Below are 144,179 nucleotides of genomic sequence, written 5' to 3'. Positions count from 1 at the left end.
CATAAATCGTAATTCCCATATATCACTGAATGTAATGGCAATAGTAGTGACATAAACAACTAGCAAAATCAAAATTACACCTTTAAATTACAATATCATACACACAGCCCAAATTCTTGCTCTTATCACTAATGGGAGTTAATTACCTTGCATATGCCCATAGTAAATTTTCAGATACTTTCAGACCCTCAGCAATTTTCAAGTGGTCTATGTAGAAGAAAAGTTTGGGAACCCCTGGTATAAGACATCTGCTTATGTCCCTATGCTGCTCTCACCCCTCATTTAGGTGCCTGGGATGCATGCGTGTGGACATACGTCCTTACAGTTATGGAAAGTGATTCTTAATAATAAGTCTCCAGACACAAAGTTACATAGGTATTTATCAGTTGTTTCATAGAAAATTCAGAAGTACAGAGTCCCTTCATGATAGTTGCAGCCACATACACCCTTTTTTACTCCTGGATTAAGAATGAGATATTTGTTAATGCATTCTCTCACAACAACAAACATCTCTAGGAGCCAATCAGCATGTAAGTGGAGAGTGTTAGCAACTGAGAAGAGCCTTCTCAGTGGCTGACTCACCTCCTTTCACTCTGATTGGCTCCAATCAGCAGGAAAGGCAAGGAAGCCTATTAGAAGACTCTTCTCAATGACTAACACACTCCCTTTTCATGCTGACTGTAGGATGCTTGGAGACATAGGGACCCTGCTCCCAAAAAAGCAGAGGGACTAAGTTTCCCTGGGTGACTACCCTCCTGGTGCTTATGGACATGACCATAATATATTTTGTGACGTGCAATAATAATAATAATAATAATAATATTTATTAGTGTGTTTAGGATTGCACTGATGGCATTCCCAAATATGTACTTTCACACAGACTTTGGTTTTCCATAACACAATGTTTGTCCAAGCCTCCACACTTGGGGGGGCACTACTTGCACACCCCTTCCATAAGCACATCAAAGTTGGATACACACCTGAACCAAGACCCAGACAAAAGGGCACTCAAAACAAAAAGGTAATTACAGTGGCTGAGTAGATCTTGTACAGTGGTTATACTCACTGGGCAGTCACTGTCCTTCATATTTTACAAAATACTTTTTCCTATACAAAGATTAAATTTTTGTGTATGAAAAAGTAATATATGAAGTGGTCTCAATAGTGAGAAAAGTAAACAAGTGAATGGTGATCCAAATGTTTTTCATTCTCACGTTATGAAGCTAGCTGCCAGATGATGTATCACCTTCCCTACGCATGCAGCGTAGACTGAAAAAACAGCACCCAAGCCACCATTCAATACGTGCACGTGTTCTTTCCAACATGAATCTACAGGTCTCAAAAAGTAATGTGTGACAAAGTCCTCAAACACCTTATAACATGCCTCAAACATGGTCTCTTGTTCTACCAGCATGCCTTCACACCATCACTTTGCCAAAACATAAGGATAGGTAAATTGCTTTTGTGGAGGTTCACAATTATGATTTCCTATTTATTTAATCTAAAAATATTTAAAATACATAAAAACAGCCAGGGGAAGATATTGGAGAAATATAAAATAAATACAAATAAAAAAGGGGGGACTACACACACACACACTGCAGATGTATAAATACATACAGCCCATATAATAGTTTATTGTCAAACCAGTTGGTCATTGCAGAAAAATCAGTATTAGTTTTTAAAAAATCAGTATTAGTTTCCTACAGAATAAAAACTGTAATACCTAAGTAAGCCCTGCCTACTTGCTTTAAAATAGGACTGGAGAGGGGGGGGGGACAGAAAGAGAACACAAACACAATTTTCACTCCAAAATCCCATTGATTTTCAGCACATTCATAACCATGTCTACTCAAAAGTAAATCCTATTGAATTCAATGGGATTTACTCTGGAGATATGGGATTAGCAATGCTTTTACCCCCACAAAAGCAAGTATTGGGAAGGTTTTCAAAACACTGCCCAGGATCTGACTCCTACACACAAGAGGGGGAAAACTGAAATGTATATACTTACCCAATTTATGAGATTTTCAGATAAACGGGGGGGGGGTGACCCACCATTTTCTGGCCTTGCAATGAGGTTTACTAGACACTGCCACAGGTCAAACAAACACTTCACTGATTGGCTGCAATCCTGAATGGGCGGGGTTAAAGCTACGAAGTGCTATACAGTAGTTTAAAAAAGATTTAATGGGTGGGCTGACGTTTTTATGTATATCTTGAGAACCGGACCACCTAGAAACTTAATTTTTTTAAAAATTAAAGCTGAGAATCACCCCCCTCTGATGGTGTCACCTGGTGCGGTCCGCACCCCCCCACACCCCTAGTGACGCCACTGTGATTATGACTTGATAGATATAACTGAAACTTGGTAGATGACTTCCGTGACTGGAATACAGCAATTGAAGGATATAACTTGTTCAAAAAGAACAGAAGGAATAAAAAGGGAGGTGGAGTCACGCTATATGTTAAAAATATATATCCCTGCACAGAAATACAGGAAGATGAGCTTGGTAGCTCCACCGAGAGTATCTGGATTGAAATTAATGGGGCAAGTAATAAAAGGAATGTGGTGCTTGGAGTCTACTACCGACCACCCAATCAAGGAGAAGATGAGAATGTAACTTCTGAAAAGCAAATTTCCAATGTTTTGAGGAGGTATGGTGTAGTAGTAATGGGGGGTTTCAATTATCCCACTATCTGCTGGGAGACAGATTCTGCCAAACATGGCCCCTCCAATAAATTTTTGACTTGTGTTGGAGATAACTTTCTCCTACAGAAAGTGCAGGAAGCAACCAGAGGATCAGCTATCCTGGCCTTGATTCTAACCAACAGAGATGATTTGGTGGATGAAGTGGCAGTTACTGGAACTCTGGGGGAAAGTGACCACAACATACTTGAATTCTTGATTTTAACAGAAGCAAAAGCTGAGAGTAGCCATACACGCAACTTCAGGAAAGCTGATTTTAATAAACTCAGAACAATTGTAAGTACGGTTCCATGGCAAGCGACCCTAATGAGAAAAGGCGTCCAAGATGGGTGGGAGTTTCTAAAAAAGGAAATTCTAAAAGCACAATGGCAAGCAATTCCAACAAGGAAAAAAAGGGGGAAGACAACAGAAGAAGCCAACGTGGCTTCACAAAAAGCTTAGAGATTTTCTGAAAACAAAAAGGGACACATACAGGAAGTGGAAAGAAGGCAAGGCCACAAACGAAGAGTACAGGCAGGTATCACGGAATTGCCGGGATGGTGCCAAGAAGGCTAAAGCTGAGAATGAGCTGAGGTTAGTGAGGGATGCTAAAAGCAACAAAAAAGCTGTCTTCAGGTATGTCCATAGTAAAAGACAGAGAAAAGAAATGGTGGCACAGCTACTCAACGAGGATGGGAAAATGGTAACAGATGAGAAAGAAAAGGCAGAAGTGCTCAATTCCTTCTGTGGCTCAGTCTTCTCCCAAAAGAGGGTCTATGACCCTCCCAGGAAACATGAAGTAGAAGGGGCAGGATGACTGCAAAAGAGCTAATGTTGTCCCATCTTCAAAAAGGGCAAGAAGGAGGAACCGGGGAACTACAGACCAGTCAGCCTAACATCAATCCCTGGAAAAACTCTGGAGCAGATTATAAAGCAGTCAATCTGTAAGCACCTAGAAAAGAATGCAGTGATTACTAGGAGCCAACATGTATTTATGAAGAACAAATCCTGCCAAACTAATCTTATCTCATTTTTTGATTGGGTAACCTCCCTTGTAGACTGGGAATGCTGTGGACATAATATATCTTGACTTCAGCAAAGCTTTTGACAAAGTGCCTCATGATATTCTGATTAGCAAGCTAGCTAAATGTGGGCTGGATGGAACAACTATCAGGTGGATCCACAGTTGGCTCCAGAATCATACTCAAAGAGTGCTTATCAATGGTTCCTTCCCAAACTGGGTGGAAGTAACAAGTGGGGTACCACAGGGCTCTGTCCTGGGTGCAGTGCTCTTCAACATTTTCATTAACAACTTGGATGAGGAGGTACAGAGCATGCTTATCAAATTTGCAGATGATACAAAATTGGGGGGCATAGCTAATACTGTGGAAGACAGAAAGAAAATTCAAAGGGACCTTGATAGGCTGGAGCATTGGGCTGAAAACAACAGAATGAAATTCAACAGGGATAAATGCAAAGTTCTACACTTAGGAAAAAGAACCCAAATGCACATAAGATGGGGGATACTTGGCTCAGCAATATGACATGTGAGAAGAATCTTGGAAATGTTGTTGATCACAAGCTGAATATGCGCCAACAGTGCGATGTGGCTGCAAAAAAGGGAAATGCTATGTTAGGCTGCATTAACAGAAGTATAGTTTCCAAATCATGTGAAGTATTAGTTCCCCTCTATTCAGCACGGGTTAGGCCTCATCTTGAATGCTGCATCCAGTTCTGGTCTCTGCACTTCAAGAATGATGCAGACAAACTGGAACAGGTTCAGAGGAGGGCAGCAAGGATGATCAGGGAACTGAAAACAAAGCCCTATGGGGAGAGACTGAAAGAACTGGGCATGTTTAGCCTGGAGAAGAGAAGACAGGGGAGATATGATGGCACTCTTCAAGTACATGAAAGGTTGTCACACAGAGGAGGGCCGGGATCTCTTCTTGGTCGTCCCAGAGTGCAGGACACGGAATAATGGGCTCAAGTTGCAGGAAGCCAGATTTCGATTGGACATCAGGAAAAACCTCCTGTTAGAGCCATATGACAATGGAACCAATTACTTAGAGAGGTAGTGTGCTCTCTAACAGTAGAGGCATTCAAGAGGCAGCTGGACAGCCATCTGTCGGGAATGCTTTGATTTGGATTCCTGCATTGAGCAGGGGGTTGGACTTGATGGCCTTATAGACCCCTTCAACTCTACTATTCTATGATTATGAGAGAGAGAAAGAGGGCTAAGAAGAGTGGGTGGAGAGTCAGGTGAGGTGGCATTTTCTCAAGAAGAAGGGGTAAAGGAAGGCTGAAGAAAGGGAGAAGGAAGGCTGCTTGTAAAATACAAGGGAAATTGCTTGTAAAGCAGTCCCCCCCCCTCAATTTTGCTTTTTGCAGATTGTCTGTGGGAAAGTGGAAAGACGGAGAGAGAGCGCCTCATGGAGGGTGGGGGAAGACAGAAAGAGCAAAAGCCTGAGGCTTCCTGTATTTTATCAGGGGAAGAAATCTGCTTTTTGTAGATCAGCTGAGAGGAGTTCTGTCTCATGCAGTGATGTTTGTACCCCCACTGTTGTTAGCCCTTTGTCTCTCTTCCTCCACCCTCCACTTTCTCCCAGACAATCTGCAACACGAACATAAGAACATAAGAACATCCTGCTGGATCAGGCCAGTGGCCCATCTAGTCCAGCATCCTGTTCTCACAGTGTCCAACCAGGTGCCTGGGGGAAGCCCGCAAGCAGGACCCGAGTGCAAGAACACTCTCCCCTCCTGAGGCTTCCGGCAACTGGATTTCAGAAACATGCTGCCTCTGACTAGGGTGGCAGAGCACAGCCGTCATGGCTAGTAGCCATTTATAGCTCTGTCCTCCATGAATTTGTCTAATCTTCTTTTAAAGCCGTCCAAGCTGGTGGCCATTACTGCATCTTGTGGGAGCAAATTCCATAGTTTAGCTATGCGCTGAGTAAAGAAGTACTTCCTTTTGTCTGTCCTGAATCTTCCAACATTCAGCTTCTTTGAATGTCCACGAGTTCTAGTATTATGAGAGAGGGAGAAAAACTTTTCTCTATCCACTTTCTCAATGCCATGCATAATTTTATACACTTCTATCATGTCTCCTCTGACCCGCCTTTTCTCTAAACTAAAAAGCCCCAAATGCTGCAACCTTTCCTCATAAGGGAGTCGCTCCATCCCCTTGATCATTCTGGTTGCCCTCTTCTGAACCTTTTCCAACTCTATAATATCCTTTTTGAGATGAGGCGACCAGAACTGTACACAGTATTCCAAATGCGGCCGCGCCATAGATTTATACAACGGCATTATGATATCGGCTGTTTTATTTTCAATACCTTTCCTAATTATCCCTAGCATGGAATCTGCCTTTTTCACAGCTGCTGCACACTGGGTCAACATTTTCATCATGCTGTCCACTACAACCCCGAGGTCTCTCTCCTGGTCTGTCACCGCCAGTTTAGACTCCATGAGCGTATATGTGAAATTAAAATTTTTTGCTCCAATATGCATAATTTTACACTTGTTTATATTGAATTGCATTTGCCATTTTTCCTCCCATTCACTCAGTTTGGAGAGGTCTTTTTGGAGCTCTTCGCAATCCCTTTTTGTTTTAACAACCCTGAACAATTTAGTGTCATCAGCAAACTTGGCCACTTCACTGCTCACTCCTAATTCTAGGTCATTAATGAACAAGTTGAAAAGTACAGGTCCCAATACCGATCCTTGAGGGACTCCACTTTCTACAGCCCTCCATTGGGAGAACTGTCCGTTTATTCCTACTCTCTGCTTTCTGCTTCTTAACCAATTCCTTATCCACAAGAGGACCTCTCCTCTTATTCCATGACTGCTAAGCTTCCTCAGAAGTCTTTGGTGAGGTACCTTGTCAAAAGCTTTTTGAAAGTCTAAGTACACTATGTCCACTGGATCACCTCTATCTATATGCTTGTTGACACTCTCAAAGAATTCTAATAGGTTACTGACACAGGATTTCCCTTTGCAGAAGCCATGCTGGCTCTGCTTCAGCAAGGCTTGTTCTTCTATGTACTTAGTTAATCTAGCTTTAATAATATTTTCTACCAGTTTTCCAGGGACAGAAGTTAAGCTAATTGCCTTGTAATTTCTGGGGTCCCCCCTGGATCCCTTTTTGAAGATTGGTGTTACATTTGCCACTTTCCAGTCCTTAGGCACGGAGGAGGACCCGAGGGACAAGTTACATATTTTAGTTAGCAGATCAGCAATTTCACATTTGAGTTCTTTGAGAACTCTTGGGTGGATGCCATCTGGGTCCGGTGATTTGTCAGTTTTTATATTGTCTATTAAGCTTAGAACTTCCTCTCTCATTACCACTATTTGTCTCAGTTCCTCAGAATCCCTTCCTGCAAATGTTAGTTCAGGTTCAGGGATCTGCCCTATATCTTCCACTGTGAAGACAGATGCAAAAAGCACCATTGAGAGAGAAATAAATGCTTTACAAGCAATGCACCTTGTATTTTATAAGCACACTTCCTTCTTTCAGACTTCCTTCCTTCATCCCCCTTCTCTGAGAGAAAACACTGCTTTGCCTCACTCTTAGTCCCATCCTCCCTCCCCTGCCTGTGGGTTGGCTGCTATGGGTCTCCATGAGACTGTTTGAAAGCCCTTTGTTGTAGTAAGATTCTGATGCAACCCCTTCTTAAATCAGGCTTGGCTGTCCCTCCTCTTCTCAGTAAACTCTCCTCTTTTAACTCCTGCTGACTCTCTCCCTCCTCTTGTTTCTCTCTTCCCCACAACAATAGATGATGGAAGCCAATTACCATGCAAGGAGATTCATACTGACTGCTGATTAGCTGTAGTGACTCCTGACCTTGCTGGATTCTCCAGCCATACACTCAGCATTTGGGAATTGTGGTGGCTTGACTGGCTGTAGAGATAGCAGAGGGACTCCAGGAGGGGGCTGGCTGCAAAAAAAAAAAGTAACAGGGCTGCGTCCCAGAACTTCCCCTCAGGAAAACATACCTGAATTCATCATGTTGATTTTTGTTTACACTTTCCTAAAACAGCACAGTTTATTAAAAATGGGAAACGATCCCACTATAATGGTACTAGATTGTGACCTTTGAAAAAGGCTTTTATTACCTGTGTGGAGTGTGTGTGTGTGTGTGTGCACGTGTGAAATCCCATCCATGGCCACCCTAACCCTCTTCCCCAAATCCACAAACCTCAATTACCATTATAAACCCAACATTTAAACTATCTTTCAGCACACAAGGAAAGTGTAAAATGAAAACTACATGTAAAACAAAATACACAAGAAAGTAAAATAAATAATTTGTTTTCCTCAAGCAGTTTCCTGGAAAGGGCATGAAAAAGCTGCAGGGGTGAAAGGAAAGGAAAGCTGCAGGGGTGAAAGGAAATTGGCAAATGGGGCTTTATATCCATTTTTTAAAGGCAGCCGGGAGAAAGAAAATTGTCTTTGAAATAGAATCATAGAGTTGGAAGGGGGCTATAAGGCCATCAAGTTCAACCCCCTGCTCAATGCAGGAATCCAAATTAAAGCATACCCAGCAGGTGGCTGTCCAGCTACCTCTTGAATGCCTCCAGTGCAAAGTTTGGAAAAGTTACTCTTTTGAATTACAACTCCCACCAGCCCAATCCAGTGGCCATGCTGGTTGGGGCTGATGGGAGTTGTAGTTCAAAAAAGTAACTTTTCCAAGCTCTGCTCCAGTGATGGAGAGCTCATCACCTCCCTAGGTTAGGGTTGCCAGGTGTCCAGTTTTCACCCGGAGACTGAAGTTTTTTGGGGTCCTCTCTGGGTGAGTCACCTTAATCTCCAGACTTAGCTTTCATTTAAAAAAAAAGTTTCTAAGTGGTCTGGTTCAAAAGATATAAACTAAAATGTCAGTCCCCCCCTGCACATTCTGTTAGTACTGGCTGCTCTAATTCCTGCCCTTTCAGGTTTTTAGCCAATAAATGAAGTCAGGGTTATGATTAACAAGATTGGTTGACCCCCCCCCCCAGGCAATAGCTAAACCCCATTTCAAGTTCTGAGAACAGTTTCCTTTTCCTACTTGTCTCATATCAGGAATTCAATAAGTATATACCTTTCAGCAGCATAAAGCGTACTTTCTCTGTACAGGATTGGGACTTGCTTCTGAATAAACATGCATAGAATTGCACTACAACAGAAGATCACAGCAGCATCTTCATAGGCATAAAAGTGTATGTGCAGGGGTTTTTTAATTACTTGAAAAAAGGCATATTATTATACAGCCACAAGAGTGGCTGTATACTATGGTCAGCATGGATTTTTCACATTCCGCAATGTTACATTGAAAATACCCCCATGCCATTCTGATGCTTCCCATAAGCTCATTTCAAAACAAAACCTTACAAAACTTATAGTCCTGAACTCAGAAACGCTTGCTTAACAACCCTCTAAATTTTCATGGCGACACACAAAACAGTCAGAATCGACAATTCAAAGTGTAAAAAGAGGGGGGAAACAGGCCCCTTTTGGACTTTTTTCTGTCAGTCAAATTTCTGAAACACAGTCAAATCACAAAGGGGAGGAACCTCAAGGTGCCACACCAGCAGATGACAGGAGGTTAAGAATCGGAAAAATTATTTATTGAAGCCCAACATGCAATCAAGGTTATCCTATATCAGTGTTAGAAAAGGCAGGGGAGAAGGCTGCTAAAAGCAAATAGACTAGACCTGCTGATCCCCAAATCCCATCCTGTAGAAGATACATTGGTGTGTTGCTTACCATGATAAGGTCAACAAAAATGTTTGCAAGAGCATTAGAAAATATTGGCACCTGTTGGAAGACATTCCAGAGTGTGGAAACCAACCTCTATTTTCCTCCAAATGGGCGAAGAATCGGAGGGATTGGCTTGTTCACAGTAACACCAGCCTTCCTCCAGGTTCCTCCCACTCCACTTTAAGAGGAGCTTCCATTCCCATAGGACATCATCCATGTGGCCATTGTACTTTTTGAAAATACCCCACAAACGTATGTCCTTCTCCAACCCTGCGGTCCATGGCAGGCTGCTGTGGAAGGGGAGTTCTACTCCCCCACCATAATGAGGAGCCCTTCAGGGGGCCCTGTGGGCCGTGGGGCCCTTGGCTAGGGCCCCACCTGGCCACCCTTTAGAGCCAGCCCTGGATACTTGTACTAGATATTTTGAGTCATCTTTTTAAATCATTTTTTATTTTTTGTTTTACAGTAGGGCCCCACTCATATGGCGGGTTATGTTCCGGACCCCCGCTGTAAAGCAACAACTGCTGTAGAGCGGAACCTATTGAATAGAATGGTGCGCGATGCCCAAAAACCGCCGTAAAAGCAGAACAAGAGCCGTATGAGTGGGGCTTTAGTCTAATTGCGTCTAATTGAGACCGCTGTATTAGCGAAGCGCTGTAAAGCAGGGCCCTACTGTATGTGTTATTGTTTACCCTACCTGAGTTAATAGTTCTCTTTACATTTTGTTTGTTAAGCTTTTCTGTAACCAGTTTTAGCTTTTGGAAGGTTTTCTGTGTTTATGTTTAAATCATGTTTCTTTTTTTCCTAATTTCACTAATTACTTCCTTCTTAATTTTAACATTTGGCCAGCATTATGCCGGGTGTTGTTATGTTATAAATTATTCATATTTACTTTGAGCAGATATATGTATCAAGCTTTTTTTATATTTTAGAATTCATTCTGTAACTGATTTTGATGTTGTTTATATACATTTTTGCAGATTGCCCTTGCCAAAGGGTCGTGTTATCACCTGAAATGCTTTGGGCTTCAATAAATAATTTTTCCTGTTCTTAACTTCCTGCCATTTGCTAGTGTGGCACCCTGAGGGTGCCCCTCTTTTTGATTTGAGTGTTTTTGGGTACTTCCCTCCTTGTTTTCCTGCAAAGTGAAACACAGCCATCCTCCAAAATTCATACTTCTCCAAATATTGCAGTGCAATTCTCCATCCATGTAATGTGTACAAAACTGCAGACGCTTTGGTACAGTGTCCATAGAAATAAATTTATTAGGGAAAATAACATAAAATGCATTATATTAAAGGAAATTGTATACAAAGATGTTTATGTTAGGAGAAATTCACACCAAAATGCTGATGAATTTTCAGGAGGATTTTTAAAAATAAATTGCAAACTGATGTGGAAATGTGGAGAACGAAACTTAAGATTGGAAAACTGAGAAAACTAAGAGAATCAAAATGATCAGATTCGCCCATTCAGATTCGCAGGTTAGATATTAAAAACAAGCTTTGGTGATTGTGTGCTTAAATGTTATTGCTACTTTAAGGAAGCAGCTATTCCTTTAAGCTAGTTCACTTCCTTAATCAAAACCATCAACCAATTGCTGTTCTCCTAACTACTCCCTAGCTGGCAATCCTGAGCTCTTCCTTCTGGTCAGGGATTCACTGATAAGAATATAAGATGCCTTTCAGTTACAGTATATTTCCTTAAAGACTCAGAGCTTCTTGAGATCAATAGCCTCCAGCTGACAGTCTGGCTTTGATTCTTCTCCTACTATAGGAGTCTCCTCTCCCTGAAGACCTTTTCAGCTTCTGACTTCTAGGATTTCAGTTTTATTATCTTTATACTGCCTTCGACTTCCTTTAGACAATCACTGTTTGCTTTTACTTTGTCCTCTCCAACCTTTCAGCTTTCCACTCTGGGTTTTCCTCCTGACTCTCTTCCAACCTCTGACTCTCAGACTGAGCGGTCATAGTGGTGTTGTGCCTTGTGTGTATTCTTCTTCTGCTGTCATAACAATGCAAAGACACAGAAACATTGAAGTCTTCCAGAGATTTCACCAGGTATTGCCTATTTCACCAAGCCCTTGCTTGAAACCATATGGGCTAGAAACTTGCTTTTTTAGAAAATGAAACCTGAGACTCTTAGAATGCTAAATGCTGTGGCCAGTGTGAACATTTAACTCCCTCCCACTGCATATGTTCATAGAATCACAGAATGCACACAAAGCCTTGAATACAAGGCTTATATTATATATAGCACCTTATATGCATGAATGAACATGCAGTTTGGATAAACGTGTGGATGGCTTTTTGGTGTGTACGAGTGCAATCTAAAGTAAGAAACCCATATATGGGCAATGAAAAGCATGGGGAACCATGTAGACAGAGTGTGCTGTAAGACAAGATATTGTGCCTTTATTTAGAAAAATTGGACCAAAATGCTTTAAAACAATTGTCCTGAGAGATTTCCACTTCCGTTCTACTTTGGAATAAGACAAATTACAGTATTTCTGCCCCACTTTTCCCCATATGGTATTAAGGCAGCTAACAACATTAAGCAACTTTGTGAAATAAGGATTGCCGCTTGACCAAATGGAAAGTAGGATTCTTGTGGGAGAGGAATTTGGGTAACACCCTCCTGCTGTGTTCTTGCAAAGACTCAAAGAAATAGACCCCCCCTTCCACCACTGGGAAAGCAGGCTTAATTATAGCAGCATATGGATGTGAGTTTGATTTTGATGTTGACTTCATAAAATATAAATTAGTTCCAGCTACTACTGTTACTGAGGGCAACATTTTTGTTCCAGATGAATTAAAACAGTGGGGAAAACAGTTTGGTAGAAACTATATGTATCGGAGACCCTGGTCAGCTTCATACAGGCTTTAAAGCTTCTGGAAAATGTTAAAAGTGATTGATTCATTGATTGATTTTGGAGGCTTTATACCGTGCCTACTAAGTTCTCAAGGTGGCTTGCAATATATTTAGAGTATAATAAAACAAAGAACAGTGCAATGGTTTCTAGACAAAGGCATATATAAGCTTTCCCCTTAGTTTTCTGCCATTCCATCTGCCAGTCTGCAGCTGAGTCTCCTGGCTTGCAACAGACTATTGAAACAATAGAAGTGAAGTCCTTTGCAGGCTGGGCCTTCGTCACTGGGTTGTTGCTGCTAATGACTCTGGAAGTTTCCCACAGATGCAGGAAGCGCTGGGGAAACAAGGGTTTTAGAAGCTTCTTCCCGATGTCCCAAGTGCTGCTCTGCTGCTGAATCTCTGGGCAGGTCACCTAGGAAAGAATCCTGGCCCAGAAATGGCGGCCAAAGCAGCTGCATGTTATGTTCCTCACAGGCCAGGGTTTAATCTGCTCAGCCTCCTTTCTTCTCAGCTATCTATATGTCTATGGGACTGATTTCCAAAATCAGCTACCATTGCTTTCCCAGATATTTGTACATCTGCTTCACATGCAATTCTTCGGTCCCCATTTTCTCCGTTCACCAAAGCTTTTTGTTGTTGTGAACTCTACCTCCTTTGGCTTATGTATGGGTACTTTACTCCAAGTCAAATTACCACATGAATGGATTGTGCAAAATTTGTGGGTTTTTCCATTCTGCTTTCCAGCAGAGTCTCCATTAGGACTTGAAGCCATCTATTTTGGGCAGCATGAACTAATCCATTCTATTCCATGATAAATGCATATGAAGATTCTAGCAGAAGCCCAAATGCATATGAAGACTTTTACAAAAGCCTGAAGAAACATTCCTTAGGCTGTGTACATGCGTAGCCTTTGAAACTCATGGGGTAATTATTTCACACTGCGCATTTGTATATAGTGGTTTGCAGTTGTACACATTTTCACACAGTGGTGTCATCTAAAGCCGTAGCTACTATCTGTGTTGTCTGTGGAAACACTAAATAAGGGGAGGTGAGTTTGAAAACACATCCACCTGTGAGTACAGGCAACACAGATAGTAGCTACCGCTTTAGATGACATTATTGCACCAAGGTGTGTGCAACTGCAACTGCTATGTACAAAAGCACACTGTAAAAAAAGGTCCCTGTGCATTTCAAAGGCTACACCTAAAACAGAGCCGAAACCTGTTCCAGCAAAATGTGCTTTAGATTGACAAATAGTGTGCGACAGGGACAACAAGGGGATGATGTCTTGTGTACAGCACCCCAACAAGGTGCTTGCATCAAGCACTGAATGCACATTAGCATGCAATGCGTGCATACCCTTGTACCTGGAAGATTTCAGCAACTATCACCGTGACCAATATTTGCTTTCTGGGCAAGGTGTATGAGTAGGTGATTGCTGGCAAACTTCAAGCACTCTTGGATTAAATTGATTGTCTGGATCCATTTCAGTTGGGGTTCAGGCCTGGTTTTGATACAGAAATTGGCTTGGTCACTCTATGGGATGATCTTTGCCAGGAAAGAAATGGGGAAATGTGACCCTGTTGATCCTCCTGGGTCTCTCAGCAGTTTTTGACACCATCAACCATGGTACACTTCAGGACAGACTGTCCAAGGTGGACTTTGGGTAGCAACCTTTGAATGGTTCCACTACTATCTGGTGGCTGATTCCAGAAGGTGGTGCTAGGGAGATTTCTGCTCACCTCCTTATTATGCTTTGGGATTGCAGGGTTATATCATTTTATATTACATGATTTTTATTATCTACATCAGCTTGGTAGAACCTTTGGTCTTTGGGCCTAATTAGGCCCACCAAGTCTTCCCATTTGGGGACAGATTTATAATTAATTCACATTGTTTATTGGTCACATCTGGCAAGTCCAGGGCAGGTTGGGGGGGACTGAAGGCTAGGCTACCCAAGTGAGGAGTACACATTATACTGCTGATTGGCTCAAGGGGATATGGTGAAGGTAAGCTACTCTTGGGTCCTAGTGGCATCATCCTATCTATAGCTGACCAGCTGGGGGCAAATAATGAAGTCAGTATACCTGAACAATGGACAGTGATAAGGAATGCAGATCAGTTAACACACTCATCTGGCGGTTTGTCTCAAGATGGAGTTGCCAGTCCAAGGTTGACAGTGTAGTTTCATTGCATATTTTAATTATGAATGTTTATATTTTAATGCTTGTGTAATTCGTTTTTATACTTGTAAACTGCTCATAAGTATTTAGGGGGCATTAAATGGTATACTAATATAGTAGCAATAACAATAAACATAATGATGATGCTATAAAATAATATAATAATGGAAGACATGTCTTCCTAGCCCTCTTAAGTTGTAGGAACCTTAACTGCACTGTTTTGGGTTGAGTTAAATGAAGTTATGCAAGTTGCTGCACATCGTTGAAATCCTTGGGTTGTATCCAACGCAGTGTCGCTGGAGTTCCACTGGTGCAGTGGTACTTCCATTTAGTTTCTTCTCCATGTGCACTTCTCAGTCTTCTCTGGAGGGTCCCTCAACCCTCTGATTTTGAGGACACGCGGGGACTGGAGAGGAAAGTTCCATTCTGCTACTGCAAGCCTCATGTGCATTGGATCGAGTCCCTTGTAATTGCACTTATTGGTCCATATCTGCCTGATGTCTTTATTCAGGGGTGTGTGGGCAATACTATTGATTGATTGATATTATGATGATGGTATTATTTATCCTCCTGAAGGAACGCAGGGCAGCAAAACATAAAGAAAACAATTTAACAATAAGAAGAAAAACATACTAAAAACACTTTAAAACATTCCATTTCAGGCATTTATATCCAGTCCTTCAACAAAAGTGGTCAGGGCAGATAACAATGTTTAAAAGAGAAAAATCAAAGCACTAAATCACAATATATCAATTCATCCAAATGCTTTCTTCAAAATAACTCTAGTGTAAACAACAGAAGCCAACAATTTCATTACCTGTAGGCCTGACAGAAGAGGAAAGTCTTCAGCTGGCACTGAAAGATAGCCAATGGTGGCACCAGCTGAACCTCTGATGGAGGGGAGAGATGGGGTTCCATTGCTGAGATGGCCCATCTGTGAGTCTTCTTATTGTCTAACCCTAGTTCTCCTGCTTATACATTTAAATGAAAGATTCAGAGGATTTGCATCTTCTTGATGATTTTTTTCTCTATTCTCCTCTTCCACACTGCTCACGATAGCTGTCAATGTAACATTAAGTAGATATAAAATGTCTATGCTATTCTGCATCTCTGTTCCTAAGTGTTTTTAGGGAAGCCAATTTTATCTTTCTATAGGATGCATTAGCCTTGCACCATGGATGAGTTAGGTTCTTGGATATCTGTCACTCTTCCTTCTTCCTTATGTCATTTACTATTTCAAAATTTCAAAGGGTATAGTCTCTGTTTTCCATTATTTCTAACGAGACGCAAACGTAGCTGCTATACTGAGAAGAACTGCAATTCAGTTAACACTTTGAACAATTGTAGTACATCTTCATCTTATTATATCATCCACATGGCAGAAAATAAGTGGAGCATCCCAGCGCGAGGTGGGGAAAAGAATCCTGGTTTCTAAAAGAGACACAAGCAAACACCATGCAGGGGGAGTTTTAATTAGTGTTGGATACCCCTTGTTTTCATTTGTCTTTGCTTTGAAAGTTTCCAGGCACCATTTCCAGGATGATGGAAGAGAAAAAAATTAAGTTTGCAATATGCTGGTACTGGTTGCATTCTTTGTGTGTATGTAGCTGCTAGCAATGGCTGTGAAATAAAACTGAATCAACAGTAACAGGAAAAGGAAATGTGTGGGAAAGCTTGTATCAAAAGTAGAAATGGGATCTGCAACAAAATGTTGCTGTGTGAATGCTCCTGTTCGTGATGACTGCCTGCCTGCCTGCCAGCCAGCCCCTTTGCCAGGATTCACCTCCCTCCATTTCCTGTCCCCCCCCAAGGGTCAGTATTCTGTGTCCACTTGTTCTCACTGAGCTGTTTTTCAGTCCCTCTTTGTTTGCCCCCCCCAACCTCACAGATTCGTAGTGTTTGCTTAAAAAAGCTTTAAAAACATATTAAAAAGCAATTCCAACACAGACACACACTGGGATCTGGTCTCTATTTAAAAGGCTTGTTGAAAGAGGAAGGTCTTCAGCAGGTGCTGAAAAGATAACAGAGATGGCACCTGTCTAATATTTAAGGGGAGGAAATTCCACAGGGTAGGTGCCACAACACTAAAGGTTCATTTCCTATGTTGTGCGGAATGGACCTCCTGATAAGATGGATTCTGCAGGAGGCCCTCACCTGCAGAGTGTAATGATCGACTGGGTATTTAAGGTGTAAGACGATCTTTCATGTATTCTGATCTCAAACTGTATAGAGCTTTGTACACCAAAACCAGAACCTTGAACGTAGCCCGGTAGCTAATAAGTAAATGAAATGGACTGCCTTCAATTCTTTCAGCAGCGGGGTGACATGTTGGCGATACCCTGTTCCAGTGAGCAGTCTCGCCACCGCATTTTGTACCAGCTGCGGCTTCTGGACCAACCTCAAGGGCAGCCCTACATAGTATGCATTACACTATTCCAGCCTGGAGATTACCAGTGCGTGGACAACAGTGGTCAGGCTATCCCAGTCCAGAAATGGCCATAGCTGTCTTACCAGCCAAAGCTGGTAAGAGGCATTCCTAGCCACTGAGATCACCTGGGCCTCTAGCGACAAAGATGGATTCAAGAGCAGGGCCAGCCCCAGACATGCTGGGGCCCTTGGGCACAGCCTGCCCTGGGCCGTGGCGCTCCCCTTCCGCAATTTGCTGCAGGATCGCTGCCATGGATCACATAGTAAGAGCTTCGGAGCCCCCACCATTCCCTTGCTTCAGCCTGCCTTTCTTGGCTGTTGAGCGGTTGCGCATGCAGCGCTGCCCTTAACCAAGATGGTGCCCGAAGTTTCCCTAAGGGGCTGAAGGTCTGCCGCCATCTTGGCTCATGGCAGGAATGCGCGTGCGTAGCACAGCAGCCTCAGCATGGACATTGAAATCACCCAAGACTATTCTTCTGGGCTCCTTCAATACCACAGCCAAGGCTGCCTCCACCAGCCCAGTCAGAGAAGCTGCCAGGCAGCAGGGTGGATGGTACACCAGCAGCAGCTCTAGTTTACTATCTCCTTGGCCTGGCACCAGGTGCAGGCCCTCACAGCCAGCTCCAACACAGAGTGGTTTCCCAGTGACAGAGATGGAAGTTCTGTAGACCACAGCAGCCCCTCCCTCCTTTCCCTGCAGCCTGTGCTAGTGTTGTACTGAGTATCAAAGCTGGGTCACATCAACTCCTCCCAGCTCACCCACCCAGGTCTCAGTAATGCACACCAAATTGGCACCCTGTCCATGATCAAATCATGGATAAGTGTGGTCTTATTGTGTACCGATCTGGCGTTAAACCACAGCACACACAGGCCAGTGGGCACAGCAGATGAGCAAAGAGGAGCTTTGACCAGCTGCCATGATGGAGGGCCATGGGAGGGAGCTGAATGGGAACTGCATATCATGTAAGTCTGTCCCTCGACCCCTCTTCTGGCATGCCCCAGAACGCCCCTTTTGCAAGCCTTCCACTGGCTTCCACCAGATCCCCTTACACTGGGCTGTGCTTCTGTGGCAGACCTCTGGCTGAGCCAGTTGGGCCCCAGCATAGCCTGGCTGAGCCGGGACCCAGCCAGCTCATCTGGAGGTCCGCCATTTCCAACTCTCCTCAGCCAGGCTTAAATGCAAGTTCGATTGCGCTGTAAGTTTCTATTTTTTCTTAAATTTGTTTCTCCACATTTCTGCAGCAATTTGCAAACTTTTTTTAAAAAAAATCCTCATGAAGAAATTTCAGCATTTTAGCTCGATCTTTTCCTGATAAATACATTTTTGTGTGCACTTTTGACTAATGTATATATTTTTTTGCAAGCAAGTTATCCCAATATAACACGTTTGTATGCTATTTTCACCAATATATCCATTTTGTACACATTTCCCCTTAATTATGCATTCTTATAAGACCCTCCGTGGCGCAGAGTGGTAAGCGGCGGTAACACAGCTGAAGCTCTGCTCACGGCCGGAGTTCGATTCCAACGAAAGGAGGAAGTCTAATCTCCGGTAAAAGGGGCCGAGGTCCACTCAGCCTTCCATCCATCCGTGGTTGGTAAAATGAGTACCCGGCATATGGTGGGGGGTAAAGGCCGGGGATGGAACTGGCAATCCCAACCCATATATACGGTCTGCCTAGTAAACGTCGCAAGACGTCACCCTAAGAGTCGGAAACGGGGACACCTTTACCTTTTTTTATGCATTCTTATAAACACTTGTTGGTTGGAGAACTGCATTGCAAAATTTGGATAAGTGTGAATTTTGAAGGATGGCTGTGTTTTGGTTCTCATATTATTTCAGAAAGTGCAAATTTGATAAATTCGGCTTTAAATGTCAACTGAATCAAATTTCTCACTCATCCTTTGTATGGAATCCAAGTAGTTTAGGGAAGGAGCATCCCCACCCCCAAAGCTGGCTCGTCAATGGAGGGCTGCTTCTCACTTCGTGTTGGGTGCTTGAGTATAATATACTTGCACAAAGGGAAGTTTCTCCACTGGGAAACTCCTAGGGCTGGCCCATAGTATTTGGCTGCATGCCTCCTTGCTGAAGTGCTCCGTACTCTGTGGCTGGTTAAGTGATTCTGGTACCACCTGCAGCAGAATATTTACGATGCCTATTATTATTGTGTACTATGTTTTATTTTATACATCACCTTGGGAGGGTCATTGTGCCCTGAAATGTGCTTTACAAGCCATTTAATAAATAAAATACAAAATAAATCCCAGAAGGGCCTCTCCACCTCCCTGGTAGTAAAAGTACAATAATCATAAATTAAATTATTAGCAATTTGCTGCCCTTTTGTGACATCTAAAAATCAGCTGCCTGAGACTGCTGCCTCCCTCTGCCCAATGGAAACTCTGAACTCCTACAAACAGAAGTGTCAGAATCAAACTTCCCCAAAATGTTGGAGGAGGAGTTGGCTTCTTCTCCTGCACTGTGTCTCACACTCTGTGTGATTAGTCCTCAGGACTGAGGACCTGATTCTGGGGTCTAAGAAAGCAGTTTGTTTGTTTGTTTGTTACATTTGTATACCGCCCCATAGCTGAAGCTCTCTGGGTGGTTTACAACATAAAAAATCAATATAAATTATACATAATAAAAAAAAACAATAGTTCACATTTTAAGTAAACATAGCTAAACAATAAATCTCTAAACAATATACATAACATGAGAACAAAATGAATCATATACAAAACAAAAAGAAAGAATATAACAAATATAAAAATATATCTAAAAATTGCCATGAATGTTACACTAAAAGCATATATGCAATATCTTATTCTTGGCATCACCTCTTTTGTCAGTTACACCAAATCCCTTTGAAATGCAATTCTTGTTGCAATTTCATCTTAAATACAACCATGCGCAGGACCTGGGTGACTGATTAGAACTTTTAATATGTCTGAAATTATGTTCCCTGGTGAGAAGAGACTGCTGGGGGAAATTAGTGGACTAAGAGAGAGAGCTTGGATCACTTGTAAGCAGCACAACCTTTCTGGGACACATGAGAGAAACAGAATATAGTACAGCTTTGGAAGTAGTGGCCATGGGTGCAATCCTGTAACATTACTGAAGAGTTTATCCCATTAATTTTAATGGAGCAGAACTGCAAGCTAGCTGGGCGGAATGCATTGCAGGATCTGGTGCTGGGTTTTAATACACCAGAGAGAGTGAGGACAGCACAAACAGGAATCTTCAAACCTCTGCAAGTTTTGGAACAAACAGATTCAACGTTCTCGCTCTCTAGGAGATGTCCTTTATCCTTAGAACACAGACTGTAATTCACAGCTCTACTTCGCTACGGCCTCTCCTTGGAACGTAAGAAGCCAATGCTAAGTATCAGGAAGTAAAACCAACAGGGTCTGACATTTGATATGAAAACAAATCACACCAAATTCTTTATCCTATTTGTTGTGTACAAACAGAATAACTCGCAGTTGATTGACAAATGAAATTGACTCAGAAGATATTCTGTTTCATCCCATAAATAGGTGGGCATTTTGTGTCATTGAACAACAGCACCCTTTTAGATATTCTCCTAGCCAGGTGGAAGTTGTTTATCCATAAGCAGCATCTGTGCACCTGGTAGAAAATCAAAGGACTCTGCCACATGGTGCTGGTTCCATGTGAAAAGCATTACATGATCAGCCTCCCATCCTTCCCAGTAGCTGGATTATTTAAATATTCTTACAACTATACAGGTGCTGCTTGTAAATATATGGTTACCACATAGTCTAAAAGGCACCAACATGTGTCACAATTAGGGATGCTTTGCACTTTTATCTGAACCAAAACAAAGCTGTCTTTCAGTTCACACTTATCTGGATTTTATGATGCACCTCTGCAGCCAAAAACAACGTGTAAAATGTAGTGTAAAACATGTAAAATGTAGTTAAAGGAAACTGCATAGAAATGAACATAGTAGTGAAAATAACATACAAAAGGATAAATATATTATGGGAAAATTGCTTGCAGAAATGGGTATATTAGGAGAAATGCATGCTAAAATTCTGATGAGTTTTCATGAGTTGTTTTTAAATTGCAAACTGATTCAGAATTGGAGCAAACCAAACCTAAACATGGAAAAATCAGGAACCAAAATGGATAGATTCAGCCACCTTTAGTTATCATGGTACAACTCTTTCTCTTTACCAATTCGGAATGAAGATTTAATCCATGGAGTAGAAAGACTTTAACAGCCTGGAAAAAGTGTCAGAACATGAAAACTTCAAGCAGTGCTTACATTGCAAGTTCGGTTCAGATAGGGTTTTTAAAGAGTGTAGGGTTGGCCTTGGCCTTTAGGGAGATTAGAATCTCCCACGTAAAGTTAGGAAAGTCAGATGAATCTTTAGGTGGTGCTGTTCCAGGTATGCATTAAACCATGGTCCAACAGAGTGCCAACGGGGAATGGGGGTGAGGCAGCACCTTTCCAGTAAAAAGTGCTTTAAACATAAAAAGTCTATGTTACTGAAAGGTAAAAGTTCAAGGTCCTATGACTAATCCTAAAAGATTCCATGAGTGGAAGAAGCCCTTCCACGAGGATACCTGTTTCTGTGAATGGAGCAGAAAAATGAGGAGCCAAGCTCTAACCTTCAGCACTCCCATAGACCTTTCAACTGGCTACTGCATTTGAGTTCTTGAGAAATGGCTGGAGATCATGGGCAAAAACATTTCATTTTAGAGTTTCCATGCTCAGCTAATGCCAGAGAATGTTGGAGAATGTAATATTCTGACTTCTGGGAAGGGTGACTTCGCTTGTGCCTGCTTTTGGGACGGGCTCCCGCCTCAAAAGAAGCTTATTCAGATATAAATCAGTCAGAACATTTTTTTTTGACTGATGAAATTTCTCCCGGGCAGGGAGAAACGTAGAGATCAACCTCAAAAGCCTGTTTTTGTTGGGAGGACTGGATTTCATTAATTTATGAGATAAGGTCCAGCCAACAATGCCGGACAGACTTCCGAACAAGCTCTATCTGTTTAAGCGATACGTTTATCTTTTCTTTAAAGAGAGAACGGACTAACAGGCAAGCACCCTTCTTTCTATTATTTTTTTTACTTGGTTTAAATTGTTGCAGCCAAAGGAGATTTGTCAGATTGATCGGCTTTGGACAACTTCTGGGTGAGCTATAACTCTTCTCTGTTATTCACGAAATTAACAGCTTATCTCTGTTTCTGTCGCAAAAAGCTGTCCTGGAAGTGCATTCTAAAGATATAAACAGAAGAGGGGTTTCTATTCCTGATTTCTATTCCGAGGAATATTATATTGTCTGGGACTATTCTCTTTTTGGTCTATTTTATTTTGACGAATCTGCTTCTTCACGACGCCACTAACTGTTTTGATGCTGGGAACTAAATTTGTTTTGCATTCTTGAACATAGAGAGATAAGGCAGGCTGCTCTGTTTATACTGTGATGTCATCAAGCCTGGAATATTAACCCAATTGTTGCTGAAATAAGAAGTGGTTCTTCTTTATTTTTGTTTTGCTTTGTTTTCGTGGTTTTAAAAATGGCAATCAAGAAAGTGGCTGAGAGTCTGGAAGTAACTATGTTTCAGAAAATAATGGATGAGATTGAGATAACGAAACAAACCCTGCGACAGGGTAGTAAGGAGCTGAAAATTGAACTGAGCAAAATGACGCAGGAGCTTAAAGAAATAGGGGATCCTGTGAGAGAGGAGAATGAGATCAGAGATGAGAAAAGAAAAAATAAAGGGAAGATACAAGCCCTGGAGATTGGAACAAATGTGGAATTGAAAAAAGATCTGGAGTTTATGGATTTTAGAAATAAAATCTACTGTTTGGAATTTAACGTTATCTCTGAAGAAATTAATGAAGATATTAGAGATAAAGTTATCAATGGCTTGGATAATCTTTTGGACTGGAATGACGTGATGGAGTTTGATATAGAGAAAATCTATGGAATTAACTGCAGCCATGTGACAATGGAAAAACTCTCAAGAGATGAGCCAGTGCATTTTGTAAAAAAGAATAGAGATATGACTTTACAACAGTATTTCAGCAACTTATTCAGAATGGATGGCAAGAAAATATTTGGGATAGAGGAAATTCCCATCAGACTCTTATTATATGACTATGGCTACGACAGCAAGATTATTATGGAATACTGATAATGGAAGATTGGACACTGAAATTACTGGACTTAACAGGACTATTGAAGATGGAAGATGGAACTAATAGGGATAATGGAATAATGGCTATTGAAATTATTGAACCTAACAGATTTTGATGAGATGGATTAATCGAAATGTTTATTTGGACTATGGTTATGACAATAAGATTATTATAATTATTAACGAGATGGATTAATCAACATGTTTATTTGGAGAAAAATTGATAGATATATTTCTTAAAGAATTGAAACCTCTCTTTGACTTTTTGTGGAAAGAATAAAGTAATGTTTATGAGATTTGATGATTAATTAAGATAACTACTGGAGGAAAGTGATTTTATAATATGATTTAAGAGACAGGATTGTTATATATTGTAGACCTATAACTGATTTGATCTGTGACAAATGGGAAGTCAATATTTTATTTTTTTTGTTTAATTATTTTTGTTTTGTTTTGTTTTTTGTCTTTGAATGTTTTATGATTTCGTTTTGTATGTTTTATGAAAATTTGAATAAAAATTATTGTAAAAAAAAAAGAGAATGTAATATTCTCTATTTTTGGAATTTGCAAGTATTCAAGGTTTTATTTGGATGAAAAATACTATAGACATTTCTCCTGGCTTTGCTAAACTGGCTGAGCAAACTTGAATCCCCACGCATAGTGAGCAGAGAATTCAAGAGTGAGTTCTTTGGAAGATACATATATAGGACAATCTGGGGGGAGGGGCGTGCAACAATTACAGCCAACATTAGTCTCTACCACAGCAGGAATGTTTATAATAAAATCAATGTTATTCCTTGATGGGAAATGGCTTTTAGTGAAACACAATGCCTTAATTATGCATTAGGGCCAGGGATAGCCAATGTTCTGGGCTACAAGTCCCATAATCCCCATCATTAGCCATGACAACTAGGGTTAATGGGAGTTATAGTCTAAGAACATCTGGAAGGCTCCACTCTGGCTACCCCTGTATTATGCCTTAAATAGACTTTTACCCCAGAGGGCACTTTTGCTCATCAGAGGTGCGGTGTATTAATTTTCTTGTCTGTAGCCATTTCCCATCAAAATTGCTCTGGATCGACTGGATTGACTCTCTAGATCAGTGATTCTGAACCTTTTTTTTTTTTTGTCACAGACCCCTTTGAGAATCTGATGAAAGCTATGGGCCCCCTGCCCAGCAAACAGTACATGAACACATATATACAAAATTTTGCATACCATTACATTTATTGCATTGGAAATTGATTTATTTTTTTTGGTCCTGGTTCACAGACCCCACGATACCCCTGGGGGTCCATGGACAACAGGTTAAGAACTATCGCTCTTGAGGCTATTTTGTGTGTGTGTGCAGGTAGTGGAGAAAGGAAATCAGCAAGTCTACTCACTGCATGTGGATGTTCGTCCTGCTTATGCAAAGGATTGCTAATCTGTTACATATTGTAGCTCGGATCCAAATAGTTTAACAGAACCTAAACATTCTTGTAGAATATAAATGTCTGAATGTATTTGGAACGTCTAGTATAATAAGTATTTTCAGAATGTAATAGATTAACTCAGTCCCATGGCACCATCTTCCTTCCTTGCTTTCAGGGAAGATGTTAATATGGCAGTACTAGCCTCACTTTATTGAGCTTCTACATCTGAGCCCAATTATTTTATCTTGAAGAAGAGTCATTTTTACAATTTTGGGATCTGGGACTTCCTCCAGCAAAGTGCTTTTAAAACTGATAAAGCTAAGAGCCTACAGCCCAAATGGCTTGTTTTGACCTATGAAATGAATCATCACCCCACCCCAACTGAGCTGTTTCAGCGAAGAGGTTAGTACTAAGCTACAGTCCTTCGTTCAAATCATACCTCTACCAGGAACTTTCTTGGCGGCCTTAGGCAAGCCACTCTATTTCAGCCTGAAGCACCTATATGTAATTTGGGATAAAACTGGTTTACCACACAGGCTTGTTGTAAGAATTACATGGGAATCTACATGAAGCAATCGTCTTTGCTAAGATGCAAAGGAACCCTCATATACATGCTGTGACATATTTGCAAGCAGCAGTAGAGTAGTGGCAAGTTCAGAAGTGCAGGGGCTCTTTGTGTTAGTCACAGCCACCTCCTCCCCCCATTTTTGCAGCTGACTTGAGAATAAGATCTTTGTTAATGTCTTCTTCCACAACAACAGATCTCCCTAGGAGCCAATAAGCATAAAAGGGGAGTGTTAGCTATTGAGAAGAGTCTTCTTAGTGGCTGACTAACCTCCTTTCACTCTGATTGGCTACAATCCACAGGAAAGGACAAAGAAACATGTTATAAGACTCTTATCAGTGGTTAACACACTCCCCTTTCATGTTGTTTGGCTTGCAAGATACAGGAGACATAGAGACCCTGCTGGGAGCCTGCTCCAAGAAAAGTAAAGGGTCTAAGACCCCCTGAGACCCTGGACAACTACACCCGAAGCAAGCACTTTGAAGATATCTCTTATACAGTAGGGCCCCGCTTTACAGCGATTTGCTTTACAGCGATTCGTTAATACAGCAGTCTCAATTAGACTAAAGCCCTACTCATACGGCGCTTGTTCCGCTTTTATGGTGGTTTTCGGGCATCGCACACCATTCTATTCAATGGGTTCCGCTTTACAGCGGTTTTTGCTTTACAGCGGAGGTCCGGAACATAAGCCGCCGTATGAGTGGGGCCCTACTGTATCTCTTGACGCCCCATCCACATGTACTGTAGTCCCCAATGAGGTGTCCAGTGCAATGTCTGCTGCAACTTCTTGGGAACAGTTTCAGTTGATGTGGCCTGATGACGTAGACAAGGTGCTTGCCATGATGCAACCAGCAACGTGTCCTCTCAACCCTTGCGCTTCTTGGCTTATTAAAGCTTGCCAAGGGGGGTTGACTGAGTGGATCCAGGGTGTGGTCAACGCATCATTGTGGGAGGGAGTGGTTCCAGCAGCCCTGAAAGAGGCAGTGATCTGACCGCTCCTGAAAAAGCCCACCCTAGACCCATTGGTTTGTGATAACTACCTCCTGGTCGCAAATACCCCCTTTCTTAGGGAAGGTGATTGAGAGGACTGTGGTGCAGCAATTGCAAGTACTCCTGGGTGAAACAGATTCTCTTGACCCATTCCAGTCTGGGTTCAGGCCTGGCTATGGAACTGAATTGGCCTTGGTCGCCCTGGTGGATGACCTTTATCGGGAAAAGGACAGGGGGAGTGCGACCCTGTTACTCTTACTTGATCTCTCAGTGACTTTTGATACCATGGACCATGGTATCCTTCTGCATTGACTTGGTGAGACGGGTATTGGAGACACTGTTTTAGCGTGGTTCCGATCCTATCTCCAAGGTCATATTCAGAGAATAGCATTGGGTGATTGTCTTTTGCCCCCCTGGCAGTTGTGCTGTGGGGTGCTGCAGGGTACCATCTTGTCCCCATGCTGTTTACCATCTATATGAAGCCCTTGGGAGCAATCATCAGGAGATTTGGGTCGAGGTATCAGCAGTACACTGATGATACCTAGCTCTATTTCTCTGTAACATCTGAATCAGAAGAGACCGTGCAAGCCCTGGACCCGGTGGTGGGCTGGATGAGGGCTAATAAACTGAGTTTGAATCCTAGCAAGACGGAGGTGCTGTGGGTTGGTGGTTCCCGAGTTCAGATAATTGGTCAGTTGCCTGGACGGGTCATACTCCCTCTGAAAGAGCAGGTCCGTAGTCTGGGGGCGCTCCTGGATCCATCTATTCGCTGGAGTCCAAGGTGACCTCAGTGTCTAGGAGTGCCTTCTACCAGCTTTGGCTGGTAAGACAACTGCAGCCATTTCTGGACCAGGATAGCCTGACCACTGTTGTCCACGCACTGGTAACCTCTATGTGTTGGGCTGCCCTAGAGGTTGGTCTGGAAGCTGCAGCTGGTGCAAAATGTGGCAGTGAGACTGTTCACTTGGGCAAGGTATCATAGAATAGTACAGTTGGAAGGGGCCTATAAGGTCAATAAGTCCAACCCCCTGCTCAATGCAGGAATCCAAATCAAAGCATTCCCAACAGATGGCTGTCCAGCTGCCTCTTGAATGCCTCCAGTATTGGAGAGCCCACTACCTCTCTAGGTAATTGGTTGCATTGTTGTATGGCTTTAACAGTTAGGAGGTTTTTCCTGATGTTCAGTCAAAATCTGGCTTCCTGCAACTTGAGCCCATTATTCCGTGTCTTGCACTCTGGGGCGATCGAGAAGAGATCCCGGCCCTCCTGTATGTGGCAACTTTTCATGTACTTGAAGAGTGCTATCATGTCTCCCCTCAGTCTTCTCTTTCCCAGGCTAAACATGCCCAGTTCTGTCAGTCTGTTGCCAGTCCCCTGAACATCCTTGTTGCCCTCCTCTGAACCTGTTCCAGTTTGTCTGCATCCTTCTTGAAGTGTGGAGACCAGAACTGGACACGGTACTCAAGATGAGGCCTAACCAGTGCTAAATAGAGGGGAATGCTTCACACAATTTGGAAACTATACTTCTGTTAATGCAGCCTAAAATAGCATTTGCTATGTTGTATTGCCAACATGACACTCTGCTGCTGAAATAATTGCACTTGCTGCCCATTTGCTACCAGGCGAAGTTCAAGGTTCTAGTCTTGGTGTATAAAGCCCTATACAGCGTGGGACCAGGATACCTGAAAAACCGTCTTATATCTTATATACCCAGTCAATCACTGCACTCTGCAGGCGAAGGCCTCCTGCAGATACCATCTTGTTCCACACAACATAGAAAACAGATCTTTAGTGGGCGGCACCCACCCTGTGGAATTCCCTCTCCTTAAATATTAGACAGGCAGCCATCTCTGTTATCCTTTCAGTACCTATTGAAGATCTTCCTCTTTCAACAAGCCTTTTGAGACCTTATCCCAGTCTGCATCTGTGTTGGAATTGCTTTTTAATGTTTTTAAATCTTTTTTAAAAAACAATGTTTTTATTTTTAAAGATGTCTTGCTTTTTAAAAAATATTTTAAAGATGTTTTGTTTTAATGTATTTTAAAGTCTTTTTTATGTTCTAAAGTGTTTTTAATGCTTTTGTTTGCTGCCCTGAGCTCCTGCTGGAAGGGCGGAATATAAATCAAATAAATATCATCAACTTGGATGCTACAGATTTTGCTGTTCAGACAAGGGACCTGCTCAGAGCATTGTTTAGTCCAGTTTGAGAGGATCAGTTTCAGTTGTTGCAGACATAGAACCTGTAGGAGTGGAGTGGACAGCTGAGGGGGACCCTGCCAGTTTTCTAGAATCTATGAGCAACTTTCAACATCACTGGATATGTCATCTGCACCTTGGGAATTACGGGTATGCTATGAGTTCCTGCAGGGCTTCATTCCATCTCTCATGCTCTTTAACATCTACTTGAATCTTTTGAGGAAGGTTACCTGAAGCCTTAGAGCAGGGTGTCATCAATAGGCTTATAACACCCACCTCTCTCCCCTATACATCTTGTTCAGGTGAGGTGATGGAAGTGCTAAATTGATGTTCAGTTCAATTCAATTCAATTCAAATTCCAATTGATGTTTGTGTCAATAATAGACCAGAGGAGAATGCATACACATAAGCTCAATCCTATCCAGATGGAGATATTGTTGGTATCTCATTTGTCTGTCAGGGAACCTGTTCTAGATGGGATTGCATTCTAGGTGGTGTGTTTCTTGATCTAAGTGGCTTCTGTAACATAGACTGCTTCAGCTGAGGCCGATACATCAGCACGTAGCCATTTTGGACAGTGATAGCCCTCCCACAGTGATCTATGCTAGGATACATTCCAGGTTAGACTACAGCAATCAATGTATCATACATGAAGTTTCCTTTGAAGACTGCTGAGTACAAAATTCAGTTGTTTCTTCTGTCAAGTTACTATGGGTCCAATTGCTGGGTACATATGTTGTCTGCTCTTTCCATTGGGTACTCCACTTTCAAGCGTAATTCAATGTGTTGGTGCTTGAAATAAAGCTCTACAGGACTTGGGGCCTGGATATCTGAAGAAACATCTGCAGACATAACCATCTGCCTATACACGGAGATCTTCAGAGGCCATTCCTGGCTGTCCTTGCCAACTGAGGCAAGGCTTGTGACAACTGGGGAAAGGGACATTCTTGATTGTGGCACCCCACCTGTGCAGTTGTTTCCCAAGGGAGGCTTGCCTATTTATTTCTGGCAAAAGGCAAAAACATTTTGTGTTTTCAGGCTTTTAACATCCAGTGAATTTTAATACTAGCAGTTATCAACAAAATTTGAGTGCATTTGATACTAAAATGTTTTTATTCATAGTTAAAGACGCATAGATGCCTGTTAACATTATATAAATAATTCAATACCACATGATGGGGTGCAAGATGCTTTAATGGAGTCTACAATCCAGTATTAGTGGAAAACAAACTTATGTAGCTATTTTACTATCTGGCAATAGATGCAAATAAACATATCCTGAAACCCCAAAAACACCTAGCCCAAATATTTCATTATAGTTATGGCCTCTTTCTAAGGTTTAGAACTAAACACAAATGTTCTCAAAGTTTAGGATATCTGGGGCTGGCCTTCAGATTTCAGATGCACCTTCCTTTTATATGCAAAAAGCCCCAGAAACAAAACAGATCATAGAGATTTGATGAGTACTGCAATTAGGAACTATTAAGATGGTTTGCCTGAAATATCTTTAACGCTTCCAATCTTTCTAGCTTGATTTGAGTGCTCCTAAGCCGGGGGGGGGGGGGAGCCTTGTTCTGCCTCTTTTTGGCATATCACAATCTGATGGTGTACTGCACTCTTTCCGCAATCATCACTTGAACTTTTAAACCCTACTGTATTTCCAAATAAGTTTGATACTCCCGACAAATGCACAATCTAACAGACTCCCTACCCCCCATTTAAAAAAAAATAAAATTAAATGTATTTTTAATAAGTAGTACAAATGTTGGGGCATTCTGCAACACTGGACTAGAAGTGCCTACAATGTGGCATCTTGAGTTCAAACCACTATCCCCAGATGGTTCTTGTTTCTCTGCCAAGAAATGAAGACAGGCTGTAGTTCCAGACTAGACTACAGAAAGAATTCGATAACAGAGACACAGATTTTGTTTTCTTGTCAAAGAAATCAAAAGCTTTTGTGCAACTGTGTTTGCCTGACAGGTTGAAGGCAGGACTAATGGACTGTTAAGTTCTTGAAGTGTAAGCCATGAATCCAGTGGACAAAGGCATCATTCTCTTCCTGTAGTCAGTAACTTGAGGGCTTTCTGTAGATTCTGCACAGCAGTGTTCACATCTTCATACTGCAAAGCACTGCCAGCATATTTGCAATATTTCTGGGCCTTGGCAAAATCTTCGGGGCTCAAACGAATTTCCCCTGTGAAAATAAAGATAGAGATTCAGGGCCATTACATTATGCACACATTTACTTAACCAGCTGAAATCCTTTGGTAATATCAATGGTGAATACTAAAGTTGTCGGATACCCTTTATGAGTAAGCCAATACTTTGAGAGAGATTTGCCCTTTATCTGAAGCCACTAAGGAAAGCTTTTAAAAAACCCAGTCAGTTAAGAGTAATCATGTTACCATCTACACAAAAACAAGGACAATACCTCATGCGTTAACCTTACATTTCCTTCCCCCCGCCTCCAGCCTGGAACACAACTGAGGCCATTCATGCTGCCTTTGTATAATTTGTCTAGATTTGGGAACATCCCCTGTTACAAGATACACCATTCCCTGATGCAAGATATGCACACCACCACATTTCTTCCGTCAGGTGAAAGAGAGCCAAACAAGCACAGAATATTAATGCATTAGCAACTGAATATAAAATGAAATATTTTTACCTATTTGTATTAAAAGGAAAATGTGAGGTATGTGCTCACTTGTAATAAAACTATACAAGAAGAACAGCCCTCTGGAGTTAGAGCAAACATTAAAATTTGATTTTGTAGATGTCTCAATAAGGTACACTACAGCACAGAAGATTAAGTGGAAAGGTACAATAAATCTTTCTGCTTATTTTGTCACAATGGTTTTTAGCCATTTAACTTCTTTAACTTATAGTAGCACCACTGAAATTAATGCACCTATGTTAGTCATGTCTATTAACTTCAATGGATCTACTCTGAATAGGATTAGCACTGAATATCACCCGTTGTTTGTTTCATCATTGTGTAAGTGGCCCTGAGTTAATGCTTGCCTGAAGAAAGGTGGTGTAGTAAGTGGTTAGTGGAAATAAACAAGGTTGTATTAATTGGTGAAAATACATCCTGTCTTCTGATGGCAAGTCCCCTACCTTAACCATTAGTTAAGAGACAGGTTCACATCTATGGAAGCCTAACCTAACACCAGTGAAAGTTATAATTCATTACAATTTCTAGGTTACTTCCATTGTTGCACAATTAACAGTCACGTATTTTTGATTCATTAAATCATCATTTTTTGTTCTGAATATTAACAGATTGGATCCAAAAATTTCCTTCCATGAATGAAAGAACTCACCCTCTGATGGAAGACCTCTTTCTGTACCTTCTTATTAAAAGAAGATTAAACAAATTCATGGAGGATAAGGCTGTCAATGGCTACTAGCAGTGATGGCTATGCTCCGCGTCCATAGTCAGAGGCGGTATGCTTCTGAATACCAGTTGCTAGAAACCGCAGGAGAGGAGAGTGGTCTTGCACTCAAGTCCTGCTTGAAAGCTTCCCATGGGCAACTAGTTGGCCACTGTGAGAACAGGATGCTGGACTAGATGGGCCACTGGCCTGATCCAGCAGGCTCTTGTTCCTTCTGTTGGAATCCTAGGATCCTCTAACTCAACTATCAGACAATATTTCACCAGTCACTTAACCAAATCATTTTTTTTTAAAGCCAGCTTTACTTAGAAAAAGCAAGATACATGCTCTTTTTATTATTGAGCATACACTCCACATTCTAAAGAAAATTAAGTGTTTACTGTCCCATTAATTTTGATAGCAATCTAGCATGCCTTTGCCTACTGCACACATAACCTAGTCTATTAAAATGTTAAACACTGCACCAATTCTTGTGTAAAATAAAATATACTCCATCACTGTCAAATACACCAATTTGAATACTGAATCCACAAAGCTAATATTACTTCCTTAATTAAAATATTAAAACAGTTACAATGATGATATGCAGCGTAACATGCATAACCTTATGACTGCACAATTCCACCTTTAACTTTTAACGTTTGGTCAATGGTGACCTCCCCTCCTTTTAAAAACACAGAAAGAACAAATTACCCCAAAGACTGTCTTGAGGACATTTTGTTTTTTCATGTATTATGATGCCAAAAGCAACTTGAAAATCATTCTTTTAGAAACAGCCAAGGCATCAGTCCAGTATTCAATTGATATTCTGGAACAAAGCCTAAATTAAGCAATCTAATCTTATTTTTACAGTACCTACTCTATTACATGTTCTGTTGGCAACAGGCCTTATTTATTATTATTGAGGCCTACTTCAGATACCATTATAACATTTCAGAAAAGGGATTACAATGTTTGTAAATGAAAGGAAGAAAAAAACTGGAGTTATTTAAAAAAAGAAACATTTAGAAATAGAAAGTTACTTTACATACTAGATGCTTTTAAATTTGTATCATTTGAAAGGACATTTTGAAACACCAAAAATATTGACACATGGGTGAAGCTGTGCCTTATGCAGCTTGCAAGAAGCCAGACTCTTTGCACATCCAAGGATAATATTGGTATAGTAGTTATATTCATTGACAGTTCCACCAACTATGAATCTTTCTGTTAGGCAGTTAAAAACCAGATATGGAAACTGAAAAAACATTTAGATCAGGGTTATAGACATTAGGCTAAAAAGGAAGGAAAGTTTTTAAAATTAGAATTTTGTAATCTATTGTATCTATTTAAAAACTTCATCTATTTAAAAACTGGCTCCATAATTGCTCCTCTGAGATTACAGAATTTACTTGGAAATCACACTTCATTTCAGAACAATAGCTGTATTTATCTGTGGTTGCAAAAACAGTCCTGTGGTACCTTCACAATTTTTTTAAAAAAAATTGTTTAAAAACTATTCTTGTGTTGATAGCTTTTGAAGAATACAACTTATGCCATCTGAACCATTAAGGGAACTGTGCACATAACCTCAAGTGCTGGATACACAAATCCAGAGCAATAACTTCTATGCAGTACCTTCTTGGAAATGCAGTTCCTGATTTTCCAGAGATGCACAACGTATGTATTCATTTACATCTATGCCTGTGACCTTCAATCCTCTAAACTCCATCATCCTCAGATCTCTTACTTCCTCATGTGACTCTGTCCTTTCTCCTTTGCTACCTCTTATGCTTGGAACTGTATCCCAGAACACTTGTGTGATGCTGTGTTGTTTCAAATCCTCCCTCAAACCCCATCTTTGCAGTCTAGCCTTTAGCACAACCCTCTCGTCACGGTACTCTATTGTAACTAAGCCTAAGTACATGTAACTGAAATAACACATTCTTTTCCTGTTTACCCCTGCCTTTATTTTCCTCCTTTTCCGCTTCTCTGTATTGAACAACAGGTTGTATACTTAATGGGCAGGGACATGTCCTTTGTGCTATGTAAAAGCACCATACATATTGATAGTGTAATAATACTAATGAATAATTACTACTTACTGCAATTAATAATAATTCCACTTATTGTACAAAAGACACAAGGGCATTTTGTTGAAGGTGATTTGCATAATGAGATAGAAAAACTGGTTCCTAATGATGAATTGAAGATTATGGAATGAGATTCATTTTGTAGAAGTCATCATATACTGTGTGCATACAAAATTAAAGTACAAGAGATTGCATGGTAATTACAAAAACATATGCAGCAGTAGTTTTTGTACAGGTAGACAGCCCCAGGCTCCCAAGTCGTATCTGACTGTCAAGGCAATTTTTCTGTCAGCACATTACTGCTGAGCAGAGTCTGACATCTGACCCACAGAATGGTCCTAACTTGCTGACCACTACTCAAACAGAAAAATAATGACAACACAGTATCAATATTTTGATTCTGGTTAATAATGTGATAGAAAAGGCACATTAAACATTTAATATGAACTAGTAGCCAGGGCCAAGAAGATGCCAGCATGGTTAACGAGCAAAGGCAAGGAAGCTCTTAGAGGCAAAAAGTCTTCCTTCAGAAAATGGAAGTCTTGTCCGAATGAAGAAAATAAAAAAGAACACAAACTCTGGCAAAAGAAATGCAAGAAGACAATAAGGGATGCTAAAAAAGAATTTGAGGAGCACATTGCTAAGAACATAAAAACCAACAACAAAAAATTCTATAAATACATTCAAAGCAGGAGACCATCTAGGGAGGTGATTGGACCCTTGGATGATAAGGGAGTCAAAGGTGTACTAAAGAACAATAAGGAGATTGCAGAGAAGCTAAATGAATTCTTTGCATCTGTCTTCACAGTGGAAGATATAGGGCAGATCCCTGAACCTGAACTAACATTTGCAGGAAGGGATTCTGAGGAACTGAGACAAATAGTGGTAACGAGAGAGGAAGTTCTAGGCTTAATGGACAATATAAAAACTAACAAATCACCAGGCCCGGATGGCATCCACCCGAGAGTTCTCAAAGAACTCAAATATGAAATTGCTGATCTGCTAACTAAAATATGTAACTTGTCCCTCGGGTCCTCCTCTGTGCCTGAGGACTGGAAAGTGGCAAATGTAACACCAATCTTCAAAAAGGGATCCAGAGGAGATCCCGGAAATTACAGGCCAGTTAGCTTAACTTCTGTCCCTGGAAAACTGGTAGAAAGTATTATTAAAGCTAGATTAACTAAGCACATAGAAGAACAAGCCTTGCTGAAGCAGAGCCAGCATGGCTTCTGCAAGGGGAAGTCCTGTCTCAGTAACCTATTAGAATTCTTTGAGAGTGTCAACAAGCATATAGATAGAGGTGATCCAGTGGACATAGTGTACTTAGACTTTCAAAAAGCGTTTGACAAGGTACCTCACCAAAGACTTCTGAGGAAGCTTAGCAGTCATGGAATAAGAGGAGAGATCCTCTTGTGGATAAGGAATTGGTTAAGAAGCAGAAAGCAGAGAGTAGGAATCAACGGACAGTTCTCCCAATGGAGGGCTGTAGAAAGTGGAGTCCCTCAAGGATCGGTATTGGGACCTGTACTTTTCAACTTGTTCATTAATGACCTAGAATTAGGAGTGAGCAGTGAAGTGGCCAAGTTTGCTGACGACACTAAATTGTTCAGGGTTGTTAAAACAAAAAGGGATTGCGAAGAGCTCAAAAAGATCTCTCCAAACTGAGTGAATGGGCGGAAAAATGGCAAATGCAATTCAATATAAACAAGTGTAAAATTATGCATATTGGAGCAAAAAATCTTAATTTCACATATACGCTCATGGAGTCTGAACTGGCAGTGACAGACCAGGAGAGAGACCTTGGGGTTGTAGTGGACAGCACGATGAAAATGTCGACCCAGTGTGCGGCAGCTGTGAAAAAGGCAAATTCCATGCTAGCGATAATTAGGAAAGGTATTGAAAATAAAACAGCCGATATCATCATGCCGTTGTATAAATCTATGGTGCGGCCACATTTGGAATACTGTGTACAGTTCTGGTCGCCTCATCTCAAAAAGGATATTATAGAGTTGGAAAAGGTTCAGAAGAGGGCAACCAGAATGATCAAGGGGATGGGCCGACTCCTTTACGAGGAAAGGTTGCAGCATTTGGGGCTTTTTAGTTTAGAGAAAAGGCGGGTCAGAGGAGACATGATAGAAGTGTATAAAATTATGCATGGCATTGAGAAAGTGGATAGAGAAAAGTTCTTCTCCCTCTCTCATAATACTAGAACTCGTTGACATTCAAAGAAGCTGAATGTTGGAAGATTCAGGACAGACAAAAGGGAGTACTTCTTTACTCAGCGCATAGTTAAACTATGGAATTTGCTCCCACAAGATGCAGTAATGGCCACCAGCTTGGATGGCTTTAAAAGAAGATTAGACAAATTCATGGAGGACAGGGCTATCAATGGCTACTAGCCATGATGGCTGTGCTCTGCCACCCTAGTCAGAGGCAGCATGCTTCTGAAAACCAGTTGCCGGAAGCCTTGGGAGGGGAGAGTGTTCTTGCACTCAGGTCCTGCTTGCGGGCTTCCCCCAGGCACCTGGTTGGCCACTGTGAGAACAGGATGCTGGACTAGATGGGCCACTGGCCTGATCCAGCAGGCTCTTCTTATGTTCAATAGGCCAAATCTGATGCATGTACGGACAGCCGTTTCTCTATTCTTTTCTAGTAGTTAAAGGAAGATTTTTAGCCTCAGCCAACTTTTCAAAGGTGGCTCCCTTTATCCCTTCCACATTTCATAGTCTACAGAGCGCAGACATTCTTTCTGAGAATGTATTTGAAAACTTACTCCTTAGCTATAAAATTATGGAAGATCCAACACCTATGGGAGTGGTGGTGGCTAGATATCTAAAAAATGTTTATTTGGTTTCAAGTATTATTGTTTCTGCAAGGCCACTTTCATAGCACATTACCTCTTTAGGCACAACCAGGAATGTCTAGACCAAAGAGTATTTTCAGTCATGTTGGCAACACTTTTACAACCTTACAAACATAACTTGAATTACTGTCTCTTAAAACAATGGTTATAATCCTATGCACTCTTCGGTATAATCCTATGCACTCTATAAACTCAGCAAGACTTGCTTTCAAGTAAATATATATGCATCTAGCTCTATATTAGAGGTTCTTTTTTAATGCACTGCAGCCAATACTGTTTTGAATAATGCGTATCACGCAGAAAAAAACCTTACCGGTAGGTTGGACATTATAAAAAGAAGGATCTACTATTGGAACATTCTGAGGAGTGGGTTGAATTGTACTGCTTGTTACACCTGTGAGTAACAAAAAGAGAGATTTGTATATTTATAATTATACCTTCATTTGCAAATTCTGTCTTCCAGCCTAACCTGCCTCCCAGGGTTGCTGTGAAGATTTCTTTCAAACAATTTCAGTACAATAGCCCACTGCAGATGCATCAGAGAAGACAAATGTTAAGACAACACATACAAACAACACATAGGAGGTGCATACCACATTGTATGGAGAACAAAACTGGAAATTTTACTTACTGTGAATTTCTATTTGTGGATAGGGCTGGAGGACATTCCTGATTAGGGATGGCCCCTCCTACTGGCCATGACAGATCGTCACCTTATAGTGGTGAGTGGGCTTGCATGTTCCAATGAACCCTGTGAGCGATGCCGTCGAGCGTCATGTACTCCCAGAAGGGTCACCCATGGCGGTAAGGTCAAGGGAGAGGAACCAGACAAAGAATGATCCAAGAAAGTCCTCAACGGCAGAACAGGCGGAGGATAACAATGCATATGTTACAACGGCTGTGAAGGCGGATGAAGGCTGCAGCAGATAAAGGACTTCCAATTGTCATGGTACCCATGCCATTGGATCAAAGCCTTTTTCTGTCAAGATTGTGTGTTGATCGTGGTGCACCCATCTCCCCACATAAAACAAATTCAGGCAAAGGTGTCTTCCATAACAAAAGTCCCATGGCGATTGGCAAATGGCGACGGGGGCAGGACTGTGAAATTCAGAAGCCCTAGTCATGGTCTGGTACATCGGCGGTGGATACAGATTCAGACAGATCCATTGTTAAAGACTATATTTTGGAAGACAATCTTACTCGGTCATGAGTGATCACCAAGAATAAGAAACTTCTTTGTCTCCTCTCCAGGAGGAGAAATCATCCCGCTCTCCAGACCGAGCTGACAGAGCAAGAACTCCTTGACCCCATCAATGCTAACCATGCAGATGTTTATTAAACAGACACCTGTACAAAGTAGTAACTAGGAAAAGGTAATAACCAGAGACAAAACACAACTGGAGAAAAACTTCCCACAAAATGAGATAAACGCAGTACTAGATATCATGTGAAAATGTAAGACGCTAGCAGAATGCTTCAAGCCCCCAACCCCTCACTCCAAAAGGCCGTAGCAGAGGAAGGAGAGGTGGGTGGAATGTCCTTCAGCCCTATCCACAAATAGAAACTCACAGTAAGGAAAATTTCCATTTTTGCTAGATAGGGCTGGAGGATATTCCTGATTAGGGATATAACACAGCAGTATCCACATCCCCAGGGTGAGCTTCCTCTGTGTGAAACTAGTGATTTAGCACCTTCTGGAACACCTTGCTACCAAACACGGCGTCGGCTGGGGAACAGAAATCTATTTTATCATACCTGATGAGGGTGTGTGGAGAGGCCCACATGTCCCCCAACAGATGTCCATGCTTGGGAAACTGCCCTTGCATGATGCGGAGGCAGCCGCCCCTCTAACAGAATGTGCCCTCTAACAGAATGTGCTGCAGGGTCCTTACCCAATGCCTCTTAGGCTGGAGCTATGGCTGCCCTGAACCAGCGAGAGATGGAAGAGGTATACACCTTCTTTCCCTTAGAGTTCCCCAGGAAAGACACAAATGATGATTCGGGATGTCTAAACTCCAGTGTGCAGCACCCCTAATGTCCAGAGAGCTTAGGCTATGGGGAGGTATACAAATGCAATAAATAAAGAAACAATGTCCAACAGGTGCCACCTACGCACCTGAGTGCAGGAAGGAGATGGTCAGAAAAAATGGTAAGTCCACCTCCTGAGACCTATAAAAAACTGATGTGGTGGCCACCAAAATACTGTTGTATAAGACAAGGTGTTCAGAAGGCAGGTGGCCATAGGGTCTAAGAGTGAGCCTGCTAATGCCAACAACATCCAGTTTAGGTTCCAGGTTGAAAACCTGTGAACTGTCTGTGGAGAAACGAGAATCACCCCTTTACGGAAAGGCTCAGAGCAAGCGGTTTCAAGACAACAGGGAAACCCAAGACTAGAGGACATACTACTGAGGGAAGCCGCCTGGCACCTGAGGATGGCTGCACCGAACCCTTTGTCCAAACCTGAGTGTAAAAAAACCAGAAAGGCCTGAACGCTTCAGGACAATGGATCCACCAAGATTTTTGAGCACCAGCTCAAAAATACCCTCCAGGTGGGAGAGAAACCCCTATTGGTTTACTGTTTACGTGAGGCCAATAATATATCCAGGACTTTCCCCGAAAAAAACCTTGTTCCTCGACCCAATCCACTCAGCCACCAAGCTGTCTATCATACACTCCATTAACTGGAGAGAAACAACTACCACTGTAGCTCCCTCTAAGGCTGCCTTTCCCAATTAGCGGGCCGCCAGGTGTTGTTGGACCACAACTCCCATCAGCCTCAGCCAGCATTGCCAGTGGTCAGGAAAGATGGGAATTGTGGTCCAACAACATCTGGTGGCCCACAAGTTGGGAAAGGCTGCTCTAAGGCATGTCTGGAATGGACGCCTTAATTCTCCCGTGCTGGAATGGGATCTTGGAATGGAAGCAGAAGGTACTGAAAGGACTGGGGGACGAGTGTCAACCATCAGGTTACAGCCCGACACCCTCCTGCGATTAAGTCAGAAACAGCATGCCCAATGAACACTTGTAAAGGTTGTTATTTATATGTCAGAATGGTTTGACCTTATACCAAACTCTGAGGCAAAAGCTTCTGCAGCTAGATGCAGCTTCTCACACTTGTTTGTGCTGGCAGACACTGGCAATGTCACATAGACCTGTACAGCACCAACCATCCCCATAATCAAACTTTGATTAAAGGGACATAAAAGAGTAGTGGGATAGGGGCTGCTTTTCCTCTTGATTAGACAATATAGAAACAAGCATTTTCTGCTCCCTGATTCTATTAAACCAATCCTCAGACAGGGAGAGAGAAGAAATTTATGTTACATTTAACACATAAAAGTAAGTGGACTGCCTTCAAGCCGATTCCAACTTATAGCGAACCCATGAAACCTTTGGTTGCGTTCATAGGGTTTCTGTGGTAAGCGCTACTCGGAGGCAGCCCACCACTGCCCCCCCCAAGGCCAAGAGGCAGTGACTGGCCCAAGGTCACCCCATGATCCCCAAGGCATGTGGGGATGTGAACCATGGGCTCTCGTGTCACAGCCGAACACTCCAGCCTCTGTTCCACACTGGCTATCATTGAAAACATACATTTTAATTAATACTGAACTGCCAAGGCTCAGACAGAAAAACCAGAATAGTCTCTGAGGTTGAAGGGGCCATTATGTGCAGGCAAGTTACACCTATGGTATGGAAACTGAGCTCTTCTGAAGCTGTGTATGCCATAAGCCAGTATACTGAAACCCTGAAAACACAAAGGCAAGTGGAACTTTTTCAATTTCTAGGGATATAGCCTCATGAAACCAGAAAAAGAGACAAGCCCATCTTTCAGTTTCATTCACCGGGACACTTAACCACCATCCTCTTGGGGGGGGGGGGCGCGCTCAGACTTCACAAGGGTTCCTAAGGTCGAAGGGGATTGCCTTCAAGTCGATTCCAACCCATGCCGACCCCATGAGTGAGGCCTCATGGCAAGCGGCACTCAGAGGAGGCCCACCATTGCCTTCCTCTGAGGCTGTCAGGCAGTGACAGGCCCTACACCACACTGGCTCTTCATAAGGTAATTATCTGAATTTATTCCAAACTGTGGCTACTGAGATAAGCCAACTGTTCTTGCAAATACTACCACATGTAAGGGTTGTGGGCCTTTTCCTGGGGGGAGGGGGTGTAATAACCTTTTGAATCATCAAAAAAGGCTTTGGGGCTTTCCATATATATGCTTTCCGGCTGTGGCCCCCTAGAGGAGCCAACAGGCTCCTCTGTTGTTGTCCCGGCAATGTTCCCTGGGCCTACCTTTTCAGGCCTTTAAGAGAGAATCAGCTCTCTAAATGTCTCAGCCCAGATTACTCGTGTCCCTGTCTGTTCTGAGGAGAAAAATCTAACGTTTCCACAGGAACAAACCTGAAATACATAAGATTTCTTCACAGATATTTCACCCCTTATGTTTCTGAGGGAGGAGGGAACAGACATAGCCAACCTGAAGGTTGACTAGGTTCAAGGGAGTCACTTTGTGTAACCCTTCCACATAAAGGGAACACACTAGGTCTTTGGATGACCACCATCTGACATGATCTGTAACCTTTCTCAAGGGAGTACACTACACGTATCCACTGCCCCACACCTTGACCTAGTGGCGTCAGGGCTAGAACACAAGAAAGAGAGAATACCTTGTCACCTAAGTTTAGGCATCCCCAATCCTCCAAAAAATCTTGATAAGCACCTTTTATTCCAGCTGACAACCTCTGGGTAAAGGGGCCTCACATCAACCATCAAGGCAGAAATCAGGGAAAGCTAGGCCAATTCAAAAACATCATGAAGAGAACCCACTCAGCCCTCCAGACAGTACTGAAGGGGCGTGGGGAATTAAACCACCACTGTGGGCTGTTTGGCAGGAGCAGAAGGGAGCATCCTTATTTTATTTTATGCCCTGTGGCCAGGAACTGGAACAAGGGCTTGGGTGCCACAGGCTGTTCCTTAATTTACCGGAAAAACTGCCTGGCCAGAGCCAAGGGTAAAATATCAGGTGTGGAATCCAATTCGTCTCCTGAAAACTTAGAACAGAAGCAGCCTCAGATTTCTGGTTCCACGAGAACTGGGTATAAACTACTGGGACGAACTGCTGGAGGAGCTCCAAGGGTGAGGTCCCACAAAATGGCTGCCAAAGGAAGGTCTGTGGGATTTCCTGCAAATATAACTAGTAGCTCCGAGTAGCCCTGGCTTGTATGCCTCCTTCATGTAGGATATCTCCCCCAAGGGGGAGGCCCCTTAATATCCTGGGAATATATATAACATCTAATCAGGATAGAGACTAGGATCCTTGCTGCAAACACGAAATGCTTCTTTGCCTATTTAGTAGTCAGCTTTGATTTACATGGGAATGCCCATTCTGCGTCCCACACATCATCAACGGCCTGAGGACAATAACCAGCTTTGCACCAGTCGTCGGAAAGCCTTTTTAGCTCCCACTGAATTCGACTGGGCATGGGCATCGCCTCCCCCCTCAGTTTCTGAGAACTGCAGCACTCTGTGCGCCTTCAGAAGAAGGGGTTGAAAAACCTCTAGGGCAAAGAGCCTAGGTTGCACGTGGGTCACCTGTAGATCCTTTCCTGATGACTCCCCCTCTTTCCTGTCAGGTTCAGGGGAATCATCCAAATCAGACAATGCCCCCTGCTGGCCATAGACCTGCTTGGGCAACTGTCCTTGTACCTGCAACCCCTGGACCATAGTGGATGTGGGGTATGCGTGTCTGGGCGTCTGATCAGTCCTGCTGACTCATAGTGCCCTTTACCAGTCCACTGCATCCAGTGAGATCGTTGTCTCCCACCATGGGTGCTGCGTGAACCCCCCCCCCACTGCACAACATGACAGAGAATGGGAGTAGGACACCCAGGATGATGTCAGGGGGTGCACCACCCCAGCTGATGGCTAGAGTAGAATGAGAGGGGGATCTTGTATAGCTGTATCGCTATGGCAAACTGCTATATCTCCTCTCCCTGCTTGAGTCACTAGAGTGACATCTGTGCCTCCGCTTTCCTTTATGGGATCGCCTACTTGAGAGCCTGCCCCGCTTACTTTTAAGGGCATGGTAAATGGGGCCCCTGATTTCAGAGAAGATAAACTCCTTGACCCCAGGCAAGAACTTAAGGAACTGAGAATGGGGTGGTGGTGGAACTTCCATACCTTCAGGAAGAATACTCACCCCCCCCCACTGCCCCCGCTTGAGGTTGGGGAGAGTGCAGGCTAATAGCTTGTTGAGCCTTGGCTGGCAGCTCACAAGAATCCATCACATCTCCCGTGTGGCGGAAGTCTTGGTGGGAGAGTGAGGAAGAGGCAGGCAAAGCCATTAAGTGGCTGCCGCAGCTGTTCTGCACTTAGGAAAAAAGTGCGGGAAACTGCTGCAATGGCAAACCGCCGTAGTGGGCGCCGCTCAATCCCCTGCTGCCGTGCACGATCCGATTTTGGGGTAGATACTCCCAGGCAGCACACCTTGCTGGTTCTTCTCCTCAGAAAGGGGAGGGGGGAGCTGGATCCTGCGATCCTGCTCAGCACGAGTGCGGCAAAAACACGGTTCCAAGGAGCAAGAAGTCAGACTCACTTCAGAGGTGGCTGCCACTGTTGCTGAAGCACTGCGGCTAGCCATGCTCCGTTGCTCTCGTGAATGCCTCCCACGGCACCAAACTGTCCAGCTGGACTGAACGATCCTCCCAAGCCCCCGGACCCATGATGTGAAGGCGGCGGGGGGGGGAGAAAACAGTAAAGGATGGAGACAGAAGAGAGAAATAGCTAACATTAAGGAGAGGAGAACAACAGAAAGCAGAAAGAATAGCAAAAAAACACAAAAAACAGAGGTAAAAGGAAGTTCTGAGCAGAGAGAAGAAAAGACCCAACCTTCACAGGCTGCAGGCAGGGCCGGTCTGGAGAGCGGGTTGACTCCTCCCCCTGGAGAGAAGACTAAGAAGTTTCTAGACCCTGCCTGTCACGACCAGTAGGAGGAGCCATCCCTAATCAGGAATGTCCTCCAGCCCTATCTAGCAAATGTATAAAATTAAGTGTAAGGAACCACATGAACAGCCTTCTTTTGCTCCCACAAGAGTCAGAAATCCCAGTCTAGGACCACTTTACTGTGCTGAAAGAAAACTGGAAGGAAATTAGGCTTCCTCTTTGTTAGAGCTCAAGTTAATATTTTAAACAATCTTCTTACCAACTTGTAAGGCTAACGGTGTTATCCTAAACACATTTCATAAGAAGAAAATGTTACTGCTCAATGATGCCTTCTCCCAAATAAATGTGCTGCTGCCTTAGTGTGTTTAAATATGGGCATTTCAAATTTTCCATCTCTAAATTTGTTTAAACATACTAAGTTAAGACTATGTTATTTTATTCTTTTCAGATGTACCAGTGTTTAATTTAAACTTGCTTTTGGCTAGTGTGAACCTTCCAATTACATTTTCCCCAAGAAAATCCATGCCAAACCTTTCCTTTCATATGTATAAAAGAAAAATAGGACAAGTCAAGATCCAAAGAGTTACTTTATGAATGCCTAAGGAATACCCCAGTAAGGTTTTTTAAAAATATTTTCCTCTTTGAGCCAAAAAACCTCTTACCTATTACAAACTATTTTTTAAATCCACTGACTTGCAATGTTCTATGCAGCATTGGGAGCTGCTGTTAAAAAAAAACAACGTGTAAGTTGCACAAGTCTTTGGATCTGAACCACACAATTCAAGGGTGGGGACATACATCAGAAGGCACACATACATTGCTGGCTCTGGTTGTTCTTATTTATGTATTATTGATTAAATTTGTTAGTTGCTTTTCTACACAAATATGTGCACTCAAAGCGACTTGTAGTTATAAAAATTAAAAGTAAAAGATTTACTCACACACACACACAGCAGCGGAGGAACCGAAAGTTAAGGACCAAATGCCTGGGAGTAAAGAAATGTTTTTGCCTGGCACCTAAAGATGGATAATGATGGTGCCAGGTGTGCCTCCCTGGGAAGAGTGTTCCACAAACTGGGGGCCACCAATGAGAAGGCCTGTTCTTGTGTTGCCACTCTCCACACCTCCTTTGGAGGGGGCACACAAAGAAGGACGTCCGATGCTGAGCACAGAGTCCGGGTTGGTACATAGAGGGAAAGGTGGGCCTTGAGGTATTGGGGTCCTGAGCCATATAAGGGCTTTATAGGTCAAAACCAGCACTTTGAATTGAGCCCAGAAACTAATTGGTAGCCAGTGCAGAATTGGTGTTCTTGTTCTTGTGGTTTCCCTTAATTGACAGTCTTTTTTGGGGGATGGGGGGTGGAGAATTAATAGGTAAGCAAGAAAATAATTGTTTTATAGGCTAATAACAGAAAGTTTAATTGAAGAAAGTGTGAACATCTGTAACTACTATGATGCCATTTAATTTTATCTTGCAATTTTAATTTGGCATTTCTCAGCTTAATCTTTAAATTATTACACATTTGATGAATCTATGAAATGAGACCAATGGGTCATACACTACTGAGCATATACAAATAGCATACCTGTGCTATGAGGCACTTCAGCAGGAGTGTTAGCTGGTGCATGAGCGCCGGGTGGGATTTGTATGCCAGTGTAATTGCTCGTGGACACATTGCTTGGTTCAAACGCAGAAGATGACGACTGAGATTCTTGATTGGGTAGAGCAGGGGAGCCAACTTCTTCATTTTCGTAATCTTGTAAGAATAAAACAGAGGCACATTAATTTTTTTTACACTAAACTGCAGTTAAGTTATTTGTACATTTATACGCATTTCATACCATCATCTGCAAATCAATGCCTTCTAGTCTAAGCTATTTCACAAGATAATTGGGAGGATAAGCAGAAGGCTCTGGGAAGATTTGCTCCATTGTGCAAGGGGAAATTTAGTCTGTAAGATGCTATGCTAACTCAACACTTCTTTAAGATTTGGGCATAAAGGTCTCAGCTCTGTTTTAAATAAGTCCTAGTCCCAGCATCAGCAAGAACTGCTACTTGTCCCTCTGGCCCAATGTGCTTGTCATTCAGGGATTGCTTGTCACGAAGCAGCTGCCCATGTAGTTCTGCATTAGCCTTTTAATATGCATGTCACAGAAAAAATGGGTACTGTGAGATCATTTCATGCCTAATTGGAATTTACTTCTCTATTTTCTACTTCAAATATGAATAGGGAGTACATAAAACAAAACAAACAGTGGCCATATCCTTTGTCACAGTAGCTTATTCATGAACACAAGTATTTTATTACCAGTATTCAAACATGTATAACATGAATCTAAGGCAAAACCACACTAATTTAAGCAAGTTACATGAGTGGATGGCCATGGTGCCCTGACTACTTGACATGTGACTGGGAAGTCATTAGCATGGTGAATTTTATGGACGCAGTGTAAAAGAGGAGAGTTGGTGTTACATTTCTTGATATTCTTCAAGTGGTATTTACATTTCATGTGGGAGGGGGAGAAGCTAGAAGTGCACTGTATGCTAACCCTCTAAAATAATATAACCTTCTTGGCCAAATAGTAAATATACCATACAGAGTATTCTTTAATTCTCAAGCATTTGCCCTGCAAGGCTGAATGGAGTTTCTGAAAACTATGTGGCTTGAGAACTCCAGCAGAACATATTGGAACATCATGACATCTGGGGCTATGACAAAATGCCATGAATGTATTTTATAATTTAATACTTGCATTCTTAAGAAAATTCATTTATAAATGGATTTTCTACTAGCAGGGAAGTTTACTACAGGATTCTGGAATACTGAGTGACTCATACAGATCATAAGATTCACATTCATCTATATCAATCAATCCAGTATGTAATTTAAACATTTTTAGGGTTTTTTGGACATTATGACAAAGTGCTTCAACAAACCCCAGAACAGAATCAAATATAGAATGCCATATCATAGTACACACAATTACAATATGGTTTTCAAGAATTACAGGGAGATCAACACTTAGAAAATAGGGATTTTTGTCAAGCTACAGAAAGTTAAGTTCATTCTGTTTCAACACTGACTTTTTCCATTTGCAGGAGAGGGAAGAAAGTGAGCAAGCAGAAAGGAATGGGGGAAGTCCTCCAGTACACTTAAACAATGCTGCTTTTCTTTCCCAAATGCACAAAGCAAGAATTATAAGAAGTTCTTTGGGTATTTTGGAGTACAAATACATTTCCATATGAACTTTGGCACCAGGACCCTAAACGTTGTGGGCTATGTGTCACATAAAATGTAACTATAAGAGCAGATTTTAACTATGATTCTACTGGTTTTTATCCTATAGATAAAGTAAAAATAACATGTTAAAAATAAAAAATAAAGTAACAGCCTAGAATATTTGAAGTGACAATTATTATTTTAAAGGAATCAACATTCTGACACAGGCCCATAGTTAAAAAGGTTTTGCAAGACAGCAAATACATAAACACAACAATTTTAATAGAATATTTTTTATGCTGTTAGATTAAATGTGCAAAACACTCACCAGTTTGCTCTCAAGCCAAGAAAATCAATGCCACCAGCCAAGATAATGTAGCTATGGCCAACTAAAGTCTAAACAGATGCAATCATTAGCAAGGGAGTTTATTATAGCGATTCTCCCTTCTTCATTGCTCAGTATATGCAATGAAAGAGGTATTAAGCAGAAGAGTAATATTTCATTGCTTCTCAGTCAAATTAGCACCTTTGCATTCACTGACCCAAACACTGGAAAATGGGATTGGTTGACTTTACATTGAGTAACTGGGAATAATATTGCTTGTATCTTTCGTATCTCTTATGTGTGAGAGTAACGTACATACTTTAAAGATAGCTAATAATTCAGAGGAGGAGACTGGAATATTCCAGGGGTGTGTGTGTATCTGCACATGGGAGAGGGCACACCTCTCTAAGCTCTCACAGCAGTGGGTAGGAATTTATTTATTTATTTATTTATTGCACTTGTATACCGCCCCATAGCCGAAGCTCTCTGGGTGGTTTACAGCAATCAAAAACATTAAAACAAATACAAAATTTAAAAACATATTTTAAAAACAATTTAAAACACAATTTTAAAATTCAAAACAATATAAAAACAATTTAAAAACACATGCTAAAATGCCTGGGAAAAGACGAAAGTCTTGACCTGGCACCGAAAAGATAACAGTTTATAACAGCAATTTAACTTGCACAACATGGCCACTGAATGAGAGTTAGCAACAGATTTTGGAAACTAGATCCTATGGATAAACAATATAAACAGAGACTAGGGCTACTGAAATTAATCTTGATAAGTGTGTCTCCTGCCAGAATACTGCTCCCCATCTTTCTGGTGACTACTAAATACACCTATGACATGCTCGCAGAAGCCTCTACATCTCCTACAGACCTACAGCTCACAGTGTCTTTCAGAAGAAAAAGTTTCATTCCATGCAATGGACCCAGAATGTCCCTTATGTGAATGAAAGGAACTGAGTGGAAGCTCCTGCTAGAGGACTAGGAGGCTGTTTTTACCAATTCCTCCTTCTCACGACACAACCTTTCTGCGCTGTTCTTCAGGGTGTTCTAGTCCTCTGGGGCAGCTTTTCAGGGAGCTGCACAAATTGGCAAAAAGCACACACCTCTCTTCCTCCAGCACAGGGGAGTGGAACTTCTGGCCCGTGAGCCAAATTTGGCCCAGCAGGGGTCTCAATCTGGCTCCTTGCAAACCACGGCCACCTGCACCACACTTTGCATTATATGTGATGTCAGGTGTGAGGCAGGTAGCCATGTGACTACAAAATAAAAATTAGGAGCTTCCAATTGCTCCTTTGCTAGGCTGATGGATGCTGGGAACACACCTTGCTCCACGAGCACAAAGAGGTTTTCATGGAATCTGCTGCTAAAATGGTGAGTCAGTTTTAGCAGTGGTTTGTTTATGACATCAGATGACTGATATTTAGGTTATCCCACCCGCCTACCAAAGGTGGCCCACAGGATGAGGGCAGCTAAAAATCTGGCCCCTGGGTCAAAGAGTTTCCCCACCCCTATTCCAGCAGCAGCATCCCATGAACAGAGTTCTACTAAAAGGAGCTCTGGATCCAACTCAATGAATCAAATCTTTAAGCAATATTTAAAGTCACAAAATAGGTCCTCACATTCCCCTTCCATTCCAATAGGTCCAGATTGTGGTGTTTCTCCATCCTTTAGACAGTTATGAATATATGCTGCCTTCCACCTGGCATATTTTCTGTGTTGAACATTCTACAAAATAAGTAAGATATTTATTATTAAAGGCTTTGATTTCCTAGTACAGGAAAGTTTGGAACTGAGAACGCAAGAAAGATAAAGTTTTGAAATGTCAGGATTTATACTTACTTCGCTAGAATTTATTTAGTACACATCTTTTGACTGATCTTCTAATTCATGTTTTCCACAGAAATGTATTTTATTTATTTATTTAATTTAAAATACTTATATGCCAACCTTCTACTAAAAATGTCAAAGGCAGCTTAATGTAACCCACACAATAAAATTAGGTATCACAAAACAGCAAACACTAGAATGTAAAAATAGAGAAATATAAAACAGCAAACAGCTTCTGAAAACCATTTATCCCCTTCTTCCTTCTAAGCCTAAAAGGCATCAAAAATCTAATGGAGTGAAAAGGGTTAAAGCATTCTATTTTAATTTTTTTATTTAGTAGGGTACCATAAGGCTTCATGACCAAACTATGATCAATGTTTTCTACAAAATTTGATTGAAAAGCATTTGAAAATAAGTGCACTTACGCAGATAAACTATCCTATGTAAACAAACGACTACCTGCCACCTCAATTAAGAAAACATTCATATCAAAGTATGTTTCTTGATTTCAACAGAATATATTTTCAATTTGTTTAGGGTTGAGATACTAAAAGATGAGTGTACTGAGAGAGTTATAAATGAAAGCAAAAGTGGTATGATATTGATCATGAACACTAAGCCAGACTTCTACAACCTGATGTAGTCCAAAACATCTAGAGAACAACTACCATCAGCCACAACCAGAATGGCCAGTGGTCAGGAATGACGGGAATTGTAGTCTACAACATACGGAGCGTGCAAAGCTGTGGAAGGCTTCATTAAGCCATAGCTTGTTTTAACTATGACTTGTTCAAGAAAACCAGGATTCATCTTGCAGATGAACAAAATAGCCACAACTTGTTCTGCCAAATGTTGGTTTTGTTTTCTAACCACACTTTGCCTCTGTAGCCAGAAGAGCCTCTACTTAACAGAAGCCAAGCCCTGTAAGCCAACTTCACACCATGGCTTCATATTCTTGTTTGTTGACACAATCAAACTATACTAAGTCGGCTGGGGTGGGTTCAGACATACAAACAAACCCAAGTTAAGCTAAACAAGCTGCGACTTAGGGTGATGTGCAAACCAGGCCAGTCGATTTCACAAAGCTTTCAAACATCTTCTCTGGCCCCATCACACATGCCCATTAATGGGAGAGGGAACAAAATGGAATGTGTGATGCCCAAAGATGAAAGTGCATAAATATTTTTCACATATCAAAGCACTAATTCAATTATACTTTGTCCACGTTATTAATGCGCTTGAGTAAAATCCAGTAACAAAAGCCCTGAAAAATCTGAAGAAATATATGAACTTTAATTTGAAAAAGCATGCCAACACTGAATATCTTAGATATTCCTATGACCGTTTACATTTGATTTCTTTCTATAGAAGCTTAAAGAAATCACTTTCTGTTTTGATGCTCTGTGAGCATCTAGAAAAGCATGAATTTATTATGAGGAGTCAGCATAGATTAACAACATTCCTCTTTTTTATTGTTACTACTCAGGTAAATCATGGCAATGCTGTGCACACAATATATATTGATTTTAGCAAAGCATTTGACAAGGCCTCCCATGATATTTTTGCTGATCAGATGGTAAAATATGGACTGGACAATACTACTTTAAAGTAGATTCAGAACTGGTTGAGCCACTGCACAGAGTATTCAGAGCTGTGTGTTCTGAAGCCATGCGCTCTGACCGTGTGCTGTAAAGGGCTCCATAGCAGCTTGACTGGAAGGGGCGTGGTTTGAAAGGTGCTGGATGAAGGGGTGTGGCTTGATAGCTGCTGAGTGCAACTTGGAGCAGCTGTGTGTGCTGGGAGTTTTCATTCTGTTTCCTGACAGCAAGCCAGAGCAAGTGAACAGGAGAGCTAACAGGAGTTTGGCACCAGAGTTCGGGGGGGGAGGACCCTAATAATTTTTTTTCTTATATGGTGCACCACATACCAGTGGGACTCTCCTGTTCACCCTGACGGAGGACGGGACAAAGCAAAGGTCATTCCAATACAAGTAGAAAGAAAAAGGCAGTAGAGACTATGGATGGGAAGAACACTCCAGTGGTGATGACCTGCAAGGTTTGTCAATGTTTGCTTTCTTGCCTGAGAACAACAAGTGCCAGCTGGTGACGCTGTTGGAAGAAAAAATGAGAAGCCTGGAACAGTAGGTGGCCACTCTGAAGAGTATAAGGGAAGATGAAGACTTCTTAGACAGAATGCTGGAACAACAACAGCAGCAAAGAGAAGTACAAGAGATGGAAGAACAGCAGCATATTGAAGCAAAAGAGGAGACTGTTGTGGACAGGAACAATGAAGTGGAGGAAACTTCATGGAAAGGGTGACAAGAGCAGAAGAGCTAGAAGACGCCTTTCAAAGGTGGAAATATAGAACCGCTTTCAGGCACTTGAGGATGAGGCTGGAGGACAGGCTACATGGGAAGAATTACAGCAGACCCCACACGACAGCGAACGAGAGGGTGAAGCTCAGCCAACCAGAGGCAATGAAACCACATCCTACAACAAGAGTAGTAGTAGTAGTAGTAGTAGTGGAAGACTACTGTGTGGGATTGAAACCCAAGTATACTGAGAAGACCCATGGACTTGCCAGGTATGCTGGCTCCCTAGACTCTAATGGATTAGAGATGTAACTAAAGGGTTGCCAACACTCAAAGCCCATTAGTAGGCATCTCTTTCTTCTCATCCATGTGGGAACGAATGATACTGCCAAGAGGAACTATGAAGAAATCACTTCAGACTTTGAAGCTCTGGGAAGGAAACTCAAGGACTTAGGGGCCCAGATAGTCTACTCATCCATCCTGCCAGTATTTAGAAGAAGAGTAGAAAGGGGGGGAAATACTTCTTGTGAATGACTGGCTACGAAGGTGGTCCCAATGTGAGAGATTTGGATTCTGAGACCATGGACTACACTTCCTGGAAGATGGACTTCTGGCAAGTGATGGCAGGGACTGGGAAGAATGTGTTTGGCCACAGCATGGAGAAGTTCATCAGGAGAGCTTTAAACTGAATCCTATTGGGGAGGGAGACATAAACCTGGCAGTAATGACTGATGGAAGGCTTCCGCAAAGTAACAGGAACTGAGAGAATGGCTCTAATGGGGCCTAGTAAAAGTCTACATAAAAATGTAGAAAGGAAGCGAGGCTGCAAATCACATGGTCTTCAATATCTGTATACTAATGTATGCTGCCCTCCGTGGCGCAGAGTGGTAAGTGGCGGTAACGCAGCCGAAGCTCTGCTCACGGCCGGAGTTCGATTCCAATGGAAGGAGGAAGTCGAATCTCCGGTAAAAGGGGTCGAGGTCCAGTCAGCCTTCCATCCATCCATGGTCGGTAAAATGACTACCCGGCATATGCTGGGGGGTAAAGAAAGGCCGGGGAAGGGACTGGCCATTCCCCCCCATATATACAGTCTGCCTAGTAAATGTCGCAAGACGTCACCCTAAGAGTCGGAAACGACTCGCACTAGAAGTGCGGGGACACCTTTACCTTTAATGTATACTGTATACTAATGCCCAGAGTATGGGAAACAAGACGAATTTCAACTCTTAATACAGGAGGATAAATATTGATAGGTATTGGTGGGATGACTCCCATGACTGGAATATAGCAACTGAAGGCTGTAACTTATTAAAAAAGAACAGAATAAAAAGGGAAGCGGAGTCACGCTATATGTTAAAAATATATATCCCTGCACAGAAATACAGGAGGATGAGCTTCATAGCTCCACTGAGAGTATCTGGATTAAAATGAATGGAGCAAGCAATAAAAGGAACATGGTAGTTGGAGTCTATTATCAACCACCTAATCAAGGAGAAGACGAGGATGAAACGTCTGAAAAGCAAATAGCCAACATTATGAGGAGACATGATGTAGTAGTAACGGGGGCTTCAATTACTCTGATATCTGTTGGGAGACAAATTGTGTCAAACACAGCCCCTCCAATAAATTCCTGACTTGAGTTGGAGATAACTTTCTTCTACAGAAAATGGAGAAAGGAACTAGAGCAGCCTTTCCCAACCCGTGTGCCTCCAGATGTTGTTGGACCACAACTCCCATCTTCCTGACCATTGGCAATGCTGGCAGAGGCTGATGGGAGTTGTGGTCCAACAACATCTGGAGGCACACTGGTTGGGAAAGGCTGAGCTAGAGCATCAGCTATCCTTGACTTGATTCTGACCAACAGAGATTATTTGGTGGATTAAGTGGCATTTATGGGAATTCTGGGTGAAAGTGACCACGCTACACTTGAGGTCTTGATTTTAAAGGAAGCAAAACCTGAGAGTAGCCATACACGTACCCTGGACTTCAGGAAAGCCAATTTTAATAAACTTAGAAAAATGGTTAGTAATGTTCCATGGCAAGCGCTCCTAATGAGAAAAGGAGTCCAAGACAGATGGGGGTTTCTAGAAAAGGAAATTCTAAAAATACAATGGCAAGTAATTCCAACAACGAAAAAAGGTGGAAGACAGCAAGAAGAAGCTAATGTAGCTTGAAGATGACCTGAAAACAAAAAGGGACACATGCAGGAAGCGGAAGGAAGGCCAGGCCACAAAGAAAGAGTACAGACAGGTATCACAGAATTGCAGAGATGGCATCAGGAAGGCTAAAGCTGAGAATCAGTTAAGGTTAGCAAGATGCCAAAAGCAACAAAAAAGCTTTCTTCAGGTACATCCACAGTAAAAGACAAAGAAAAGAAAAGAAATGGTGGCACAGCTACTCAATGAGGATGGCAAAATGATAACAGATGACAAAGAAAAGGCAGAAGCGCTCAATTCCTACTTTGGCTGTCTTCTCCCAAAAGAGGGTCTATGGCACTCCCGGGAAACATGAAGTAGAAGGGGCAGGACTGGAGCTTGAGATTGATAGATAAATGGTCAAGGAATACCTAATCACTTTGAATGAGTTCAAATCTTTGGAGCTCAATGAACAACATCCTAGAGTATTGAAGGAACTGGCTGAAGAACTCTCAGAACCACTGTCTATTATCTTTGCAAAATCATGGAGGATGGGTGAAGTGCTGGATGGCTGGAGGAGGGCTAATGGTCCCTATCTTCAAAAATAGCAAAAGGGAGGAACCTGGAAACTAAAGACCAGTCAGTCTGACATTAATGCCTGGGAAAATTCTGGAGCAGATTACAAAGTGGTCAGTCTGTAAGCACCTTGAAAACAATGCAGTGATTACTAGAAACCAACATGGATTTATTAAGAACAAATCCTGCCAGACTAATCTTATCTCATTTTTGATTGGGTAACCTCCATGGTAGACTATGGGAATGCTGTGAACATAATATATCTTGACTCCAGCAAAGCTTTTACAAAGTGCCCCATGATATGCAAGCTAGCTAAATGTGGGCTGGATGGAACAACTATCAGGTGGATCCACAGTTGGCTACAGAATCATACCCAAACAGTCCTTATCAATGGTTCCTTCTCAAACTGGGGGGAGGTAACGAGCAGGGTATCATGGAGCTTGGTCCTGGGCCCAGGGCTCTTCAATATTTTTATTAATGACTTGGATGAGGAGGTACGAATGCTTATCAAATTTGCAGATAACACAAAATTGGGAGGGATAGCTAATACCCTGAAAGACAGAAACAAAACTGAAAGTGATCTTGACAAGCTGGAACACTGGGCTGAAAATAAGAGAATGAAATTCATCAGGGATAAGTGCGAAGTCCTACACCTAGGAAAAAGAAACCAAATGCACAGTTATAAGATGGGGGATACTTGACTCAGCAATACATGTGAGAAGGATCTTGGGATTGTTGTTGTTCACAAGCTGAAGATGAGCCAACAGGGTGATGTGGTTGCCAAAATGGCAAATGCTATTTTAGGCTGCATTAACAGAAGTATAGTTTCCAAAATGCATGAAGTACTGGTTCCCCTCTATTTGGCACTGGTTAGGCTTCATCTTGTGTACTGCGTCCAGTTCTGGACACCACAATTTAAGAAGGATGCAGACATATTGGAATAGGTTCAGAGGAGGATGATCAGGGGACTGGAAACAAAGCCCTATGAAGAGAGACTGAAAGAACTAGGCATGTTTAGCTTTGAGAAGAGAAGACAGAGGGGAGATATGACAGCACTCTTCAAGTCCTTGAAAGGTTGCCACACAGAATACGCTCAGGATCTCTTCTTGATCGTCCCAGAGTGCATGACATGGAATAATGGGCTCAAGTTGGTGGAAGCCAGATTTTGACTGAACATCAGAAAAAACTTCCTAACTGTTAGAGTGGTACAACAATGGAACCAATTAGCTAGGGAGGTGGTGGGCTCTCCAATACTGGAGGCATTCAAGAAGCAGCTGAACAGCCAACGGTCAGATACGCTTTAAGTTGGATTTCCGCATTGAGCAGGACGTTGGACCTGATGGCCTTATAAGCTCCTTCCAGCTCTAGTATTCTATTATTCTAATCCATCTTAGAGGTTACAAGAGCATGGAAAACATTAGACAGGCTATCCCAGTCCAGAAATGGCCGCAGTTGTCTTACCAGCCAAAACTGGTAAAACCTTGAACTCCTAGCCACGGGGGCCCCTGGGCCTCTAGCAACAAAGATGGATCCAGGAGCACTACAAACCTGCTCTTTTAGAAAGAGTACAACTCCATCTAAAGCAGGCAATTAACTGGTTATCTGGACTTGGGAATCACCTACCCATAGCACTTCCCTCTTGCTAGGATTCAGAGTCAGTTGACTGGCTCTCATCCAGCTCACACTAAGTCCAGGCACTGGTCTAGGACTAGCATGGCCTCTCCCAATTTAGATGTTACAGAGAAATAGAGCTGGATATTCTCAACGTACTGCTGTCACTTTGCCTTAAATCTCCTGATGATCGCTCCCAATGGCTTCTTGTTGTTGTCGTCATATGCCTTCAAGTCGATTACGTCTTATGGCGACCCTATGAATCAGTGACCTCCAATAGCATCTGTTGTAAACCACCCTGTTCACATCTTGTAAGGTCAGGTCTGTGGCTTCTTTTATGGAATCAATCCATTTCGTTTGGTCTTCCTCTTTTTCTACTCCTTTCTGTTTTTCCCAGCATTATGGTATTTTCTAGTGAATCATATCTTCTCATTATGTGTCCAAAGTATGATAACCTCAGTTTTTTCATTTTAGCTTCTACTGATAGCTCTGGTTTAATTTGTTCTAACACCCAATTATTCATCTTTTTCGCAGTCCATGGTATGCACAAAGCTCTCCTCCAACACCACATTTCAAATGAGTTGATTTTTCTCTTATCCACTTTTTTCACTGTCCAATTTTCACATCCATACATAGATTGGGAATACCATGGTCCCCAAAGGCTTCATATGTTACACAGCATTGCGAATAAGATGGTACCCTATGGCACCCCACAGCACAGCTGCTATGGGGCTGAAAGACAATCATGCAATGCTGTTCTCTGAAACCAATCCTGGAGATAGGATCAGAACCACCATAAAACAGTGCCTCCGATACCCATCTCACCAAGTCAGCTTAGAAGGATACCACAGTCAATGGTATCAAAGGCTGCTGAAGGATCAAATAATAACAAGGTCACATTTCTCCATCCTTTTCCCGATAAAAGTCATTCATCAGGGTGACCAAGACTAATTCAGTCGCATAACCAGGCCTGAACCCAGACTGGAATGGGTCAAGATAATCTGTTTCATCCAAGAGCACTTACAATTGCTATGCCACAACCCTCTCAATCACCTTCTCTAAAAAGGGAGTATTTGTGACCAGGTGGAACTGGCACAAACCAATGGGTTGGGGGGGGATTTCAGGAGTGGTCAGGTCACCGCCTCTTTCAGGGTGGCTGGGACCACTCTGTCCAACAAAGATATGTTAACCACACCCTGGATCCACTCAGTCATACCCCCTCGGCAAGCGTCAATAAGCCAAGACGGGCAAGGATCGAGAGGATATGTTGCTGATCGCAAGCATCTTGTCCACGTTATCAGGCCATATGAACTCAAACTGATTCCAAGAAGGTGCAACAGATGTTGCAGTGGACACCTCACTTGGAACTACAGTAGTTGTGGATGGGGCACCAAGATTGTTATGAAGGCAAGCAACTTTACCCTCAAAATGCCTTGCAAACAATTCACAATGGACTTCCGAATGGTCTAAAATTCCATTTCCTGAAGCTGATGTTAGTAGACCCCAGACAATATGAAAAAGGTCCACTGGATGGTTACCTGAGGATGCAATGGAGGCAGAGAAGTTGGCCTTCTCTGCCACCCTCACTTCATAGTAGGCATGGTTATGTTGTTTTATTTGTGCCCAGTCTCACAGCAAGCCTTTTGCCACTTGTACTCTAGCCGTCATCAGGCTTGTTTCATTGTTCTTGGTTCACTGATGTACCAAAGTGCAAAATGGGCTCTACAATGCCAGTGTGTGTGTTCAGGGGCAACCATGTCAAGAGCCTGATGCGTCTCATTGCTTCACAGCATGACAAGGGCTTCAACAGGGTCACCTGCTCTATTCTACTGGGAAATCCCCCAGGGCATTCAGGCCTCCAGTGGATTCCATTAGTCTCTAGGAGTGGACCATCTTAATCTGTCCATCACCAATGCAGGGAAGGATTGGAACCATAAGTTCAACCTTCACCAGGTGGTGGTCTGACCATGACAATGGGGTGACATCCACCACCACCATCTCTAGACCAACCCTTCCTCCATCTGGAGCAAAAACCAAACTGAGTGTCTTGGGTCTGCCTTTTGTACAAGACATTTATAGATATGTTGAACAACAAACGGCCTAGGACAGAGTTTTGCAGCTTTCCACTTAAGATCTTCAAGCTGACACAGTCATTAATGAATAGAATCATAGAATAGTAGAATTAGAAGGAGCCTATAAGGCCATCAAGTCCAACCCCTTGCTCAATGCAGGAATCCTAATTACAGCATACCCAACAGGTGTTGTGGCACCTCCCCTCTGGAATTTCCTCCCCTTAAATATTAGACAGACACCATCTCTGTTATCTTGTTGGCACCTACCAAAGACCTCTTCTTTCAACAAGCCTTTTAAGTAGACACCTTATACCAGTCTGTGTCTGTGCTGGAATTGCTTTTTAAGAGTTTTAAAAGATTTTTTCAAAGATGTTTTTAAGATGTTTTATTTTTAAAATGTTTCTTGAGATGTTTTAACATATTTTTACTGTTCTGTCCTTTGTTCACCACCCTGGGCTCCTTCTGGGAGGAAGGGTGGAATGGAAGTTTAATAAATAAAATACCTGAAGTCCCGCATTTAGGTACAAAGAATAAATGGTGCAAGTATAGTATGGGAGAGACTTAGTTGGGCAGTAGTAAGTGTGAAAAGGATCTAAATATCTTAATGTAAGAATAGCCAACATGATGCCCTCCACATGTTCCTCGACTACAACTCCAGTCATCTCAGACCACTGGCTGTGCTAGCTGGGGCTGATGGGAGTTGTAGTCTTAACATCTGAAGGGCACATTGCCTAGCCATGGCTTAGTGAATTGGGAGCTGAACAAACAGTGTGATGAGACTGCTAAAAAAGCTAATGCCACCCTGGGCTCATGCTGAGAGGAAAGGCGGGATATAATTAATTAATTAACAACACACTCTTGCGCTACATAAAGAGAATCATAGTGACCAGATTATGAAAAGTAATAGTTCCCCTCTATCTGCACTGGTCAGGCTGCAGCTGGAGTAATGTGTTCAGTTCTGGGCACCACAATTTACTGAAGACACTGCCAAAGCAGAGCATGCCCAGAGGAGGGCGACCAAGTCCTATTAAGATTAGTTGAAAGATCTGCTATGCTTCATCCGGAGAAGAGAAGATTAAGGAAGCCATGATAGTGATCTTCAAACAGCTGTCATGCAGAAGATGGAGCAAACTTATTATCTGTTGCTTCAGAGGGAAAGACTAGAACCAATGGGTGGAAATTATAGGAAAGTAGCTTTCTCTGAAACATTAGGAGAAACTCTGTAGACACTGGAACAGACTGCCTTTGAAGGTGATGGATTCTCCTACTCTGGAGATATTTAAGCTGAGGCCGGATAGCCACTTGCCAGGGATGTTATAATTTGCATCCTGCACTGGAGATCCTACACTGAGCAGCGCATTTGGACTACATTACCTCCAAGTTTCCCATTTAGATTTAGAGTCAGACTCATTCCAATAAAGCTTGGAAATAGCTAAACCCTCTCCACTGCTTCCAATGGGATTTCACTGCAACTAGTGTTTCCTGGAATGTGTATTTTTCCTACCCAAAAGACCCACATTTCAAAACACATTTTGTAAAACCAGAAATCTTAGAACTACTGCTTACATTGCTTCCTTCTGGGTGTTTCCAAAACCCTAATCTAACATAGGTCCATTCTAAAAACAATTTTTTTCTGTGACTAAGAGAGCAATTCACTATGTAAAATAATTTACCATATAAAATAATAAAATCAGTCTTGGTGTTGAAATCCAGAAAAGGTATTTAATAATGACTACAGTAGGGCCCCACTCATATGGCAGGTTCTGTTCCAGGCCCCGAAAAGCGAAAACTGCCAGAAAGTGGGGCCCTACTCAGCTGTAGCGCGCAAGCTCCCCACCCTACACCTGATCACGCGATCAGCTGCAGCGCAGGGAGCTGTAGCTGCTGCTCTCCAACTGACAGCAATCAGCTGTAGCGTGTGAGCTCCCCTCGCTACAGCTGATCGTGCACCACAGCTGATCCCTGTCAGCTGCAGCACATGATCAGCTGGAGCGTGGGGAGATCTCATGCTACAGCTGATAGCTGTCAGCTGGAGCGCAGTGGCTGGAGCTCCGCACGCTACAGCTGAACGCCCTGCTGGCGCCGCCGTATTAGCAGAACACTAACAAGCGGGGTGCCAACAAGCAGGGCCCTACTGTATAGAAAAGGGTTACTAGAATATGGGTGTCAGTGTCTGGATGTGAAGACACTATTTCTTGATGTTTTCTTAAGAAATAACTTTGACATTAATATATGCCAAAATTTGTATGCTAACCTTCTGAGCCTATAGTTTTGACCTAAAACTTGCAATTTGTAAGCAAATGGATAATATAAGGTGTGAGCACACGAAATGGACTGGTTCATCATGTATTTATATCCTTTGATCCTTCACATCACTTGATAACTTGCTGCTGTTATGCATATACTGACTCAACTAAAAGTGACTGCAGCTGCAGTGACATGAGACATCTGACTACAGTGCCTGTTACCCAATAGTTGTTTCATACATGCCAGCCATCATTTATGTTGCAGTCATCAAGTGTTGAGCATGTATGTACAAACAAAGTCTTAGGTACTTTCCACAAACATTTCATTGTTCAGAATATCCTTCAGGGTTTCACCTGTGAATGCAACTGCTGCTTTTCAGCAACCTTGTTGCACTTATATGCTTGGAGCCAGAGAAGAACTGGAAGAAAGTGGCTAGGGGAAGTTTAAAGGGCTGGAAATGAAACTAGCTAGAATTGCAAGTATGACTGGGAAGAAATGGCAGAGAAACTAATGTCAGGGCTTCATTCTATTTTTCTTTATCAAGACAATATTTTTTCAGCATCCTAAATCTTCAGTCCAAATGAGAAAACAGACAAAAGGAGTCATTTGAAAATCCTATTTTATTTAAAGAGGCTCCCACTCATGGAAGGTGCCTCTGCCCCACTTTCAACTATTCCCCCTGCCTCTGCACCACAGTCCATCCCATTCAGGATGGTTCCTCAACTCTCAGGAGAGGCATGAGAAAGATCACTTTCTTCCAACCCCTTCCACTGGTTCCTCTTTGGGTCCATGGCTCCTTAAATAAACATTAAATAAAAACACACTTGTGAAGACATAACGCATTGCCATGGGCTGTTTTCTCACTTGGACTCAAGACTTGGGAAGCTGAAAAACAAACTGTCTTGATAAAGGGTGATCGAATGAGGTCCTGAGACAGGCTGTCCCAAAATTTTTCCCAGTCATATCTTTAGCAACTTAGAATTGTTTTTGGTCAGTTAGTTCAACCTCCTTTTCCAGCACTTTAGGCTTGCAACATACTGTTTGCTATCTAGTAATCAATGGCCACTCGACACAAGGACAACATTTCTGAAGCGTCTCTCTTTGTCCTTTGCTCACTGTATTTTAGCACTTAATACAGAAGATTCATAGGTTTCTATTATTTTTACTGTCCATGAGGTTGTTCTTTCCTAGATACATTTTAACAGGAAACAGTCACAATAACAGGAATGCAGTCTAGTTGTTACGGATGTTGGGTTATTTGCTTTTTGGAACATTTGTGGCTGCTGAGGAGGGAAGGTCACAACTTTGAATCTCAATGGAAATCATCCCCCTGGCCTCAGAGAGGCACTGGTTCAAGAGACTAGTGCACTGTTACATATTATCTGGACATGCAAAATAAAGTTATGATTTAGTAATTTTTGAAGCATATACTATAAATTATCTGAAAAATCAGTAGTCTACCAGAAAAATCAGTAGTCTACCACCAACACTTTTTCTAGCAGGAAATTATTATAATGCAGTTATGCTAAGCATTCAATTTCTGACTGTGGTTTTTGTCAAGATATGCTGTTCCCTCTCAGAGCTGTATGCCTTTTTCATAAATTACAGCATGTTCATATATCCTACTTCTGGGATATGAATTATTTTAACATGGGTTTCACTAATTTTGCAGGCATTCCGGAGCTCCCTTTGACTAGCTTTGAAATTCGCCTACACGGAATTTATGAATTTTCTATTTCTACACAAGGCTTTCAACATTTCTGCCATACTTTTCCATCCGGGCCTTTAATTTTGACCATTTTGCACAATTCCTTCAATTTTATTGTCCAAAAGGGAAATGCCAGAAAATGGAACATCTTGTTTAGAATTTATCTGTTCCAGCATGCCTCAGACTACACCTCTTGCTGAACATGAGTAAGCAAGAGAAATTAACTATGGAGTTGGCACACGTCTTTATTTTAAAGTAGTCTTTATGATGGTTTTCATTTTTTCCTTTTATTAGACATACTTCACTCTAATCCTGTTCAGCCAAAATAAAGAGTCTTTGTTTAAATAAGAAATCTGCCTTGAGAAGTTGCTTAAGTTATATTTATCCTAGTTATTTAAAACTGGTGTGGGTCACTTAATAGGCATATGTTGCATGCAAGTTTCCAATCATGCATGGAGCAAGATTGAGACATTTGCCATTCTTAACACAGAATCTATTTATCTGCCACTTTATCAGAACTAATACAAATGGAGCTCTCTCTTTGGTAGATTATAGTTATATTTTTACATATATCTTCAGATTCTCATCCACTCACTTAAGAGCATTTCCTTAATGTTAATTGAAAAAGCAAAAAAGTATCATTATGCTAATATTAAGTAACTAAAATTGTCATTTCATTCAGTTCCATAACCCCAATGCATCCTGATTTTATATACCAAATGAGAAGTGCATAGAATCCTGGATTTCTTCTTTTCCTTACTTTAAACAATTTAAATGGGCTGCTTTCAAGGTCATAAACTCTGCTGCTTTTCAATCCTACTCAAAGCTACCATAATATTTGCAATTAGCAGCTGCTATTCTGTGAAGAAAATACTACACAGGGATCTGAAGAACTATACAACGTTCTGCACACTCAAGTGGACTTTAGGGCTTCTGTCTCTCAAACACTAGGCTTCTCAAGTCATGTATCAACTGTGTGTTACTCAGAAAATGTTTAAAAGCACTTTGAACAGTAGATCCTTGAATTACAAAGTAAAGGTCCCACTGGCATACCTGAACCTGAGGTAAATTAGCTATGGATCCTGGTTTATCTCCAACACAATAAAGCAGCAATCCAGCAAAAACTAACTTGCGACTGTGCCCAACAGAAGCAAATGGAACAAGTTAGTCACAGCTAACTGAAGTCCTATTGCTTTTAAATAGACTTAGTCACGACTAACTTTAGCTGGATTACAGACAAAAATCTGTTTTTCTATTTCATACAATTAATGACATACACTGCTTAACCGTGTAACTTACCTCATCTGTTAGTTCTCCAAACACAGTCAGGACATCTATTAGAAGACTTGCAGTATAAAATGACTTAATCATATTTCTGGGGGGAAAAAAGAGTTATAATTTCACAATAGGACTAAAATATTAAACAAAAATGTACAATTGGCAAATAATTGCATGTGAATGAAGGAATTACTCCCCCACTTCCACAAAGTAGAAGAGGACAACAGATAGCCACACCAAAATACTTTCATCCTGCTACTGCAACCTTGTGGCTGACTATTCATACCAATAGCTTGCCAGGGTCACTGTATAAGACCTTCTGCATTACATAAATGCAAGAGGGCAGGCTGGTCAATTGCTCTGTATTTATCTGCAAGGTTACCTTGCTTCAATTTTATATTTCTCTTAATTATGAGTTATAGTATACATTACCTTTATTTTTTCACTTACTTGTGAAATTGGCCGGCTCGATCTTCATTATCTGCATAAAGAAACATTTTCAATGCATAATTCTCCACATGGGCACAGCCAACTACTTCCTGAGTAATAGCTTCGTTATCACCCAACTGCTTCTTCATCTAAGAAAATTCAGAGATAGTTTTGTTATTTACCAGGCCACAAAAATGAAACTGCAAAGACATATTCTAGATTCTTAGTTCTCAAAGGTATAGCTTGAAGGTCTCTACAAAGCTACAAACCCTCTCAGATTTAATCCAGTTATTGCATAACTCTTGAGTGGGAAAATAAGTCTATAATCTCCTTTCCTGTCTGTACAGCTTAGCCAGATGTTGTTTCCATTTTCCCAGGACTCCCCCGTGCTATGTGAATGGATGGTACCAATATAGCAATTCCCGATGTCTCCTACATCTAGTCCTAACTATGCTGACAAATGGGCCATGCTACTTCAGAGTATAGATGAAGACTTGCATATTTGAATGCTCTTCCATACACAAAATTCCCTCCACATAGAAAATAAGATGTTAAAGAGAAGTGTTCTAGCCTAGACCTCTCCCTGACATGCTGATTTTCTATTTATAGAAAAAAAAAATCTGGGAAAGCATTTCACTAAGCAATCTTCTAAAGCGATACAACCCAGACACTCTGAACATTGTCTGGGGCAAATATAACAATTACTCTTGCCATGGTGATGCCAGCAAGGAGAGCATTCTGGTTCTTGCCACAATGCTTAAAAGAATTAGCCACCTATATCATCATGATCAAGTGTCCTGCTGGGGGGGTCAATTTCCAAACCCAGGGCAATTGATCCTGGCCAGGCACAACCCATACCTCCCCTACCAGGGCTGAGTTAAACCAACGACAGCCCTGCAAGGTAGGCAGACTGCCACCACCCCTTAAACCTGGTCACCCACTCTGGGCCAAGGGTGAAACCCAAAGTGCCAGAAATAGACCTGCCAAGGATTCCAAAGCCAAGAACCAAAGATGCACTCCTTGTCTTAGAATCTTAAGTAAAAATATCCAGTTATACAGTAGTCTGTGGCTAAATGGCCAAGGTGTTGGATTCAGAGCCAAATTTCCCCTGCAATGAACACACTGATAAATAAGAGGTAGTCTTTTTTAAAATAAAATTATAAGTGCAGAAATATAGCAGCAAAATAGTTCCTTAAACCAAACACCCCAAGGGTGAGGTAAAATACAAAAATACACAAAGTTCAATCACAGGACAAAATTAACAAATCTGTTTAGCCTATTCTATACTCACACAGAACAGGAAGTCAGGCAAAGTAACCTCGTGGTTCCACATCTCCCCCAGAGATGTATGCCTTGGATGGCAGATAGAAGATGGAACCCCAACATTAGGTAACAAAAAGAAACATTGGAGAACAAAGACCCAAAATCTTAGTTCTACTTTTATGGGGAAAAGTCCACCAATAGCAACGAATTAATTAGTCAATCAGAGGGCTTTCTGATGACGAAATCTTTCAGAGCTTTCACACCTAACAGTCACCTGTTTCTCCAACTTTCCCAGCCCTGTGGCCTTGAGGTACCAGGCTCAAGCTGATAAGCAGGTGTTCTTACTGCCTAATTAATTGGATTCAGCTGTAGGAACTGAGTCTCAGAGCCTTCTAGAGGCCCTAATTCAGGCAAGATATTTTCCCCAAAATCCCTTACCACAGAACCATCCTTATTAGCAAACCTTTGCAAACCAGGTGTTCCTGACAATTGGCAAAAACAATGTGGTTGAAGTGTAACACACACTCATTCCAAATTTCTCCTGGGGTACAACATTAAGCAAATGTGCATAATCTGCTCTAAAAAAATATGGGTGGTGCTGGGGAATATTTTAACAACTGAATATGCAGTACAATCAAAGGAAGAAGCACATGCAACAGAAGAAACAATGGTTGTGAAGGATGGGCACCATATCATGACACGGTACCAGTAATAACAATTTATACCCTCCCTGTTTTTTTGCTGTCTAATGTTTTAAAGCTTTATTCACTCCATAAGCATAAAGACTAGGAACCTTCTTTTTAAAAATGAAGCAAAGTGCATTCAAAATTCTCAAATAACTACAAGATACTGTGCAACAGAATCAGAGTTGTGGCCAAGTTGCCACAAATCAGATTCCTAATAGTTCTATGACACTTTACCTCCCTAACTCACACTTAATAAAACTCTGTATAAAGAGTTGACACTATCTAATTCATAACCTGTCTCACACGCAGTGAAGGTCAGCAGGACTAAATAATTGCCTCCTGTGCAGCAGATTGCAACATTTAATATAAATAAAAAGCTAATGAAATGAGAGTCGCTGATTCAACCTAACTGCTCAAGTGACCTGAAGATTTACTGGAATGCTTAGTCGAGCAGTGTACTATGATTCAAAGACCTCTTTTCAAAGATGCTACGAAGTACAAGAAGCCTCAGGTTTCCTAATAAAATCAGCAAAGTAAATAACACTGTTACAGTTACAACAGGTGGATTAGGGCATGTGAATAGACTTACTGTTAACACTTAGGAAAACCTTAGTTTATCCTTACAAAACAAAAACCAAGGATATTAGCCTACCCTTATACTTCCTGAGCTGCCAAAAGTTTGTAAAGAAAACATGGGGATGGCAGTCTATTTTCCGAGAATAAGTACATGAACAAAATGTAGATGCCAGGCATCTGTAAGATAAAACGGGCAGCTCGCAGGAGACAGTTTAGATCACATTCTGATTCTCTGAACTAAGGACTGGGAACGTGTCATGGCCTCATGTATTCCTCTCGTGTGGATCACTTCCAATTTTCATCTAACTATAGCTTCCTGGGATATCCAAACCAGGCAGTATGCTTACAATAAAACTCCAAAGAATGATTTGAACTGAACCCACACAGAGTTATTTGGGTATTCGTTCTATTTAGACACCCTAAGAAATTATAGTTAGGGGGAACCCAGAAATGGTAAAAGGATGCAGAGGAAGGAATGCATACTCCATCCTACTCCGCATTCTCAATGACTGCAGTGAGTCTTTTTTCTAGGAGTGTGTGTTTAGAATTGCAGCACCAATACTCCAAATTATGGTTTGGAGAATAATCTACACTGAGCCATAATGCAGCAAAAAGACCTATGCAAAATCCCCAACAGTCAAGTTTAAACATTACCACAGTGAATATTACTTTCAGCATAAAATGCTATATTAGGCTTGATTCACTTTGCAATGCATCTGTTAAATGTGTTCTTAAGGGACAGTCATTCACATTAAGGTCAAGTTGTTAAATACTGTGAAATTCATATACAAAACATACAAAGGCCCTGTGGAGATGTAATGATCCAATAAAGCAATATTTATCCGTTCCAGAAGCAGCAGCCTTGAGTTATGTGCTTCCTCCTCACCTCTTCCCTTGCTTACCTGGTTTGAGAAAGACATCATGCCATGTTCACCACTGTTTCCCATGATGTACTGACCAGTAACCTGTGGCTTAAACATTGTTGTTTTCATGGGTCCAATATTTATTTTGGGAAAATGTACAGGACTAGTCCAACAATTTGATATATCCAAAGATCAAACCATGCAAATTTAGAACCAAACAAAACAATAAATTCTATAGCTTCAGGCATAATTCATATATGCCTGAACACTCTCTCCTCCATCCATTCAGTTTCCTTATCACTCTGTAACACCTAAACTTCCCAAACTGTGATCAGTAGACTATCAGTGGTCTGTGAACTTCATGCTCATGGCCCCCAGTGTCTGTCTGAAGCAGTAGTAGCTGCTCCTCTGTCATTATCTCGGTCTCCCCTTTGAACTGTATGTTGCTTGTATACCTATGCGCTGGCCAAAGCCCAAATCCTGAGGCAACTCAGGGAGATTCAGGCTTCTGACAGGTTGGGGGTAGAGGGGGAGGGGGAGATAGAGAGATAGAGAGAGAGAGAGAGAGAGAGAGAGAGAGAGAGAGAAAGAGAGAGAGAATGTATGTATATGTATGTATGTAAGTAAGTATGTATGTATAGATAAATAGACCACCCTCTTCACAGTCACATATTAAACCAGGCTTTAAACCCTGAATAAGCAAGGGACCGCACACTGGGGGCAGGGGAGAAGAATGACAGCCTTTCCTCCCACCCCCTTCCTGATCATAAATTTAATCTGGGTTTTAAATGCTTCTTTCTCTTCCCCACAACCAAGTGCAAGGGGGCTTCCATCCCATGGATGCTACTTGTCATCCCTGTAGGGAAGGCTCTCGAAAAGAAGCTGGCTACAGGATCAAAGCCTCCATACAGGCTGCAGGGTGCTTCTTCTTAAGAGCCATACTTGCAGGGAAGGCTCTTGCGAATCAACACCCCACAGGACCACACCTCCCCCCTGCCAGTCTCCATGTGGGGTGGGAAGGAGATGCATCGCAATCCTAAGTGTTCCACCAGAACTCTCAGCAATTTTCAAGTGGTCCATTGGGAGTTTGGGAACCCTTGCTCTAGAAAATGTTCAAATCTTTTGAACACGTTCTTTAAGAAAATCAGATATTTATTTTGCATAATCTAGTCTGAAGACCATTTAATATACACAGCTTTGGATCAAATAGCACATACCACTGCACCCAATATGTATGTTTTCTCTTTTCTACCTCTTTCCTTAGCTGCTGTGAGCAACACCATTGTAGCTTATATTGTCTAAACCATGCTTTTCAATGAGAAAAGAAGCTTTTTCAAGGTTTTAACAAGTTCAAATAAAGCATGTTTCTTAGGGCCACTTCACATATTGTACTATGTCTGAATAGAAAATTGTGAAGTGAAAATGAAAGGAGAAAGTCATATTATGGGAAACGGCTTCCATTGGTAAATCATAAATGTGCATGCACACATGAGGCAAATGCTATTCAAGTTTTATTCTTTATCTACATCGAGATGTAACTTATCAAGAAAAAAGCATAATAAGGGAACAGCCACCATTAACAGAAAAGTGTCGCATTCCTGGTTATTCCAGGACAGATACATAGCAACTTCCTTCATGCTGGTTATATACAAGTACCAATATAGCAAAAGATCTACTTACAGCTTCAAGCTGATCCATGAGCTTGCATAAAAATTTGCGACACTCTGGATTTTTACTATCGATCTTCATACCTGTCTGCATAGCATACAAACGGCCTGTAAAAGATAAGGCTCATGAATGTAACCGATAAACACAAAATTACTCTTGTGCCTCAATGTGATTTAAAAATAGAGATGATAAAATGTGGATCAGGATCCAAATGACTGCAACGTTTTTTACTTGCCCAAAGGGTGTTGAGCCTCTATTACTCACAGCACACAAGCTCTCCCCACCCCACCTCCTGTCATGCCACATGGCAAGCTTCTGAAACAACATAGACTTTCCAAAGCAGTTTGTAACACAGTGCAAGTGTCTGCTGTTCAAAGGAACAAATAAAAATCCCAGTGGAAATGCCAGAATCCTAGGGTGTATCTAATGAAGCTTTTGCATGCCAGCTATATTCTCACCAACTGTTCCAGAGTTATGGAAGATTACTTGTGTATCATCTGGAAACATCCTGCACAGATCAAAGTGAAAAAAAATGGAGGGGGTGAGCAAGTAAAGTAGCCAGTAAGACTAGGATAAATGGAGAGCCAGAGAGCAAGCAAATATATAGTAATATATAGTGCTTCCTGGCTTTTTCAATGACCACCTCTCTCGATCCATGCTCTGAATTGAGCACTCCAAACCAGGAGTAATTGAGGCAGCTTAATTACTAGATAGGTCCATACAGCACACACTACTACCAAGAAAGCTGCTGTAAGTCATATCATCCCCACCATTTTTCTTTCTTCAACTGCCGACAAAGAAAATCTTCAAGATGGAGGCAAGTAACTGGGGTAAGAGTTTTAATGGCCACAATATTGAACAAGCAATGAAACCATCTTCAGGGATGCTATACTTGTATAGTGTTTGAACATACTTACATCTTAGAAAATGCAAGCTGAAACTGTGGATATTTCAACTTTAAACCTCTTTCTAGACTTTACAAAATCTACTTTGCATTTATGAAGTAAAATCAGGGAAAAAGTACTTCAAACTGCCATGCTTTTCTCAAAAATATGTTCTGGCAACTTAAAAACAAGCTCTTGCATTCAGCCACATTTCTTAGGAGCTGGAAAAAAGAGTTGTTCTGGACTCCCAAATATATTGAATGTATTTAAAAGTTAGTCTGAGTGGAACTCAGTACGACGTTAAGATCCATACACACTACAATATCTGACATAAAATTAAATTTTAAAATATTTAAGAAAATTAGCTTTCACTATTATTTATTGAAATTATTTATTAACCACTCTTCAGCTGTAGTCTCAAGGCAGCTTACACAGTAAAGTCATAAAAATCCACAGTATAAACAACAAACAAATCACAAAGAAGAGCTAAAAATTCAAGAGGCCAACAATGAAGCCTTGGCAAATAAGGCTCTCAATTGGCACCAAAAAGAAAATAAAGACGGCACCAGCCATGCTTCTGCGGTAAGATAATTCCAAACTGAAAATGTGTGCCATGCAATGAAAACGTCCTGTCTATGGTCACAACCTGCCTTACTTCAGCTCCTGGGGGTGGGGGGAGAGGAAGAACTGGATTCAGGGCAACACCTTTAATGTGATCTTAAAGCTCCAAAGCCATTCCTTTTAAAAAAAAATTAAGAAATGTTGTAAAACATCCATTTTTTTGAAAAAATTAAGAAGTGCTTGCATACAAAACAAGGTATTATACCCCTCCCCCCAAAAAACCCTGTGAATTGAGCAAAGAGCTTTAAAATGCATGTACTTATTACCTGGAAAATCTAAAGTTCACAATATACTTGATTTGCTGCCGATAGTCAGCATATACTATTCATTCATTGGCAATCACTCATGGCCGAGTAAGATTGTCTTCCAAGATAAGGTCTTTGCTAGGAAAACGCCTTTGCCTGAATTTGTTTTATGTGGGGAGATTGGCGCACGACGATCAACACACAATCTTGACAGAAAAAGGCTTTGATCCAATGGCATGGATACCATGACGATTGGAAATCTTTTATATGCTGCAGCCTTCATCCGCCTTCACAGCCGTTGTAACATACACATTGTTATCCTCCGCCTGTTCTGCCGTTGAGGACTTTCTTGGATCGTTCTTTGGTTCCTCTCCCTTGACCGTACCGCCATGGGTGACCCTGATGGGAGTACATGACTCCCGACGGCATCGCTCACAGGGTTCATTGGAACACACAAGCCCACTCACCACTCCAAGGTGACGATCAAGCGAGGAGCGCATATACTATGCACCTAGTTGAAGCACCATTCTTGGCTTCATTTACTGTTACAAAGGAGGTTACAGTATATTTGCCAACCCAGTCATTCAACTGTGTTTTATTTGACTGTTTTCCAATATTGTCAGAGACATGAACATTTGGTAAGCACGTGATCATAAAAAAAAGATTGTGCCAAAAAGCAAATACATATCTCAGTTTGCTAATTAAGCATTGAAGGGGCAAGATTAAATATCTGAACTAGTATGCCCTGGATTAGTGACTAGCTCCTAAGCAATGGTGCATTAAAAGGAATGGATACAAGGCAAGCATTGCCACACTATTCTGTCTGGTCATGCCAGGAATTTTTTGTGAATTTACTAACACTTGTGTATTTTAGTTTAGTATATGTTAGCCACATATTCTCTTTGACAACTACTTACAACTTCCCAAATGTACCGTCAAATAAAATCCCCATATTTTGGATCAAGTGGCACGGCAGCTATGATCCTACAAGCAATCTAGGCTTGAAATTGTACGATTTGATTTTTAAGAACAAAAACCTGTAGTCCTATGAACTGCTTCAGCAATGTGCTGATACTGCCTACCTGTGGAAAGCTGTTCCAATTGCTAAAAAACACTACAAGCAAGTCCAGGGGAAAACATTTACAACAATGTGAGTAGATTTTAACCTTCAACAGTTGGCTGACAAGTTCTCAAACAATTTATTTTCCAAATGGGAACTCGTCTATTGAATAAATTGAAGAAGTGACAAATGAAACAAACATGCATAAACGTCATTGGTAAGGGAGAGCCTAAACTGAATTTAATCCATATTCAGAGAAGTCAGAATCTGCTCTACACTTTTTCCTGGATAGCTTTCTGCTGGATTCTAGGGAAAAGGGGAGAGCGGAGAGAGACATTTTTACAATTCACAAAACATTTGCCTTATCGAGATCAAGTTATCTAGCCCACACTAAACTTTTAGGGTGACGTACATGGCACAAAAAACACTTGCCAAAAATGGCAGCCTTCATGTTTACATCCCTGTCCATAATAACCAGTACAAGTTATCCAGACACCTCAAATCATTACAATGCATCTTTCCACATTCACACAGCACACAACTGCCAGAGGTTAAAAAACAAAAACAAAATAATGTCAGGCTATGGGGTATGTTGTCCACACTGAAACAGGGGCTTTTCATTCCTTTTGCCAGCGACTGCCCCTTAGGTGCTTGGGGGGGGGATCAGGTGACCTTCTGAAGCTGTACCCTATGAGGTACAAAGAGCTACCACTAGAACAAAAAAGAGAGCAACCCCTAATACATGTGCACAGAAGCACTGTCATGTCCACTGGGTTCTCTAGATCTTGCCCTATGCTCTTTTATCTACTGATTAAGCTGGGGGTCACCAACTTGGCACCACAGAATCATAGAACAATAGAGTTGTCAGGGGCCTATAAGACCATCAAGTCCAACCCCCAGCTCAATGCAGGAATCCAAACCAAAGCATTCCCTACAGATGGCTGTCCAGCTGCCTCTTGAATGCCTCCAGTGTCGGAGAGCCCACTACCTCCCTAGTAATTGGTTCCACTGTCGTATGACTCTAACAGTTAGGAGGTTTTGACTGGTGTTCAGTCAAAATCTGGCTTCCTGCAACTCGAGCCCATTATTCCATGTCTTGCACTGTGGGACGATCAAGAAGAGATCCCAGCCCTCCTCTATGTGACAACCTTTCAAGTACTTGAACAGTGCTATCATATCTTCCCTCAGTCTTCTCTTCTCCAGGCTAAACATGCCCAGTTCTTTCAGTCTCTCCCCATAGGGCTTTGTTTTCAGTCCCCTGATCATCTTTGTTGCCCTCCTCTGAACCTGTTTCAGTTTGTCTGCATCCTTCTTGAAGTGCAGAGACCAGAACTGGACGCAGTATTCAAGATGAGGCCTAAACAGTGCTGAATAGAGGGGAACTAATACTTCATGTGATTTGGAAACTATACTTCTGTTAATGCAGCCTAATATAGCATTTCCCTTTTTTGCAGCCACATCGCACTGTTGGCTCATATTCAGCTTGTGATCAACGACAATTCCAAGATCCTTCTTACATGTCATATTGCTGAGCCAAATATCCCCCATCTTATAACTGTGCATTTGGTTTCTTTTTCCTAAGTGTATGTCAGGATGTATGGTTGGGATTCTGATGTTTCTGAGAATGAGCTAGGAGAGGGGGGCAGTTGGGCTGAGTCGTCTGGAGGGGAGGAGGAGGCTTCCCAGATAGAGGGGGAAAACCTTGAACAGGCAACAGACTCGTTTCCCATGCACTCCCCCCCTAGGAATGTGAAGCAGTTACAGACAGAGGGGGAGGAGGAGGGAGACCAAGGCCCTTCGGCTGCAGAGAAGGGTAGAGAGAAATCGCCTGAAGTGTTGGGCCAACCCCCCCACTCCCTACCATCCTTTCCGAATCAGAAGGGGAGGAGGTAGCCGCCCCCCATCGCCCCGCACCCGAAGACAGTTAAAAAGGCGCCAAAGAAAAGAGGAGGGAAGGGGCGTAGATGTGGGCAATTTGAGGCGGAGCAAGAGAATTTGCGCCCGAAAGCCCCCTTGATAAGGGACAAGGAATGTTTGATACTCTGTTCTATCAACTCTCTTCCATGTCGCGGGGTTTGGTTCATGCTAAGAGTTCATGAGGCAGAGAAGCCTATGTCTGGAAATTACTCTAATAAAAACTGATTTGCTTTCATCAAGTGATTCTGTTCTTGAGTCCCAACCCGGGCACGACAGTTTGATAGAACCAACTACTCAACCCTCCTTGCTTCCGCCACTTGAACGTGACAAGATGGAAAAGGGAGCTGCTGGGGGGATAAACCCCACTTCTGAGACGGAAGAAGTGAAGCTACTGAGGTCGAGTGTGGCAGACCTACAGTCGGACGTTCAAAGCCTGTTAGCAACTGTGAGAACCTTGAAATTGGTCAATCAGAGCCTGAAATCCACAACAGATCGAATGCGGGCAGCCCCTGCAGCCGCCGTGGCCAAGATCCCAATTGGACTACCACCCAAGTATGCGGGACAGGGCGACCAGCTCTCCACTTTCGTGGCCCAATGTGAGATGTACCTGGACATTAAGGATGCAGAATTCCCCAATGATGCTGCCAAAGTGGCCTTTGTGATCAGTCTATTGGAAGGGGAAGCTGCCAAGTGGGTCACCCCCTATCTAATCAGAAAGGATGCCATCCTGGGCAGGTATGGAGGATTTATACAAGCCCTGACTGAAATGTTTCAGGATCCCCAAAGAGCCGAGACGGTGGCTAGGCAATTGAGTGCTCTGAAGCAGAGAAAAGGAGCTGTGCTGGAATATACCAATGCATTTAAGATCTTATCTCAAGAGACTGGATACAATGACTCAGCACTGATGTTTATGTACCGAAGTGGACTGAATGCTGAGACATTGGATGAGCTGGCCAGAGTCGCACCTCCAACTGATTTGTCTGGACTAATCCAGCTGTGCCTACAAATTGATCACCGACTGGAAGGAAGACGTTTAGAGAAAACAAGAGGTGCAAAAATATTCAGCCTCAGTATCCCGCAGTAAAATCCCTTTGACCCCCGGGACGTCAGGCAACGTGGGGGACGGCTCTGGAGGGGCGCGGACAAAGCTGTCGGAGGAGGAAAGAGACAGAGGTCGCAGAGAATGTCTCTGCTTTATTTGTTCCAAGCCAGGCCATCTAGCTAGGGACTGTGAACTGAAAGGAGACAGAACAGGGTCGTCGGGAAACGGAAGCACCCAGTCCTAGTACAGGCCAGAGGACTGGGGGCAGCGCTGTGCAAAGGGCCTCCGTTAACTCATCCCCCCCTAAAAGGGGTTCTGGTATTACCCATTAGGATTACAACTTCCACAGGAGTGCAGTTCAACTCAACAGCGTTGATCGACAGTGGAGCCTCTACAAACTTCATCGATACGCCCTAGTCAAACGCCACCACATCCCGCATCGGAAACTAGAAGTCCCCTTATCAGTGGAGACGATAGATGGCAGACCACTAAAGTCCGGGGGGGGGGTCACTAGAGCCACTGAGGATTTGAAGCTAGAAATCCCGGGGCATGAAGAGTTCATTTCCTTGTGTGTATTGGACCTGTCTAATTTTGAAGTGATTCTGGGAATGCCATGGTTGATAAAGCATGACCCAAAAATAGCCTGGAGAGAAGCAGTCGTGTGGTTTACGTCCCAGTATTGTCACAAAAATTGTCAGCCAGAGAAAGCAATAAAAGCCCTAGCAGGAGCTGTGCAGGAGGTCAAGGAGGTAACCCTCCCCTCGAAATACTTGGACTTTGAGGATGTGTTTAGTGAAACTGAAGCTGAGACTTTACCCCCCCATCGGCCGTATGACTGCGCTATCGATTTGGTGCCAGGAGCGAGCATTCCAGCAGGCAAAATCTACTCCCTCACAGAACAAGAGAGAGTAGCTCTGAAAGAATTTTTGGAAAAGGACTTGAAGCGGGGATTTATTCGTCCCTCGCAGTCGCCTGCAGGAGCCCCCCTACTCTTCGTGAAGAAAAAAGGAGGTGAGCTATGACCTTGCAATGATTATCGAGCCCTCAACCAAATTACTATCCCGAACAGCTACCCCCTGCCCCTAATTCCAGAGTTATTAGATCAACTGCGTTCTGCCACGATTTTCACAAAGTTGGATCTGCGGGGGGCATATAATTTGGTCCGAATGAAGGAGGGACATGAATGGAAGACGAGTTTCAACACCTCTTATGGTCAATTTGAGTACCTGGTCATGCCGTTTGGATTAAGTGGCAGTCCAGGGGTGTTCCAGAAGTTCATGGACCAGTACGTGGTTTGTTATCTGGATGACATCCTGATATTTTCAAGGAGCCAGTCAGAGCATGACCAACACATGAGAACTGTGCTGAGAAGGCTGAGAGAGAATCACCTATATGCCAAGCTGGAAAAGTGTGGCTTTGACCTGTCTTCCCTGGACTTCCTTGGATACTGAATTTCAGCAGGGGGAGTGGAGATGGATCCCGGAAAGGTGAGCTGTGTGTTGGATTGGGGACAACCGACCACCAAGAAGGACGTGCAACGTTTCTTGGGCTTCGCCAACTACTACAGAAAATTCATCCCGGGCTTCTCCAAACTAACCGCCCCCCTCACAGACTGTTTAAGGGGAAAAGGGAAGTTTCAATGGACAGACCAGGCAACAAGAGCGTTTGAAGACCTGAAAGAGAAATTCGCCTCCGAACCTATCCTACGCTTTGCTGACCCGACCCGGCCTTTCGTCGTGGAAGCTGACGCCTCGGACCGGGCAATCGGGGGGGTTCTCTTGCAGCCTGACAGGGGTGGGAAGGAACTACACCTGTGTGCATACTACTCTCGAAAGCTCAAAGATGCTGAAAAAAACTATACTGTGTGGGAAAAGGAGCTTTTAGCTATCAAAGACGCATTCGAAAACTGGAGGCAATATTTGGAGGGGGCTCAACATCAGATAGAAGTACGATCTGATCATAAGAACCTCGAGAGCCTACAGACCGCTCGGAAATTGAACCAGAGACAGATACGCTGGTCGCAGTTTTTCGCCAGGTTTAACTTCAAAATAAAGTACCACTCCCATACAAAAAATCAGAGGGCGGATGCCCTATCCAGACAACCCCAATACAAAGACGAAAAAGCTGACACCCCCCTCCAACACATCATCCCACCGAAAAAACTCACGTTAGGAGCCTGTCAGCCGTCCTGGGAAGAAGAGCTCAAGAGGGCCCAGCAGGGGGATCCAGACATACAACATTACATCCAGGAAATGGAGCAGAGCACGGACTCAGAAGTAAGTTTCCACTGGAGGGATGGGTTGTTGTGGTTTAAAACTGCCAGATATGTGCCAAAAGGGGACTTCAGACTCAGAGTATTGCGTCAATGCCATGACAATGTCACAGCTGGTTACTTCTGCATTTTTAAAACCATTCAAAATGTAGCTAAGGATTTTTGGTGGCCTCAAATGCGCAGAGATGTTGAGAACTATGTAAAATCCTGCGCCGTGTGTTTAAGGGCGAAGGCAAGCACAGGGAGGCCTGCAGGGTTGTTGGAACCTCTAGCCACTCCGAAGGGGCCGTGGCAGGATCTCTCCATGGATTTTATAACCGATCTACCAAGGTCACAAGGAATGACTGCTATTTTGGTGATCGTGGATTCATTGACTAAAATGGCCCACTTCCTCCCTTGCTCTGGTGCCTTGGACGCCAAAGAAACGGCAAAGGTGTTCATCAAAGAGATTTACAGATTGCATGGGTTGCCAGACAGCCTCGTCTCGGATCGAGGCACCCAGTTCACAGCTAAATTTTGGAAGGCTGTTTGGAAGCAGTTGAAAATGGAGCTAAGGCTCTCCTCCTCTCACCACCCTCAGACTGATGGGCAAACTGAGAAACTTAATGCAGTCTTAGAGAGGTACCTGCGTTGTTACGTATCTTACCAGCAAAATGACTGGATTTCCTATTTACATGTTGCAGAATTCGCCTACAATAACTCCGTGCACACCAGCACTGGGCAAACACCCTTCTTTGCTAATTATGGATTTCATCCCAAAGCTTTTCCCAGCAACACAGGTGGCGGGCCTGTGCCAGCGGCAGAGGAATTCCTACAGGAATTACACGCAGCACAGCAAGTGTTGAAACAACAATTAGACGAAGCCAAAAGGGAATACAAAAGAGTTGCTGATCAACGTCGGTGTGAGGGGGTCCCCCTCCAGGTGGGCGATCAAGTATGGCTGTCAAACCGCTTTTTTAACATGCCGGGTAAGTGCAGGAAGTTGCAGGATAGGAGAGTGGGACCCTTCGAGATCCAGGCTCAAATAAATCCAGTGGCTTTTTGTTTAAAGTTGCCAGAGACTTTTAAAATGCACCAAGTATTCCATCGTTCCTTGCTAACGAAGGCCGCCCCCCCCCAGTGAGTTGAGGCCGATAGAATCTCCAGGGGCACCGATATTGGTGGGGGAACAAACAGAGTTTGAAGTGGAACAGATCCTGGACTCCAGGAGAAGGAGAAATCAGCTGCAATATCTAATTCATTGGAAGAATTATGGACCAGCCGACAGATCCTGGGAAAAAGCAGAAGACGTTCACGCCCCCATTTTAGTGAGAGACTTTTATGAGAAATCCCCTCATCGCCCCAAACCAACAGGGTGGGAGGGAGCACAGCATGGAGAAGGGAATGATGTCAGGATGTATGGTTGGGATTCTGATGTTTCTGAGAATGAGCTAGGAGAGGGGGGCAGTTGGGCTGAGTCGTCTGGAGGGGAGGAGGTGGCTTCCCAGATAGAGGGGGAAAACCTTGAACAGGCAACAGACTCGTTTCCCACGCACTCCCCCCCTAGGAATGTGAAGCAGTTACAGACAGAGGGGGAGGAGGAGGGAGACCAAGGCCCTTCGGCTGCAGAGAAGGGTAGAGAGAAATCGCCTGAAGTGTTGGGCCAACCCCCCCCACTCCCTACCATCCTTTCCGAATCAGAAGGGGAGGAGGTAGCCGCCCCCCCATCGCCCCGCACCCGAAGACAGTTAAAAAGGCGCCAAAGAAAAGAGGGAAGGGGCGTAGATGTGGGCAATTTGAGGCGGAGCGAGAGAATTTGCGCCCGAAAGCCCCCTTGATAAGGGACAGGGAATGTTTGATACTCTGTTCTATCAACTCTCTTCCATGTCGCGGGGTTTGGTTCATGTTAAGAGTTCATGAGGCGGAGAAGCCTATGTCTGGAAATTACTCTAATAAAAACTGATTTGCTTTCATCAAGTGATTCTGTTCTTGAGTCCCAACCCGGGCACGACAGTGTAGAACTTTGCATTTATCCCTGTTGAATTTCATTCTGTTGTTTTCAGCCCAATGCTCCAGTCTATCAAGGTCCCTTTGAATTTTGTTTCTGTCTTCCACGGTATTAGCTGTGCCCCCCAATTTTGTATTATCTGCAAATTTGATAAGCATGCTCTGTACCTCCTCATCCAAGTCGTTAATAAAAATGTTGAAGAGCACTGGGCCCAGGACCAAATCCTGTGGTAGCCCACTCATTACTTCCACCCAGTTTGAGAAGGAACCATTGAGAAGCACTCTGAGTACGATTCTGTAGTCAACTGTGGATCCACCTGATAGTTGTTCTATCCAGCCCACATTTAGCTAGCTTGCTAATCAGAGTATCATGGGGCACTTTGTCAAAAGATTTGCTGGCGTCAAGATATATTATGTCCACAGCATTCCCACAGTCTACAAGGGAGGTTACCCGATCAAAAAACGAAGTAAGATTTTTGTCAGGATTTGTTCTTTGTAAATCCATGCTGGCTCCTAGTAATCACTGCATTGTTTTCAAGGTGTTTAGAGATTGACTGCTTTATAATCTGCTCCAGAGTTTTTCCAGGGATTGATGTTAGGCTGACTGGTCTGTAGTTCCCCCGGTTCCTCCTTTTTGAAGATAGGGACAACATTAGCTCTCCTCCAGTCATGTGGCACCTCACCAGTCCTCCATGATTTTGCAAAGATAATAGATGGTGGTTCTGAGAGTTCTTCAGCCAGTTCCTTCAATACTCTAGGCTGCAGTTTATCAGGCCCTGCCGATTTAAACTCGTTCAAAGTTATTAGGCATTCCTTGACCGTTTGTCTATCAATCTCAAGCTCCAGTTCTGCCCCTTCCACTTCACGTTTCCCCAACATGTTTCCCCAACTTCATGTTTCACCAACAAAGGCCTTCATTAGTGCCCCTGGGCAGGGGATCCAGACTGAGCTTTCTTTAAAAAAAGTCTTTACCCCTTTTGGAAATACAGGTATGAAGCAAAATGTGCAGGTACCCTTCTAAGTGGTTTCTGTGAACTGAACCGGCCTGGCTGGTCCCATCTGTCAGGGTTTTTAGCCAATGAGCAGAGTTAGAGCTGCGACTGATATGTGAGCTGCTTGGGCAGACGATATGAATCCCTGGGTTTTAAAGAGCTGCTGTTTTCCCCTCCCCTTTAGAGCACTTTTCATGCTTTTGTCTAATTTTCTACTCCTTGGCATCTCTGTGGTTTGTGTCATAAAGAGACCAAATTGTGCTTTCATAGGTGGTGCAAAGATCTCAGAGTGAAGCTGGAATTCACACCCTGTTCCACCATTCTGTGGCTGTAGGCACAAGGCTGCCAGCTTCTGAACTGGCCCCAATTAATTCTGTGTTGTTGAGGGACGCGTTTGAAGCTACATCAAATAACTTGCGTATGCAGTTTGAAAACTATGAACTACAGAACTAAGAACATGCTGTTCTCTGAAGACGGAAGCTTGTTTTACAACACAATTAATTGAAAAAATGAGTTATGCATACTACTATAAGCAAAGTTTTGCAAGTCTGAAATTTTATCTATTTCATAGAATTCTACTCTCTGGGCCACATTCAAAGCTTGTACAAGGCTAGACTACAACTAGTGATAGCAATAGCTCATTATTCACAAAAAGACACATGCTAACTCAGAACATCTGAAGACCTACTCTCCACTTTCATTATAGTCCTGCAAATCAGGCACAGTCTGGCAGCCTATGGCAAGTAAAATTCTTTCAAGCTACACAGGAAGAGGATTGGACTGTGAAAGACCAACCCAAACTGTGTTTGCATTTTGACAATTTGTAGGGCAGTCCAATATCTCAGAGAGGAGTTCAGGTCTCCTGCTCCCCTGGTGCATTCACTATAGCTGCCCAATTTCCCTGCTTTTTAAAGTTTGATAGAAATATCTGTGGGCTATAGGCATGTTCTTAAACCGCAAAGTTTTTTGCCTATTAGTGAATTTTTCTGCTTTTTAATCCGGGAGGTAAGAAATGGGATTGTGTGCAAATTTGCTGAGAATGGATTGATCATTTGCATGCTTATTGAGTTCAGTGGGATTTACTCCCCTGCAATCATGCTTAGGATAGGTGAAACTAACCACAGTGAATGGCAAGGGGAAGAGAAGGAGGGAGGAGAGGAAGTGCAGAGGGGAGGAGGGAGATGGGAGCAGGCAGGAGGGGGAGGGGAGGAGAAGGACAGGTTTGATCATTTGCATGTTTATTGAGTTCAGTAGGATTTACTCCCATGCAATCATGCATAGGATAGGTAAAACAGACCGTGGGGGAGGGAGGGAGGGCTGGAGTGGGAAGGGAAGGAGGAAGAAGGAAGAGGGGAGGGGTGGAGGAAGGGAGAGGAGAGTGGAAGGATGGGAAAGGCAGGTCTGATCACTTGCATGTTTATTAAGTTCAATGGGTTTACTCTGATGCAATCATGGTTAGGATAAGTAAAACTGACCATGGGAGAGGAGGGGGAGGGAAAGGAGCAGATTGGAGGGGGCAAAGGAAGGGGGAGGTGAGGGCAGGTTTGGTTATTTGCATGCTTATAGAGTTCAATTGTATTTACTCCCGTGTAATCATGCTTAAGATAGGTAAAACTGACCATGGGGAGGAAGAAGGGGAGGGGGAAGGGGAAGGAGGGGATTGGAAGGGGATGGGGACGGAGGGGCAAAGGAAGGGAGAGGGAAGAGGCAAGAGGGAGGGAATAGGAGGGAGAAGGGAGGGTGGGTTTGATCATTTGCATACTTTTTGAGTTCAGTGGGAGTTCTGTGCAATCATGTTTGAAAATGGAAATGGACTGCCTTCAAGTCGATCCCAACTTATGGTGACCCTATGAATAGCGTTTTCATAGGAAACAGTATTCAGAGGTGGTTTTACCACTGCCTTTCTCTGAGGCTGGCCCAAAGTCACCAAGTGAGCTTCATGGCTGTGTGGGGATTCAAACCCTGGTCTCCCAGGTAGTAGTCCAACACTGACCTGGGAGAGGGGCAGGGAGTGGAGGAGGAGGGGAGGAGATTGGGTGGGTGGGCACTGGGCAGAGGGGAAGCCCCTTTCCTTTCTAAAAGGAAAACACTGAGAATACTATCATTCTTTTTCAAGATTTCCCCCACCTTTTTATTCCACAGCAGGCACACGTAGCTTCCCTCCCAAATTTAAACCAAAGCTGTCCCTGGCCACATCTGCACCGGGCCTTTATTTCACTTTAGACAGTCATGGCTTCTCTCAAAAAATCCTGGGAAGTGTAGTTAGTGAAGGGTGCTGAGAGTTGTTAAGATATGCCCTGTTTCCCTCACAGACCTTTTATCAGAGTGGCTGACTGTTAAACCACTCTGGCCACTGGAGCTCTGTTGGTGGAATAGGAGTCTCCTCTCAGCACCCTTCACAAGCTACACTTTGGGGGAAGCCATGACTGTCTCAAGTGAAATAAACGTCTGGCGTGGGTGTGGCCCCGATTAGCCAAGCCAAGCAGCTGTTATTCTGGCTTTTAGAACACTCACAGTTGGTTCTTACTGAGCATGCCTGACACTATCATTCAGTTCAATGCAAAATTTCTTAAATTAATTAAAAATCAGCTAGGCATTTTTTTTAACTTTTAAGCTGCAGGTGTAGGTCACAGTATGGGGCAAGATCAGTAATAGGATTACAGGTACTCTGTGAACATGGCTGATTTTTAATGAATTTCAACAGATTATGAGAACTCAGAGAAAAAAGTCCAAAAGGGGTCTGGGGGTTTTTCCTCTCTTTTTCGATTTTGAACTCTCTATTCTCGTGACTGTTTTGTGTATTGCCATGAAAATTTTGAGGGTTGTTAAGCAAGCGTTTCTGAGTTCAGGACTACAAGTTTTGTAAGGTTTTGTTTTGAAATCAGCTTATGGGAAGCATCAGAATGTCATGGGGGAGTATTTTCAATTTAACACTGCGGAATGTGAAAAATCCACGCTGGCTGTATGATTAGGTCCTGCAATAGTATTGCCAGGGTAGGCACAGTGACAGAACCCACAAAAGCTCATGCCATAATAAATGTGTTTTTCTTTAAGGTATTGTTGTTTCTCCTGCAAAGGGTAACATCACTACTCCTTGAAAATTATCATTGTTGTGGACAGATACAAGCATAGATGCGGTTTCAATGCTCCAGTGTGTTTCGCTAACCAGGGGAAGTAACACTACACTGTGACTGTAATATCTACACTTTCACCTTAATGTCTGAAAGTACTAAAAAATTCTGAGAGGCTGCACAACCAGTGGGAAAAGCAAATATCCCTTCCTCACTGCCAGAGTGGTACAGAGGTTACAGTGGGACCCAGAAGACCAGGGTACCAATACCCAGTTGGCCATGAAGCTCACTGCATTAACCTGGGCCAGTCACTGTCTCTCAGCCTAACCTACCTCATATAGATGTGAAGATTAAATTTGGAGGGAAAGAACCATATTTGCATGTTCTAGAGCTCCTTAGAGGAAAGGTGGGGTAGCAATGTAATAATAATGTCCAAAAAGGAACTTGTAAAGAAACTGCATGAACTACTTTCACCTTCCTTCTGTGAAGCCTCCTTTTCAGATGCTGTTTATTAATGGGATTTATAAGTTGCCTTTAAACAGGTTCCCAGGGTTAAAAGACATTAAAATTACAGTAGAATGAGTTAAAACACACACACTGTAGGAAATCGATTAATTGCACAACCCCACTATGGAAATCATTTAGGGCAAAGTTAGGGAAACAAACAAAAACACATTCTTTTTCCATCTTAACTTGCTTGCTGCTCAACCTGTATTTGGTGTAAAGTAGTTGACAACTATATAAAAATGACGTTCAGACAATGGTGAATAAAACCTTTTTTGGCTGAAGTTGATATTATTTATTGAAGCAGAGAAATTAAAGATAATGCAAACCACTGCAGCGTCAGTTTTTAGATGACCCTCCTTTCTGACCACCCTGTAAATCAGTGATGCCACATATATTTTTTCTAACTGTGTTTTTAGTGTCTCAATATGGGTAGGATTTTTTTGTTTAATGGTGCAGCTCCTGCTTATAATCAAATCTGGTGAAATCTATTGGAATCACCCTTTACTCCTATTCTGCACCTTCCATTCTTTAACTAGTTATCAATTCATAAGAGGCACACTGACTGTAATCTCATTATTGCCTTTCATAAGGAAATTTGTCAAAATTATAAAGCCACAAGAATGGCTGTATACTACAGCCAGCATAGAAATTTCACATTCCGCAATGTTAAATTGAAAACACCCCCCATGCCATTCTGATGCTTCCCATAAACTCATTTCAAAACGAAACCTTACAAAACTTATAGTCCTGAACTCAGAAATGCTTAACAACCCTCTAAATTTTCATGGCAATACATAAAACAGTTAGAGAGAATCAAGAGTTCAAAGTGTAAAAAGAGAGAGAGAAAAACTAGACCCCTGTTGGATTTCTTTTGGTCAGAGTTCTCATAATTTGTTGAAATTCATTAAAATCAGCCATGTTCACAGAGTACCTGTAATTCTAATACTGACCTTGCCCCATACTCTGACCTTCATCTTCTGCAGCTTAAAACTTAAAAAATGCCTAGCTGACTTTTAATTAATTTAAGAAATTTTACATTGAACTCAATGATAATGCCAGGCATGCTCAGTAAGAACCAACTCTCAGTGTGTTCTAAAAGCCAGACTCACAGCTGCTTGGCTTCTCTAATCAGGAGGCCGCACCCACACCAGACGTTTATTTCACTTGAGACAGTCCCCCAAAGAATCCTGGGAAGTGTAGCTTGTGAAGGGTGCTGAGAGGAGACTCCTATTCCACTGACAGAGCTCCAGTGGCCAGAGTGGTTTAACAGTCGGCTGCTCTGACTGAAGGTCTGTGAGGGGAACAGGGCATCTCCTAACAACTCTCAGCACCCTTCACTAACTACACTTCCCAGGAATCTTTGGGGGAAGCCATGACTGTTTAAAGTGGAATAAGGTCTGGTGTGGATGTGGTCAGTGACAGCTTTGGTTTAAATGTGGGTGGGAGGGTACATGTGCCTGCTGCAGAATAAAAAGGTGGGGGAAACCCTGAAAAAGAATGATACTTTTCACAATGTTTTCCTTTTAGAAAGGAAAGGGGCTTCCCCTCTGCCCAGTGCCCACCCACCCAATCTCCTCCCCTCTACCCTCTCCTTCCTGCCCTTCTTCTTCATTCCCTGCCCCTTCCCCAAGTCAGTTTCACCTATCCTAAGCATAATTGCACAGGAGTAGATCCCACTGAACTCAATAATCATCCAAATGATCAAACCTGCCCTCCTCCTTCCCTCCTGCCTGCTCCCCTCCCCCTCCCCTGCCGTTCCTCCTCCTCCCCTCCCCCTCCCGTCATTAGTTTCACCTATCCTAAGCATGATTGCAGGGAAGTAAATCCCACTGAACCCAATAACCAAATGATCAATCCATTCTCAGTAAACTTGCACACAATCCCATTTCTTACCTCCCGGATTAAAAAGCAGAGAAATTCACTAATAGGCAAAAAAACCTTGCCGTTTACAAACGTACTGATATTTTTTTATCAAACTTTAAAAAGCAGGGAAATTGGGCAGCTATAGTGAATGCACCAGGGGAGCAGGAGACCTGAACTCCTCTCTGAGATATTGGACTGCCCTACAAATTTGTCAAAATGCAAACACAATTTAGGTTGGTCTTTCACAGTCCAATCCACTTCCTGTGTAGCTCGGATGAATTTGGTAACATGTGCCTCTGAGCATATGGGGAGTGGTGGCAACACCTGCCATCAACCTAAATAACAGAAACAAGACAAGTGCTGTGTTGATCTTGTTTTAGCAGGGAGGAAGCAACGATATTAAGCCAGTTGATATAGTTCAGATAGTCACTTTAAATATGTTTGATTTACTTTGCAATTTTAGTGAAATTTCCTATAGTAAATCATTTTCTTTTGCTTCTGCTTCTGTGAATATGTGAAATACAGCAACACTTTGCAACACTAAATAAAAAATCCCAAAACAATTGTGGAATAATGGTACTGAGCATTCTGCAGAATAGTTTCCAATGGACATGTGGAGCGTCTCAGTTTGCACAAGATAAAACACTGGGAGGTGAAATATATCATAGCAAAATTCTAGGTGTGATCTAGGTTTTTAATTGACCATGCCCACCTTTCCTTAAGTGGAGTGGTTTAAACATAGCAGGCTGAATACATGCATCTTGGGCAGGCAAAGTTTATTTTTTCCAACAGCTAGATTCATTGCTTAAGCAGCAACACATTGTAATCAGTCTGATTTTACATCAAACGGCAGTTTCAGATTCAACTGTTAATGCACCCAAAATAGAAATAGAACATAACCACCTGTTTCAAACACAAAAGGCTGTCTTCGCCATCATATGACACTGACCAATAAAAAGGCTTTGACGTTAATAAAAATAAATTCGACACAGATTTCTAGGATGAATAATGAGAGAGAGATAATTTTCTAGATGAGAAAGAAGCAAAGTAAGACCACCACCAACAAACACACAAAAATGTAATTCTCCACCTTTGGCAATGTCAGGTGTTGCCACCACTCACCATATGCTCAGAGGCACATGTTACCAAATTCTTTCAAGCTCCATAGGAAGTGGATTGGACTGTGAAAGACCAACCCAAATTGTATTTGCACTTTAACACATTTGTAGGGCAGTAAATATCTCAGACAGGTCAGGCCTCCTGCTCCCCTGGTGCATTCACCATAGCTGCCCAATTTCCCTGCTTTTAAAAGTTTGATAGAAATATCTGTTGGCTATAGGTATGTTCTTAAATCACAAGGGGTTTTTTTGCCGATTAGTGAATATTTTTGCAAGTCCAAATATGTATCTACCAAATTATCCTTATCTACATGCCTGCTGATAATCTCAAAGGATTCTAAAACACTGGTGGTACAGGACTTTTGTTTGCAGAAGCAATGCAAAGCCGTGCTGATTCTTCTTCAACAAGACTACTACTTACACAGCTTGGGACCAAAATACCTGATGGAACGCGTCTCCTGACACAAACCCACCCGTACACTATGCTCAACATAAAAGGCCCTCCTCTGGGTGCCTACTCCGAGGGAAGCTCGGAGGATGGCATCAAGGGAGAGGGCCTTCTCAGTGGTGGCCCCCAAATTACAGAATGATTTTCCTGACGAGATGCGACTGGTGCCAACACTGTTATCTTTTTGGCGCCAGGTCAAGACTTTCTTCTTCTCCCAGGCATTTTAGCATGTGTTTTTGAATTGCTTTTTTAAAAAATGTGTTTTTTAAATTTGCATATTTGTTTTTAATGTTTTAATTATTGTAAACTGCCCAGAGAGCTTCAGCTATGGGGCGGTATATAAATGCAATAAATAAATAAAATACTATGTTTAATAGCTATAGCTTTAATATTTTCCACCTATTTCCATGCAGATGATCCGTAGACATTGTGTACCCAGAGAAAGAATAAATGGCATGTTTTCACAATGGAGAGATGTAAGAAATGGGGTCCCTCAAGAATTTGTATCAGGGCAGGTGCTTTTTCATTTGGTCATAAATGATCTGGAGTTAGGGGTGAGCAGTGAGGCAGCAAGGTTTGCTGGAAGCACCAAATTATCCAGGGTGGCAAGAACAAAAAGACTGCATCAAGTTCCAAAAGGATTTCTCCAAACATAAATAGGCAAATGTGGTTGAGCCAGTGATGTGAAGTAGAAAGTTTTCCAAAACAGAACATTTTTCCAGTGGTCTATTTTTCCACAGAAAATTTTCCATTTAATACACTCATTAGGAATTACAAATACATTAGGCAAGCTTGGCAGTTTCAAAGTTTTAGTTTTGTTTATTAAATACAACTAAGAAAAACAAGTAAGAGTAAATTTGGTCACTTTCTAGGACAGTGTTTCCCAAAGTGTGGTACGCGTGCGTACTCCTGGTGGTACGCAAAAGGATTTCAAGGGGTACATGGCTGAATTTTTTTTTTGTACTTTAGCATTCGGTTTTAGCAGGGGGGAGAATGTGTGCGCATATTCTTTTAAGAGAAAATACAGTTCTTGTGATTTCTCCAGTTTCTCACACAATCATGTGAGGGAAGATCAATATAACAGTGGTTTATCCCGATGTTATTCAACGCGCAGTCTCTTTCGCTCTCAATACATTCCTTGTCTTTTCGTGCACCCCTCCAGTTTCTCATAAGACTCGGACTCCCTCGCAATGACTTTGGCCACCAAAAAACACTTCTACAAACAGACAGATGGCGCCACAAAGATATTTATGCGTATGCTTGACTACAAAAATATTCACACCGGGAAGAGGGGAAGTGGGTTTTTTTCCTCTGTCTTCAGCCCTGCAGCGGCCATCTCGCCAGCCACTTCCCTCTTGGGGAATCTCCTGCTCTTCGGCTGCAGAGTAGTTTTTTTCCCCATCCTGCCTGACCTGCCCGCTCATCAGCTGTGAATTTTAGGCGGGAGGTTTGAATCCCCTGCCTGCTCTTGGGCTGTGTGCCTGAGTGGCTTCCCAAGCAGGATGGGGGGAAAACCGCTCTGCAGCCAAAGAGCGGGAGAGTCAAACCTCCAGCCCAGGCAAGCGCTGCCTCTGTAAACCCGCTGCATGATTTTCGGCTGGAGTTTCCGGTTTTGGGGGGTCCCCTACGGGTCTTTATTTCCAGAATGTTTTTTTTTGCTTGAATAATAGTTATTTTAATTATTAGTATATGAATCATTTCTATATTTTTCAATATATATTTTTGTTATATAAATATTATTTCTATTATTTAATACCTACTTTGTATTTATTTTTTTACAAACATTTCATATAAAATTATAGGAATTACAAATGTGTTATAATACCTTACCCCTCTCCCAATTATTTTTGTGAAAGTTGAGTACGCCGGTAAAATCAATGTCTCAAAAGGGGTACGCGCATGTAGAAAGTTTGGGAAACACTGTTCTAGGGCATTAGAAAATTTTCTGAAGCCAACTAAAAATTTTGGAATGCAAATTATCCTAATATAGGAATTTTTTTCAATTCAAAATTTTCTGGAAAATGCACATTACTGGGGTCAACATAAACAAATGTATAGTAATGCACCTTGGGGCAATTATAAATTCTAACTCCACTTACAGACTAATAGAGTCTGAGCTGACAGCAGCTAACTAGGAAAGAGATCTTGGGGTTGCAGCAGCTATAAAAAAAGGCAAAACTCTGGTTTAATCCACCCCCCAAAAGCCCCCCACAACCACCACCACTTAGGCTACCCAGTTTTCCTAATTCATCCCCACTTCTCCAGTAGCAGTAACAGCTTGGATAACTGGCTTCAAGGTAAAGGTGCTCTAGTTGCCCATTATCTTAATAGTAATTTCACTAGTTCTCAGTAATAACACATGACTATGCTATATGTTTATATTCCTACAGTTCAATCTTACATTTAGGAGATGTGATTTGGTTTTCTTTATAGTCCACAATTCACAGATTCATTCCATTTTAGTCTGCAGACCATTCATAATATGAAGCACTTTGTGCACACTTCAACTGGTCACTTGGAATAAGCTATAAAAATAATAAATATTCTTCTAAGAGCCACAATTCCATCTGACTAAATTAGATTGATCTACGTTAGATGGGGCATTTTGCTCTGTTCCATGAGCGAACTACAGTTCTGGAAGAAAAAGGTATCTTAAGAAAATGGCTAGTTCCGTCAAGCTATATTCTTTTCCAACACTTTCACTCATCCACACACTAGCCATTATGGCTGCAATCCTATACCCACGTATCTAACTTGTGAGCAAGCCCCAATGAACTCAGTGGGACTTTTGAATAGACGCGTGGAGGATTACACTATAAATATACTTTGAAGAGACTACCGTTAAATATCCAATGGAAGCAAGTTCTACAGTTTTGGAGCAGCCACTCAAAACAAAGTGTCTGTCTATCAACATAGCAAAGAATAACGAAAAATGTGCTGATCTTAGAAAATGTACTAAAATACGGGGCAGGGATAGAGATGTACAGTTTCCAGAAATTTTAAAGTAATGAAAAGAACTACTCATTTTTTCCAGGCAAGTTGTTTTCCATGAAAAATTGTTAGCACATGCAATAACACGTGCAATACTTACTTTCCTATCAAAGACAAAATTACTTTACTATTTAAAAAAAAATGAAAATAGAATCAACCAACTATCAAAAAACAAAGGAACGTTTTTGTATCTGAGCTCAGAAACAGTAAGTAGATTATAGCATTATCAAGCAAAATGTAAAGAAACTCACATCTTTAAAGAAAAAACTCAGAAACTAAGCATTCATGTAATGCTTGGGATCTAAAGAACACCCTAATGCCCTGGGTTCAGCCAGTGTAGCTTAGGGGTGCTCCTGGAGGCACAAGTGGCTCCAGCTCCAGCTGGTTCACTAGCTATAGCCTTTTCTAGACTATGAAAGCCTGACCACAGTTTTGTAAACCACAGTAACCTCCTGATTCAGCTATTGCAGTGCACTCTCCATGGGATTACTACCGAAGACAGACTGGAAGCTGGTGCAGAATATGGCAGTCAAGGTACTGACAGGCACTACTGACTGGATGCATGTTAAGTCCAGTTTTAAAAGATGTGCACTGGTTGCCAATTTGCTTCTGGCCCAAATTCCTAGTGCTTTTGTTAATGTAAAGGTCTAAATTGTTTGGGCCTAAAATATATGCTGTAGCACCTACTCTCATACAGGCATACCCCGCTTAACGTCGCTTCACTTAACGTCGCCTCGCTATAACGTACATGCTCCATATGCCTGTATTTCTCCAGAAATGCAGCGCAGCAGCAGAGGCTTTAGCGCGTGGGGGTGGAAATAGACACAATTGCGCCACCGCAAATCAGCTGGGAGGCACGATCACGATCAGCTGGGAGGCGCGGCAGCACAGCAGCAGAGGCTTTAGAGAGCGGGGGTGGAAATAAACGTGATCGCGCCACCGCAAATCAGCTGGGAGGCGCAGCAGCGCAGCAGCAGAGGCTTTAGCCCAGGGCTTTGAGGCTCCGCATGAAGGAGAGGTAAAAAAGTTTTAAAAGGTAGTGCTTCACTTTAAGGACATTTTCGGTTTACGTACTCGCTCTGGTCCCACTGAGTACATTAATGTGAGGTATTACTGTATAGACCTTCTGAAGCATTAAGATCTGTAAAAAAAGCCCTACTCTTGGGTGTTGCTGTCAAATTTGGCTTGAGGTACAATGGCATTTTGGAGGACCTTTTTGGTGGTAGCCCCTAGACTTCTGAATGCTCTTCCCTCCAAGGCAAGTCTTGCACCTACATTGTAGAGCTTTCATTGACAGGTCAAAATGCACCTTTTTGCCCATGCTTTTGGAGAGTGGCATGAAATGATGTTGGCAGAGCAATCCAAATCATGGGAAACTGGCAGGGGGGAGGCAGCAGTGAAGGAGCTGACAGGAAGCTCCACAGCATCCACTTGCCTTCTGGAAGCTGCTGGTCTGGCTGAAAGCCAGCTCAGTTGGGCGCTGTGCACTGGGACTGGGAGGTAAAAGCCGGCTTTAATGAATATTCCTTTTGGGGAGTAACCACTCCCCATTGACCCACTGTAATTATTTACCTATGTCGACCTTTTTGCTGATGGAAATTTCTGCCTGATTGGGACCCACGGGAGTGCTCCACAGGGACTTGGATATAGAGGAAGTCCTCTCCCCTTGGCTTCGCCTCCACCATGCCCCCAGAATGTCCCATTTTGGGGCTTTCTGCCAGCTCTCCATCCACCGGGCTGGGCTTCCCTGGCAGACCCCCAGCTGAGCTGGCAAGGTCCCGGCAGCACTGCAGCTCAGTTGGGACCAGGGACTTCTGCTAGCAGAGCCCAGCAGTGCCGGGAACCTGCCGGCTCAGCCAGGGGTCCCCCACATGCAACTACTCCCAGCCTGGCACAAATACAAGTTGGATTAGTCAATTCCTCTTCTCCATAATTTTGATATATGCTGTTTTTTTCTGTAACATTATTGATTTCAAATTCTATAATTTTAAATTCTTTTTATTTAACCTGCCCTGGGACCATTATGTGAAAGGCAGGTAATAAGTGCTATTAATAAATAAATAAGCAAGCCTTTGGACAGCAATCCTCCATGGCAGATAGTAGATTGTTTTGGAAACTGAGGAGCGTTCTCAAAAGTAGACTGCATGGGGAGAGGGATCTGCTGTGCAAGGGTCAAAAAAGCACAAGATGCCACAATGCATGCCCAAGTGTATAGAAGCTCTTTGGATCCAGGTCAATGAGACTAAGGAATCACAATACATTTGGACAGTCAGATTTACATCTTGGTTGCAGAGAAGTATTGATGGAAGATGACTTTTCCACCCTTTGCTTTCCCTGGCAAACACTGGTTCCCCCAAACAAATCCCCTCTTGAAGACTGGGAGGCCCTGAATAGGATGGGCACTGGCCTCATCAGTTGAGGGGGGAAATCTCTACAAATCCTGCCAAACATCTTCCATAAGCAAAGTTCCCCAGCCTAAGGTGGTAAGAACATAAGAACATAAGAACAGCCTGCTGGATCAGGCCAGTGGCCCATCTAGTCCAGCATCCTGTTCTCACAGTGGCCAACCAGGTGCCTGGGGGAAGTGATACGGGGGGGGGGAGAGAAGAGGGGCAGGAAAGTCACCATCCACCAAACCCCTTCTGCTGACACTTCTCTGGAATCAAGCCAATAACAACATTGACCTCTTCATCACTCTACAGGCCAATACAGTGAGGCTCTAAGCCAAAGCACTTACCTTCATGCAAAGATCCACTGAAATTAGCAGTACATGCTTTCGAGTTAACAGGCACGTATTTGCAAATGTTATAATAAAGATAATTATTCTAAACACATATGTATTTTATTTATATCATACTCTGTCTCAATAAAAATTTAGTATTTATGTCCAAGTAAACAATATATCCTTTAAAATACTTGCAGACGTGGAATTCTGAGACATACTGCCTTCAATGCTAGAGGCAGCACACAACTAGTAACCACTGATGGAATACTTTGTAAGAGATTTTTTCATCCCCCCCCCATTTTCAACTCTTCAATCTCAGGCACCATATTAAGAAAGCAGAGCATGAAATGTCAGTTGACAACACAAGATACAAGGCAGTACTGTGAGTATTGACAAATGGCTGGAAAAAGGAACAATTTATGCACATCAATATTTATTTTATTTACACTAGAATTTATACCCAACCCATCAATGGTCCAGGGTGGCTATGGAGAAAAATAAAAATGAGTGGCATGACATATCACTCATGGTATTTGAACTGAAGTTATCTGGAAGTTCTAGAAATAAACAGAGTAAGAAATTGCTGCACCATTGGACATTATTTCTCACTTGATTCAAATGATAGCCTACAATATCACAATTTAACACACAACCTTCCTGCTTGACCTATAGCTGACAAGGAGTTTGAGGGCAGTGGGAGAAAACGATGAAAAGACACTAGCAACCTTGTATCCTGTTCAGCCCTGCTTCCAGTCTAAAGGAAATTAGGGGCACATAAAATACAAAACTGGAATACAGCTGAATGGCACCATAGCAGAGAAACACAAGAAAGAGGTTAAAAATCTCAGTACTGGATAACAGAGAACACACTTGCATTTTACCCTAAAGGCACATTTAGTATTTTTTAATTCATAATATACTGATTATCACTGAACACCACACCATACATTTGAAGAACATTATTTTCCCCACAAAATCCTGGAAACTATCTTATTAAGGGTCCTGGGACCTGTAGCTCTGAGAAGAGGTAAACTGCAGTTCCCAGGATTTATTGGGAGAAACAATGAGCTTTAAATGTATGGTGGATACAATGTATCTACAAATGCACACTGAAATGAATGCAACCAATCTACACTTTACACTTATATGGTGTTCTGGCGTGTTCAAAGTGCTCTACATGTGTCCCCAGTGACGCCTACATCAGCCTTGTGAGTAAGGGGGCAGCGCTGTCGATCTCAATATTGCGAATTGGAGGCTGCAGCTCGATTTTGAACCAAGGACTTCTTGCCTGTCCCCCGTCCAGGGGCCACATGTTGCACAAGAGAGGATGCGGTCGTGAGCATGCGCATTTAGGTGGGGAGAGGTGACTAGAATGTGGGGGGGGAAGAAGGGGGAGGTTAAATCCCTCCAAAGGCCCCTCCTCCCAGTCCTTTCTACTAACGAAGCACAGAGGGAGGCAAAGGAGAAATGCTACGAATTTCGACGAGGGCGGGGCTCCGCAGGCCGTTAACGCCTCTCACTTACAATAATAGGCCACCACAGGCTCCCGCTTTTCGAGCTCATGCGCGGTTCTCAGGAAATGCTGAACGGGCTTGAACTGCGGGGGTAACGGTGGAAGACCCGAGGCCGCCATAGCGCTACAGATTCAACCCAAGACAGATAGCTCGATAGGGAACACCACCACTACAGCCCAATCTTGTAACCCAAGTAAGTTCCGCTTCCGGCGCGGTGACACGTGAACAGGCGCGGCCCAGTACGCGCATGCGGACTGGGGTATAGCAACTGGAGACCGGCGGCGCGATACTAGCGACATCTTGTGAGCGGCCGAGAGAAGAGCAAGCAAAGGGGTTAGAGGAGACTCCTGATGCTTTTCTAGAGAAATTTCCGGTTCCAAATTGTAGTTAAAAAGATCTTCCATTTGCGGGTTAAGAGGGGCTGAAAGTTCTAAGAATTAACTTAAAGCCAAATGAAGCAGGGAAGGTTAGACGCTGTCTTTTGTTGCAGTGTTTTGAAATAATAATGTTCTCTAAAACTGCAGCAGAATTTGGAGGGGATTGCTTAAGTTTTTTTCTGATAGCTTTCTTATACCTGTTTTTTTTTGAAGGCCCATACTGTAACTTTGTTCCCTTTTGTTTAATTGTTCGAAAAGATTGTGTACGAATATTCTAAATCGGGGATTCTCAAACTGGTCCATTCAGGTGGTCCGTGGCATGTCTGTGGATTTGTGGTTGAAGATGGGAGGTGTGGTACATTAATCACATTGAATATTCAATTGATTTGTAATTGTCTTATTATTGCCTTTATTTATAAAATATGTTTTTCAGAGCTTGGAAAAGTTACTTTTTTTGAACTACAACTCCCATCAGCCCAATCCAGTGGCCATGCTGGCTGGGGCTGATGGGAGTTGTAGTTCAAAAAAGTAACTTTTCCAAGCTTTTGCTTTATTACATTACAGTTTGAATTCTGTGGAATTGCATTGAGACAACAGGCAGAAAAATCATTAAGTGTAGTCCATGGGGAAAAAAAAGTTTGGGGCGAGGCTCCATTGTCTTTAAATAAGTACAGCATTTTGCCTGTCATGGAGACGCAGTAGTGGGAAAAGCTATAATTATTGAGTAAGTAATATACCACTTAATGCCTAGATGGCTTCTCAGCACTTTACCAGTTGAAATGCTGCGTGGAATTTCTATCAAAGACACAGTTGAATCCCAAGACTATGAATGTAAATAGCAAAGCACATTCCAATAAGCACCTTTATCTGAAACTCCCATTTCACTCCTAACAGTTAAATATGCACCTTAGAGCAACCTTTGGTACTGCAGATGTTGCTGAACTACAACTCCCATCATCTCTGGCTTTTGGCATTGTTTACTGGGGCTAATGGGAGTTGTAGTTCAGCAACATCTGGAGGGCTAAAGGTTCCCCACACCTGCCTTACACCCAAAAGAGATGTGAAGGTGGTAATGGGTAAATCACTTGCCCATTCAAGCTTTCTATGCAGGACCCATCATATTTAAAGATTCTGGTCATATGGGTTGTCCTATTCCTTTTTAGAGTTAGCACACTAGTAGCATATCTGTCTGGGCTGCTGTTTACAGTGTGTGAATTTACATGAATGTGTTGACTGATGTGGTAAGTGAATTACACAGATGGCTTTAAAGGGGGACTAAAATATATATAGTGGATAGGTCTGTTAGTAGCCTGTACACTACATTCCACATCGAAGGCCCTCCTCCGAGTCTGACTCACAGGGAAGCTTGGAGAATGATAACAAGAACTAGGGCCTTCTCAGTGGTGGCCCCCGAACTGTGGAATAGTCTTCCCGATGAGGTGCACTTGGCGCCGACGTTGCTATCTTTTCGGCGCCAAGTTAAAACCTTCCTCTCTTCTCAGGCATTTTAGTCTATTTTAGTCTTTTAAATATGTTTAACTGATTTTAGATTTGCGGATGCCTACACACATGTTCCTTGCACTGAATTATTGGATTTTACTGTGTATATTTATATTCCACTGTTGTACACCGCCCAGAGAGCTATGCTAGTCGGGCGGTATAGAAATTCAACAAATAAATAAATAAAATTAACCATTATTGCTATATAGCAGGGGTAACCAACATAGTGGCCTCTTGATGTCACTATACTACAGCTTCCTTCATCCCTGATCATTGGTCTTGCTGGTTGGGTGTGATGGGAGTTGGAGTCCAACAACATTTGGAGGGTATCATGTTGACTACCTCTACTATATAGAAATTCCAATATACCCCTGAATATCAGTCACTGTGGTAGCGGCAGCTGTGTGGGAGTATTCTTGCCTTCATGCCCTGCTTGTGGACTTACCTGAGGCATCTGATTAAGCCAGAGTGGGAAGACAGGGTGCTGGTCTAGATAGACTCTTAGTCTGATCCAACACTACTTTATGTGGGTAGTGCGTATAGAGACATGGTATGGGTAGATCACATATTGGAAATTATTCCCACTTTGTTTCACACCTTTTTCTTTCATGGATCTATTAAACAGTCCCCTTTTTGTTTTCTGGCCAAATATACTCTATTCCTTTTGGTATTCTTAATACCTGTCTAATTCAAATTTCTCTGTTCACCCCCAATCTTTTTAGCAAATCACATGATTGATCTGGGAAGTGGCAAATTCTGCTAGTTAAAGAGCTTGGGCTGAGAGAACATAGGAGAATGCTTATTCACTATTTATGAGAATAAATAGAGGCTTTCAGTAGAAACAGGTCAGCACTGATGTTCTTAGCTGGCTGGTTGAAAATTACCTCCCTTCTTTTTAGTAACTGTATGGTGAATTTGAAACTGTTTCAGATGTAACATACTCTAAAATAGAGGAAGAGGAAGAGCAGGTCAGAAGTAGATATATATAAAAATGAATGAATCAATCAGTAAATGAACAAAAAAAATGTATATCTTGAATGACAGCTCTTGATTTTTTTGAGATCATCTTCTTTGTTTTCATATTCACAAGCAGCCAAACTACCTTTTTCTTCTTTAAAAAACAGAATTTTAACCCAGCACCCAAAGAGGAAGCAAACAGGCCTTTCAAGTGACCAAAATACCTTATGTGGAGAAAGAACATGGCTGTTTCCAAGTGCAGTACTTGTTTTCACATCAATTCCCATGTTTTGCCATCATTCATGTCCTGGACATGGAGGAGGCTAACTGGAACCCAAAGAGAAGGCTATACTCTTCCGTTGATTTTTATACATCTTTGAGGATAAGAATAATCTTGGTGGTGATTTTATTTGGAGCAAAACTGGAAGGACAGATAATAAGTTGTCCATAGAACTATCCTGTATGATTTTGGTTAATTTCTTTAGCCTTTTTAAGCCATGCAAGGTAATGAACATCCCTACATCTTCTCCATCAGCTTTTAGGGTTGCTAATTGATGCTTACTAGAGAAATAATGCTAATAATAATTCTCCCTCTGGCATTTGCCATGAGCCAGGACACCAAGGGCCACTGTGAAGCTGAAACTCCTGCCTCCCAGGAGTTCATCATGGCAAGCAAGAAACTAATGGGCCCATCTATTGGCTAGTGAAGAAGCACCTGCTCCAATACTTGCTTTCCTCTTCCCTGTCCATTCATTTTCCCCTTTGTACTGTATTAGATTGTGAACCTAGGGCCAGGGACTGTTTTATCTTTTAAAATATATACCACACTCAGCAAATGTTAGGCACTTTATTATAAAACAGGTGGGGAAACTTTGGTCCTCCAGATGTTGCTGAACTACAACTCCCATCAGCCCCAGCAAGCTTGGCTAATGGCCAGGGGTGATAGGAGTCATAGTTCAGCAATGTCTGGAGGACCAGAGGCTCCCCACACCTGTTGTAAGTGTTGAATGATAATAATTGTACAATAGTGAACAGATTGCTACAATGCACACACACCAAAAAGCAAATGATCTGGTGGGGCAGGAGGGAAACAAGGAGAAATGCTTCTTAAAAGTGGCACAGGCTGTTAGAATTGCCCACCTTTTTCTGATGGAGCACCTGTGCTTTTAACACCTGTGTGCCCAAGAGAAATTCAACAGTTTTTCCATGCAGTGATGGCAAACCTTTTACTTCTTGAAAATCTACCCATTGCACCCCTTTTTTGGCAGGAGCTCTGCCAGGAGTAAAAAAAATGGCAATGCTACATAGAAAAAAGCACTACTTCTATGCAGTTCTTATTTTTTTATTTTACACCAATAGACTTCGGTTTTTGAAGGCACACATACTGTTTTTCATGAAACTTATACAAGTTCCAGACCATACCTTTAAAGCACATGACTTCTCCCAACGAATCCTTGGAACTGAATTCCCTCCCACAGAGCTACAGATTCTCAGCCTGCTTAACAAACTATACCCATGATTCTTGAGGGAAGTCATGTGCTTTAAATGTGTGCTGGATATGCTTTAAATGTGTGGTGTGGACTTTGTGCAGATATCAGGTTGGATTTGGACATCATCATGGTTCACACTCTTATTTTCATTGCAATATGTGGTGCAGGAATAGACTTTGTTTCACTCACACCATGTTGTTGTTCATAATAAGTTTTTATTGTACCTGAAATCATACATTAACTTTGAAAGAAAACATTCCTGTATAAAGTACAAACATGGATGGATATTTGATAAAACAATAATAAGCGCTAAGCAACTCAATAAAAGACATTAAACAGTTTAAAGTAGGATTGCCTACTGATTTGAAAACAAAACTGGTCAGTTCTTATAACTTTAATTACAGCTTCATTTGGAGAAATTAGCCAGTGGAGCTTTTCATAGCATGGAGACAGTGCTGGCGCCAAAGGCTGCCAGGTTGGGCCCTGGCTGAGGGCCCCTGCAGCCATTCCATGATCTGCGGCAGCATCTGGTCCTACAACCCAACCCTGCCATGGATTGTGGAGAGGAAGCTCCCAGGCACCCCCCCCCAATACTGACAGCGTGGGCTTCAATAAGCTTGCATGCATGCTCCACCTACCTCTCTCATCAGTGTGAATGCCGTATGGGCTATGTGCACATGTCATTCGCATTACTCAAGAGTTGGTGGGACACATGGGTGGGCTTGTTAGCTCTACGCTGCCTGTATTAGGCTATGGTGCCCAAGGGCCCAGAGCAGGCTGGTGCCCAAGGGCCCAGTCATGCCTGGCGCTGGGCCTACATGGAGATAAGTTTTATCCCTGTTCATGTCTTCAGATTAAGCTGTTTTTAAAAGCACAAACGCAGGGGTTGGTTTAAATATTTTTTTAACATGGTACTTATATAAAATGTGACTCATCCACGTAGAAACACAAATATTCAACTACAGTATAAACTTAATTAGAACTTCAGATCACAAATGTGGTATTTTTGAACTTTTTAGAAAACATCAATAAACATTAATCCTGCACTCCTTATTCTACTAAAAACAGTGGAGCTGATTTTGTTAATCATGGATTAAAGGGTTACCTTTACAGACACATCAGGTGGGAACCAGTATGGAACTACTTGAATCCTATGTTCAAATCCTCACTCACCTCTGAAGTTCATTGGGTGACCTTGGGCATGCCACTTTCTCATAATCTAACCTACAGGGTTTGGGGGAAAGTGCTATTTTAAATCATTTGGATGAAGGATGTTACTAATGTTTCAGATAATATTGAAGTTCCAACTGCTTGCTGTAGCTGGACTAGGAATTCTAGAGTTACAAAAAATAAGTTAGTTTTTAAATACCTCTCTTTTTCTTATTTGCAATCATTTTCTTATCTTTTAAATTCAAGGTTATGTACATAGATTGGAAAAAGGGCATGGGCCACCATTCCAAGACTGTTTTGCAAGGGATTTGGAGATGGTGCCAAGTCTAGCTTTCTCTGTTATCTTCCTTCTAATAGCTAGTTATTTGGCTTGCTTTTGCAAATCAGTGACTACTTTCTGTGGTTCCTGTATATATTTTTAACTGTCTATCCATTGACATATACCATGAAGATATCATGGTAGCCCTGCTGTTGGGAAGATTATCATATATTGTTCTTAGATCCTGTGTTGGTGAACTTTGGTCTATAGACACTGTGCATTAGAAAGGTAAAATCAGACAGAGTTGTATATGAAGAAGCTTAGAATTGACAGTTTGGTAAGCAGAGGAGACAACAGGGTCTCAAAGACATAAAGAAGATATGAAGATTACATCTCATGCTCAGTACACTTAAGGCATGTATGCAAGTGCCTCATCTAAAGAAGGTTGTGCATTGGGTTAACATTAAAACATTGGTTGTGCTGTTGGTTGGACATTGTCTGCTAGATCAGGGCTGCTGACAGATGGGTAGAAAGGGTATATTTCTATCAGGGCCATCAGGGGGCCCAGACTCTTAGTCTTCTTTTTTTTTTTTAAGTAAGTTTCAAAGTGCTCTAGGGAAAAAAATTACAGACCAAAATATGAGCTGCCCCCCTCCAGCAATTTCTTAATAACTATAGGCCGGTAGCAAATGTTCCATTCCTGGGCAAGGTCCTGGAACGAGTGGTTGCGGGCCAGCTCCAGACACTCTTGGATGAGACCGATTATCTGGATCCATTTCATTCGGGTTTCAGGCCTGGTTTTGGCACGGAAATAGCCTTGGTCGCCCTGTATGATGACCTTTGTCGGGAGAGAGACAGGGGCAGTGTGATTCTGTTGATTCTCCTTGATCTCTCAGCGGCTTTCGATACCATCGACCATGGTATCCTTCTGGGGAGACTGGTTGAGTTGGGAGTGGGAGGTACTGCATTGCAGTGGTTCTGCTCCTACTTGGCAGGTTGCCTCCAGAAAGTGGTACTTGGGGAACATTGCTCGGCACCCTGGACTCTCCAGTATGGGGTTCCGCAGGTGTCAGTTCTGTCCCCCATGCTGTTCAACATCTACATGAAACCATTGGGTTTGGTCATCCGGAGCTTTGGAATGCGTTGCCATCAGTATGCTGATGACACGCAGCTCTATTTCTCCTTTTCATCTTCTTCAGGTGAGGCTGTCAATGTGCTGAACCAGTGTCTGGATGCGACAATGGACTGGATGAGGGCTAATAAACTGAGGCTCAATCCAGACAAGACTGAGATGCTGCTAGTGGGTGGTTCTTCTGACCGGATGGTGGATGTCCAACGTGTCCTGGATGCGGTTGCACTCCCCCTGAAGGAGCAGGTTCATAGCTTGGGGATTCTCCTAGGATCATCTGTCACTTGAGGCTCAGGTAGCCTCAGTGGCATGGAGTGCCTTCTACCAACTTCGGTTGGTGGCCCAACAACGTCCCTATCTGGACAGGGATAACCTGGCTTCAGTTGTCCATGCTCTGGTAACCTCTAACCTCTAAATTAGATTACTGCAATGCACTCTATGTGGGGCTGCCTTTGAAGACGGTTCGGAAACTGCAGCTTGTGCAAAATCCAGCGGCCAGATTGGTAACAGGGACCAGATGGCTGCACTGGCTGCCTTTATGTTTCCGAGCTCGATTCAAGGTGCTGGTATTGACCTATAAAGCCTTACACGGCTTGGGACAACAATACCAGATGGAACGCCTCTCCCGATATGAACCCACCCGTACACTATGTTCAAGTTCAAAGGCCCTCCTCCGGGTGCCTACTCCGAGGGAAGCTCGGAAGATGGCAACAAGGGAGAGGGCATTCTCAGTGGTGGCCCCCAAATTATGGAATGATTTTGTTGACGAGGTGCACCTGGCGCCAACACTGTTATCTTTTTGGTGCCAGGTCAAGACTTTCATTTTCTCCCAGGCATTTTAGCATGTGTTCTATATTGTTTTAAATTTTTAAATTGTGTTTTAAATTTTTTTTTTAAAAAGATGTATTTTAAATTGTATTTGTTTTTAGTTATTGTAAACCGCCCAGAGAGCTTCAGCTATGGGGCGGTATACAAGTTTAATAAAATAAATAAATAAATAAATAAATAAATAATTTCTGTGAAATGAGCTGCTCCAATCCCTGCCCCTTTTCTTGCTGGTCTATGACCGTAATAAATTTGATTGAATCCCTGCCCTTTCAGGTTTTCAGCCAATGAGTGAAGTCAGAGCAGTGATTTACAAGGGATTTGCTGAACACCAGGCAATAGTTGGAAACTCTTGCAAGTGCTGAAAAGAGCTGTCTTTTCCTTGTCTGTGAATATTGATCAATGGTGTATATGTGGATATCACATGAGTTAAGCTTATAGCTTTCTGCAGCAGCAGGTGTGCCTGCCTGCCTACTTCTCTGTCTCTGTGCACATCCAGTACAAGGTCCAGAAGATCAAAGAAGCACATACAACACATCAGGATCTTGTTATGCATGCAAAGTAAACAGTTTCAGTGCTTGTGATAATAAAAGTGTACATGCATTTTTTTAATTATTTCCAAAACCTATCATATTATACATTTTATCTATCAAATAATGTTTGAACAGAATTAAAAAATGTAAATGCAGTTTATGATGCCATTACAATGTGTTATAATTTTCTAAATGTAAGGAGTCATGCAATTCTTTCAGCAGCGGGGTGACATTGGCGATACCCTGCCCCAGTGAGCAGAGAAACCGCCGCATTTTGTACCAGCTGCAACTTCCCAACCAACCTCAAGAGCAGCCCCACATAGAGTAATCCAGTCTCCAGGCTACCCAGAGCTTGGAAGTAACTCATTATTTTTAACGAGTTACTTGTAATTAGTTACAATTTTAAATAACGAGTGGGTAATTCCATTACATTTGGCAAGTAAAGGAACGACTAGTAATTTCCCTACTTTTCAGCTGCAACTTTAATGTTTCCACGTTAGGTTGGATGTTACTTGGGGGCGGGAACAAGGGGAAGTCAGCTCCCGGCTGTGATTGGTTAACACAAGACATGTGCCTCACACTGATTGGACCTCTGTGCAGACTCTCTCTTCCCTCGTGATCTGTGTTAGGAGGCACGAGGGAAGAGGTGAATAGGCAGGGCCTGCTACCGTCTGACTCTGAGAGGAAAAAATGGACGCTGGAGGAAAAAGCCAGGGCAAGGAAGGCAGCAGCAGAGTGGAGGTGAGTGATGATTTGTGTGTGTGCCCTGGTGTGTGTGTTTTCGGCTGGAGTCTCTGGTTTTGGGGGGGCCTCCGGCTCTCTGGCTACCACCCCTTACTCTCCGGACTCTCCGCTTCAATTTTTTTAAAAAAGTAAGTTTCTAGGTGGTCTAATTTCCGAGATATACACCAAAACGTAACCCCCCCCTGCACAACTTTTTTTTAAACAGATCCATGCTCTAGCTACAACTCCCATCAGCCCAATCCAGTGGCCATGCTGGCTGGGGCTGATGGGAGTTGTAGTTTAAAAAAGTAACTTTTCAAAGCTCTGGCTGTAACCCCACCCTTTCATGATTGTAGCCAATGACGCCAGAGTTGTGACTTGTTGATCCAGGCATGCCTAGGCTGAACGTCAGAATATGGTGGCTTTGAGTTTTTTGCAGTTTGCGTAAGTAATATGGCTTAATGTTTTTTTTCCTCTTCTGTCGAAGAGTCAGACCCTGGGCTATGAAATATGAAAGTATTTAATCCAATATCAGCTTTTCTGGGAGTAAAGCATGTACCTGGAGTAAACCCCATTGAACTCCATTAGGACTTGCTTTTGAGTAGACATGGTTAGGATTGTGCTGTAAATTAATGGGACTTGTGAGTAAACATAGTGCAGACTTGTGTTTGTGTTGTAAATCTCTCTCCCTCCAACCCTATTTTTAAAGAAATTAGGCAGGGTTTATCACAGTTTTTATTATGTAGGAAACTAATACTCATTTTTTTAAAAAATGAATGAAGTTTATTTATTTATTTATTTTTATTATTTGATTTATATCCCACCCTTCCTCCCAGTAGGAGCCCAGGGCAGCAAACAAAAGCACTAAAAACACTTTAAAAATCATAAAAACAGACTTTAAAATATATTAAAAAAAATCTTTAAAAACATTTTTAAAAGCTTTAAAAACATTTTTTTTAAGAAAAAGTTTAAAAACATATTAAAAAGCAATTTCAACACAGACGCAGACTGGGATAAGGTCTCAACTTAAAGGACTTGTTAAAAGAACAAGTTCCTTATCACTTGAGGCTGCAGTTTTCCCTGGTTGAGTAAGCCCCATTGAATACATTGGGACTTGCTTCTGAGTAAACAAACATAGGATTGCACTATAAATATCTTTACAGGTTATATAAATAAACATATTTGATAGTCATGCTTATATAAATATTTTCATAGAATCATAGAATAGTAGAGTTGGAAGGGGCCTATAAGGCCATCAAGTCCAAACCCCTGCTCAATGCAGGAATCCAAATCAAAGCATTCCCGACAGATGGCTGTCCAGCTGCCTCTTGAATGCCTCCAGTGTCGGAGATCCCACTACGTCTCTAGTAATTAGTTCCATTGTTGTATGGCTCTAACAGTTAGGAAGCTTTTCCTGATGTCCAGTCGAAATCTGGGATCATCGAGAAGAGATCCCGGCCCTCCTCTGTGTGGCAACCTTTCAAGTACTTGAAGAGCGCTATCATATCTCCCCTCAGTCTTATCTTCTCCAGGTTAAATATGCCCAGTTCCTTCAGTCTCTCCTCATAGGGCGTTGTTTCCAGTCCCCTGATCATCCTTGTTGCCCTCTTTTGAACCTGTTCCAGTTTGTCTGCATCCTTCTTGAAGTGCAGAGACCAGAACTGGACACAGCACTCAAGATGAGGCCTAACCAGTGCTGAATAGAGGGGAACTAATACTTCACATGATTTGGAAACTATACTTCTGTTAATGCAGCCTGATATAGCATTTGCCTTTTTTGCAGCCACATCACACTGTTGGCTCATATTCAGCTTGTGATCAACAACAATTCCAAGATCCTTCTTGCATGTCGTACTGCTGAGCCAAGTATTCCCCATCTTATAACTGTGCATTTGGTTTCTTTTTCCTAAGTGTAGAACTTTGCATTTATCCCTGTTGAATTTCATTCTGTTGTTTTCAGCCCAATGCTCCAGCCTATCAAGGTCCCTTTGAATTTTCTTTCTGTCTTCCACGGTATTAGCTATGCCCCCCAATTTTGTATCATCTGCAAATTTGATAAGCATGCTCTGTACCTCCTCATCCAAGTAATTAATAAAAATGTTGAAGAGCACTGGGCCCAGGACCGAGCCCTGTGGTACCCCACTCATTACTCCCACCCAGTTTTGTCATGCTGTGTCCCTATAAGTATCCAATTGCATACTATGGTTGTACAATACTTCCTTTACATTTTAAGTATGCCTTGGGGTAGTCATGGTTCTCCATTGTTTTCATCCTGAGGGGCAGATAGGCTGAGAAATGGTGAGTAGCCCATGGTCACCCACTACACTTTATAGCTTATTTCCATTTTGAAAAATTAATTAAAACAATTTACATGCAGGCAAAATTTATTAAGCGGATTCACACAATATGTGTAAAGCACATCCGACTCACATTTAAAGCGCATGACTTCCCCTAAAGAATTCTGGGAAGTGTCATTTCCCCCTCACAGTTATAGTTCTCACCACTCTTAACAAACTGCAGTTCCCATGATTCTGTGGTGGGATTCATGTGCTTCAAATGGGTGTTGAATGTGCTTTAAAGGAATGGTGTGGATCTGCCCTAGGTATGATGTTCATTCAAGAGTGAATTGAAAAGAACAATTTTAAAAGATACTTCTTACTCTTACTCATTTTTCAGACCTCTTTCTGAAGTAAAGGGTCAAATCTGTAAAAACATTTGGAGCAGCCACGTTAAAAGATAAGGGCAGGGTATTCCAGGCAGGGGGTTGCCAACCCTGCTTGGATATGGATGTCTTTGCAGAAGAACCCTAGTCAAGGTTTACCAACAGCACAGTCCAAACTATATCTACTTAGAAGTCAGTCCTGTTGAGTTCTATGGGGCTTAATCCCTTAGTAAATGTGTTTAGAATTGCAGCCTTCAGGAGCCTCCATCTTTACTCCCCAAAGCTCCCATCTAACATCTCCACAACACTAGGCTCCTTTGTCTCTGCTGTGGCCTTCTGGTGACTGCCCTAGCCTGAAGGCACTTAACCCTTCTTCCTGAAAGCAAGTAGGCTAGATTAAATGTTCCCTACCCAGGCTCATATATATAAAAGATAAACGGCATTTTGTCAAAAGTATTTTTGTCTACATTTTATACCCCATCCTTGGTTTTCCAAGCTTGGCATGGAATGCTTCTCATACAGAATTAATTTGAAATGCTGCATATTTATTATCATAATCATATTCAAAATAAAAAATATATGTACTGCCTTCAAGTTGATTCCAACTTATGGTGACCCTATGAATAGGGTTTTCATGAGGCTGAGAGGCAGTGACTGGCCCAAGGTCACTCAGTGAGCTTCATGGCTATGTGGGGATTTGAACCCTAGTCTCATTTTGTTCTCACAACAACCCTGTGAGATAGTAGGTTAGACTGGCCCAGGCAGGGTTATTCAGTGAGCAAAAATGATGCAAATAGGATCTCTTTTAATTGTGCTATCGACCTGCTTACTTCCACTCTGACTGGGGGATCTTGCACCATGGGGAAGAGATGGGGGCACATCACAGCTGAAGTTCACCCATATAGGAGCATTATCTCTTGTTTATTACAGAGACGCCTGTTGCAGGTTTTGCTGCTGAGAGCAGCAGTCAGTTAGTGCGACCACTTGAGTCACAGCTTGTTGATCCTGAGGAGGCAAAACTAGAAAGTGAGGTTCAGAAAGGAGGCCCTGTGCACGAGGAGGAGGAGGGCATGAAGCAGTGCCAGTTCCCCACAGCCACATCTGCAGAACAGCAAGTACCATGGTTTGGCTTTGAGAAAGCTTGTACATTTGTGAGCCAGAGTGGGAAAAATGTTGTTGTACGACGCAATTACTGCCTTCCAAGGATCAAAAATCTGAGATCAGCTGTTTCCTCCTCATCCAATGTGAAGAAACATTTTGAGGTAAGCCTTTGTCATGCTGGTCCTCAAAGAGTGTCCATTGTCTATTTATGTTTAAATTGTGAAGTTCCTCTTCCATTTTTTCTTGGAGTCATGCTTTGTTCTTCTTCCTCAGAGGGCACACCCTGAGAAGCTGAGAGCAATTGAAGAAGCAATAAAGGCAAGGAGATGTGGCCTTCCTGAACCAATGCATGACACCCCTCCTCCCAAAATGCTGAAGCAGCAGCAGACAACCCTTGAGAGGTGGGGATCTGGCAGGGAGCCTGTCACCCAGAGCAATCTCGACAGGAGAATCATTGATTTCATTGTAGAGGAGACATTACCACTTCAGACTGTGGACAAACCATCATTCATTAATCTGGTTCGCATTGGACTCCCCAAAGATCTCACCATCATATGTGCCAAGACTCTGAGAGACAGAATTGAGAAGAGAGCATGCCACATGAGAGAAACTCTTGCAAACCGAATGGGTGCTGTGGCATATATAGCAACCACTGCAGATTGTTGGACCAATGGCAAGAAGAGTTACTTTGGGGTAACAGCCCACTGGATCAATCCAACTACCCTGAAACGTGAGGTCGGGGCCTTGGCTTGTAAGAGTCTGAAGGGGCGCCATACATACGATGTCCTTTCAAAAGCACTGCATGATGTACATGTGCAGTACAGGATCCACAACAAAGTTATGTGCACTACTACAGACAATGGCTCCAACTTTGTGAAAGCATTCAGAGTTTTCATGGCCAAAGAACCAGTGGAAGCTGCAGGCACCAGTGACGATGATGGTGATAACCAGGAGGAGGAGGAGGCTGAGGTGGAGTTTGTGCCTATCTGTGAGATCCTGGACACAGGACCTGAGGCAGAGGAAGAAGCTGCACACTCAGGAGAGGATTTTGTTTTACCCCCACACCAGAGATGTGCTAGCCACACCCTCAACCTTGTGGCAACACAAGACATAGAGGCCATGCTTTCTGACTCCTCCAAAAGTAGTCTTCTTGGTCCTTTCAAGAGACAGTTTCATTCCTTGATGGGAAAGTGCAGCAAGTTGTGGTCCAAGCAGAACCAGTCAGCCCAGATTGCTGAGTATATACATGCTCAATGTGGTGTGTATCTGAAGGTACCGAATAAGACCAGGTGGAATTCCACCTTTGATGCGTTGAAGCAACTACATGAGCTCCTGTCAACTGTGCCACTAAAAATGCATGCCATAATGGACCGCTGCTCCTTGTCCAGGATCACAGCTGCTGAGATCGAAGTGGTACAGGAATACACAGAGATTATGGAGCCACTAGCCCAGTCCCTAGATATCCTGCAACGGGAGAACGGCATGTTCATGGGGTATTTGCTACCAACGCTCTGCAATCTGGACCGCAAGTTAGAAGGACTGGAAAACAAACCTGAGAGGTACACATACTGTTTTCAGCTGCTGAGAGGTGTGCACGAAGCCCTAAGAAAGCAGTTTGCAGCTATCTGGGAGGACAAGAGGCTTCTTCTGGCAGCCTGCCTACACCCTCGCTTCAAACTGGATTGGCTGGAATCGTGTCAGGCCACCACCCATACCAACAAGTAAGAACATTAGGGAAGCCCTTTGGGTGGATTACTCCAAGGGAAATGTTGTCTCAAGGGAGGCATCAGAGGGCTTAAGGTGGTAGGCAGGGGCTGGGCCTTTTCTTCCTGGGGCTCCTCATCACAACCTTGGGTTGCTGCAGGTAATCCTTAAGGGTGTGCTGTGCTGCCCCTTGAGTGTGGTGACTTGGTCACCTTCCTACCTTCCATGTCATCATCCACAGGCTCAGGCTGGACCCTGAACCAGGGGACATGACAAGCATCAGGAAATGAAGAGCAGATGATGGTTTCCTAACATATATGTGTTAACATATCCTCTCTCTTTCTTAGATACACAATGGAAGCCTTGCTGAAAGCTGAAATAAAGATGGGTGTACTTAATGAGGACAGTGATCAGTCTTCAGATAAAGACTAGGAAGGAGATGACTTAGAAGATGACTTCTTTAACTTTCTGCCCCAGGGCAAGAAGTCAGCAGTGGACACTGCTGAGGAGGAACTGGTGAGGTACCTGAGGTCTCCCAGCAGGGAAGTGTCATCACTCCATGGCTTTCCACGTGTGCTGCGGTGTTTTTTGCAGCACAACACAGGCATGCCTTCAAGCGCCGCAGTAGAACGCCTGTTCAGTACTGGTGGCAACGTAATGACTGTAAAAAGACATTCCTTGTCTGACATGCTCTTTGAGCATCTTGTTCTTTTGAGACATAACAGAAACATATTATAAAAGCATTTCAAGTGTAAAATTTGATTTCAAGAGTTGGGGTATCTTCATTGCTTGGGGGGATGTGAGATTCTGTTATGCCATTATGTTAATCATGGATAAATTTTTTATTCTACTACCCCCTGTGTGTGTGTGTTTATTTTTAATATTGTTTTAGGCTTCTTAGATGTGCAGCAGCCAAGGCCAGCACCTTGCAGAAGTTTTTTAAAAAAAAGTAACTGAAATGTAATTGTAGTGATTACTTTTGAGGAAAAGTAAAGTAATCAGTTACTTTCAGAGGAATTGTAATTGTAACGGTAATTACTACTTTTTTTGGGCCAAGCAATTGTAACTGTAATTTATTACTTTTTAAAAGTAATCTTCCAAGCTCTGAGGCTACCAGTGCATGGACAACAATGATCAGGCTATCCTGGTCCAGAAATTGCTGCAGTTGTCTTACCAGCCGAAGCTGGTAAAAGGCACTCCTATCCACTGAGGTCACCTGGGCCTCTAGCAACAAAGATGGATCCAGAAGCACCCCCAGACTACAGACCTGCTCTTTCACAGGGAGTATGACCCCATGCAAAGCAGGCAATCGACCAATTACCTGAACTTGGGAACCACCAACCCACAGTGCCTCCATCTTGCTAAGATTCAGACTCAGCTTATTAGTCCTCATGCATCCCACCACCGAGTCCAGGCAGCAGTCCAGGGCTTGTACAGCCTCTCCCAATTCAGATGTTACAGAGAAATAGAGCTGGTTATCATCAGTGTACTGCTGACACCTTGCCCCAAATCTCCTGATGACCGCTCCCAAGGGCTTCATATAGATGTTAAACAGCATGAGGGACAAAATGATATCCTGTGGCACCCCACAGCTCAACTGCCAGGGGGCCAAAAGACAATCGCCCATTGCTATTCTCTGAAAACAACCCTGGAGATAGGATCAGAGCCACTGTAAAACAGTGTCTTCAGCACCCACTTTAGTCCAGAAGCATACCCATGGTCAATAGTATCAAAAGCCGGCAAGAGATCAAGGAAGAATAACAGGGTTGCACTCCCCGTCATCCCAATAAAGATCATCCATCAGGGTGACCAAGGCCGATTCACTCCCATAACCAGGCCTGAACCCAGAGTGGAATGGGTCAAGATAATCTGTTTCATCCAAGAGTACTTGCAATTGTTGCATCCAAGAGTACCATGGATAAACATGCTCCAGATCAGGGTGTCATTCTCTCTCTCTCTCTCTCTCTCTCTCTCTCTCTCTCTCTCTGTGTGTGTGTGTGTGCGTGTGTCTGTGTCTGTGTGTAGATATAGGCATAGATATAGTGACTTTAAAAAAAGGAATTATGCTGGAACAAAGTGGGTAGGAGCCTATCCAAACGCATTCCTCTCTGGCCAAGCCACTGTATTGCAGCCCATCGACTGAGGCCCAACTGTGAGCCCATGCTTGATTTCGAGGCCCTCCTGCCTGCCCAGAAGACCATGCTGTGGCCGCCTATTAGGATGCATGTCTGCTCCGTCCCTGTCCAGCAGCCTGTCAAAATAATTATAACTTGTTAGGCTTCCAAATTCCCAGGCTCTCTAAAAGGGGTGAATATAGTGTAGGCTGCTGAGAAGTCTATGTGTCTGGTTTTCCAGAAAGACAGAAATGAGAAGACGTGTTATGGGTTAACACTGTGCAGCAGCTCAAGGTCAGAGACTGCCGCTGGCATGAAACAGAACATCTATAAAGCCTTGAAAGAGAAACTACAAAGTGTGGGGGTGTGAGGTGTTAGAAGAGCTAGGAAAGTATTCGTGTCTGTCTCTGTGAGAGAAATCCTGTCAGTAAAGACTCTTAACAAGTAACGGTCTGTGTGTGTGGATATATTTCAGCCTGTTTCTATTCTTACTGGGCACAGGGCTGGCACACGCTAGCAATACGCCGCTGCAACAGGGGTTATGGGCCCAGACTAGCAATCCAGACTAGCAATCCAGACTAGCAATCCAGACTAGCAGCCTAGCAATCCAGCCTAGGGACTCAGCCTAGCGACCTGTCTACTCCGTAAGTCTGCCGGAGTGTTGAGGAAGAGTGCTTAATCGTGGAAGCCAGTCGGGCGAAGAAATAGTGTTTAGCTGTGTGCAGAAGAAGTGGCTGCAGGCATGGCAGTTTCACTTTCAGCCGGGATGCCTTTGGAGAGGCTCACTGAACGAAACTATTCCAGTTGGCGATTAAGGATGCAAGCGTTCCTTACCAAGGAAGATTTATGGCAGGTAATTGTGACCGACCCACCGGCGGATCCGCAACCGGCTCCATGGATTCGAATGGACGAGAAAGCGAAGGCGTTAATCATCTTGGCAGTTGATGATTCTCAGTTGCTGTTTATACAGGATAAGCCGACGGCGAGGCTTATATGGACTGCGTTAAACGAAGTGCATGTGAGAAAGACAGCCAGCAGCAAAATTCACTTAGCTCGAAGACTCTATCAGATGAAGCTGGCTGAGGACGGGACAATGTCTGCTCATTTGTTGGAAATAAAGAAGCTGTTTGCAGAGCTGCAAGAAAGGAATGTGGAACACACACAGTTGCAGCAAGTGTACATCATCCTCTCTTCACTGAATTTGTCTTGGGATCCGATCGTGAGCTCGCTGGAAGCTATGCCAGATGAGGGTCTGACAGTTGAGTACGTCTCGGGCAAGCTGCTCCAGGAGTGGGACAGACACAAGGAAGCCAAAGGAAGAGAGAGAACTGAGAAAAGAGAATGCAGAAAGCCAAACTTCAAAGACACAGAAGCAAGATCGTTTGGACTGAAAGCCTGTTACTTCTGTGGTGCTACAAATCATCTACAAAGAGACTGTGAAGCGAAGCAAAAAGGACGAGGCAGGAAGCCATCGTGCGTGCAGCTGGTGAGTGCTGACAACTGCAAAACAAAAAGCAGCAAAGACAGAGACAATACTGTATGGGTTGTAGACTCAGGCGCTACCCACAGTATGGTGAAGGACATAACTTTGTTCAAAACTACACTTCCCGCAAAAGAGGATGTTGTGCTTGCAGATGGCACGCACAGACAGGTATTGGGGAGGGGAACTGTAAAGTTAAGTGACTTGGACACCCATGACTGTCTCATTTCAACAGGAAACACAGGACACACAATGTGCGAACCCAACTCTATATAGGCACATCCTGGGCAAGCTTCAATACCTCGTAAAGGTTACACGCCCAGACATATGCAATGCAGTCGGTATCTTGAGCAGAAAGGTGGAGAAACCCTCAGAAACAGACTGGCAAGGTGTCAAGAGGGTGCTTTGATACCTCCAGGGCTCAAGGTCAGAGACTGCAGCTGGCATGAAACAGAACATCTATAAAGCCTTGAAAGAGAAACTACAAGGTGTGGGGGTGTGAAGTGTTAGAAGAGCTAGGAAAGTATTCGTGTCTGTCTCTGTGAGAGAAATCCTGTCAGTAAAGACTCTTAACAAGTAATGGTCTCTGTGTGTGGATATCTTTTGGCTGGTTCTATTCTTACTGGGCACAGGGCTGGCACACGCTAGCAATACGCCGCTGCAACATATAGCCCTTATAAACCTGAGGACCAGCGTCCAACAGCCTGCACTTTTGCCAGGGAACACCCAAGACCTGCTGCCGTAGAAGCAGCTGTAAAAGCCCGCTTTGTGAGCACCCAAAACTGGTATTTTGTGAGGGGGTCCTCGCTTGCATTGGGGAATAAATATCCTTCTTCAGATCCCCCTGGCCAATGTATGGTCTGCCCCATACATCTCTGGTCCGTCTGAGACCTTCACAATTATATATGGGCACAACCCCCCCATCCACGGAGACATCTGATAGCTGGAGGGCTCGTCGAGACAGGTCTCACTTGGATCCAGCCATCACCTTACCTATCGTAAAAGCTCCAAAAAAGCCCAGCATAAGGGCTACTGCCTGGAAAATCTGGCTTCATAACCGGAGGAGCATACTGTATTCCTACTGGCTCACCATACCCAGTAAAATGTCCAGTGAGAAAGGGCGACGGGGATAGGGAAAAAAATACCAGCCTAGCTATGAAGGAAAGTCCTGCCAGCTTACCTTGAAGTGCTTGGACTAACAGGCCCCTACTCCTGCCATCCACTGGGAATTTCAGCAGGTGACACAACGGAAAAGGCCATTCTGTCACATAGCCCTTGCCAGCCCAGAATTCCTGAATCGCCCTCCCTGCTCTGTGGTAGCTGGTGAGCGTGCTGGGGGCAATGGAATCTACGGGAAGTCCAGCGCGTAGTTCACAAGAATAGGCCATCTTTGCACAGCCTCTACAGCCCTTTTAGCATTCTGATAGCTGGTGATCACACTAGGGCAATGGATAGGCTTATGGCCATCTCTGACTGGGGCAGATCATCCCTACTCCCACCTGTCAAGGGAATCCCCAGGTACATAGCCATACTATAAACTGTGACCTCAGGTGCTAACATGCATCCCAAAATCTGGCATACCCCTGAACAGCCAATCACACAGATAGTGCCCCACTACTTCTGGGCCCACATGTCTCCTGATTGCTCCCTCCCAGAAGAATCTGAAGCACTCCATGTAAGAAATATAGCAGTCCATAGGCAATGTTCTGCCGCATAAATGCATAAGGCACCTCGGCCACATGCGCGCACCATGTTAAATAAAGTGTAGCACATGGTACCTAGACTATCAGATATGAACCCCTTACAGCCGAACCCCTTCAATAAGACTGGTGGTGAATCAGGTGTAATTTGCATCTTTACACTCTGTCCCTGGCAAATTACTGCCATAACAAAAACAGATCAAAGATTGTAGGCCATGAAAGCTAGCCTGGAGTTGGAGGCCATGAAGGCCAGTCTGGAGTTGGAGTATGGGACTAGGAAACCAAAAAGAAAACACCATAACACAGACAAACCTTCCCTTAAACTGGGTAGCCAGCAAGCAAAGTTCGTAGTACCTTGAGTCTAACCGGGGAGGGACACATGTCCTTGAGCAGCTTATGCTGGGGGCTTCTTCATACCCCTTTGAAGGGCTCTTGCCTCCTATCTCACTGTTGCATATATCCTTCTGCAAAAGGGAAGGGAATCATTTATGAGTAAGTACACTGTACCAACTACTAGTTCATTGCAGCTAACCCAGTTCCCTTAAAGCAGAGACTTCAGGTAATTGTTATCAAAAATCCCAACAAAGAAAGGTTTTGTTATTGTTGTAAAGTCATCAGGAAAGGGTGAAGAGTCTGCCTGGATCTTAAAATGCAGCCTCTGTGTCAAAAACTGAGTCTAAGCTTGCATCTAGGCAGCCCTTGTTTCAGTAAAGTCCAAGATCTTGGAAATGAGGATAAGATCCTGATAAGTGATCTGTCTTTCCTCTTTATTGCTATCCAGCCACACTATCATCTGTGAGACCTGCAATTCCCTGCAAAAGTTTGCAGGTCCTTCTGTAAATATAACAAATGCCATATGCTTTGTTTTTGATATGAGACCAAATTCAAATAAATGCAACTTCTGTCTCAGAGTTAACAAGGAATGTGTAACTGACACTTGGAAAAGGATCACTGTCACCTAAGTAGTGGTTGTGATTTAGACGTTTCCCAGCAAACCCTGTCATCTGTGCACACCATTAGTATCCAAATATGAAAGGCCCAAAAGGCTCACCTGGCCCCTCAAAGGCCACATGCAGAGCTTGGAAAAGTTACTTTTTTGAACTACCATCAGCCCCAGCCAGCATAGCCACTGGATTGGGCTGATGGGAGTTGTAGTTCAAAAAAGTAACTTTTCCAAGCTCTGGCCACATGTAATATAATAATAGAATTAACTACCTCAACCTACTATATTCCTGGGCCTAGCAGGAAGTCAGAAGCCTAACCAAACAGCTCCACCCCCCAAGCAACCATGATGTAATAAAATAGAATAAAGTACCTTGAACCTAATATAGGCCCGAGTCAAGCAAAGGCCGTAAGCCTAATCAAAGAACCCTTCACAACGGCCAAGAGAGGCTGCCAAGGCCTCACCCACATCCTTCACTGTCTTGTGCCCCCTACCTAGGCTGCACTCACACCCAACCTTGGCAACCAAAGGGGGAGTAAATAGGGCCTGTTGAGACTCGAAAGGCTTGTGCAGCCTCCTCTCCCGTAATTAGTTCTGAGCCTGCAGCCCACGGCTGTTGGGCAGATTTGAACCCTGATCTCCCGGATCGCAGTCAAAACATGTCAGCCACTATTAAAACCTATCCCATGGGTATGGGGTGGTGGTGGTTTAAAATTGCCCAAAGGCCTGCATTTTATGAGGGGACCTTTCACACACACCTCTTTTCCTTGCTTGGTTGGCATGACTACTTAAATAGAAACGCCAGCACAAATACCAGTATTGTAAGCTACTAACTGTAGTAAGTCACTGTCTGCAAGGTCTGATCCTTTTATTCAAAACCCTGCAGCTCTTTTGCTCTAATTTATTTTAATTACTGATTTATTCCAATTACTTTATATTATATCGCTGCTCTTATACAATATTAAATGTGTGTGTGATTTTGTTTAACTGGCTAGCAATAGCCATAAGGCGGCGCTGCTGGAGGACACAGAGTGCCTACCCCCCCCAGCCAAGGGGGAGGGGGTTTCCACAGCGTTCGGCCCAGCAAGCCCTTAATAAAAGGCCCGCTCCAGCCGCCAACATTCCTCCAGGCTCATGACCGCCAGCCTCCTTAAACTACCCCCACCAAGGAAAATAACTGAGGCCTAATTGGCCCACAAACATGGCCTAACTGGCCCGTAAACGCGGCCTGTGCCGCTGCAAACAAGCGCCTCTGAAATGGCGCCAACCACGTGGCCAAGCCAGAATGGCTGCTGCCGCTCTTCTCCTTGCTCTGCTTCGGCCCTCGTCCTTCAACGTCACGCTGGCAAAGAGGAAGGTAGGAGGGGCGGCTGGACTTAAATAAGCCCAAAAGCCCCACCCCTCCACACTGCACATCGCACGCACACAATAGGTGCGACGTGCGATGTTGCCCCAAACAAAGATGGAGGCAGCAGCTTCGCCCCCATCTGCAACCATGCCCCGCTCGTCAGCTGCGTGGCAAGCGGGGCATCATATATCCTGACAGATTTTTGTCAAAATTTGGGCAGATTCAGTCTCAGTAGCTTGTAGCAACTCTGTTGGTATGTCATCTATGCCCGGTGATTTGTTTCTTCCAAGTATTTTAAGAGCAGCTTTCATCTCACATTCTAAAATGTCTGGTTCTTCATCATATGGTTCCTCCATGAATGAATCTGTCATCCTGGCATCTCTTTTATAGAGTTCTTCAGTGTATTGCTTCCATCTTCGTTTTATTTCATAGGGTCAATCAGTGTGTTCCCCTGTTGATTATTCAACATCCCTACTCTTGGTTTAAATTTCCCTTTAATTTCTCTAATCTTTTGGAACAGGGCTCTTGTTCTACCCTATTTGCTGTCCTCTTCTATTTCTATACAGTAACTATTGTAATAGTTCTCTTTGCCCCTACGTACTAGTCGCTGTATTGTTACATTTAGGGTTCTGACTGTGTTTCTATCTCCTTTTGCTTTTACTTTCCTTCTCTCTTTAACCATTTTAAGAGTTTCTTCAGTCATCCATTGAGGTCTTTCTCTCTTTTTAACTAGAGGTATTGTCTTTTTGCATTCTTCCCTGATAACGTCTCTGCCTTCATTCCATAGTTCTTCTGGTTCTCTGTCAGCTAAGTTTAAAGCCTCAAAACTGTTATTATCTTTATATGCTTCTGGGATGTTATTTAAATTGTATTTTGGTGTTATTATTGCTTTGTTGTTGTTCTTTAGCTTTACTCTGATTTTCGATACAACCAGTGCATGATCTGTACCGCAGTCTGCTCCTGGTCTTGTTTTTGCAGAAAGTATGGAACTTCTCCATCTTCTGCTACCAGTTATATAGTCAATTTGATTCCTATATTGACCATTTGGTGATGTCCATGTGTACAGTCGTCTTTTCTGTTGCTCAAAAAATGTGTTCGCAAGAAACAAATTATTGGCTTCACAGAATTCAATAAGTCTTTCTCCTGCTTCATTTCGGTTTCATAAATCCCATTTGCCCACAATTCCTAAATCTTCTCTGTTCCCTACTTTTGCATTCCGATCCTCCATGATTATCAGCACATCTAAATGAAGCTAAATGAATTCTTTGCATCAGTCTTCACAGTGGAAGATATAGGGCAGATCCCTGAACCCGAACTAAGATTTGCAGGAAGGGATTCTGAGGAACTGAGACAAATAGTGGTAATGAGAGAGGAAGTTCTAGGCTTAATGGACAATATAAAAACTGACAAATCACCGGGCCCGGATGGCATCCACCCGAGAGTTCTCAAAGAACTCAAATGTGAAATTGCTGATCTGCTAACTAAAATATGTAACTTGTCCCTCAGGTCCTCCTCCATGCCTGAGGACTGGAAAGTGGCAAATGTAACGCCAATCTTCAAAAAGGGATCCAGAGGGGATCCCTGAAATTACAGGCCAGTTAGCTTAACTTCTGTCCCTGGAAAACTGGTAGAAAGTATTATTAAAGCTAGATTAACTAAGCACATAGAAGAACAAGCCTTGCTGAAGCAGAGCCAGCATGGCTTCTGCAAGGGAAATTCCTGTCTCAGTAACCTATTAGAATTCTTTGAGAGTGTCAACAAGCACATAGATAGAGGTGATCCAGTGGACATAGTGTACTTAGACTTTCAAAAAGCATTTGAGAAGGTACCTCACCAAAGACTTCTTTTTTATCATTAATTTTTATTCAAATTTTCAAAGACAAGAAACAAAACAAAACAAAAACAACCAAACAATAAAATAAAATGTTGACTTCCGATTTGTCGCAGATCAGTTATAGGTCTACAATATATAACAATCGTATCTCTAAAATTATATTATAAAATCACTTTCCTCCAGTAGTTATCTTAATTAATCATCAAATCTCATAAACATTATTTTATTCTTTCCACAAAAAGTCCAAGAGAGGTTTCAATTCCTTGAGAGATATATCTTTCAATTTTTCTCCAAATAAACATATCGCTTAATCCATCTAATTCAAATCTGTTAGGCCCAATAATTTCAATAGCCATTCTTCCATTATCTATATTAATTCCATCTTCCATCTTCAATAATCCTGTTAAGTCCAGTAATTTCAGTAGCCATTCTTCCGTTATCAGTATCCCATAATAATCTTGTTGTCATAGCCATAGTCCAAGTAAACATATCAATTAATCCATCTTGTCAAATCTGTTAAATCCAATAATTTTCATAACCATTCTTCCATTATCAATATTAATTCCATCTTCAATAGTCCTGTTAAATCCAGTGGTTTCAGTATCCATTCATCCATTATCAGTATCCCATGATGATCTTGCTGTCATAGCCATAGTCATATAACAAGAGTCTGATGGGAATTTCCCCCATCACAAATATGTCCTTGCCATCAATTCTGAATATGTTGTTGAAATATTGTTGTGAAGTCACATCTCTGCTCTGGGTGCATCTCTGCTCTGTCACATATTTGTAGTTAATTCCATAACTTTTTTCTATGTCAAGCCCCATCACATCATTCCAGTCAAGAATTCTGAATATGTTGCTGAAATATTGCTGCAAAGTAATATCTCTGTTCTTCTTTTTTACAAAATGCACTGGCTCATTTCTTAAGAGTTTCTCCACTGTCACATATCTGTAGCCAACTCCATAGATTTTTTCTATGTCAAGCTCCATCACATCATTCCAGTCCAGAAAATTATCCAAGACATTGATAACTTTACCACCAAAATCTTCATTAATTTCTTCAGACAACGTTGAATTCCAAACAGTCAACTTTATTTCTAACATCCATAAACTCCAAATCTTTTTCCAATTTCACATTTGTTCCAATCTCCAGGGCTTGTAGCTTCCCTATCCCATCAAACTCCTCTCTCACAAAATCCATTGTTTCTTTAAGCTCCTGCGTCATTTTGTTAAATTCAATTTTCATCTCCTGTCTACCCTGTCTCAGGGTTTGTTTCGTTATCTCAATCTCACCCATTATTTTCTGAAACATAATTTCTTCCATGGTCTCAATCACTTTCCTGGTTGTCTTTCTTAAAACCACAGAAACAAAAATTATTTCAGCCACAATTGGGTTAATGTTCCAGGCTTGCTTATATCAGTGTAGACAATACAGCCTGCCTTATCTCTATGTATTCAGGAATACAAAAACAAACTTAGTTCCCAACATCAAAACAATTAGTGGCGTCGTGAATAAGCAGATTTGTCAAAATGAAATAGACCAAAAAAAAAGTTTTTGTTCCCCCCTCCTCGAAATAGAAATCCCTCTTCCGTTGGTATCTTTAGAATGCACCTCCAGGACAGCTTTTTGCGATAAAAACAAAGATAAGCTTTTTCGATTTCTTTCCTCCTTAATTTCGTTAGTGAAAGAGAAAAGCCATAAACTCACCTAGAAGTTCTTCACAGCTGATTCATTGACAAATCTCTTTTTTGCTACACCAATTTAAACCAAGTAAAAAAAGAAAATAGAAAGAAGGATGCTTATCTGCCTGTTGAAGTCCGTTTTTCTTTAAAGAAAAGATAAATGTGTCGCTGTAATCAGCAAGAGCTTGATGAAAGTCCGTCCGGCATTGCAGTTTGAACCTTCTCTCATAAATAAATGAAATCCAGTCCTCCCCACAAAAACAGGCTTTATGGTTAATCTCTACGTTTCTCCCTGACCGGGAGAAAATCTTTATCAGTCAAAAAGAGCGTTGTGACTGATTTTAAAGCTGAAAAAGCTTCTTCTGAGACAAGAGCTCGTCTCAGAGGCAGCACAGGCAAAGCAACCCTTCCCGGAAGTCCGGTACCTCACCAAAGACTTCTGAGGAAGCTTAGCAGTCATGGAATAAGAGGAGAGGTCCTCTTGTGGATAAGGAATTGGTTAAGAAGCAGAAAGCAGAGAGTAGGAATCAACGGACAGTTCTCCCAATGGAGGGCTGTAGAAAGTGGAGTCCCTCAAGGATCGGTATTGGGACCTGTACTTTTCAACTTGTTCATTAATGACCTAGAATTAGGAGTGAGCAGTGAAGTGGCCAAGTTTGCTGACGACACTAAATTGTTCAGGGTTGTTAAAACAAAAAGGGATTGCGAAGAGCTCCAAAAAGACCTCTCCAAACTGAGTGAATGGGCGGAAAAATGGCAAATGCAATTCAATATAAACAAGTGAAAAATTATGCATATTGGAGCAAAAAATCTTAATTTCACATATACGCTCATGGGGTCTGAACTGGCGGTGACCGACCAGGAGAGAGACCTCGGGGTTGTAGTGGACAGCACGATGAAAACATCAACCCAGTGTGCGGCAGCTGTGAAAAAGGCAAATTCCATGCTAGCAATAATTAGGAAAGGTATTGAAAATAAAACAGCCGATATCATCATGCCGTTGTATAAATCTATGGTGCGGCCGCATTTGGAATACTGTGTACAGTTCTGGTCGCCTCATCTCAAAAAGGATATTATAGAGTTGGAAAAGGTTCAGAAGAGGGCAACCAGAATGATCAAGGGGATGGAGCGACTCCCTTACGAGGAAAGGTTACAGCATTTGGGGCTTTTTAGTTTAGAGAAAAGGCGGGTCAGAGGAGACATGATAGAAGTGTATAAAATTATGCATGGCATTGAGAAAGTGGATAGAGAAAAGTTCTTCTCCCTCTCTCATAATACTAGAACTCGTGGACATTCAAAGAAGCTGAATGTTGGAAGATTCAGGACAGACAAAAGGAAGTACTTCTTTACTCAGCACATAGTTAAACTATGGAATTTGCTCCCACAAGATGCAGTAATGGCCACCAGCTTGGATGGCTTTAAAAGAAGATTAGACAAATTCATGGAGGACAGGGCTATCAATGGCTACTAGCCGTGATGGCTGTGCTGTGCCACCCTAGTCAGAGGCAGCATGCTTCTGAAAACCAGTTGCCGGAAGCCTCAGGAGGGGAGAGTGTTCTTACACTCGGGTCCTGCTTGCGGGCTTCCCCCAGGCACCTGGTTGGCCACTGTGAGAACAGGATGCTGGACTAGATGGGCCACTGGCCTGATCCAGCAGGCTCTTCTTATGTTCTTATGTTCTTACTGGTAAAACAAACTGAGTATACTTGGTTGCCAAGTAACCAGATGGAGTGGAAATGTTAAATTAGAGGGTGTGGTCATTAGGAACTGCGTGATTGATCCTTTCCCTCAATGTGAATAGAAAACATCGTGTTTGCAGCTGGCACTGAGCCCTTCCTGTGGACGGTGTAAATAAAAAATGGAGGTAAAAACAGCATCTTTAGTACAAAATAATTCTCCCATGTGGATAAGCCCTTAGTGCATGCCCTGAAACTCCCTCAAAAGCTCTGGTTATTTCAGTATATGTCCTAATAATCAGTAACTGCACTATCAGATCACCCTTCTACTTTTTGTACCCTCAAAAAAACTCATGTAAATGAGGAGGAAATCATTAAGCAGAGATTAGAGTATTTATTTTATTTATTTGTTTCATTTATAGACCGCCCATAGCGAGTGGCTCTCTGGGCGGTGTACAAAAAAGTTAAAATACAAAATATCAACAATAAAACCAGACAACAAACAATAAACACAAGCAGCAACAAAATAAAAAATAAAAATATAAAATTATAACATAAACGCTTAAAATGCCTGGGAGCATAGCCAGGTCTTAACCTGGCGCCAAAAAGATAGAAGCGTAGGCGCCAGGCGTACTTCTTCGGGGAGGCTGTTCCACAGTTCGGGGGCCACTACAGAAAAGGCCCTAGATCGAGTAACTGTCCTCCGGGCTTCTCAATGGGTTGGTACCTGGAGGAGGGCCTTAGATGCTGAGCGAAGTGACCGGGTAGGTTCATAGCGGGAGAGGCGTTCCACAAGATATTGCAGTCCCACGCTGTGTAAGGCTTTATAGGTCAAAACCAGCACCTTGAATCTGGCTCGGAAACAAATAGGTAGCCAGTGCAAACGGGCCAGAACAGGTGTTATATGTGCTGACCGGCTGGTCCTCGTCAGCAGTCTGGCTGCTGCGTTTTGCACTAGCTGAAGCTTCCGAACTGTCTTCAAGGGCAGCCCTACGTAGAGCGCATTACAGTAATCCAGCCTAGAAGTTACCAGAGCATGAACAACTGAGGCGAGGTCATCCCTGTCCAGATAGGGGCGTAGCTGGGCTACCAACCGAAGGTGGTAGAACGCATTCCTTGCCACCGAGGCCACTTGCGCCTCAAGAGACAAGGAAGGATCGAAAAGAACTCCCAGACTACGAACCTGTTCCTTCAAGGGGAGTGTAACCCCATCTAGAACAGGGTGAACATCCACCATGTGGGCAGGGAAGGCACTCACCAACAGTGTATCAGTCTTGTCTGGATTGAGTTTCAGTTTATTAGCTCTCATCCAGTCCATTATCGTGGTCAGGCAATGATTCAGCACATCCACAGACTCACCTGTAGAAGATGAAAAGGAGAAATAGAGCTGTGTGTCATCAGCGTACTGGTGGCAACGCACTCCAAAACTCCTGATGACGGCACCCAGAGGCTGCATGTAGATGTTAAAAAGCATAGGGGACAAAATCGACCCCTGAGGGACTCCACAATGGAGAGTCCAAGGTGTCGAGCAATGTTCCCCAAGTACTACCTTCTGGCGACGATCCGCCAAGTAGGAGCGGAACCACTGCCAAGCAGTGCCTCCAACTCCCAACTCCACGAGTCTCCCCAGAAGGATACCATGGTCGATGGTATCAAACGCTACTGAGAGATCAAGGAGAATCAACAGAGTCACATTCCCTCTGTCCCTCTCCCGACAGAGGTCATCGTACAGGGCGACCAAGGCTGTTTCAGTGCCAAAACCAGGCCTAAAACTGGATTGAAACGGATCTAGATAATCGGTCTCATCCAAGAGCACCTGGAGCTGATTGGCAACCACCTGCTCCAGAACCTTGCCCAAAAAGGGGATATTTGCCACCGGTCTATAATTGTTCAAGTTATCTGGGTCTAAGGAAGGTTTCTTCAAAAGAGGTCCCACTACTGCCTCCTTGAGGCTACTAGGGACTACTCCCTCACTCAAGGAGGCATTTATCACTTCCTTGGCCCAGCCGGTGGTACTAGTCCTGCTAGCCTTGACCAGCCAAGATGGACAAGGATGTAGAGCAGACGTGGTTGCCCGCACCATTCCAAGCACCTTGTCCACTTCCTCAAGCTGCACCAACTGAAACTCATCCAATAATGAAAGACAAGACCGTGTTCTGGACACTTCAATGGATTCATCTGTGATAACATCAGAGTCTAGGTCCCTACGTAATTACACTTAATTCTCACGTTAAAGTTTTTGCATGATGTTATAAATTATTGCGCTCTAGCCTAGGTATTCACAAAGTCTAGATCTGCTTCTGGATTTTGAAACCACCCATTACAACTATTCTTATATATATTATGTTCCAGTCATGTAGTATTACTTGGGGACCATATTTCAATGGTAGAGCACATGCTTTGCATGCAGAAAGTCTCAGGTTCAATCCTTTGTATCTCCAGGTACAGTTGGAAAAGTTCCCTATCTAAACCCCTGCAGAGCTACTGTCAGTCAGCATAGACTAGGTGTGGGGAACCTTTGGCCATCCAGATGCTGCTGAACTACAACTCCCATCACCCCCTGTCATAAGTTATGCTTGCTCAGGCTGATAGGAGTTGTAATTCAGCAACACTGGAGAGCCAAACTTCCCCATATCTGGTGTAGACAATACTAAGCTAGATAGATCAGTAGTCTAAATGGTAAAATGCAGCATTCTATGTTCAAACTGAATCACCCATTCCAGACCTGTTCACTTAATGTCCTGAATTTCTGTGTTGGGGCAAGGAACCTTTGGCTCTCCAGATTTTGCTGAACGTCTTATTCAGCCCCAGCAAGCATAACCAATGACCAGGGATGATGGGAGTTATAGTTCAGCAACATCTGGAGGGGCAAATATTCCCAACACCTGCCCTTTGCACATCTTATTATCATCAACATATAGCATGCTGCTTTGCCTCATTGTACAAAGCGCCCATAGAGGATCCCTAAAACAAAATATTTCTGGGCCATGGAGCATATGTAAACTGACCTAAAATATAGATAATGGAGCAATGTAAACAATGTCTCAAATCAACTACACTTTGGCAGACATAGCAGATGTGTGCTCCCCTGGTCCTTCCCATTTTGTCTACTCATGATATAGAAGCATTCAAATGAATGTTGGGAGTTTCAGGGCAGACAACACACAACACATAGTTAAACTATGGAATTTGCTGCCACCAGATATAGTGATGGCCACCAAGTTGAACAGCTTTAAAGGGGATTAGACAAATCCATAGATGATCAGGCTACTATGATGGTTATGTATTACCTGGCTGGAGGCAGGATGCCTTTGAATACCAGTTACTGGGGATTACAAGTGGGAAAGTGCTCTTGCACTCAAGCACTGCTTGTAGGTTCTCCATAGGCATCTGGTTGGCCACCCTGGGAACAGAATGTTGCACTAGAGGCCTTTATGCTGGTCTCTAGCAGGGCATCTCTTACATTCAGAACTGCCTGCCTGCAGTATGAAGTAGCACAGTTCAAAATTCTACCAGCTTAGCCTACAGCTCCATTCTGTATCATGTACACAATAGCTCTAAATCTCTACGAACATTTTGGCTACTGAAATAGGCTAATTCCTTCCTTTCTTCCAATGACAATCTGAAAGCTGTGTTGTAATGGATAATTGAGTCAATGAATAATGACTGTCAGTTTCACTGATTTAAATCAATTTAATGCCAGTATTTATTTCAAGGGGACATTTCCACATAATAGGTGGATCTACAGAGCCTTCTTTCACGAGGGGTCAATTGATATTCCATTTCAATTGCAATCCCTCAAGCTGCATCACATGCCACTGGGAAGACTTTTTGGATCCTGGCCAGTGCACTTAGGATCATGCTAAAGGAGACTCTTTTCACAGAGTTTGATCTAAGTTTTTTTTTTAATACTTATTTTCCTCCAGTAACTTGTGACTCATCACTGTAGGAGGTACAACCATGTATTCCAGATCCAAAGATATCTGATTCCAGTATATAATTTCAAAAACTGGCATCCTTCATACATCTAAGTATTCCACCCATGCAGACCAACCAAACAGATTAATAGTGTTGTATATACATTTTCTGGCACTCTTTAGCCTACTAATGCAACAAATACAATGGGATCATTATGCTGTTTTAGAGTGTTTTTAGTGCTTTTGTTTGCCATACTGGGCTCCTACTGGGAGGAAGGGTAGGGTATAAATTAAATAAATAATCAATTCTTAGCCTTAAAACTAATTTTTGACAACTTAAATGTGGCATTTCTACAGAGCAAAAATAAAATACTAGTAATAAAATACATTTGCTATGAGGAAATACTCCATTAAGTATACTGGAAATGTTGTTTTGAACCTCTGTAATTAATACATTGTAACATGGCCTTCTTCTGAATCCTGAAAATCTGTCTTAATAACGGGACCATATTTCTTTCTCTAGCCCTTTTTCATACTTACACATCCTTCATAGAATTTCATGATGTAATTTAAAGACATGTCTTGTAATATGTTCTTCTAGTGCAATTGTGGAATAATCCCTATGCCTCATTGCCTATTTGCTGTCCTCAGGCTCATTCTGATGCCATTACTCTTTCCTGACCTTTGCTATGAAAAACTCTTGTCACTGAACAATTCTTCTTTTTTCTTTCTTTCTTTTTATCTCTGGGCCCCCAATTAACCTTACACTTTCAGGGAGGGAGTGGGAGAAAAAGCCCAAACAAAGGCTGTGTACATGTGGTCTGCCTAACAACCCCCAATGAACATTATCTGCAAAAAACCTTCACCCAACCCAGTCCCAGGCTATGGTCTGAAGGCACATATGTCCAATTCTGTGTTGAAGGTAAGCAGGGTCAGGTCACTGCCTGGATGGGAGACCTCCTGGGAACCATATGTAAGCAGCCTTGGGTTTCATGAAAAAAGAAAGGTGGGGTATAAATGTAATAAATAAACAAATAAATTAGCAGCCAGCAGCACAATAGGATGGGGAACTGCAACTGGCAACGGAATCACCTTGTGCTAGAAACACATGATGCTTCTGGCTTCACTCCTAGGGCCTGTCTAGCTGGCAGCTTTGCCCATCATTGATTTATTTAACACAGTAAAACTGGCAAGTGTGATAGGAAAGCGGTATGCCAACTAGTATGGAAGACGCCCTTTCCTTTTTTTTTTTACAATAATTTTTATTCAAATTTTCATAAAACATACAAAACAAAATCATAAAACATTCAAAGACAAAAAACAAAACAAAACAAAAATGACTTCCGGGAAGGGTGACTTCGCTTGTGCCTGCTTTTGAGACGGGCTCCCGCCGCAGAAGAAGCTTATTCAGATATAAATCAGTCAGAACATTTTATTTATTTATTTATTTATTTATTTATTTGACTGATGAAATTTCTCCCGGGCAGGGAGAAACGTAGAGATCAACCTCAAAAGCCTGTTTTTGTTGGGAGGACTGGATTTCATTAATTTATGAGAAAAGGTCCAGCCAGCAATGCCGGACGGACTTCCGAACAAGCTCTATCTGATTAATGCGATACGTTTATCTTTTCTTCAAAGAGAAAACGGACTAACAGGCAAGCACCCTTCTTTCTATTATTTTTTTTACTTGGTTTAAATTGTTGCAGCAAAAAGAGATTTGTCAAATGAATCAGCTTTAAAGAACTTCTGGGTGAGCTATAACTCTTCTCTGTTATTCACGAAATTAACAGCTTATCTCTGTTTCTATTGCAAAAAGCTGTCCTGGAAGTGCATTCTAAAGATATAAACAGAAGAGGGATTTCTATTCCGAGGAACATTATATTGTCTGGGACTATTCTCTTTTTGGTCTATTTTATTTTGACGAATCTGCTTCTTCACGACGCCACTAACTGTTTTGATGCTGGGAACTAAATTTGTTTTGTATTCTTGAACATAGAGAGATAAGGCAGGCTGCTCTGTTTATACTGTGATGTCATCAAGCCTGGAATATTAACCCAATTGTTGCTGAAATAAGAAGTGGTTCTTCTTTATTTTTGTTTTGTTTTGTTTTCGTGGTTTTAAAAATGGCAATCAAGAAAGTGGCTGAGAATCTGGAAGTAATTATGTTTCAGAAAATAATGGATGAGATTGAGATAACGAAACAAACCCTGCGACAGGGCAGTAAGGAGCTGAAAATGGAACTGAGCAAAATGACGCAGGAGCTTAAAGAAATAGGGGATCCTGTGAGAGAGGAGAATGAGATCAGAGATGAGAAAAGAAAAAATAAAGGGAAGATACAAGCCCTGGAGATTGGAACAAATGTGGAATTGGAAAAAGATCTGGAGTTTATGGATATTAGAAATAAAATCTACTGTTTGGAATTTAACGTTATCTCTGAAGAAATTAATGAAGATATTAGAGATAAAGTTATCAATGGCTTGGATAATCTTCTGGACTGGAATGACGTGATGGAGCTTGATATAGAGAAAATCTATGGAATTAACTGCAGCCATGTGACAATGGAAAAACTCTCAAGAGATGAGCCAGTGCATTCTGTAAAAAAGAAGAACAGAGATATGACTTTACAACAATATTTCAGCAACTTATTCAGAATTGATGGCAAGAAAATATTTGGGATAGAGGAAATTCCCATCAGACTCTTATTATATGACTATGGCTACAACAGCAAGATTATTATGGAATACTGATAATGGAAGATTGGACACTGAAATTACTGGACTTAACAGGACTATTGAAGATGGAAGATGGAATTAATATGGATAATGGAATAATGGCTATTGAAATTATTGGACCTAACAGATTTTGATGAGATGGATTAATCGAAATGTTTATTTGGACTATGGTTATGACAATAAGATTATTATTATTATTAACGAGATGGATTAATCGACATGTTTATTTGGAGAAAAATTGATAGATATATTTCTTAAAGAATTGAAACCTCTCTGACTTTTTGTGGAAAGAATAAAGTAATGTTTATGAGATTTGATGATTAATTAAGATAACTACTGGAGGAAAGTGATTTTATAATATAATTTAAAAGACAGGATTGTTATATATTGTAGACCTATAACTGATTTGATCTGTGACAAATGGGAAGTCAACATTTTATTTTTTTGTTTAATCATTTTTGTTTTGTTTTGTTTTTTGTCTTTGAATGTTTTATGATTTTGTTTTGTATGTTTTATGAAAATTTGAATAAAAATTATTGTAAAAAAAAGAAGACGCCCTTTTCAATGATACCCCCGCCCTGTTCCTGAAAGTACCAGGTGTGCCTTTTAGGTTTGCAGGGATCTGCACAGTCCACCCGCAGCTTGCCAATATTGGCTAAGCTGACAGACTCCTTTAGAAGCATTCCAGAAGATTTAAGAAAACAACCTTCAGGAACTACGAGCTCATCCAAACTCACCTGGATAATCCACATTTTGCCTATTCGCGTTGTGCTTGGATGGTCCTCACTTCTGTTTCCCCCCGCTTTTTTGCCTGTTTTTTTTACTTTTTAAAATGTCCAGAAAACCGCTGTTTTTTCGGCCACACATCAAACATTCTTTCCGGATTTCCCCAAAGTCCAACCTCTAACTCCACCCCTATGAGCCAATTGGTCCACAGAATATGACGTGTGCTCCCTGCACCGAAGCACACGCAGGTGCTTGGATGCAAGAGCGGGAAATTTGAATTTAAGTTGCTGTAATGGAGGACGAGCGAGGGAGCTAGAGGAGGGTGAGTGAACAACGTATCTGCTCAGTCCGAAACAATTTCCCCCTAAATGTGAAATTAACAAGCAGCAGCTAGCAGCAGCAGCAGCAGCTCTGCAAAATGGACATAAAGGGATCTGATTATTATGCTTTGCAACTATTTTGTTTTGGATACAATGTATCTGCTCCCTTGAAACAATTTCCACTTAAGTGTGAAATTAACAATCACTGGCAGCAGGCATTAGCTGCAGCTCTGCAGCCAGCAAAAAACACTCCTTTCATCCTTAAGAGGGGCAAAATAAAAGGGAAGAAGGGGGAGAGAGAGAAAAGGGGAAAAAAAACCTAACTGCTCTTAAAAGCCAGGTAGAGCGTGGAGTCCAGGGCCAGGTCTGTGCCGATCTCCTTTGCCCTGGAAGTTTGCAAGTGCTCTGAGCCGAGGGCAAGTGTGAAGCAGGCAGGGTGCCCTTCCTTCCCGTTCCCTGCTAACCACCCCTACATTCAAGGCCACCAAGACCAGAGCCTGCAATGTGCCTTGCAGTTACTACTGTGGAACCAAGCAGATTCTTGCAAGTAGGGGATTTGGGGAAAGTTCCCAGGCAGCCTTGAGCTCCCTTTCCTTCCCATGGAGAATGAAATTGACAAAACTTTCCAGAGCAGGCTTGAAACCGGCCAGAAGCCCTTTTCTTGTTTGCATTTGCGATATTACATGTATGCTTTTCTGATTTGAAGCAAAAACCCCAGGGAGCAGAATGAAATTGACACAGTTTACCGAGACAGGCTGAAACCCATCACCACCCCTTTCTCCCTTGCTGTGCACTGCAGATCTCACCCAGAGCGGCCGCCCAGTTTGCAGGCTGGCAAAAAATAAAATGCATCTGCGCAGTAGTTGCAGACCCCCCCAACACCCCACCATTGCGATGATTGGTTCAATTTTCCCGGGCTTATTCTCGCACATGCACAAAAGTGCAGATATGTGATTGGCTGGAATGAGGAGAAGGGATAAAGGGAAACACCCAAGAACCACCCATCAGCTATAAAGTCCGCGGGGTATTGCATCCTAACTCCTGAAGGCCCAGCGGATGATTCCCGATTTTAAACAGCAAATCGCATTTTTCCCGGTATTGCAAGGAGCGGATTTAACCCGCGAAAATGCATAACAGCGCAAGATGTCATTTGGACAACCGAAAAATAATGAACACACATAGCGGGCGTGTCACACATTTTGCAGTCATCTGGATGAGCCCTACAACAGCCTCATAATAAAACGAGTTTTAAGTTTGAGAACGAAAATATCAACTTCTCTCTCACTTTCTTTACTCATACAACACAGTAGTATGAGTAAAGTGTGAAGGCGTCAAGGTTATAGTTTAAAACGGATGTCAATACAAAATGCAAAGGAATTCCTTTGAGAGGTTTACTCCGAATCTCTAAATCGAGGTAGCGAGTTGTTCCTTTTCAACAACCCCCCTTTCCGGTTGGAATCGTGATCTTTCCTCTTTAAACTTCAGCGTCGCTGTCGAGATCTATGACCGTCTACCCTCGCTCCCAAGCTGCATACGTAACTGAATGATCCTTGTAAGGCTGAAAGTGGGGTATAAATAATGGCAATAAATGATGCCAGTCATCTGAGCTGCCTTCCTGGCTCTCTTTACACTTTCTCTCCCGCTCTGCTTTTGTTCTAAAGGGGCCCCTGCCTTCCCTTGATGGAGGCAAACTCCCCCCAGCCCTCTTGGCTATACGTGGAGGCTACAAGTTCTACTTCCCTCTCCGGGATCTTTCCCCCTTCCCTGCGGCCTATGGCAGCCAATCTCAGACTGCCGAAGAAAATCCCGTTCGGCGTTGTTGGGGGTCCCACTCGGCCGCCTGCCCGCTGCTCCGCCGTGCCCGTCGAGCGAGACGAGTTGCGATCATCCCGGAAGTGAACTGCTCCCAACCCGCTCGCGGGGATCGCCCCCCCCCCGGCACTCGCACAGAGCGACCCAGCGGGGGGGGGAGGGGGAGAAAGGGAGCTCAACCCTGGCAGCCGTCCATTCCGGAGGGCCCCGCCCCCCACGCGTGGCTTCTGCTTTCCCGGCTCCCCCAAGTCCAGCTGAGCAGTCGAAGGCCAGCGGCAGAGCGAAGCCAGCGAAGACGACACGCACCCCTCGCTAGCCGCGCACTAGCCGAGCCCGCGGTCCTCGCCTGTTCTCAAGGCGAGAGCTGGACTTCCAGCGGGCCTGGAAGGGAGACAGTCCCGCTTGGAAAACCAGCTCCCCAATCCCAGATGCCCAGGGCGGCGTCTACTCAAGGGTAACGGGCGTGCACTCTGGGGCAGCCTTCGCCAACCTGGTGCCCTCCAACCCTGACCAACCCCGACCACTGATGGGGCCAGGGCTAGTGGGAGTGAGAGTAGGTCGCAGGTCGGGGAAGGCTGTGTTGGGAAATAACGGAAGGGGACTCCGCAAGTTGTAGGGCTCCTGGTGCCGCGTCTATGGCCTTCGTTTAACACTCATTACACAAATTCATAATCTGTAAAGTCTACCCCTTTTAACTATTTTTAGTCACTCTCATCAGGAAAAATCCAGGAATGCGGGCTATCAGAGGATGGATTTTAGCTTCTCTAGAAGGAGAAGAGCTGCTCTGCCTTTTCTGGAGAAGAGAAGTTTGCTCAGCTAAGGGGAGGGAACCGCGGCTGTACAATGGCCAGACATCGGGAGGCCTTGGGCAAGGCCTTGCTTTTCAATTTCAGTGCCCCATCAGGAAAACAGGCACGATCCCGACTTGCCTCCCAGCAGCGTGGCTGTGAAGAGATTACCAACTGATTTGTGTACCACTTCAAGCCAGTAATTCATTGGCTTCAAACCAATGCTCAGCACAAGACCAAACAAAGGCCAAGGATCGAAAGGAAATATCTGCAAAGGTGATTTCTTTATTTCTCTCTCACCTGCCTTTCACCATAAGGTCCCAGGGTGGGTTACCACAATGCAAAAATATACAATACAGTATACACTTATTTTATACTGTAAGTAGATAAGGTAGGATCTTGTGTGTGATGTGACCCCCCCCCCATTCAAGGCATTTTGAACCCCGGCTACCTTGTCCTTTTCATCTCAACACAACATTCTGTTTTCCTCTCTCGACTGGCCACCTCGTGTCCATACAGCCTCAGTGGTCTCACTGCTCTTGGGTGGGTTCCTTGGCTCACTTGTTTGAGCCTCCAGGGTTATTTTCGTGAACTATTTTTCAAGACACCTCTGCTGCAACTTCCTATCTCTAGTTGTCATTCCCCCCCCCCCGCCAGTGCTCCTCACTTTTATCAGCTGCGTGGCAGGCAGAAATTCAGCAGGTGAAGCCGCCTCTTACTGGAATTCCCATGATAGCTTGAAATAACCAATGGGGGGGGGAAGAAAGAGTGCCTTAGAGCATGTACATTATCCCTTCCCCAGCTATGCTCCCGTTTCCAGATTTTGGGACAAGAAGTCGTGGAGTCCGAGTAAAAGGTGGTTTAAATCCTGGCAACAAGGGACTGCTTGCTCCTTAAGCCAGCCGTGGCACTCCAGCTATTTGGACTACAACTCCCATCATCCCTGACCATTGGGCACGCTGGCTGAGGCTGAGGGGAGTTGTCGTCTAACAACATTTGAAGAGCGACCGGTTCCCAACCTTTGCCTAATAACCGGAACCAGCTTAGATATGGGCAAGGCCTGTTTTGCTGCATTGGCAATAGTGATGACTGTGGCTCACATGGAATCAGTTTCTCGCAAACTACCTCACAGGGTCGTTGTGATGTTCAAATGTGAGAGCCTTAAAAAGCATCTGGTGCTCACGCATGCAACGCAGCAATAATATTTATACCAGTGCTATTTACCTCCGAGAAGGGCTTAGAAGGTTGTGGGTTGTTGTTGGACTAAAACGTCCCTTCAGACCCCGGTTGCCCTCGGACAAGTCATGTTCTCTTTCTCTTGCTTAAAATTATTAAAGAACCAGTCGCAGGCGGATGCCAGTGCTAGGCTGGCTGAATAAAATAAAACACTTTAGAATGAAAAGGGCGATTTTTGGCAACCGCTTTGCTCTTGTCAATCCTTCCCTCGCCACTCTGTGAACCCAAACCCATTTGGAGAAATGAATTTCAATGAGTCGGCGGGGCTTCCTTCCGAATCCCGCTTCTGCTCCGGACCAGAACCTAAAGCACAAGAGGTTCTGCCCGTTCATCTCTCTTTTCCCCTTTGTCTGCGCGTGAATGAGCTTTTGGACAGTGCCGCGACCGAACTAAGCAATTCTAGATCTACTCGGAAGTAAGTCCTCTTGCGTTCAGTGAAACATACTCCTAGGTAAGTGGGTCAAAGACTGCACGGTTAAAACTCCAGGGCACACATCACCAACTATTCCTACGCGCCTGCTCTGGCCTCTGAAAGCGTCGCCTTGCTTAGCTCCTTCACACAAAACACCCCGACGCGCGCGCGCGCGCACACACGTAGAGCCTAATCGGACTAGGTGTAGATTATTTGAATGCAAGAGGAGGGGAGGATTCGTGTGTTTTTGATTATGCCAGATGGTGAAGAGACAGACGGAGGACGATTCAACACAAATATGCATGGGCTACAATCCAAAGCTATCTGGGAGTAAGGCCCATTGAACTTAATGGGGCTTACTTCTGAATAGACGTGTATAGGATTGCGCCGATGGACAGTTATCCAAGGTGACGACCCTCCATATGTTGTCTGTAATCTCACAGCATTAACACTATAGCGGGAAAAACCGAAGGTTTTGGTTGCACACACAACGCGAAGATTGTCAAGTCTGCCGTCCAGGAATTCTCCCAGGAAAATGGGAAGATCTCGGTTAACAGTGTCATATAGATGATTTTTGGCCTGATCCTAGCCATGTTTACTCCAAACGGAGGAACTTAACTTCCAAGAAAGTATATTCAAGAGCGCAACCTGTGCGCTGCAGTTGACATCAAATAGGGGTTGCGACTCCTGGCTCCAAGGGACAGACAGTTCCCCTGTACCAGCCCCGTATACTTGCACCTTAGCGCTCAAAAGCGCAGCCATCCGCGGGGAGCTCCGTAGTACCACCGGCTCTGTGGTGTCTGCCTGCCCGCCTGGCGCTAAAGGAGCATTCCCACATAGCTTGGCAGCCCAATCCTATGCATGTCGACTCAGAAGTAAATCCGCCACTATGCACAGCATCAGCGTCTGTAACCTTGTCTGTGTTTGCTCTGCGTTCAATGGAGCTTCCTCCCAGATAACTGGGTATAGTAGGGTTGCCACCGTGAAGCCGGAGTCCTTAAAGACGGCCAGGTGGGTTCACCAGCTTTGAAACATGCTCGGACCGCAGAAGACGGTTCAGCACTCAGCGGAGGAGCAGGCAGGCGCCTCTTTTCACTGGTCCCTGCTGCGGGCAAAGCCTCTTTCTCTGACTCGGACGCTCCGCCAAGGCGGAGAGGTGGTCCCATCTCCCCCCCCCCGTTCCGCGAGACCCAATTTCTGGCTTTCCTCCGAACACTTTGCTCCTCCTTGAAGGGGCGTACCTGTCCGCGTATAAAGGGGATGGCACCCTGCGGAAAGAAGAAGAAGAAATCGAGTCCAGCTTTTGCCCGGCAGGAGCTGTCCAACACGAGCCGCGTAGAGCTGGGGAGTAGAATCATCCCATCTTCTCTCGAAAGAGGAGACGACCCTGTCGCCAAGCAGAGTCGCGCGTCTGTCTCCTTCGGCCGGGCGCCGAGCCGCTGAGCCCCGCGCGGAAGACTGAACAATAGAAACCGGCGCCGTTTCTTCCAAGAGTTGACGGAGATCCTGCTGAAACCCCGCTTTCCTGCGAAGGAAACCATTTGGATTCCGATGGGACTTCCTTCCACCGAAGGGTCTCGGGAAAGCGAAGCGACAGCTTGGCCCCACGATCAGTTCGGTTGTGCAGAAACTGCGCGCCGTGCCGCGAGGACCTTGACTGGAAGAGGCGGATTCACCTTTGGGCTGGCTTGGGGTGGGACGTGAGCGGGAGACTCCTTCAGCTAGGCACCGAGACCCAGGGAGAGAGCCCCTTCGGCGGACGAGACTATGTCGGGGCTGGCCGGCGGCGAGTCAGCCTGGGTCAACCTGACCGCGGAGGGCAACGGCAGCGAGGCCCGCCGGGGGCTGGGCAGGGCGGCGGAGTGGCTGCCCTCCTCGCAGCAAGCTCGGGCGCTCTTCATCATCCGTTGCGTGATCCCCTCGCTGTACCTGCTGATCATGGCGGTGGGCTTGCTGGGCAACGTCACCCTGCTGAAGATCTTCGTGGGCAAGAGCGCCGTGCGCAGCGTGCCCAATATCTTCATCTCCAGCCTGGCCGCCGGCGACCTCCTGCTGCTCCTTACCTGCGTGCCAGTCGACGCCTCGCGCTTCTTCCTCGAGGACTGGCTATTCGGCGAGGTGGGCTGCAAGCTGCTCCCGGCCATCCAGCTCACCTCGGTGGGCGTCTCTGTCTTCACGCTCACCGCCCTCAGCGCCGACAGGTAAGCCGAGGAGCGGAGCGGGCGCCGCCTGGCCGGGGCGCACGGAAGATGTGAACCGGGGGGAGGGGGGAAAGTTCTTCGAGGGAAAGGAGACAGAGAGAAGGAGGGAAGGCAGGACTGCACAGAAAGAGAGATACAGAGAGGAAGAAATACCCTACTGGTCTCAAAAGACGCACACAGAGAGAGACAGCGTTAACGAGCGCAAAGACAAAACTCTCTCACATAGAAACCGTTAGGGTATCCCTGCGAACGATTGCTATGGCAGGGCTTCTTTTGCCTTTAACAGCTGCACAAGAGCCGGACAAGTCAATGAACGAATAATTTCCCCGTTGAGAAAAAAAAAACTTTACTTGTTGAATGTGTGCTTTTCTGGCCCGTGCTAAAGGCACAGCTGCTCTGCTAGAATGGCAATCGGAACAGGACTATGAATTTAGTCAATTTGCTTCTGTTACCCACCCAGAAGGGCTGAACTTGAGTTCTGTGTCCTGCCAAAACCTCCACACTTGATCCTGTTTTGACTGCAGGGACGTGTGTGCCAGGCCCATCCCATATGAGGTTAGAGTGCCTCTGATCATGTACAGCAGGAATAGCTAACTGGTGCTCTGTAGTGTATAATGTACAATTCCCATCAATCCCTGACCACTAGGCATGCTGGCTGGGGCGGATAGGAGTTGAAGCTCCACAAAATCTGGAAGACACCCTGTTGATTACCCATGGACTACAGAGTGTGTTTTTCTTGACCTGTGACTAACCACAGCAGATGGGGATTAAGCATAGCTTCTGTGTGGAGGTGCTTAAGTTGCAGCGGTATCGTCCTTAATATTTTATGAGGAGATAAAGCACCCCTTAGCACCCAAAAAAGTATGTTGCCATGCTGCACATAATTAATGTATGGGAATGGTTGAGACGTGCTCACCTGGCCTTAAAGAGGGTTTCGGCAAATTCATGGAGAACCATGGCTATCAGCCATAATAGCTAAATGGAGCTTCCATATTCAGAGGCAGTGTACTTTTGAATGCCAGATACAGGAGACAAAGGGAAGCATACTGTTGTGCTTGTGAGCATCCCAGAGACATCTAGCTGGCCACAGTTGTAAGCAGATGAACCCAGGAAGGATCTTACATCCTTTCAAACCTGGAGTGCTGAATTCACTTGTGGCTCCCACATTTTAAGAAGGACTTGACAAACTGGAGTGTATCCAGAGGAAGGTGTGGCCAAGATTGTGAGAGGTCTGGAACCAAGTCCTTTGAGAAACTATGGAAAGAGCTGGGAATGTTTAGCCAGAGGAAGGTTAAGCATGATAGCTGTGTTAGGAACATACAAACATTGGAAGCTGCCTCAGACCACTGGTCAATCTAGCTCAGTATTGTCTACACTGACTGGCAGCTGCTCTCCAGTGTTCCAGGCAAAGAATCTTTCCTAGCCGTACCAGGAGATGCCGGAGATTGAACCTGGGACCTTCCGCATGCAAGGCAGATGCGCTACCATTGAGCTACAGCCCTCCCTTATCTTCAAATATCTGAAGGGCTGTCAAGCATGAGATGCTTCCTGTTGCTCCAGAGGCCAGGGCTAGAGCCAATGGTTAGAAATGGCAGGAAAGCAGATTTAGGCTAAACACCTGGAGACATGTCCTAATGGTACCAGCTGTTTGCCGGTGGAACAGGCTGCCTCGGGAGGTGAGGGGCTCTCCTGTGCTGGAGGTATGTAAGCACAAGCTGGATGGCCATCTGCAAGGATGTTATAGCTATATCTTGCATTGTACTTCCTCCACTGAATAGTGGTTGGACTCAATGACCTCCAATATCCTTTCCAACACAATGATTCAATGAAATATTTGGCTTTTAAGTGTATTTATGGTTGGGAATGAAATCGCCCACTCTAATCCAAGGTATACAGTGTGAGCTGTATCTATGCAATATTCCTGGGACTGGGATATCAACCATCTTTCCTCACTGATATCAAAAGTGAACTGGCTTGTTAGTAATGATCAACATTCAAGGCTTGAAGAAACTTCTCCTGTATAAAGAAGGGGGGAGGAAGGACCTCATTCCCTATGAAGTTGGCATAACTAAGAGTATCGATAGAATTAGGGGAGAGTGCAAAGATCAGCAATGGCAGAGCAAGGATTTTGCTAGGTGGGTGCAGCATGCAGGGGTCATAAACACTGCTGGGACTACTTGCTTTCTTATTGAAATGGGGCAATCTGTAGCTGAAGTAGCAAAGGAGGTTGCGGCATATATTTGGAGGTGATGTGGAGCCACTATACTGTTTTTTTTTAATTAGTATTTTTCTGAGTAGCAAACGGACTCCCTCCTGCCATTCCCATTGTAAGGCAGAGGTCCTCTGTCCAGTAAGAGTAAGAGGGCATTCCTAATTTGCCATTTTCCTAGAAACCTAAGAGTTACTATAGTTACTATAGTTAAGAGTTACTATAGTTAAGAGTTTGGTCACCTTCCAGAATGATGCCTGCCTAGTAGGAGGCCAAATACCCTACATACCCAAGATTACAAAATTTATTAATGGAAATCAAGTACAGTCAATCTTCTTGCCTCCAGGCACTCTGTTTTTGACAGTCACGTGCTAAAGGGTATCCTTTGAAGTGTCACCATGCAGATTTTAATGGCATGTTGAAACATGCAGAAAGTAAGCAGTCTTACTCTTTTGGGGAAGCACTCTCTCTCCCACCCACCCCCAACATCAATCTCAGCCTCTGGGTAGGTTGACCTGGCAGTTTTGAAGGAGATGGATGTGCATCCAGTGCACCTGCTTCTCACAAAATGGGAGGGAAGCTTGTGGCAAAAATGCATCCCATGCTGGGTTTTCACTGATCCCTCTACATTCTAAATTCAAATGATAGTGAGCATAAATCTGGCGCAAACCTCATGTCAAGAACTGTGCTACAAACTGGCCACTTTCAATAAAAAAGCAAGCTTTGAAGTTTCCTGCTTTGCAGGTTCCCTGAGCTCCCAGTTTAGCAAACAAGAGCTAAAACAAATGCAATGGCAGTTGCCATCTCCCATGCCCTGAGTCAGCTTTCCCCAACCTGATACCTGTAGTGGTTTTGGACTATAACACTCATCAGCCCCAGCCAGCATGGCCAATGGTCAGAGATGATGGGAGTTACAAAAACACCCCCCCATACATACACGCACATTGTAGATACATTTCAACAACAGGAAAAATGAGCTTAAATTACATTCATAAAGATATAGGTGTGCTTTGGTTATACACTATACTCAAGATTGTTTTTTTTTAATATGATGTCTTGCCCTTGGTATCCATAGTCATAGTACAAAATAATAGGGATATTATATTATACAGATATGAAGCTTGCATATATGTATATGTCACAGCTTTTTCCTTTCCTGATCCTTTCCAACTCATCAATCACATGCATTTTCCATAATACAAACAATGGGAAAAAGGTCAGCCCTCCATAACTGACAGTATCCACATATTTATTATTATTATTATTATTATTATTATTATTATTATTATTATTAAATTTATTAGTCGCCCATCTGGCTGGTTCACCATATTTGTTTGTTTGTTTGTTTCAGCATTTATATGTAACCTTTTAGGGTGAATCCTCCCAAACTGTCTCAGAAAATATTAAAAGCACAGAAATTTTAATTTAATTAAGAATAATTTTGTACTGAGCATGTGATATCATCCCCCTGGTCAAAATGTCCAGGGAGATCTTGAGATGAAGAATGGAATAAAGAAGCATCCTAAAGAGAAAATGTTGAAGTAATGAGTGGCTTTAGCTCCCTTTACATACACTGGCTACATATGTGTTCCAGCCATGACAAAGACGTAAAATTTCTAGATACCCTAAATAACTGCCTTACAACAGTTGGTCATGGAACCAACCAGAGGGATGGTGACCTGGACTTAATGTTAAGTGGTGCCCAGGACTTGGTGTGAGATGTAAGTGTTGAACCAATTGGGAAAAGTGACCATAGTGGTATTAAATATATATGTAAATAGCCAATTGTCATGAAAATCCAACAGTCACATATGACTTCAAAAGCAGAAATGTCCAAAAAATGAGGGCATTGGTAAAAAGGAAGCTGAAAGGCAAAGTCAAGAGAGTCAAATCACTCCAAAATGCTTGGGAGTTGTTTAAAAACACAATTTTAGAAGTTCAACTGGAATGTATACTGCAGATCAGGAAAGGTAATACCAGGCAAGAGGATACCATCGTGGTTAATGAACAGCGTCAAAGACGCCACTAGAGCGAAGAAGAGTTCCTTCAAAAATTGGAAGTCTTGTCCAAATGAAGAAAACAAAAAGGAACACAAACCTTGGCAAAAGAAATGCAAGCAGACAATAAGGGATGCTAAAAAAATAATTTGAGGAGCACTTTGTTAAAAACATGAAAGACCAACAACAATTTGTTTTAAAAATACATTAGTAGCAGGAGACTGTCTGTGGAGTGGTTGAACCCTTGGATGAGAAGGGACGAGAAGGTATGCTAAAGGTGGATAAGGAGATTACAGCTAAACTAAATGAATTCTTTGTATCTGTCTTCATAAGAAAAGAGTCTGATGAGCTGAGGTAAGTAGTGGTGATGAGAGACAAAGTTCTATGTCTAACAGACAAAATAAAAACTGGCAAATTGCCTTGTCTAGATAACATCCACCCAAGAGTTTCACAGAACTCAAATGTGAAATTGCTGATCTTCTAACAAAAACATGTAAATTGTACCTAAGATCAGCCTTCATACTTGAGGATTGGAAAATAGCCAATGAAACACCAATTTTTAAAAAGGGATCCAGGGGGGACCCTGGAAATTACAGGCTGGTTAGCTTAACTTCTGTCCTGGTAAAACAGGTGAAAAGTATTGTTAAAGATAAAATAACCAAGCAGATAAAAGAACAAGCCTTGCTGAAGCAGAACCAGCTTGGCTTCTGCCGGTATAAGAACATAAGAACATAAGAAGAGCCTGCTGGATCAGGCCAGTGGCCCATCTAGTCCAGCATCCTGTTCTCACAGTGGCCAACCAGGTGCCTGGGGGAAGCCCGCAAGCAGGACCCGAGTGCAAGAACACTCTCCCCTCCTGAGGCTTCCGGCAACTGGTTTTCAGAAGCATGCTGCCTCTGACTAGGGTGGCACAGCACAACCATCATGTCTAGTAGCCATTGATAGCCCTGTCCTCCATGAATTTGTCTAATCTTCTTTTAAAGCCATCCAAGCTGGTGACCATTACTGCATCTTGTGGGAGCAAATTCCATAGTTTAACTATGCGCTGAGTAAAGAAGTACTTCCTTTTGTCTGTCCTGAATCTTCCAACATTCAGCTTCTTTGAATGTCCACGAGTTCTAGTATTATGAGAGAGGGAGAAGAACTTTTCTCTATCCACTTTCTCAATGCCATGCATATTTTTATACACTTCTATCATGTCTCCTCTGACCCGCCTTTTCTCTAAACTAAAAAGCCCCAAATGCTGCAACCTTTCCTCAAAAGGGAGTCGCTCCATCCCCTTGATCATTCTGGTTGCCCTCTTCTGAACCTTTTCCAACTCTATAATATCCTTTTTGAGATGAGGCGACCAGAACTGTACACAGTATTCCAAATGCGGCCGCACCATAGATTTATACAACGGCATTAAGTCTTGTCTCACTAACTTATTAGAGTTGTCACCAAAGACCCCTGAGTAAGCGTAGCAGTCATGGAATAAGAGGAGAGGTCCTCTCATGGATCAGGAACTGCTTAAGTAACAGGAAGCACAGAGTAGGAATAAATGGACAGTTCTCCCAATGGAGGGAAGCAGTTAGTGGAGTCCCCCAAGGATCGGTACTGGGACCTGCGCTTGTGAACTTGATCATAAATGATCTAGAACAGCCTTTCCCAACCAGTGTGCCTCCAGACATTGTTGGACCACAATTCCCAAATTTTCTGACCATTGGCAATGCTGGCTGAGGCTGATGGGAGTTGTAGTCCAACAACATCTGGAGGCACACTGTTTGGGAAAGGCTGATCTAGAGTTAGGGGTGAACACTGAGGTGGCCAAGTTTGCTGATGACAATAAATTGTTCAGGGTCATCAAAACAAAAAGCAATTATGAAGAGCTCCAAAATGACTTCTCCAAGTCTAAACTGAGTTAATTTTCTCCCATAAGAGGCAGTGATGGCCACCAACTTACATAGCTTTACAACAGGTGTCTTCCAAGTCACTTACAGACCCACTGTTAAAGACCTTATCTTGGAAGACAATCTTACTTGGCCACGAGTGCTTGCCAATGACTGAATGACTCTTACTCTCAAGTCTTGCTTGTGGGATTCCCATGGGCAACTGGTTGGCCACTATGAGAACAGAATGCTGGGCTATGTGGGCCATTGGCCTGATCCAGCAGGTGCTTCTTATGTCCTTAGGTTAATTCATTGTGACATAATTGCTGTTCTATACAACCACAATTTATAAAACACTAAAACCATCTAAAAATATTATTCCAAAAGCAGTTGAAATGATACAAACACTATAAAACAGGGCACATATAAAATTAGGCATTGAAAAATAACAATTAAAAAAAGCAGCAGTTACCTAGCTACTGTATTCTGTACCAGTTGAAGCTTCTGAGCTTTTTTTTTTTTTTAAAGGCAGTGTTATATATAGTACATTACAGTAGTCCAGCCTGGATGTAGCCAGGGTATGTACAACTGAGGCATGGTCTGTTTTCTCTAGATAGTATTGCAGCAGATTGATCAGCCTAAAATGATTGCTACCGAGGACACCTATGGCTCAATGCCCAAGTTCCAAACTTGGGACAGCATTCTACTAACACATCCCATCAGCACAAGGCTTGCGGCTAGCACAAGGGGACTTCCCTCTCTTCCCTCCCGCACATACCGGTGCCCTCTCCAAATCTTCTCCGCAGGATTGAGAGAACAGATTGAGAGAATGCACAGGGCAAGAAGAGTGGGGATGGTGTTGTTGCAGAAGCAGAAATCTTTGTGCTGCTGACAGGACCCTGACTTTGCACTATATTTGATACAGTCCTTGGTCTTTAAAGTGGGAGTGCCTCTCCACTGAGAACCAGTTGCAAACCTCCATCCAGATCAGCAGATGACCCTCACAGCACCTCCATTTTATCTGGATTAAATTTCAGCTTGTTTATTTTAATCCATCCCAAAAATGCTTCAAGTTTATTCAGGGCTTCCCTGGGACTGATGACCTTTACCCTAAGCTTCTGGATATCTTCTGCCAATAGATTCATATGGTGGTGGTGGTGATCGTCTTCTTCTCCTTGTTGTTGTTATGATTATTATTTCAATTTCTTGCTCATCCTTCACTGTAAGGTCCCAGGGCAAATTACAACAATGTGGGTTATCCAAATAAAGAGTTTTGCTAGCACAATGACTTTTAGCTGTGCAATGTAAGTTCCCTGCTCTCTCCTCTCCCCACACGTCCCCATGCTCTCCCTAAATTGCTCCAGAGGGTTAAAGGAACCTCTGGAGCAGATTTGGAGGGACACAGTGAGATGAGAGAGCAAAGAAGTTACATTGTGCAGCTAAAAGTTTTTGTACTAGCATAACTGTTTAGTTGGATACCGTCCAATATTTAACATGAAAATATTAAAAAGTGTGGGGATTGAGAGGGAACTCTGGCACCCTTAATGCCAGTAGTCATGAGATAGAACAGTAATCTCCTACCACTTCTTTCTGGGTTCTTACCTCCATAAAGGACTGGAGCCACCATAACACTGTACCAGCCCAGGAGAATATAATGGTTTATGGTATTACAAGCTTCCAAGAAGTCCCAGTGTTTCTGTACAAATCATCTTGCAAGAAGTGGTCCTCACTTAACTATGTCACTTGGCCAGCTTCATAAAGGCAGAGGTATATTTTCCTTCCCCATTTTTCCTTAGCAAACTTTCCTCAGTATCTCATACTTTTCTTTCCTGAACACTGGGAAAAAAAATATTTGATGAAAGTTGGGAAATCAAAATCCATCCAAAGAAGATTTTGCTAACAGGTGGCAATATTCTACGATTCTGTCTGACTCTGCCAAATCATTTTGTTAACAGGAGTATGAAATTGGCATTCAGCTGGAGGGGCATTTTTGCTGAACCAGCAGGTGGCATGAACACTATAGTCTAAGCAGAATGAGGTCCAAAACACTTTTTTGTTTAACTTTGACTTAAATTACATACCTAATTATCCTCTGCATGTTTTCCCTTGCTTATTAATGAATTAGTCTTGGATATTTCCTGTGTTGCATAACTTTTGGAGAAACATTCCTGTATTTTTTTTAATATTAGGACTGAGCACCAGATTTTAATGTTCTGGGCTGATTCAGTGGAGGCAGGGTGGGGTGGGGAAGTGGGAACCAGGCATGGACTGAGTTGGGTTGAGACAGCCCTGGGTTGCCTTGGTTGGCATGCCCAAAGGGATCTGGGGCTGTCAGGAGGTGGGGCATCTGGCAGGAAGGCTGCTGGGGCCTGCTTCACCAGGAAGTTTCCCATAGGGAATGTCTGGGAAAACAGACCCCAGCAGGACTGACTCCTCTGCTGGCCAGCTGGTGAGTGGCAGATTCAATCTTCCAGGCTGTTTGTTGTTGTTGTTGTTATGTGCCTTCAAATCGATTACGACTTATGGCGACCCTATGAATCAGTGACCTCCAAGAGCATCTGTCACGATCCACCCTGTTCAGATCTTGGAAGTTCAGGTCTGGGGCTTCTTTTATGGCATCAATCCATCTCTTGTTTGGACTTCCTCTTTTTCTACTCCCTTTTGTTTTCCCCAGCATTATGGTCTTTTCTAGTGAATCATGTTTCTCATGACGTGTCCAAAGTATGATAACTTCAGTTTCATCATTTTAGCTTCTAGTGAGAGTTCTGGTTTAATTTGTTCTAACACCCAATTATTTGTCTTTTTCACAGTCCATGGTATCCACAAAGCTCTCCTCCAACACCACATTTCAAAGGAGTTGATTTTTCTCTTATCCACTTTTTTCACTGTCCAACTTTCACATCCATACATAGAGACTGGGAATACCATGGTCTGAATGATCCTGACTTTAGTCTTCAGTGATACATCTTTGCATTTGAGGACCTTTTCTAGTTCTCTCACAGCTGCCCTCCCCAGTACTAGCCTTCTTCTGATTTCTTGATTATTGTCTCCTTTTCGTTAATGACTGTGCCAAGGTATTGATAATCCTTGACAAGTTCAATGTCTTCATTGTCAACTGTAAAGTTAAATAAATCTTCTGTTGTCACTACTTTAGTCTTTTTG

The 144,179-nt window shown here is 43.0% G+C and overlaps 2 protein-coding genes across 5 annotated transcripts in view; one reads left to right on the top strand and one right to left on the bottom strand.

Moving 5' to 3' along the window:
- Positions 1-29,423: 29,423 nt before the first annotated feature.
- Positions 29,424-93,809, bottom strand: VTA1 (vesicle trafficking 1). Of its 4 annotated transcripts, XM_061624012.1 has the most exons (8): positions 93,599-93,809; positions 68,345-68,439; positions 63,298-63,425; positions 62,869-62,944; positions 48,702-48,807; positions 45,109-45,279; positions 36,894-36,974; positions 29,424-30,441 (listed from the first exon to the last, which is right to left on the bottom strand). In XM_061624012.1, exons 1-8 carry the CDS (start codon positions 93,705-93,707, stop codon positions 30,296-30,298), a joined length of 912 nt encoding a protein of 303 aa, XP_061479996.1. In that variant the 5' UTR covers positions 93,708-93,809; the 3' UTR covers positions 29,424-30,295. The 4 variants fall into 4 exon arrangements, with proteins under 4 accessions (XP_061479996.1, XP_061479997.1, XP_061479999.1 ...); XM_061624013.1 differs by lacking the exons at positions 68,345-68,439; positions 93,599-93,809 and adding an exon at positions 66,704-67,087; XM_061624015.1 differs by lacking the exons at positions 68,345-68,439; positions 93,599-93,809 and adding an exon at positions 64,814-64,832.
- Positions 93,810-134,509: 40,700 nt separating this feature from the next.
- NMBR (neuromedin B receptor) overlaps positions 134,510-144,179 on the top strand; it is a 21,742-nt gene continuing 12,072 nt past the window's right edge. Inside the window, exon 1 of the mRNA XM_061626095.1 lies at positions 134,510-134,943. Coding sequence (XP_061482079.1) covers positions 134,510-134,943 — 434 coding nt within the window. The remainder of the gene's footprint in view (positions 134,944-144,179) is intronic.

Source organism: Rhineura floridana, chromosome 4, assembly GCF_030035675.1.
Source record: "Rhineura floridana isolate rRhiFlo1 chromosome 4, rRhiFlo1.hap2, whole genome shotgun sequence".
Taxonomy (NCBI): domain Eukaryota; kingdom Metazoa; phylum Chordata; class Lepidosauria; order Squamata; family Rhineuridae; genus Rhineura; species Rhineura floridana.
Note: the sequence above shows the minus strand (reverse complement) of the source record. Positions and strands in the feature narration are given on the sequence as shown.

What these genes read in the sequence shown, in the direction of transcription:
- VTA1 (XM_061624012.1), bottom strand. Translation starts at nt 93,707, where the DNA reads ATGGCGGCCTCGGGTCTTCCACCGTTACCCCCGCAGTTCAAGCCCGTT. An exon ending in GCCTGTGGTGGCCTATTATT is followed by an intron (nt 68,440 to 93,598) that starts GTAAGTGAGAGG and finishes TATCTTTTACAG; the next exon opens with GCCGTTTGTATGCTATGCAG. An exon ending in TTGGAGAACTAACAGATGAG is followed by an intron (nt 48,808 to 62,868) that starts GTAAGTTACACG and finishes CTTATTTTGTAG; the next exon opens with AATGTTCAACACAGAAAATA.